The sequence below is a fragment of the Entelurus aequoreus genome, linkage group LG21 (assembly GCF_033978785.1).
Source record: "Entelurus aequoreus isolate RoL-2023_Sb linkage group LG21, RoL_Eaeq_v1.1, whole genome shotgun sequence".
NCBI lineage: Eukaryota > Metazoa > Chordata > Actinopteri > Syngnathiformes > Syngnathidae > Entelurus > Entelurus aequoreus.
This window is the reverse complement of record NC_084751.1, coordinates 24,029,412-24,156,911: the sequence shown is the minus strand read 5'-3', so window position 1 is coordinate 24,156,911 and position 127,500 is coordinate 24,029,412. Positions and strand designations below refer to the sequence as shown.

At 39.2% G+C, this 127,500-nt stretch overlaps 3 protein-coding genes across 4 annotated transcripts in view; 1 reads left to right on the top strand and 2 right to left on the bottom strand.

Moving 5' to 3' along the window:
* Positions 1 to 20,580, top strand: part of kcmf1 (potassium channel modulatory factor 1) — a 21,584-nt gene extending 1,004 nt beyond the window's left edge. Inside the window, exons 2-7 of one of the 2 annotated variants that reach the window (XM_062031216.1) lie at positions 5,545 to 5,712; positions 9,275 to 9,414; positions 10,630 to 10,731; positions 11,683 to 11,872; positions 16,028 to 16,334; positions 19,400 to 20,580. In XM_062031216.1, coding sequence (XP_061887200.1) covers positions 5,545 to 5,712; positions 9,275 to 9,414; positions 10,630 to 10,731; positions 11,683 to 11,872; positions 16,028 to 16,334; positions 19,400 to 19,661 — 1,169 coding nt within the window. In that variant the 3' untranslated portion in view covers positions 19,662 to 20,580. The remainder of the gene's footprint in view (positions 1 to 5,544; positions 5,713 to 9,274; positions 9,415 to 10,629; positions 10,732 to 11,682; positions 11,873 to 16,027; positions 16,335 to 19,399) is intronic. The other variant, XM_062031217.1, reaches the window with a different exon arrangement.
* A 13,559-nt stretch (positions 20,581 to 34,139) lies between these two features.
* Positions 34,140 to 103,283, bottom strand: ntrk2b (neurotrophic tyrosine kinase, receptor, type 2b). The gene is made up of 16 exons (XM_062031229.1): positions 102,663 to 103,283; positions 78,978 to 79,052; positions 73,199 to 73,270; positions 73,052 to 73,120; positions 72,231 to 72,382; positions 71,943 to 72,079; positions 62,331 to 62,463; positions 59,896 to 60,201; positions 53,841 to 53,908; positions 53,493 to 53,592; positions 51,853 to 52,041; positions 48,681 to 48,811; positions 48,417 to 48,589; positions 44,506 to 44,746; positions 40,336 to 40,494; positions 34,140 to 35,973 (listed from the first exon to the last, which is right to left on the bottom strand). Exons 1-16 carry the CDS (start codon positions 102,851 to 102,853, stop codon positions 35,788 to 35,790), a joined length of 2,382 nt encoding a protein of 793 aa, XP_061887213.1. The 5' UTR covers positions 102,854 to 103,283; the 3' UTR covers positions 34,140 to 35,787.
* A 6,575-nt stretch (positions 103,284 to 109,858) lies between these two features.
* On the bottom strand, positions 109,859 to 110,789 carry LOC133638527 (uncharacterized). Its single transcript, XM_062031228.1, has 2 exons — positions 110,225 to 110,789; positions 109,859 to 110,121 (listed from the first exon to the last, which is right to left on the bottom strand). The coding sequence occupies exons 1-2, from the start codon at positions 110,784 to 110,786 to the stop codon at positions 109,877 to 109,879; spliced, it is 807 nt and encodes a 268-aa protein (XP_061887212.1). The 5' UTR covers positions 110,787 to 110,789; the 3' UTR covers positions 109,859 to 109,876.
* Positions 110,790 to 127,500: the final 16,711 nt, after the last annotated feature.

Here is a 127,500-nt window from a genome sequence, read left to right as displayed (position 1 = left end):
AGCACCGATAGGTGATTGATTAGTAATGCCTGTTAATCAAGTCGTAATAGTACACCGTTTTTTTAACATACACTTTCAAAGCAATGCCGTATATCATATTGTTCACTTTGACACATTAGAATCAGGTCCATCAACCAACTGTTGTGATTTATTTTAAGCAGGACTGTCAAACGATTACACTATTTCAATCATCCATCCATCCATCCATTTTCTACCGCTTGTCCCTTTTGGGGTTGCGGGGGGGGTGCTGCTGGAGCCTATCTCAGCTGCATTCGGGCGAAAGGCGGGGTACACCCTGGACAAGTCGCCACCTCATCGCAGGGCCAAGACATATAGACAGACAACATTCGCACTCACATTCACACTCTAGGGCCAATTTAGTGTTGCCAATCAACTAGGGCTGGGCGATATGGCCTTTTTTTAATATTGCGTTATTTTAAGGCCATATCGCGATACACGATTTATATCTCGATATGTTGCCTTAGCCTTGAATGAACACTTGATGCATATAATCCCAGCAGTATGATGATTCTATAATAATAATAATAATAATGGATTAGATTTATATAGCGCTTTTCTAGACACTCAAAGCGCTTCACAGAGAAGTGAGAACCCATCATTCATTTTTACAACTCATTCATTCATCATTCATTCTCCGGTGTGAGCGGTACCGGGGGCAAGGATGAAGTGTCCTGCCCAAGGACACAACGGCAGCGATTTTGGATGGTAAGAGGCGGGGAGCGAACCTGCAACCCTCAATTTTCTGGCACGTTTCAATGTTTTAATGTGTCTACATTAAAACATTCTTCTTCATACTGCATTAATATATGCTACTTTAAAAAACTTTCATGCAGAGAAGGAAATCACAACTAAAAAAATCACTATTTTTTTCATACGGTGTTGATCTGGAAATGTTTGCCTCTGCATTTTGATGGTGTGGGCGTGTGGCACCGAACGGAGATGTTGACATGCGGCATGTTGTAAGCACTCTTCATTCTCTAGCGGGTGACTTTTCAAATGATGCTACATATTAGCAGTAATGCTACTTTTTATAGCAACGCTTTTGCCCCACACTTGACAAATTACGGTTGTCTGTTCGACATATTCCCACTTGAAGCCAAACCACCGCCAGACGATGGACCCCCTGCTGTTTTTTGGGGGAATTGATTATTCCTTCATTTGTTACCAGATTCGCACCTTCTCTCTCTCGTATTACCACTCGCACGGCTGCGCTAGCATCACAGCTAACTTTACCCATGCTGCTACCTCTTTGCTGCGCGAGGGCGTATACGTATGTGACGTATGTCGTGACAGTGGCAGATGTGGGGACCCCCCCTCCCCTGGGTGACCGGTGCAATGGACGTCGAGTGGATCTAGTTAATAATGTGTGAGTCCAGTCCATAGTGGGGCCAGCAGAACATCATCTTGAGTGGAGTCAAGTCAGCAGCGCAGAGACGTCCCCAACTGATGCACAGATGAGTGGTCCACCCCAGGTCACGACTTTGAACAACTAGCGTATCATCTGTGGTCACCTAATCTGTGCCCCCCCTCTCCTTCGTGCAGAGCAGAAAAGAGACGGCAGATCTACTGGTCTAAAAGGGGGGTCTATTTAAAGGCTAGAGTATACAAATTAGTTTTAAGATAGCACTTACATGCTTCTACTGAGGTAGCATCACTAACTGTTACCGGGAGGGCATTCAATAGTACTGGAGCCCGAATAGAAAATGCTCTATAGCCCGCAGACTATTTTGGGCTCTGGGAATCGCTAATAAGCTGGAGTTCTTTGAAGGCAGATTTCTTGCCGGGACATATGGTACAATACAATCATCAAGATATGATGGAGCTAGACCGTTTAGTATTTTATACGTAAGTAGTAAAACCTTAAAGTCGCATTTTAGTGCACAGGAAGCCAGTGCAGGTGAGCCAGTATAGGCATAATATGATCAAACTTTCTTTTCCTTGTCAAAAGTCTAGCAGACACATTTTGTACCAACTGTAATCTTTTAATGCTAGACATAGGGAGGGCCGAAAATAATATGTTACAGTAATCAAGACGAGATGTAACAAATGCATGAATAATGATCTCAGCGTCGCTAGTGGACAAAATGGAAGACATTTTAGCGATATTACGGAGATGAAAGAAGGCTGTTTTAGTAACACTCTTAATGTGTGACTCAAACGAGAGAGTTGGGTCAAAGATAATACCCAGATTCTTTACCGAGTCGCCTTATGTAATTGTTTGGTTTAATCACGATTAATCGCAGTTCTGTTCATAGTTAACTCAAAATTAATTGTGATTAGTCACAGATAAACATACTTTTTTGTCCTTAACAGGTGTACCCTAGAACGATAATTTTCAAGTTTTTATTCCAATGACTGGACAATTAGTTTTCTTCTCATGAAATGTTTTTAAACATGTTTTTTTAAACAGCTCAACACAAGAAGGACATTATTTGTATTTATAAACCTGCTCAGTGGCCTTGTGGTTAGAGTGTCAGCCCTAGGTCGTGAGTTCAAACCCAGGCCGAGTCATACCAAAGACTATAAAAATGGGACCCATTACCTCCCTGCTTAGCACTCAGCATCAAGGGTTGGAATTGGGGGTTAAATCACCAAAATGATTCCCGAGCGCGACCACCGCTGCTGGTCACTGCTCCCCTCACCTCACAGGGGGTGGAACAGGGGGATTGGTCAAACGCAGTGTAATTTCACCACACCTAGTGTGTGTGAGACTATCAGTGGCACTTTAACTTTTATCACACCTTTTAATGAGAATACAAAAAAATACCTGCAGTCTGTTGGAGTCTTGCCAAATTTTGTATTTTTTTAGGAATACAGAATGCTGTCGGAGCACTTACATTCAAAGGAGGAGCTACACTTCCATTAAATTAGATATCAGTTTCACGCATTAACACAAAATGTGGATGGTTACGATCATGGTTTGATTGTGAAGATGTTTGGTATTGTAATTAGTGATATTTCTACCTGCATAAATGTTTCTGATATTCTGTACATTACATCTTGTACACGATAATGGTATTCATATCTCTGCATGACAATGTTTTAGTCTTATCTGTTTATTAACAAAATGTATTATTCAACCTACTAAACATTCTGTAATTGCCGACTATGAATCAGAACCGGTTATAAAAGATTGTACATTATACGTCAATCTCCTAGAAAACATTTATTTAGGTAAAAATACCACAGATTACATTACAAAACATATTTGACAAAGCATGATCGTAATGTAAGACAATTTTTTTATTTTGTTACGGTAGGTAAACCGGATGTGATGCGCAGCGCTTTTATTGTGAAGCCGGAAGTGTGTGATTGGTATGAGAAGGTGTCTTGGCATGTTTTGACGAAAGTCCTGATTAAAAAAAATGACTAAAGACTTCTTGTCTAGTCTTTTTTTTTTTTTTGCTGAGCGAGTATTTCATCTTACCAAAGCAATTACTGTAACAATTTACATTTCATGTTACCACTGCACTCAACTATAATCCAAACATGGCCGTGAATCTCCTTCTCTCTACCAGCAGTAAAGCGCGCCAGCAGGTGTTTGCACCAATGCTGTCATCACATGGCGATCAAAAAGATTAAATGGTCTTGACTTGTCGGGAGAACGACCATAATTTTGGGTCTGAAATGTCCATAATGTCCCCCTTTGTGCATTTTTGCTCGCTATTTTCAAGCTTGTCTCAACAGTAACTGAACGCATTACGTTTTCCCACGCTACGAAATGGACCAACGGTCAGAAAGGAATAAGGACGCATGCATGCTAAAAAAAATGTGCGCCGTAAAGGAACTTAAAGTTTACGCATTGCCAGAAAAACAGGTGCAGGTACGCACACATCGTAGCCAAGTCATACAACAATTGGAATGTGATCTCTCCTCGCCAGTTGTACATGATGATATCACCTTTTTAAGAGATAACCCGATAGAAAAAAATCCACTAAATGGAAACTCCGCTAAACAAAAGGTGTGTGATTTCATTAATGCGATCACATATGTCAGGCGCAACAGCTTGAGTAAAATATGTTGACTGAAACATTTGGAGTGCATTTGTGCACTCCAAACTGATTAGCAATAACTCTGTATTCGCAACAAGAGGCAATTGTGTACACAATAGCAACTCTCCTTTGAAGCGGTATCCGGGCACAAACTGTCTTTTCTTTCTGACTTAAAACTTTTTCTATCATCCACAGAGCTTATTGATTGAACCTCCAGACATTTGAAAGTTTTGTATCCGTTCTGGAAGATTTCTTCTAAACAACTCTCTCCCATAAGTCTTTCTTTGCTTCGGACCAGCAACTACGAGACATTCTTGGTAGTAGTGTCATGTTTGTGGCACAATCTTGGGTCATTTGTTGATGCTGTTTGCTATTTAACATCAGCATAGCCATTACAGATGTAATACTGGGGGCGGCATGGCGTAGTGGGTAGAGCAACCGTGCCAGAAACCTGAGGGTTGCAGGTTCGCTCCCCGCCTCTTACCATCCAAAAATCGCTGTCGTTGTGTCCTTGGGCGGGACACTTCACCCTTGGCCCCGGTGCCACTCACACCGGTGAATTGAATGATGAATGATAGGTGGTGGTCGGAGGGGCCGTTGGCGCAAAATTGCAGCCACGCTTCCGTCAGTCTACCCCAGGGCAGCTGTGGCTATGAAAGTAGCTTACCACCACCAGGTGTGAATGAATGATGGGTTCTACATGTAAAGCAACTTTGCGTACTTAGAAAAGCGCTATATAAATCCCAGGTATTATTATTATTATTACTATTATTATTAATATTTGTAACCCGTGCCAATATTTCAGCGGACATCAAGTATAACAAGAACTGTGCTGTTGACTTGTGAGGAGCCGCAAAGATGCCTTGTTTTGGTCTGATGTCATAGGTCAACATGAAAAACAATACATTTACCGGCCGCTAAAAGGAAATAAGCCCTGTGTACGAAAGGCACATGGTGCATTACCAATAGTCGCATTAGAGAGTGCACATGGACACTGGGAATACACATGTGGGTGTGAAAATACACACACAAAAAAATATTTAAGAAATTCAACATTTAGTGCTTACAAACGTAGTCAGTGTGGAATATGTTTATTTTTATTTTTTATAATTGTTCATTTTAGAGTTTGCTCTTTATAAATGCATGGAGTGCTCGATGAAATGATTTTATGCACTGCATACGGCCCTCGTGCCATAGTTTTCCCATTCCTGCTTTAGTGACATTTTTCTTTGTATTGTGGTCGAATGAGCTTTTGACCTCAGACCTTTCACCGTTTTATTCATCTTTAAGAAGGTTATGTTATCACTTATGTTGACTGAATAGGTCCAACTCCATTCTTTCCAGCATGGGCACCGATAGCAAACAAAAAGTTACTTTTAATGTTTCATATCAAAGCACTGGATTGTGTGGGTCTGTGTGCGGGTGCGTGTGCGTGTGCGTGTATGTTCGCCCAGCTGGAATGTCAATGTTTGCTGCTCCAAAACAACACTCAGTCACTCAAAGTAATGTTTTGCTTCTTGTCGTCCCAAAGGTGTGAGCTGCGATGCGTGTTTAAAGGGAAATTTTCGAGGAAGGCGTTTCAAGTGTCTTATCTGCTACGACTACGACCTCTGCGCGTCGTGCTACGAGAGTGGCGCCACGACGACGCGACACACCACAGAGCATCCCATGCAGTGTATATTAACCAGGGTAGACTATGGTAAGCTTTATTAGCATTTCGACTCACCTCATTCCAACCTCAAATGACATCTTTTTGGGGATCACATTATAATTCTTATTATGGTTCTCAGCGGTTATGTAAGGCTGTACGGCCTCATATTTATTTGAATGAAGTTACAGAAATTTTAAATGCAGTGAAGTTTTATACTAATGCAATATCATGTTTTTCTATATTGTGGTGAGTCCTAATTGTTTATTCAACTGCAAAGAGTACCATTCCTAGGCTAAGATTCAGATTAAAATACTTTGTCATTCAGCATAGCATCGATGATGTTTGCAGAACGAAATTGCGTTGCATTTGGCCTCAACAAAAACAGTTAGATAATCAACAGAATAAAAACAATTGAGAGAATAAAATAAAATGAAAATAAAGTAAACAAATACCAGGTCAGCAAATGCAGTATAAATATGCAAATATGTTAGTGCAAAAATGTATGTGCAAGGTGTTTATTACAAATGCATTTTTATAAAAAATTTTATAGTAATATTACAAAAATGTCATCACATATGATGTTACTTATAGTTTACAGTCGTCCCTCGTTTATTGCAGTTAATTGGTACCAGACGTACCGCAATATAATAAAAAATAAGACAAATACTGCAATGTATTAAATACAATACATAAATAAAACTGAATTTAACATTTAATTTAGGCAAAAACATGTCTAATACGCTTTTAAAAAAGTGATTTGTAAAAAAAAAAATACAAGTAAGCTGCAATATTTGAAGCAAGATGTAGTAAGGGACAACTGTATTTAGCAAATTTATTAAAACGTGTTTTGAACTGCAAACACTATATAAACAAAACAAAAAATGTTGATAAAAACGGAATAAAATGCATTACATAAGATAAAAGTTAAAACCAGACAGCAGCAAAAATAATCCCAAAAAAAGTTATGAAGAATTGTGTGTAAGAAATAAATTGTGATGAAAAAATGTTCTTCCCCATTCTGAAAGATGAATCTCCCATTTGTGTGGTGTTTAAGTTCCTGTCCAGTACTATTTTTTTGTAGTTTCACTTCCCCTGTCGGTCCACTGAGCGCTGGCTCCTACACCTGTCATTGATTGGCAATCGGGACACACCTGTACCCGGTTGCCAATCATTCTCCTATTTCAGTCCGGCATTGTCTTGCAGACAAGGTCGGATCTTTGCCTATTGTTCTGCTTTGCTTAAAGAGTTGTTTCCTACTAAAAATAAGTTCCGTGTCTTGTGCAGTTATATTTTCACTTGCCTTCTTTCGTTCTTTTCCACTCCTAGTTATGTGTTCTTCCTCGTGAGTGCATTTTCTTTTGTTTATTAAATAATATTATTTTACTTACCATCTGCCTCTTGTCTACTGCATCTTGGGGTCATGCCACGAAGCTGCCTTTCACCTTGTGACACTCTACTGTAAGATTGTTAGCTTGATAGCGAGTTGTGTGAAAAATAGGTTTAATTGTCATTTTAGCCAGTCATAGCTTTAATTGTCATTTTAGCCAGTCTGCCACCTAAACCTTGTGCCTGTGTGCCGCTTTATAAACACATTATCGTCACAAAATATATTTGTTTTTGAGGAATTTACCGTTAGTGCTGTTTTGTTTCTTGTTATTGGGGACAAGTGTTGTAAATTAGCTTTGGCTACAAACACTGTGATGCATGCATCGATAACTGTTTCAGATGTCTATGTTTTTGTATCTGTCCCTATTTCAAATAAACCTCTATAATAATAATAATAATAATAATAATTGCTATTTTTGACTTTTTTTTTTTTTTTACATACACACTTGATGCTTTGTTTTTATTAGGACTTTGCCTGTTCATGCTTTCAAATTGACAAATGTCGATTGTTTGTATTTTTGTAACCAGCCTAATGAGCAGCACAGTTATTGTATGGTTAGCTGGATAAATAAAAACTGATAGCAGTGTATATTTGTCCAGAAACTCAAAGGGGAACTGCACGTTTTTTTTTAGGAATTTTGCCCATCATTCACAAACCCTAAGGGAGACAAGAACACACGCCTTTTTGCAATGTCAGCTAACAATAGAGGTAATGGGATTTGATCTGTTCTGCTTATAAAGAACTTTCAAAGACATCTAAAAACATCAATTTTATAAACATGCTGTAAGTATATATATGATGTAGTAACGGGCACATTCACATGTAATATTTACGTATTTTCCTAATTTTAAGCATATGGCAGCCGCTGGTATTTTCACATCATAGGACAGATCAGCTGGTGGGGTTGCTCTCATTGACCGAGAGACAGCCATGCGGTTTTGGAGTTACAGTGGCAGCTTCGTCGCCGCTCGTGATTGAGCAGCTGTTTAACAGGACGTCAGTGCAAGAGAGGTTTTTGTCCAAAAGTCGCCATAGTGATCAGTCCAACTCCAACTTATTGCAGTTGCACAACACAGAATAAAATAATACACTTAGGAAACACTTGCAAACACCAAAGGGCATAAGAAACGGCAGCAGCACGAGCAGCCATCAGAGCAGCACAACCAAAAGCATGCACGTGCAAAAAAGGTACCGAAACATGGCACGGTTTGGTTTTACGTGAATCGATACCCAGTAGTACCGATGGAATTCGGTTGGTGCCATAAAACTATTGAATTCGGTACCCATCCCTACCTGTTCTGTTTCTGTGTATTAGTGATCGCCATATGGTCCGAAAATTTTAATCAAACAAAGGTGGAATTGGTTGAGATATTTATAAAACAATCTTGTCTTCATACTTCCTCCAAACGAGCCGTTTGGAGGAAGCATGAGGAATTTGCCCAATTTGTAACGTTTTTTTTTTTCAACCTGTGATGTCAGCGGATATATCAAAATATGGACATATGGTACAGATTTACCTAAAGAGTTTTGCACGAGTCCGCCATTGTAGATTGACATAGTCAATAAGCTCCTTCTTTTTCTCGATCCTCTTGTTGTGGGGCAGACTAGCTCGTACATGCACATGCATCTTCCGCTGCTGCCATTTCTAATACAAAGTACTGTATAGTTCAAACTTGTATCTCTCAGTAGACTCGTTATGAAAGCACTAAAAATTACAACCAGGCTGACGGGAGAAGACACAGTTGAAGTGGAGGCACGTAAATAAGACCACCCACGCAAAACGGCGCCTCCTGAAGAGACAGTCAGAAAGCTGCTTGAAGATGGTCTATAAAACATAATCCATGCAAAAGTTTGACAAAATGACCAGCATTACATATTATGTAGACCACAAGGAAGTGTTTTAAATGAAGAAAAATAAAACATAATAGGTCCCTTTTATTACAGTAGGTACCACTGTTTTTGTGCCTCATTCCTGTGAGAATATTGCGTGTGACTGAAGCATTAAGGAGTCGGACTATCCAGGACAAGCTGCAGTGTGTTGAAACAACCACCAGCTATGAGTAGATAATACTGTATCGTCACTTTCTCATTCGTACTTATCTGATCGGTAGTGCATTTTTTACGCATTCTTCACTCATGCTAAAAGCGATGGATGAGAAAAAATAACAGCCTACTGTACATATTGACCCATAGTAATAACCATCTCTGTGCCTCATCTTGCAGATTTGTATTATGGCGGAGACACCTTCTCAGTAGAGCAGCCTCAGGCGTTTACATGTCCTTACTGCGGGAAGATGGGCTTCACAGAGACGTCCTTACAGGAGCACGTCACCTCCGAGCACGCCGAGACCTCAACTGAGGTGGTGAGTACTACGTCAAGCGTGAACTGTTTGGTTTTCAAGGGACACTAGTTTTTATAAGGTATCACAGCGGCTTCCAGCGATGAGATATGTCTTAAAATATTTACACTCAATTTTATTTTTAATATAATGTTATGTCTGATGGTGTTTGCTATTATCTAAGAGGTTCTCATTCACTATGTTTATGTGCATTTTTTTCCATTCAAAAGTTTACTAGTAAGGTGAGTTTTAAGTTACTTTTTTAACTAAGGCTGCGCTGTATAGACGCTATCAATATACATTTGGCAGAAAATAGAGCTTTTAATACTATCGTCATATTGTGATAATGCATGTTGATAACACATTCTAGCTGTCTCCTGCTAATTTGACAGTACCAACCAGAGAACGACCTATCCTCAACGCAATGTAGCGAGCGTCCTCGCTAGTGAGATAGCGGCTCATGAGATAGCAGTTAACTAATCCTGGCCTTCATGGCGGTAAATAAAGTAAGATCCTTACAAGTATCATTATTACTGGTAGACGAAGAATAGCTAAACCTGCTACACTACACAAGAGGCTATGCTAACCGCTAAGCTAGAGCTCTTGAATGTAAACGGTGGGCGGAATACAAATATCGAGAGTGGCAATACCAAGTTTAGTATCATAATATTGTCAATATTGATTAGCTCGATATTTTTTATTATTACAGTCTTTTTTTCGGTTGTTTTTTGTTATTGTTTACAAACTCTGGAAATAAGTCCCTGGACCCAGGACAGTTTTAGATTTGAGCCAATAGTAGTTTTTGCTTAGGTTTAGTTAATTTGCTGTATTAAGTTTATTTTGCTCAAAATATTGTGTGTAATACAAGGAAATAGGAAAATAATTGAAATATTTAATTGGTATCAGATCGCCTTGTAACATTGTTTTTCCTATTTCCTTTTATAAGGGGCCTTTGGAAATGGTTCTATTATCATTTATATACCTAATAATATATTGTGATATATATCGTTATCTCAGGAGGCTGCAATATGTATATTTAGGTAATTTATCCTATCCTTAATTGTTACCCTGGCAACTAACTTGGAGTACAGTCCTTTGTGAGCTCTCTCACTGTGTTATGCGATTCAGGCGCTTATGCAGGAGGAGCTAGACCGTGTGGCAGACATGACAGCAGCTTAGCATCAGTCAAGCAGATCAGAGGCGACAGAAATCGTCTCAATGTGTACCTTTTTCTTTCAGATCTGTCCGATATGCGCTGCCTTGCCCGGGGGGGATCCTAACCACGTCACAGATGACTTCACAGCCCACCTCACACTCGAACATCGAGCACCCAGAGATCTAATATCCTTTGTGTCCACACTCTCTCTCACACACACACACACTAGCGACCATATGTACTAGTTAAATGAAGTTATAGTGGGCGCATATCTCTCTTGTCTATGAATCTTATTTTGTTTGTCAATGCAAGGCTTTTAATACACCTCACCAAATGGCAAAAATAGGCATAAATTAAATAGAAGCAATGTTTATCCATCCATCCATCCATCTTTTTCCGTGGTGTTTATGCTATTCAAAAGTGCCATGACCTATTCTGTAGTATAAATAGCATCAGGTGGATACCCAGGTTAATTATGTTCAATCTGCCATCTAGTGGAAGAGCATTTAATTGTTCTGCCTGTCACGACGTGTCGTTGTCATAACAATATGAACAAAGATACATTATTTGTAGTAAAGAAGTCAACAATTTCTGGGCTAATTAAGTGATATCGGATAATTTCCCGCTGTACACCCGATGATCCCGTGCAGCACAATAATATGCCGTACAGTAGTTAAGAGTTACAGCTCAATGACTTCAGGACCTACTGCCAAAAACTAAACGCCAGTCAAAGTTACTCTATTGGAGTTTGTACTAACCTGTTGCAAAAATGTTAGCCACTGCCAGGTTTTAATCGAAACTTTCATGTTTTTTATACGGCAAACGCAAGCTGTGTGTATTAAAAACCATATGTCATGAAGTCACATCAAATTGTTGGCTACATAGCCGTTAGCTTACTCCTTTGTCTAATATCAACATAACACTTTGATGACATCGTGAGCTTTGTTAAAACACATAGGGTTACTTCGCTGCCTTTTGTTTTACAAGATTAATACAAATAATTCCTTCTGTTAACGAAAGTTAAGTTAAGAAGTCCGCTTACAACATTGAGAGCAAAAAATTGATAATGTCCTGTATAAACTATGCACGGTGCTATCCCACCAGTCCCATTGTTCAGCCTTAACGGCCCCCCCCTCGTCCAAGACGAGTCCAGCAGTGTTCGGCACGTACGCAGGATGTTCCACCCCGGGCGGGGACTCGGCGGGCCCCGAGCGCGGCGCACAAATATGCACTTTACTAGCGGCTCCACGGGGGGGCTTTCCTCCACGTCAACGCAGAGCTCCACCTTCACCCCTAGCAACAGAGAAGCCATGGACCCCATCGCAGGTGAGTGCACCAGGGAAGAAGATGTGTGTTCGCCGACTCGTTGGTCAGAAGCATTCAAAATAGAATCATAAAATATGAAGTAAAAGTGCATGGATAATGATAATCCAGACTGAAAGTCAAAAAGTCTTATTGATCCAGGCAGAAAGTCAAAAAGTCTTATTATTGCTAGGTGTGTCCCGATTCCGATATTGGATATCAGTTTGATAACAACAAAAATACATGTTTCAGATTAGATCGGCATGCATCTAAAAGGTCCGATAAAATCCTCCAATAGAAGCGGTACATTTCAGAAGCCGCTGCTGTAATTCTACTCAGCAGTGCTGGGATCCAGCTTGCAGAGCCTATTTGATCACAACGGCACTGCCTTACCCCGGATTTCCACTGGAATGTGTAACGGCTGCTGAACGGCGCTGCCACGTTACATCTCCGCTGTCAGCCAATCCCCACTGCCATTTGATGTAACTCCAGCGTGCAGCGAAATAGCACAGACTTTTTTCCGCAGTAACATAATCCCTGGCGAGTGTTATACACGTACACACATCTCATACAACTTCCGCTAACCACTCACTTTGTGCATTACTTTCTGTCCCCCAAAACAGATATTAGATAAATGAATCTACCCTGTTGCGCTGTCTGACTAATATAGAAGATCTGCGTATATTTAGTGCAGGGATGCGGTCCGTCACTGGCATGGCGGTGCCGTGCGCGAGGGGTTCGCCGGCAGTGGACATCAACACATTGACTTGAACGGATGTCATGCTTGCTAATGACAGTTTGGTCATGTTTGTGTTCTCCTGTGTTTTGGCGTTTTAATCCCTGTCCAGTGCTCTTATTTCCAATTTCTACTGTTTTTGAATCACTTCCTGTCCTGGTGCTGTTTTTTGAAGCACCTTTACTTTCTGTTACATGTCCTGCCAGCACACCTGATTCTCATTAATTAGTTCTATTTAGTTAAACCTGGGTCCCTCCTTCTGTGCTGGATCATTGTACTTGTTATTCGGCTTCCAGTGCATCTCCCTGTTGCAAATAAATATACTTTTACCTGCATGCCATCTATTTCCGCATCCTTAGGGTCATGCTACAAGCAACGCTCACCAAATCCTGACAAATGATCCAGTCAGTGAGTTACCCCGCGGAGATTTCTATGGCCCAGCGTCTTGACAAAATTTTGGCACTGATTGCCACATTGAAGCGTTCTTCAGCCTCTCATCAAGCTCCCTCCCACCCATCCCTGTCGTTTGTTGGTCTCTCTGGGGGCGTATGGGTTCCGTCCCTTAAGGGGGAGGCTATGAGTAGCTGTGCAGCTGGGGAGGCATAGCTACTTTTTGCTTCAGTGAGGTCTTCTACGACGCCGCTACCATGCCTCCTTGCTTGGATGACCTCATCAGCGATGTCGCTTCCAGCAAGACTTTCTGCTCCGTTGAGGTCATCCACGATGCTACCATGTTTCCCTGCTGGGATGAACTCAACAATGTCGCTGCAGGTACTTATTTTTGCACCAGTGATTTCGTCCACAATGTCGACATCGTTCCATCCTGTCTTGGCGGCGCCGCCTGTCACTCGCCCAGTTGGGTCGTTGCCTGTCCCTCTCAAGTCGCCTGAGCTTCCTTGCCTGCTGCAGAAGCGCCCATCTAGCGCTCGCCTGCTGCATAAGCGCCCGTCTGGCGCTCGCTGTCCTCGCCTGCTGCAAAAGCGCCAGCCATTCTCGCCTGTTGCATAAGCGCCTATCTGGCGCGATCGCCATCCTCGCCTGTTGCATAAGCGCCTGTCTGGCGCCCGCCGTCCTCGCCTGTTGCATAAGCGCCTGTCTGGCGCTCGCCATACTCGCCTGTTGCATAAGCGCCTGTCTGGCGCTCGCCATACTCGCCTGCTGCAAAGGCGCCCGTCTGGCGCTCGCCGTCGGCCGCATTGGTGGCTAGTCCATGGACATCTGGCTCTTCCCCGCTGGCTGCGGGGACATATGGCCTGGACTGTTGGCCCTTTGATGCAGGGACGCAGGTTGGCAACTCTGCGCCATTCTTCCCTCCACCCTCCCTTTATTTTTGAACTTTCTGTGGAACTTGAAGCGGCTTTTATCGGCTATAGGATGGGGTGCTACTGTCTTTACTTGCTAATGACAGTTTGGTGATGTTTGTATTTTCCTGTTTTTGCCGTTTTAATTCCTGTCCTGTGCTCTTATTTCTAGTTTATACTTCCTGTGTTTTTGAATCACTTCCTGTCCTGGTGCTCTTGTTTTGTCACTATTTTCTGTGTGGTCTATGTTTTGAATCACCTTTTACTTTCTGTTCCTTGTCCTGCCAGCACACCTGATTGTCATTAATTAGTTATATGTCAGGTTCAAACACTGATGACATCTATTAAACAGACAAAGAAGCAAGGAATTAAACAGACATAATTCAATTTAGCTCAATTGAGGAGAAACGTCTGGGCTGTACTCTTGCACAGTCTCCCACCATGCTCTGACGAAAGATTGTACGCCTCCTCTTTTATTTGGACTTTCCCTTATTATATGGCAACAGCTGTTTCTAAAGGAAGGGGGTCGTAAACAGCCGCTGCCTTTGGTCAAAAAACAGTTAAAAGAAAAGGTGCCTCGAGGGGAGTCACGTCCTGCTTCCTCTCCGCTTTGTAGATCTCGGGTCAAGATAAAATCTTCCTGTGGATTACAATACATCAAATAAACCGACACCTTCATGTCTCTTCCCATCCTACACAGTGGAGTTTTACAAGCCTTTTGCTTGGTAGGATCAAAGACAGCTTTTGTCCTCTCGCCGGGAACTCATGGCAACACAAAGTTTTGGGATAACTTAGATACAATTATTCTGACATTTTATTTAGTTCCACCTGGGTCCCTCCTTCTGTGCTGGATCATTCTACTTGTTAGTCTGCTTTCTGTGCATCTCCCTGTTGCAAATAAATATACTTTTAACTGCACGCATCTGCTATTTCCACATCCTTGGTCACGCTACAAGCAATGCTCACCAAATGCGTGTGACTGAAGCATTAAGAGTCAGCCGCCGTGGCTGTGCTGTTCCGCAACCGTTACGGCTCCAGTGGAAATCCGGGGTATTATTAAGATTAGGAGCTATATCGGACGTATGATGAAATTTTTCGTTTCAGTCCAAAAAATGTTGCTTATGGGCAGGTTAAATAATTTCCGGTGCTCATCCAGTCAGCATAGTGCTGTTGTTAGCTATTGTGCTAATTGCTACTTTGTGTGGTTCGCCTTTTGTTAAGCTCAGTATAAATCCAAAGACCGCAATAGACAAGCCATGTGTGGCTAAAAAATTCAGAAAGTATCCACCGCATTGTAAACACTGCATCCTCCCTTCCCTTCCACTGAACACAGAAAATATTAACCGACAAGGTAAAGTGGACTTTATTTTTTTATCCCTAATAATTGTAGCGACCTGCGTGCGTGCGTTGACAGTTCAGCTAGTTGTTTTGACTTAATTAGTTTATCCATCACCCCCTTGTAATGTTTGTTTGATATACAGTACTATATAGCGCTTCATATTGTCTTACAAACTTTCTCTAAAATATGGACTTTTGAGGCTGGAAGCCGTTATTCATGTTTACATTGTTTCTTATGGAGAAATCTGCTTAAAGATACAAACTTGTATTTATGAACCCTGTTCAAGAACCAATTAGGTTCCTAGTTAGTGTTGGAATATAGGATAGTCTTTTATTTATCCCACAATTGGGAAATTACATTGTTGCAGTGCAAGTTTTTACATACAGTAACAAAAGTAAAGCGTAATGAAATACTACATATTTCTCACTAATATGTATAGATAAAAGATAAAATACAATTAAAAAAACACATGCATCAGTATTGCACACCACGAAAAAAAACATCACTGCAATTACATAAGTACATTGTAAAGTGTTATGATTGTGGGTAGAAAGGACCGTCGATAGCGCTCCTTCTTACACTGTGGATGTAAGTAAAAAAAATGCAACAAAAACCAAAGTGGGCTATATTTTTTGTCAAAATTCCAAGTTCGACCAGCAATCTGTTTAAGTTCCGAGGGTCCATAATATGTCTGCCGTGTCAAGGTGACAAATGTTGTATTTTAGTGTGTTGAATCTAAACATCTAAAATCTTACCTCATTACAACTTTTTGTTCAAGTGATGTTTGCGTGTCTCTCCTGCAGAGTTGTTGTCACAGCTGTCAGGTGTGCGACGCGCGGCGGGCGGGCAGATAAACTCGTCGGGGCCGTCGGCCCTGCAACTGCAGCAGCTCCAAATGCAGCTGCACATGGAGCGGCAGCAGGCGCAGGCGGCGCGGCAGCAGGTGGACACGGGCCGCCACGCCACTAGGCGCGGCAACAACACGGCCAACTCGGCCGCCGGTGCCGCCGTCATCCCCCCGCCCAGCACGGCTGCCACCAACCCGGGCGCCACGACCGAAAGCAACCCATTGTCGTCGTCGTCCCACAACTCCCAGTTCCTATTAGCACGGTGGGTGGCTCACATACACACAAACGTTTGCTGAATCTCATTATTGACCGTCACTCATTTATTAGCCCTTCTGGTAAAAAGTATTTCAAAAAAGAAAGACAAAATGTTTTTTTGTTTTTTTTGTTTCAGTATGAGTGAAATACCAACTGGAGGTATCATATTTCTTAGCCGCTCTGATGACTCTGCTTCTTTGATCATCATTATTTTGAAATCAGCATCATAATTACTCTGTTTGCTAACTTGTGCAGCTTATGAGGCCCTTTTTTGTGCCTGTGTCACTGCTGTATCTCTCCATGTCACTGGTGTGTGTGAGTGACAGGAAGAAAAGCTCTGACTGGCTTGTGGAGAATTCTGTCCTTTGGCCCTCTGCTGGTTGGCATGTATACATCTTAAGACCTCAAGCATAAGACAACACATCTTTTACTTTCTAGTGGAAAAATTTTGTTAATATTTGGCTTACTAATTTAACAGTATAGTTGAAACATCTTGTATTTGTGTCAGTAACTTAACAATATCAATGAAATCATCCTGAATACTTGTTGAACTTCATATGAAAAATATATGTCTTATATTTGGGTCGATGGCTTAATATAAATAAAATAATTGTATATGCAGGTTTTTATAATATGAAAAGTACCGTCTTAAAGGCCACGCAGTCTGATATTATATATATTAATGATGAAATCTTAACATTACAACACATGCCAATACGGCCGGGTTAACTTATAAAGTGCAATTTTAAATTTCCCGCTAAACTTCTGGTTGAAAACGTTTATGTATGATGACGTATGCGCGTGACGTCAATCGTTGAAACGGAAGTATGCGGACACATTGAATCCTATACAAAAAGCTCTGTTTTCATCTCAAAATTCCACAGTATTCTGGACATCTGTGTTGGTGAATCTTTTGCAATTTGTTTAATGAACAATGAAGACTACAAAGAAGAAAGTTGTAGGTGGGATCGGTGTATTAGCGGCGGACTACAGCAACACAACCAGGAGGACTTTGAGATGGATAGCAGACGCGCTAGCCGCCAACCTCACCTTTACTTCCTCCATCTCCGGGCCGCCGACCGCTTCTGTGATCGGGTGAAGTCCTTCGTCGATCGCTGGAACGCAGGTGAACACGGGTGTTGATGAGCACATGAGGGCTGGCTGGCGCAGGTGGATAGCTAATGTTTTTAGCATAGCTCTGTGAGGTCCGGTTGCTAAGTTAGCTTCAATGGCGTCGTTAGCAATAGCATTGTTAAGCTTCGCCAAGCTGGAAAGCATTAACCGTGTTTTTACAGGTCCATGGTTTAATAGTATTGTTGATTTTCTGTCTATCCTTCCAGTCAGGGGTTTATTTCTTTTGTTTCTATATGCAGTTAAGCACGGTGCTATCACGTTATCTCCATAGCTAAAGTGCTTCGCCGATGTATTGTCGTGGAGATAAAAGTTACTGTGAATGTCCGTTTCGCGTTCTCGACTCTCATTTTCAAGAGGATATGGTATCCGAGGTGGTTTAAAATACAAATCCGTGATCCACAATAGAAAAAGGAGAGAGTGTGGAATCCTATGAGCCAGCTTGTACCTAAGTTACGGTCAGAGCGAAAAAAGATGCGTCCTGCACTGCACTCTAGTTCTTCACTCTAACGTTCCTCATCCACGAATCTTTCATCCTCGGTCAAATTAATGGGGTAATCGTCGTTTTCTCGGTCCGAATCGCTCTCGCTGCATTGAAAACAGTGGGGAAATGTGAGGTGCCTTTCAACCTTTGACGTCACGCTACTTCCGGTACAGGCAAGGCTTTTTTTTATCAGCGACCAAAAGTTGCAACTTTATCGTCGATATTATCTACTAAATCCTTTCAGCAAAAATATGGCAATATCGCAAAATGATCAAGTATGACACATAGAATGGATCTGCTATCTCCGTTTAAATTAAAAAAAAAACATTTCAGTAGGCCTTTAAAGTTAAAGTACCAATGATTGTCACACACACACGAGGTGTGACAAAATTATTCTCTACATTTGAGAATAATTTCGCCACACCTCGTGTGTGTGTGACAATCATTGGTACTTTAACTTTTTGAGTCCATGACTCAACAATGTGAAAAATATCTTATGTTAATGTCAGTGAATTAACAATATAAAAAATATCGTTTGATGTTATAATGCCAGTGAATCAATATTTTGAGAAATACCATCATATACTAATTTCTGTAAATTAACAATATGAAAAATAGTCTTAAATTTGGGTCAATAATGTAACAATATGAATAATAGCATATGTTGAGCATCAATGTAACATGAAAAATACCGTCTTATGTGAGTAAATGAACAATATGAAAAATACAGACTTATATATTATTGACAGTACAGTATATTAGACATGAAAAGAAAGTATTTTCATGTCAGTTAATTAACAATGTGACAAAAAAAGTTTGATATTAATGTCAGGAAATTAATGTAATAAAAATATAGCTTCTGATGTTAATGTCAGTAAATTTCACATAATGAAAAATACTGATTTATATTCATGTCAGTAGGTTAACAATGTGAACAATTATGTATTTTATTCATGTCATTTCACCAACAATATGAAACATTTTATGTTCATGACAGATTAACAATATAAAAAATACGGTCCTATTCATGATATTAAATCAACAATATGAAAAATAGTCTTATGCTCAAGTCATTAAATGAATATGAAAAATAACGTTTATATCCATATCCTTACATTAACAATATGAAAGCTACCATCTTATATTCATGTCAGAAGATGAACAATATGAAAAATACAATCCTATTCATGTCATTAAATTAATGACAAATACCCTCTTATCTTGTTAGGAAATCAACAATATGAAAAATAGCATATTCAATGTTGGTCACCAAATTATTTGTTTTGTTCAGTAGCCCAACAGTATGGGAAATACTGCTTTATGCACTATATTTAAAGTATTTCAGTACCACAAAGCTCCTTTTAGATGTCAGACAAAGACCTCCATGCCAGCAGGTGGCAGTAGTGTGCAGTTTAGCACACGTTGTGTGTTTTACTAACCACATTTCTCCCGTACAGCTTGAATGAGCCCAAGATGTCGGAGGCCGAGCGTCAGTACCTGGAGGGCGAGCGCGCCGACCGCAGCCTCTTTGTCCAGGAGCTGCTCCTGTCCACACTGATGCACGAGGAGAGCTCCTCCTCGGACGAGGACGAGCGGCGGGACTTCGCCGACTTCGGGGCCATGGGCTGCGTGGACGTCATGCCTTTAGACGTGGCGCTGGAGAACCTCCAGCTCCACGAGCGCGCCTCCGCGGGGAAGGAGCCTCCGCCGCCTCTTTGATGTCCGGGTGTGGAGCAGACTGTGCCCCCCCACCTGCTGCAACTGTCAGTGATGGACAGCAGCACCCCCCCCACACACCCTCCTCAAAAATCCTTTCTCCCCCACGGTTTCTTTTTCAGTGATTGTAATTTCAGGCTGTCACCATTTTTTTTTGTTTTTGTTCCATGTAAGCAAAAAAGAGGCAGAGCAATCATCCGAGTGAGAGTAAAGACATCTACAAATCTATAAATCTATAAATATATATTAAATATATATGAGGGTGATAATCAATTTGCATTCTCCTTTCTTCATTAGTGAAAATACGACAGGCAGCCTTCCTGTGACACGCCCCCTTTGGCCTCCTGGCCCCGCCTATAAATACTCCACACCCCCGACCAAGCTGCTGTGTGTGTTTCTGACTTCCATCTAATAAAAGTGCTTGGATGGGTTACCTTAACTACTTAAAGCATGCACTTCTTTGCAGCACGCATGACAAGATGTTTTTATTGAGTTTTAAGATCCTAGGCTCCAGCGCGACCCCGAAAGGGACAGCGGTAGAAAATGGATGGATCCTAAATCTGTTTTTATTATTTTTTCCATTTCATTTAACTGACACGGTAACTCCCGACACGTGTTGGCGGTGCCGGGATGAAAGGAGTTGTGATGATGAAGAAAAGCCGCTCCTGACTACGCACATCAGATGGACGCTCGGAACTAAAAGTCCACATGTTTGTTTAGCGAGTAGACGCCATGTCTATTAACACCTAGACCAATGCTCTTACTCACATTCTCTTTTTTTCTTTCCTTTTCAAAGGATGAACCTTGGTTTGTTTCTGCTAAGGATAGCACTTTGTATTTATTCATGTTTGTTTTGGAGCCTTTTTACCAACCTCGCCACCTTCATGCCTACTATCGCCCTCCTGTGTACTATATGACAAGATGTATATTGAATCTGTGGGTTTCAAATGCTTATACGACATGGGGCAGACTTTTTTTTAAATGTACATTTAGATTACAATAAATCCAAACTGCACAGCTTTTGATGAAACCAAGAGGCCTTCAACGCTTTGCGCATTTTCTTGCCGAGATACAGCATGTGTGTTCCTATGGGAAAATGACAGGAAGATGCTGAAAAGTAAAGTCATGAAGGAAGTACTTACTATAAATAAATTGTAACTTACAAAAGTAAGTCACGTTAAAAGAAAATCAAGTTACAAAAAGTACTTAGAGGTGGGAATATTTGGCCACCTCAACATTCGATTAAAAATCGATCATTTATGTATCTATGTATATTGATGCACTAAACATTTCATTTTGTTTCACTAAATAAGCGTTTGTCACATGCAACTTTTAAAAAATTCCTTTGGAATAAGAAAGTTAAATTAATTCCCACATTTATTAAGTCAATGAAAATGTGCACAACTGGACCATAAGTGCCTTAAAATAAGGAGCTGCAGTCAGCCAAATTTTACAACTGGCTTCATTATTTTTTTTACAATAAATAAATCGATTAACGTTTACCAATTGATTCTATAATCGTCCATGTTCAAATTTGCGATGTATCTAAAAATAGATGATTCCCCCCACCTCTAATATACATATATGTATACACCTACAGTATGTGTATATATCTAGTCTAGTTCAGAGAATATTTGGTTAAAAAAAACGCACATACCTTGATTTACTCTTTAATTTCCAAGAATGTGATTGCACAAGCGAAAAAGGTTACGGTAAACAGATGTAAAAAGAAAAAGTCAAGTTTGAAGAATGCAAAGTTACAAAAAAAAAGTACAAAAATCACAAGAAATTGGTTGTTTGGATTTACTTCTTCATTCCGGTCATGTGCAGTTGGGATAGGCTCCCGCGACCCCATAAGGGACAAGCGGTAGAAATGGATGGATGGATTTCCAAAAATGAGATTGCACTGATGGGGAAAAAGTTACGATAAACAAATAGGTTGAAAAGTAAATGGAAATGACTGTAAAATAGTGTTAACTTCCAACAATAAAGTTACTCAAATTGGAAGGATAACGAGAAAAAAGTAGTCAATCAAATCTTAGTTTAGAATAATAAAATAGTTTGGAGAAAATGTTAACGCTAATGAAGTTTGTAAAGTTGTAAGATTAGTGGAATTGAATTGTAATTTCCAGGAATGAAATCCTGACGTTGCTAAATTGTCATGAAGTTCGGTGAATAAGAAAAAGTTGAATGTTTACATTACAATACGGAAGTTCTAAAGTCAAGAGGAAAAAAGAAAACATGAGCAGAATCCCCAACTGTAAAATCACAAAAGTTACTGGAAAAAAATGCATTTAAAGAACATGTAAGTTGTAACATTAAGTTATGAAAATGAAACTGCGAGAAAAACTAATTATAGGAAACAGTTGTAAACCTACGAGAAATAATAACGTATTAGAAGTAATCAATTTGTATTCTCTTAATTACGACATACCTCTTCTAGTTTTGTATGTCTTAATTTGTTCACCGGTGTGACAAGTTAGGACATAAATCATGGTCCAAATACAGAAAACCATTGCATCTAATAGAGAATGTCTCATTTGCACCCCTGGTGGTGAAATCTATCACAATTAGGGTGGAGCTAAAAAGGAGGGATTTTTCAAATTGACTGTCGGTTTTAAAAGTGCTCCCCCTCTGGTCAACGTATAAAATAACAAGTGTGTATACAAATTTTAAATGCTCCCCCTCTGGCCAACGTATGTAATAACAAGTGTGTAAGAAATTGAAATGCGCCCCCTTTGGCCAAAATGTTTTGTTTTTTTAATACAAATATGTACGAGACATACTGTAATAACTTGAAGTAAATAATGAAGATTACAATCCAATTACAAACAAAAAATTTAAATCAAATAAAAAATTCACTAAAAGCAGTTTTTCTCACAAAGTGTCGATTTGTTTCTTATAAAATTGGGAACAATTTCTCATATTCTTTCTGTTTCTGTAAAATTGCAACATTTTCTCGTAAAATTATTACATTTTTTATGTCAAATTATTACATTTTAATGCAAAATGGTGACATTTGTCATAGAAAATTCTAAAAAATGTTGTTGTTCATGTAAAACTGTGACATTTTTTGAGTCAAATGATGACTTTTGTCATCATTTTGCCAAGTAAAATTCCGATTATTATTATAATATTGCCAACATTTTAAAGTTTTCTTAAGAAATTGTGACTTTTGTCGAATAAAATGACGACTCTTTTCATAAAGATGCCAACATTTTAAGCTTTTCTTGTAAAATCGTGACTGTTATCGAGTAAAATTCCAACTTTTATCATAATATTGCACAAATGTTCAGTTTTTCTTGTAAAATGTTTACTTGCGTTGAGTAAAATTACGACTTTTATTATAATACTGCCAAAATTCTAAATTTTTCTTGTGAAATTGTGACCTTTTTTTTGTGTGTGAAATTCCAACTCATTTCTCCCAACAAGCTTTTTTATATTTGCATAGTATGTATATATTATCAATGTTGTAAATACAAATCTTTCTATATCTACAAAGGGTGGTCCTAAAGAGGTAGGCATTTTTGGAGGTCTCAAGAAGGTAAGAAATACAAGAATGTGTGTGTGTTTGTGTGTGTGTGTGTGTGTGTGTGTGTGTGTGTGTGTGTGTGTGTGTGTGTGTGTGTGTGTGTGTGTGTGTGTGTGTGTGTGTGTGTGTGCGTGTGTGTGTGTGTGTGTGTGTGTGTGTGTGTGTGTGCAGGGGGGGGGGGGGGTCATTTAGGGCAGCTGTTCTTGTCAATTCTCACTAGTTATTGTTAGGATGCCTTTGGGGGCTCCTTCTCTATTTTTAAAGTAGTCGCTCAAACACATGAATCACTTTCTAAAGAGAGGCTGTTTTCAAAATGATAGACATTTTTAACAGCATTAAATATTCCTAAAATCAATTTCACCTCTTCATTTAAAAATGTATGTGTGAAAAGTTACGAGAATAAAGTTGCAATGTGAATGAAAATTTGAATAAAATTCATAAAGGTACAGGAAAAAAAAGTTACAGGAGTAATGTCATGCAAAACAATAACATGTTACACAAAACAAAGTTGGAAAACACTTTAAATTGTGGTAAAAAGTAACGATAAATTAAGTTTAAAAAGTTTTGCTGACATAATCATAAAATGATGCATAAATAATGTTGAAATGTTCAAAGCATAAAATTGCAATGCGACACACAAAAAACCAGAAGAATAAGGTAGACATTTTTTGACGATACAATTCCAAAGGAGCGTGAAAAAGTTAATGTTGTGACAATAAAGTCGCAAAGTTACGGGTAAAAAAATGTTTTTTCCAAGAAAGTTGGCAGAAAGTATGACGATAAAAAATACGTAAAGTCATATGAAAACATGTAGCCATAAAAAAAAGGTCAAGTTAAAGAACAGTGATTCCAGAATCATTTAAAAATCATTTAATTTAATATTCAAACACCGTGTTACTGTTCAAACTGTGTGTAATGTCACAGAGGCCACACATATTAGATATACTTAAATAAAACCTCTGTCTTGTTCTTAATGACTACCTAAGCCTACTACGCTACTGTGTTTTAATGTTGGCCATTATGGTGGTACTTGGGGAGCCAGTTGTTTCCCTTGGTGTTGAATAAAGTAGGAAGGGTAGAAAAAAGTCCTAAAGTTCCAAGAATAAGATTGGAAGGTTGAAAGATAAAATCCGAAAGTTCCGTGAATACGCTCGCAACGTCACAAGAACACGTGTGTAATGTCGGTAACACCGGCAGTTACAAACGATCCAAAATGTAGTCACGACAAGAAAAAGTTAGTACAAGAAAGTTCCAAAACAATGATGCACGTTTGGAAACATGCAAACACAAAAGTAAGCAATAGAAAATAAAGTTGTTAAGTCAGAAGTAAAAGTTCATATTTGGTCGCAACAAAAAAGTATAATGCCGTATAGAAAACTAATTTTAGGAAAAACTAACATTAAAAAAAGATGTAAAGAAAAAAACAAAAAAAAACGTTGGAACAACCCGGTAAAGTTACTCAATGTTGTGTCACCAGCGAAAAGTTTGTTTGCAAAATAACTCCAAAAGTTGTGGGCGTACTTTCAGGAAACTTTCAGGAATTATCAGGAGTGAAAGAAAGAAGACGAGATTACATTTTTGGGGGCGATCCCGATCATTTCCACTACGTTACACTATTTTCTCTGTGGCCCCGACTCCACCTGTCAGATTCAAACACTGATGACATCAATAGGCCTACTGAAAGCCACTACTACCGACCACGCAGTCTGATAGTTTATATATCAATGATGAAATCTTAACATTGCAACACATGCCAATACGGCCGGGTTAACTTATAAAGTGACATTTTAAAATTCCCGGGAAATATCCGGCTGAAACATCGCGGTATGATGACGTATGCGCGTGACGAAGTCCGAGTAACGGAAGTTATGGTACCCCGTAGAATCCTATACAAAAAGCTCTGTTTTCATTTCATAATTCCACAGTATTCTGGACATCTTTTGCAATTTTTTTAATGAACAATGAAGGCTGCAAAGAAGACAGTTGTAGGTGGGATCAGTGTATTAGCAGCGGACTACAGCAACACAACCAGGAGGACTTTGTTGGAGCGCTAGCCGCGCTAGCCGCGCTAGCCGCGCTAGCCGCGCTAGCCGCGCTAGCCGCCGACTTCACCTTGACTTCCTACGTCTCCGGGCCGCCAAACGCATCGGGTGAAGTCCTCCGTCCTTCTGCCGATCGCTGGAACGCAGGTGAGCACGGGTGTTGATGAGCAAATGAGGGCTGGCTGGCGTAGGTGGAGAGCTAATGTTTTTAGCATAGCTCTGTGCAGTCCGATTGCTAAGTTAGCTTCAATGGCGTCGGTAGCACAGCATTGTTAACCTTCGCCAGCCTGGAAAGCATTAACTGTGTATTTACATGTCCACGGTTTAATAGTATTGTTGATTTTCTATCTATACTTCCAGTCAGGGGTTTATTTCTTTTGTTTCTATATGCAGTTAAAGCAAGATGCTATCACGTTAGCTCGTAGCTAAAGCATTTCGCCGATGTATTGTCGTGGAGATAAAAGGCACTGAATGTCCATTTCGCGTTCTCGACTCTCATTTTCAAGAGGATATAGTATCCGAGGTGGTTTAAAATACAAATCTGTGATCTACAATAGAAAAAGGAGAGTGTGGAATCCAATGAGCCAGCTTGTACCGAAGTTACGGTCAGAGCGAAAAAAGATACGTCCATCGCTGCCTCTCAAGTCCTTCACTGTAACGTTCCTCATCAACGAATCTTTCATCCTCGCTCAAATTAATGGGGTAATCATCACTTTCTCGGTCCGAATCTCTCTCGCTCCATTGTAAACAACAGGGAATTGTGAGGAATACTAGCTCCTGTGACGTCACGCTACTTCCGGTACAGGCAAGGCTTTTTTTTATCAGCGAGCAAAAGTTGCGAACTTTATCGTTGATTTTCTCTACTAAATCCTTTCAGCAAAAATATGGCAATATCGCCAAATGATCAAGTATGACACATAGAATGGATCTGCTATTCCCGTTTAAATTAAAAAAAATCATTTCAGTAGGCCTTTAAACAGACAAAGAAGCAAGGAATTAAAGAGACAGAATTAAATTTGGCTCAATGAGGAGAAACGCGTAGACCTGTACCCTCGTACAGTCTCCCACCACGCTCTAACGAAAGATTGTACGCCTCCTCTTTTATTTGGACTTTCTCTGATTACATGGCAACAGCTGTTTCTAAAGGAAGGGGGGTCATAAAAAGCCATAGCCTTTGGTTACAAAACAGTTCAAAGAAAAGGTGCCTGGAGGGGGGTCAGGTCCTGCTTTCTCTCCGCTTTGTAGATCTCGGGTCAAGACAAAATCTTCCTGTGGATTACAATACATCAAAGAAACCGACACCTTCATGTCGCTTCCCATCCTACACAGTGGAGTTTTACAAGCCTTTTGATTGGTAAGATCAAAGACAGCTTTTGTCTGCTCGCCAAGAACTCATTGAAACACAAAGTTTTGTGATAACTTAGACACAATTATTCTGACACCACCCACAGACACAAAGACAGTGGATGATGTCACTAAAGGTCTGCTTGACTAGTTATGGGCCTGCTGCAAGCAGCAGTGAACAGGCAATGCAAGCAGCCCATATTATTATTGCTCATACAGCCATACACCTTACAGTCATACAACTTGGTCTGTGACACATGATAACTGTTAGCATGTGTATTTTAGCATGCTAGCATGCTAACATTAAAGTGCTAGCTTTTTTAGCTAATTTTGCAACCGTTTACCCTGCAGTCGTATGACTTCGTATGTGACAGCCGTTAACTGTTAGTGTGCTAATGTTAGCATGCTAGTAGCACACTAACGATAAAGTGCAAACTTTTTTTTTCTAATTTTACACTTTTTTCTCTAATTCCGCAGCGATACACCTTGCTGTCATATAACTTGGTATGTGACACAAGCTAACTGTTAGCATGTTAATGTTAGCATGCTACCATTAAAGTGCGAGCTCTTGGAGCTAATTTTTCAACCGTTTAACCTACAGTCGTATAACTTGGTATGTGCGCTAATGTTAGCATGCTAGCAAGCTAACTTAAGCATGCTAACTTTTTCATCTAATTGTACACTTTTTCTCTATTTCCGCAGCCATACACCTTACAGCCGTGTTACTTGAAATGTGAGACATGCTAACTGTTAGCATGTTTATTTTAGCATGCTAGCATGCTAACATTAAAGTGCTAGCTTTTTTAGCTCATTTTGCAACCGTTTAACTTACAGTCATATAACTTGGTATGTGACAGCTGTTAACTGTTAGTGTGCTAACGTTAGCATGCTAGTAAGTTAACTTAAGCATGCTAACTTTTTCATCCAATGTTACACTTTTTTCTCTATATCCGCAGCCATACACCTTACCGCCGTGTTACTTGAAATGTGAGACATCCTAACTGTTAGCATGCCGTTGTTAGCATAAATGCTAAATGTTAGCAATTTTATGTAAGCATGCTAACATTAAAGTGCTAGCTTTTTTAGCTCATTTTGCAACCGTTTAACTTACAGTCATATAACTTGGTATGTGACAGCTGTTAACTGTTAGTGTGCTAACGTTAGCATGCTAGTAAGTTAACTTAAGCATGCTAACTTTTTCATCCAATGTTACACTTTTTTCTCTATATCCGCAGCCATACACCTTACAGCCGTGTTACTTGAAATGTGAGACATCCTAACTGTTAGCATGCCGTTGTTAGCACAAATGCTAAATGTTAGCAATTTTATGTAAGCATGCTAACATTTTAGGCTAGCTCTGTAGCTCATTTTGGACAGTTACACCTATAAAACTCGGATTCAGGCACTCTGCACCATCTTCAAAGCACGCCGGCGTCCGGCGGCACAGATAGCAGGCCCTTCAAAATTTCCGCGGGTATTTTCTACGTAATTGTGGAAGGAAGTGTGGCCAGCGCTGCCTGCAGGAGCAAAAGGCACCGCCTCTGTCCATGGTGCTGAGGACAGAGCACCATCAGATGGGGGCGTGGCAGTGCTGACGGCGAGACACAGCTGGCAGGGGATTAGATTTCACAGGTGGTATGTGTTTATCTAATCATCTGTTGTCTTTAACAGTAAGCGGCCGGGAGCAGGAGGGGAGAGAGGATACGGACGTGACTGAAAAGTCACGTTCTACTGGAGAAAGACTTGGACAAAAATATATGCCGATTAAAACTTTGTTAAAAACTGCACGCTTGGCTCCTGTGCCGTGTCTACGGTGGAACTGCTAGGAAGCGACTTCCACAGTAATATTGTTGTTCATTTTGTATCGGCACATTTTTACTGACAGTGAAATATTACATGAATATAAAATGAAATAGAACGTAAATAAACGAAATACAATTGACAAATTAAAATAGGGAAGGGATTCATTCCTGGGGGGGATCTTGCGTGAAAGGGAGTGGGGGGTTTAATAATTTTGCCATGCAGTCTGCTGAAAATGATGGAAAGCGCCACTCTACAAAGCAACTGACGCTGTGGTCAAAGTTGGATTTGCCATAAAAACACATTTTAAGATATTCAACACTCCACTGCCATCTGGCGGTATTCGTCACGTTTCATGCGTCAGGTGAACTACAAAGAATGGGGCCGTATGAATCCCCTTCTTACTGTACCTGAATTATCATTGATGAATTGTTCATGTGTCTCACGGTACCAAAATGGATGAAAAACGAATAGACATGTTTGTAGATAAGACACGTGCACGTATTGTAAGACATACCACCTTTATTAAATGCACAGTATCACAAGGAACATCTCCATTAATTGTAGTTAAGCTACTCACATGATGCACAAAGCATTTGATTGATTGCTTGATTGATTGATTGATAAGAGTTTTAGATTAAAGCAAGATTAAATCTGCCTGGAGAGCACGCACACGCACACACACACACACACACACACACACACACACACACACACACACACATACACACACGCACACACACACACACACACACTAGCATCCAAGTGTACGCGGAAACGCACACAGATCATCTCAGACAGACACACACACACACACACACACACACACACACACACACACATAGTATTTGTACTTGCACAGTAAGTAAAATTGCACATTAATGAAAATTTTCTTTTTTTCCCCTTTTACCACATATTTACAAAAACAATTAAGACCCCCCCACGAGATGGATTACATTCAAAAGAGGTCCCCACCTTGTTTTTTTTTTTTTTTTTTTTTTTTTTTTTTAGGATTACATTCAAAATAATATACAATTCATGATGCAAAATCACAGTTATTTATCTGAAAGAGGATCAAAAGAAGGCTACAGTCGGTCAAAAGTGGCCAAGGGGGCAGGCGACCTTTGACCTCCTCGCGGGATCCAATCCGATAATCCGTTGTCCGTTATCCCCATCACAGTGGAGAGAATCAAGGAGATCGTCTTCCTTCTTATTGTTTAAGCTCATCGGAAAGTCAATCGGAAAATCGATCAAAGGGTTTGTATTTTCCGTGTTCTCGCCTGGTGTTTTTTGTTTTTTTCCCAACGACCAACCGGCACAAAGAGAAGCGTTACGGCGTCGCACAAATCAAACGGTATTTACATAGATTATGTATTGCCGAGCGGCCCATAACACTTCAATAACCAGTTGGAGGCGATACCTGCTTGGGCCAGAGTATACTAGTTTGTAACGTAGCCTAGGAGTCGTATACACAAGAACTGTACAGCGGCTGGATTATCTACAACAAAGTCGTACAGACCCAAGAAGAGAAAGAAGAAACGTTTGTTTACGTCGGTTTTGTTCATTAAATTTGGATTTGTGCGTTTTTTTTATAAGCAAAGTGCGCTAACATATCGGTGAAGAAAACGAGCCCAGCTAGCATTCACGAAAAATTGCTAGGAGTGGGCTAAAATATTGTTGTCATCATATCACAAATATCAATACCGTCCTTCTATATCAGAATCACTGTATACACACATATATATATATATATATATATATATATATATATATATATATATATATATATATATATATATATATATATATATATATATATATATATATATATATATATATATATATATATATATATATATATATATATATGCAGTATATACACATTAGCATTCTTAGAGACACAACAAAAGTTACTCCTCGATTTCCGCGTTCACCAATTTCAACTACTCTACGCGCTTTTCGATACGTCAAAATTTTATCGTGATCAGTATCACAAATCACCCTCCAATTCCCATCCCTCGAAACATTGTGCAAGTTTCTCTTAAATGTATTTTCCTATATCGTATTAAGCAATGATATTGTTTGACCATTTCCAAAATATCACGTAAAAAACGTATTTTGAGTAACTACAGTTTCTACTTTGTCTAATTTCAAATGATCACGATAATATAGTATCGCAAGATAATCTGCATCTCTCATCCTTCGAAATTATATTGACAATTGTACTTTTTTTGGGTTCCTGTATATTAATCATTGTATCACTGTATGGTCATACTAATATCGTATTATACTATTTTTGTAACGCGAGATAATCTGAGATTCCAATCCCTAAAAATGACGTCCATATATGTATCCCTTATATGTCACTATATAGTGATATTATCGTATTGTACTAATATTGTATCATGCTACACGTTTTTCATTACAATACATGAAACATCACAATATCGCTGTATCGTGATATTATCGTACCATATCAATACTGTAATGTGAGATATTCACCAGTTCCCATCCCTAGCAATTACGTCCAAATATTTGTTGGGGTAAAATCATCGCTGTATTGTGATATTATCATTGTCAAAATATTTGATATTTTAACCCGAGTGACCATTATTCATTATGATGTAATTGTTTTATTGTGAGATTTCTGTTCTTTGGTGGAATTGTAGTGTAAATTACTCTGCGAGTCCCACTTCTAGAAATTGTGTCCAAATCTAGGCGATTAACATGTTTTTCCGATATATCGATTCACATAGATTATCACGTACAATAACGGCTCTATTGTGAGATTATCGTTACAGTTGGCGGAATTGTATCGCGAGTTACTCTGCGATTCCCACTTCTTAAAAAATGTTGTCTAAATCTACGCAATTACGCATGTTTTTTTTTCTGATCCACAGAATTTAATAACATAGATTGTCATGTCCAGTAACAGCTCTATTGTGAGATTATCGTTATAGTTGGCGGAATTGTATCGTGAGTTACTCTGCGATTCCCACTTTTTAAAAAATGTAGTTCAAGTCTATGCAAATACGCATGTTTTTTTTTCTGATATACAGTATCGAATAGTATGGATTGTCATGTACAGCAACTGCTCTGTTGTGAGATTATGGTTATAGTTGGCGGAATCCTATCGTTAGTTACTCTGCGATTCCCACTTTTGGAAATTAGGTCCAAATTTAGGTAATTAAGTATGTTTCTTTCCGATATATCAATGAATATTTACTATGGTGTAATTGCTTTATTGTGAGATTATTGTCAGCAGAATTGTTTCGTGATTTACTCTGCAATTCCCACTTTTAGAAATTGCGTCCAAGTTTTGGCGATTACACGTTTTTTTCCCCGATATATCAATTAATATAGATTGTCACGTTAAGTAACTGCTCTATTGTGAGATTATAGTTATAGTTGGCTGAAGTGTAACGCAAGTCACTCTGCGATTCCCACTTCTAGAGATTGCTTCCAAGTTTGGGCAATTAAGTGTTTTTTTCCCGATAGATCGATTCATACAGATTATCACGTACAATAACTGCTCTATGGTGAGATTATTGTTATCGTTAACAGAATTGTATCGTGTGTCACTCTGCGATTTCCACTTCTAAAATTTGCTGCCAAGTTTTGGCAATTGCACATGTTATTCGGATATATCAATTAATATAGATTATCACGTCCAGTAACTGCTCTATTGTGAGATCATCGTTATAGTTGGCGGAATTGTATCGTGAGTTACTCTGCAATTCCCACTTCTAAAAACTTTGAGTCCAAGGCTATGCAATTCCGCATATTTTTTTCCTGATATACAGTATCGAATAGTATGGATTATCATGTACAAAAACTGCTCTGTTGTGAGAATATGATTATCTTTGGCGGAATTGTATTGTTAGTTACTCTGCGATTCCCACTTTTAGGCAATTAATTGTGTTTCTTTCCGATATATCGATTAATAGTTATTATCATTTTTATTGCTTTATAGTGAGATTATCATTAGCAGAATTGTTTCGTGATTTACTCCACAATTCCCACGTTTGGAAATTCCGTCCAAATTTTGGTGATTACACCATTTTTTCCGATATATTAATTAATATGGATTATCACGTTCAGAAACTGCTCTATGATGGCATTATCGTTATCATAATTATATCGTGAGTTAACTCTGCGATTCCCATTTATAGAAATTGCTTCCAAATTTGGGAATTTAAAGTGTGCTTCTTTCCGATTTATCGATTAATATTTACTATGATGTAATTGCTTTATTGCGAGATTATCGTTAGCAGAATTGTTTCGTAATTTACTCTGCAATTCCCACTTTTAGAAATTGCGTTCAAGTTTAAGCAAATTAAGTGTGTCTCTTTCTGATATATCGATTGATATTGATTATCACGTACAGTAACTGCTATATGGTGAGATTATCGTTATCGTAGACAGAATTGTATCGTGGTTTACCCTGCGATTCCCACTTCTAGAATTTGCTTCCAACTTTTGGCGATTACCCATGCTTTTCTGATGTATCAATTAGTAATATAGATTATCACGTTCATTAACTGCTCTATTGTGAGATTATTGTTATAGTCGGCTGAATTGTATATTAAGGTACTTTGCGACTACTATCCCCTAAAATGATTTAAAAAAAAAAGTACAATAATATTGTTTTTACCAACATAGCCGTGTCATTCTGCGAGTTACTCTGCGATTCTCACCCCTAAGAGAGCGAACGACTCAGACATGGCGAGGTAATGTCAAAAAGTATCGAGCCAAAATGACAAAAAAATGACATCATATCATAGCAATCCCCTCATACCATACAAATAGGACCCATGTCGGGGAATGACATCAGAGCAATCCAATTGGATGCTTAGTTAAGTGCTTTGAGGCGATGCCGTGACATCATTGATTCATCATTGCTTTGATCTTTTTGCAAAAAAACGAAACAAAAAAAGGTAGTGTTTTTAAAAACAAGTTTCAGGTCTTTCATGCGGACAAAAGTGCTCAGGCAGCGTTACGCCCCCTCATTGCTACAAATGCCACAAAAGAAGTTCAAATTATTACCAGGCTTCTCTTCTTCTCACATGGACTTGCTTGAAAAGACACACAAATACGGGCCACTAATGACAGATCCACTGAACAAAACAAATGCTGCTGGCTGATTCAAAAGTTCGATCCATAATAAAAGAAATAAGCTACGCTCATCTTTTTTTCCTTTATTTTAGGGAGCTCCTCGTCCTCATTTTCTGTGCTTTTCATTAAGTACATTAATTACAGCTAGTTAGAGGCCTCCCATCAACATTCCAAACACTTCCGGCAAGATTAAATAAATTACATGTACAAAGAGGGGCTCAAACCTTAAAATACTTTAAATATTTGTACCCCCAGGAAGGTTTTATATAGTATATTATAAAAACTATGTTCTAAGTTCGTACATTTTAAATATTTTTAATAATTAAGATTTAATTCATTCAAAAAAACATCAGTATAATACAAATGTTTTTTTTCTATTCATGATTTTTATTTAAATGAGATTTGATCTCTCTTTGCTGAGGACATTTTGATTAAGTTAAGTTTAATTAGAGTTAAATTACTTAAAATAGACCCACGCATCTACATTTTTAGGGATAAAATTAGAATTAGAAATAAGAAAAATAATATATATATATATATATATATATATATATATATATATATATATATATATATATATATATATATATATATATATATATATATATATATATATATATATATATATATATATATATATATATATATATATATATATATATATTAAAAAAAGAGAAGGGGAGATATTATACACCATTTTGATGGTTGTCATTTTTAAAAAGTGGACAATCATAAAAGTATTTTTTGAAGAAGTCCTCTAATGTATTCCAATTTTGTAAAGAGTTGACATTTTGGAAGTATTTCAATTAGGGCTGCAACTAACGATTAATTTGATAAACGATTAATCTGTCGATTGTTACTTCGATTAATCGATTAATAATCGGATAAAAGAGACAAACTACATTTCTATCCTTTCCAGTATTTTATTGAAAAAAAAACAGCATACTGGCACCATACTTATTTTGATTATTGTTTCTCAGCTGTTTGTACATGTTGCAGTTTATAAATAAAGGTTTATTAAAAAAAATTAATAAATAAAAAATTTTTTTTAAACAAATAAATAATAATAATAATTGCCCCTGCGAATGCGCATAGCATAGATCCAACGAATCGATAACTAAATTAATCGCCAACTATTTTTATAATCGATTTTAATCGATTTAATCGATTAGTTGTTGCAGCCCTAATTTCAATAAGTGCCCTATAAATAAAAACTAATGTACCAAATATTCTTTACTTTTAGGGATTGATTTGAAATCAATCAGAATAACACAGTAACTCATAAGTAATATATAAACATGTCATTTAGAGCTACATTTTGAGACTTAAAGCTGAAAGAAAAATATGAATGAAAAATAAATACTATAAAATAGTTATAAATATATACAGTTTTCATGAAATGCTATTATAATAAAACATTTGGAAGATGTCTCAAAAGTAATGTAATGTATTCAGGTAACTGTCAACAGTTAAAATGTCAGTACTCAGTATTTCACTGTAAATGAGTAAAATATTCATGATAATAACTTTCACGATCTGATTAAAAAATAATGAATAAAATGTAATAAAATAAAATAATAATAAATATTATATAATGAATTACATTTCTCACAAACACAACAATATCACTGAGAAATAAATATGATATAATATAATCAGAGTAGAATATATATAATATATTTAATACATAACAATATTTAAATGATATTCTTAAAAGGTATTGTAATTTTAAAACATATCACTGTGGGATATGTTTTAAAATTTTAAAATGAATTCAGTCAACATTTGTAATTTTCTTTAAATATTCTTACGCACATTAAAAAAAACGGTAAATCCGTCAAATCCTTTTTGTTCATTTGCGGTAAATATGCATTAGGACTAAATCGACGTTTATGCCTTGGTATTTGTGTCATTGACGGTCTCGCGTCAGCCACAATGCATTTTTGGCGCCCCCTGTTAACAAACGCATGACTTTTTAAACGGCCGACTGTAAACACCCCGAAGGGAAGCTAAAGCAAAGCAAAAATGCGTCCAAATTGAAGACTTTTCTCAATGAAATGAGGACAATTAACATTTACAAGAAACATTTACAGCCAGGCACTGTACACAGACGCACGCCCTCCCTGCTATTTTCTCTCTCTGTCACACACACACACACACACACACACACACACACACACACACACACACACACACACACACACACACACACACACACACACACACACACACACACACACACACACACACACACACACACACACACACACACACACACGTACTGTACAGCGCCTCCTCAGCCCAGTATGTCCAGATAGACGGGGGAGGCCTTAGCGAGGCTCTGGAGCATGGCGTGGATCTCCTTGATGTTGAGCCTCATGTAGGGCTCCCTCTGCCAGCAGCCAAGCATCAGGTCGTACACCTCCTTGGGACAGGTGCGGGGCCGCTGGAGCACACGTCCTTGCGTGATGCACTCGATCACCTGCAAGGTGCACGCCTTATCATCAAATTCACATTTAAACTACGACTTTAGGTACAATCTTGTGGCATAAAATAATAAATAAATACAAATAATTACAAAACCTGAAACCGGTGAAGTTGGCACGTTGTGTAAATCGTAAATAAAAACAGAATACAATGATTTGCAAATCCTTTTCAACTTATATTCAATTGAATAGACTGCAAAGACAAGATACTTAATGCTTGAACTGAGAAACGTACATTTTTTTTTGCAAATAATCATTAACTTAGAAGTTATTGCAAACACATTGCAAAAAAGTTGGCACAGGGGCATTTATACCTAGGGATGATGTTCGAAAACCAGTTCTTCCGATTGTTTGATAAGAAAAGAACCGATTCCATGGATTCGAATCCCTTTTTGAGAAACGGTTCCCGTTATCGAAGCCACTACAGTAAATAAATAGATTTGGTTCTTTATTCGAATCCCTGGGAACGAATTTCCTGTGACACGTCTCAGGAAATGACGTAGCTCAGTCATTAGGCGGCAGATACAGAAGCAGCAACAACAATGGACCGGACAAAACGCTCTAAGGCATGGCTTCACTTTACTAAGAAATACAACGAGGAAACGGCTATCTGCAATTATTGCCAGGCTTCGCTTTCCTGTAAGGCAGGGGTGTCCAAACTTTTTCCACTGAGGGCCGCACACGGAAAAATTAAAGCATGTGGGGGCCATTTTGATATTTTTCATTTTCAAACCATAACAAAATATATGCATTTTTTATTTATTTTACCTTTAGGGGTCCCGGGGACCATAAAGGGTCTCAGTCATTAAAATGTTAAAAATAAGTCAGATTATTAATATTTTAAAATTACACTAAATCTCTATATCAACTTCAAGTTGATATAAAGTAATACAAATTTTAAAAAATGTTTTATGGCTTTTCTGTCAAAAACAACTTTGTTTTTTATAGTAAAACTGAAATATGCAGTATTTAGTAATTAGAGCCCTAAAAGATCAATAATGCAGGACACCATTGATTATTTAATATTTTTGAGTAATCACAGTGAAAAGATAAATAAAAAATCACTAAATATATTTGGGATCCAAAAGGTCCCCCACTCATAAAGTGATACATTTTTATTAGGTTTTTCTTTTACTTTCAACACTTAAGTTACGAGATCAACTTCAGATATATCTGTCGATTTTATGCTGGAACTATTATTTTGTTTGTTTTATGCGCTTTTGTCAAAGAAAACTTTGATGTTTTTATATGACTACTACACAATATATGCAATATTTACCACATAAAACATTTTAAAGTGAAATATTTGTAGTAATTGGAGCCCTGAAAATAATTCATTATAACGTGGATTTTTTGTCATTATTTTTTTTTTTTGAGCAATGGCAAAAAAATAAAAAATAAAGAAAGACAAAAGAAAAAAAAACAGCCTGCATGGCAGCTTTTGTGTCAACATTGCAACTTTTTCTCGTTAGATTTCACCTCATTCCACTTTTTTTAATGTTCTTTTTTATTTTTACAGTAGTATTTCCAGAATGTGTGGCGGGCCGGTAAACAATTAGCTGCGGGCCGCAAATGGCCCCCGGGCCGCACTTTGGACACCCCTGTTGTAAGGGGAGCAGTACAACAAACATGTTGAAACATGTTCGGCCGTACATAACCTGAAGGTTAGAGAAAGGTGTCGTGGAGAAGCAGCGACACAGATGACGAAGCACGCCCCTCTTCCTCTGCTTCAACCTGCAGTCCCAGTGATAGTGCCGGTGAGTAACTAACGTTAACTGTTGCCGGTTCATTTACATATCTGCTCACTTCTAGCCTTTAGGCTAAAATAACGTTACCTCTTATGTCAACCAGGACTGCAGTAATGTTAGCTAGACTAACGTTACCTAAGCATAGTCAGTGGCTAACGGTAACGTTAACGTTAGCTTTTTTGTATGTATCTTGGAGCCTACACCACTCCAGAGTTTGCAGGTCTGTCTAATAAATAATACAAATTAATGCAGGATTTTCCCTGCATGTATTTTTCTTAAGTGGCCCAATTAAAGGGGAACTAACAGTCAACATTTATTTATTTTATTTTATTTTTTTCTTAAAAAATATAAGTGAAGGCTGCCAAAAGTGAATTTTTGTTAAACCAAGTATTGTGTGTTTTTTTCCATATATAACAACCTATCTGGATTCGATAAGAGAATCGATAAGGAATTGATTCGATAAGAGGATTCGATAATGGCATCGAAATCAATAATTTCTTAACAAACATCATCCCTATTTTTACCACTGTGTTACATGGCCTTTCCTTTTAACAACACTCAGTAAACGTTTGGGAACTGAGGAGACACATTTTTGAAGCTTCTCAGGTGGAATTCTTTTCCATTCTTGCTTGATGTACAGCTTAAGTTGTTCAACAGTCCGGGGTCTCCGTTGTGGTATTTCAAGCTTCATAATGCGCCACACATTTTCAATGGGAGACAGGTCTGGATTACAGGCAGGCCCGTCTAGTACCCGCACTCTTTTACTACAAAGCCACGTTGATGTAACACGTGGCTTGGCATTGTCTTGCTGAAATAAGCAGGAGCGTCCATGATTGCGTCGCTTGGATGGCAACATATGTTGCTCCAAAACCTGTATGTACCTTTCAGCATTAATGGCGCCTTCACAGATGTGTAAGTTACCCATGTCTTGGCCACTAATACACCCCCATACCATCACAGATGCTGGCTTTTCAACTTAACTGAGAGAGCATGAGGAGGTTAAGGTGGGCGGGGGTTGCGGGGGTGGGGTTGAGGTGGAGAGGGGTAGGGGGTAGCGGGGGGTGTATATTGTAGCGTCCCGGAAGAGTTAGTGCTGCAAGGGGTTCTGGGTATTTGTTCTGTTGTGTTTATGTTGTGTTACGGTGCGGATGTTCTCCCGAAATGTGTTTGTCATTCTTGTTTGGTGTGGGTTCACAGTGTGGCGCATATTTGTAACAGTGTTAAAGTTGTTTATACGGCTACCCTCAGTGTGACCTGTATGGCTGTTGACCAAGTATGCTTGCATTCACTTGTGTGCGTGAAAAGCCGTAGATATTATGTGATTGGGCCGGCACGCAAAGGCAGTGCCTTTAAGGTTTATTGGCCTCTGTACTTCTCCCTTTAAAAAGTCATAAATTTTACTTTTTGAAACCGATACCGATAATTTTGAAACCGATACCGATAATTTCCGATATTAACTTTTAAAGAATTTATCGGCCGATAATATCGGCAGTGCGATATTATCGGACATCTCTAATTTTAATGTATTTTTAAATCAGATTTAGTTAGTTAGCTTGTACTTAATAGTTAGCAGGCTACTTGGTAGTTAATTAGCAGTTCATTTGTAGTTAGCTTCTTCCTGGTTTATGTTGATGTAGGACTACTGGAACGTACCATTTTTCATTCAGGGATGAGGGAAATGGTTTCAATGTGATGCAGAACTACTAAAATATTTACAAAAATTTGTGCCGCATCATATACTTTTGTGTTTGTACGGATTGTTTATCTGTTAGTTAGCAAGCTAATTCCCTTCACAAGATACCGTATTTTTTCGGAGTGTAAGTCGCTCCGTAGTATAAGTCGCACCGGCCGAAAATGCATAATAAAGAAGGAAAATAACATATAAGTCGCACTGGAGTATAAGTCGCATTTTTTGGGGAAATTTATTTGATAAAACCCAACACCAAGAATAGACATTTGAAAGGCAATTCAAAATAAATAAAGAATAGTGAACAACAGGCTGAATAAGTGTACGTTATATGATGCATAAATAACCAACTGAGAACGTGCCTGGTATGTTAACGTAACATATTATGGTAAGAGTCATTCAAATAACTACAACATATAGAACATGCTATATGTTTACCAAACAATCTGTCACTCCTAATCGCTAAATCCCATGAAATCTTATACGTCTAGTCTCTTACGTGAATGAGCTAAATAATATTATTTGATATTTTACGGTAATGTGTTAATAATTTCACACATAAGTCGCTCCTGAGTATAAGTCGCACCCCCGGCCAAACTATGAAAACAACTGCGACTTAAAGTCCGAAAAATACGGTACCATGAAACATGACTGGGCTATTTAATTTTTTTATTATGGAGTGAGTAAATGGCTCCATCGTGACTCAAAAACAATTTTTGTAACAGAAGCGGAAAATATTGAGGCATTCCGTGCTTGTTTTGTAGCTAGCTACTTGTTAGCTTGTTCCTGGTTCATGAGGATAAACAAAAAATCACGGCACGCTAGAAAGCTTCGGTTTGTTAGTAAGCAGCTGGCTACTTCCTGGTTTGATGACTCCGCAATTTAATACTTGTGTATATATGCATCTTTATTTGACAGCTAACCTCATTGTTGGAGAGCTGGTACCAGGGCTGCTTGCCGTAGGTGAAGATCTCCCAGAGGACCACGCCCAGACTCCACACGTCGCTCTCCGTGGTGAAGCGCCGGTACATGATGCTCTCTGGCGGCATCCAGCGGATGGGTAGCATTGTGTGACCGCCCACCTGCACAAAGATACACCAACAAGCGCGGCCATCAGGTATAAGAATAAGAATATACACTAGACCCCATTCACTTGTACAGTGAATTGACAAAAGTATGTGGACATTCTTAGAATAATTATGTATATATTATCACACAACTCTTATGCTTAAGGGACGTTGCTTTAATTATTGTCAATTGTGCTGAAGTGGTATTTTTCTTTGTCTGTGCAAAGCTGGCAATCCAAAAGATTGCAAGCCAGTCTCGTATCAGTGTCTGTGTCCAGGAACGGCCTGCTGACTGCCAAGGCCGAACACCGCCGTGACGCAGACAGAGCAGAGACAAGGCGATATCACCAGTGTTAACACATTTGCATTTCTTGTCTAACTGGAGCTGTCGAGATTAACCCCTTCCCTCAGTGACAGCTTCAGTGATGTAACCAGGGACCTCCCAAATAAATAGAGGAAGCACGTGGGCTAGACTTTAGAGCGAAGTTTGGATCTGTAACTAGAGTACAGCCCAAATAACGTCTTTCCTCAATTGAGCAAAATGTAACTCTGTCTCTGCATGATTCCTTGCTTCTCGTCTGTTTTAATAGATGTCATCAGTGTTTGAGCCTGACAGACGTATGCGGTTTTCTATCATTTACTTTATTATTCATTTAATTTTGGCAAGAAGAGATTAATTGAGATTGATCCCTCCATTAGGGAGGTGTAATCAGTACTGTAGTATACTTTTTCGCTTTGCATGAGCTAAAAAAAAACAATGGATTAAATAATTGATCAATTAAATAAACGTCTTTCTTATTTATGCTTGGAACTAAAACTAAAAAAATAATAATTGCGAGAATATGAGTGGCACTTCACAAAAACAAAAACGACAACTACAACATTTTTAAAAATCAAACTGAACAATAGCATTCAATAATAAGATTCTGATTACAAAAAAATAAATCCATCAAATAGGTTTGTTTTTTTAAAATTAAAATTGCATTTCACCTCATAATTAATTAACAGATATACATTAATACATTATTCCATTTTACAAAAATGGAATTTGTTTTTTATTAAATTTCAGCACAATAAAAGTTAAATGATTAATTGATTGATTAGGGTGGTTCTCAATTATTTTAGCTCTACAGAGTACTCCTTCACTTTGCGTAAGCCAATAACAAATTTGAACGTGTCAATTCAATTTAAGACATATTATTATTTTGTATTACGATTTTATTGATCTACCTATAATTTATATTTGTATACAGTGTATATATTAAACCCAAACTGGTGCCCAGTAATAGAAAATTACAGGCGTATCGGACATGAAATCAATTAATGAGTATGTAAATTAAACATATTAAACTAATTAAAAAACATTTTTTTAAATAATTTTAAATGTTTTATATTTTATATACCGTAATTTCTGGACTATAAGCCGCACCTGACTATAAGCCGCACCAGCTAAATTTAGGGGAAAATACAGATTGCTCCATATATAAGCCGCACCCGACTATAAGCCGCAGGGTTTTGATGTGTAATTAGCGTAGCATATAGGGGTTCCTGCTACCACGGAGGGGATTGTTGGGACAGAAATGACTGTTTGGGAACGCGAAGCGTCCCATTTATTAACAATAAATCTTTCAATCATTCAATCAAACTTCCACATCTTTGACATGGCGAACAGCATTCGTGCAGAGTAGAAATAATACAACGGTGCAAAGTAATACAAAGTGCTCGCCTGTACGTTATCAAAATAACCGGTATATGAAAAGTCAGTCTTTAATCATTGTGTCATCGTCTTCCTCCTGTGTACTAAAACCACCGAAATCCTCTTCGTCGGTGTCGGAGAAGAACAGGCCGTATATAAGCCGCACCCTTGTATAAGCCGCAGGGACCAGAACGAGGGGAAAAAGTAGCGGCTTATAGTCCGGAAATTACGGTAATTGACTTTAATATTAAGTTAATTTGACATAGAGAAATAGACCCCTGATTGACTCATTCATCAATTAAAGGTGCCATATGTAATAATTTCATGTCAAGTCACCATTAAATGGTTCTGATACGTCAAAAGGCATTAATACATCATGTTCTTTTCAAATGCCTCTATAACTGATAACAGTAGTTCAGCCGGGATATGCTCACTTCAAAATTAAATTTACAGCCCCGATATCTTGTTATTGTTGCCCTCAAAATGCCCACACTCTGCACTGAAAGATGGTGATGTGCGTACATGGAAGAGAATGCAGTGCGTCAGGTTGGATGCAACATGGAGTTATGCTGAACGAAATGTTGACTGGACCGTACCATTTTTCATTCTGGGGTATTGGAACGGTTCCACCATGACTTGAAAATACATTTAAAAAATAAATATAGTTTACTTTCTCGCTTTACATGAGCCAAAAACAATGGATTTAATAACCTATTAAATAAATAAACATGCAAATTAAGACCCTAAATACTTATTACCATCATATATATTTTATTATTCATATTTCTTAATTATGCCTGGAACTAATACAGAACATGTGAGAATATGAGTGACACTGCATTTAAGAAAAAATCTAACTATTCAAGATATAATTTCATGTTTTAAACAGAAATACTTTAAAACATTATTCCACTTTATTAAAACAATTATTACACTAATCACATGTTAGTTATTTCATTGACTTTAATATTTATCAAATGTTTGGCACATGAAAAGCTACTCCTGATTGATGAATTGACTGATTAAGGTGTGAGTCTCAATACTTTTAGCTGTACAATGTACTCTTTCACTTTGCATAAGCCAAAAATAATATTTCAACTTGGTTGAAGATGTCAATTCAAATCAAGAAATCTTATTACTTATGACTATAATCATATTTATATTATATATTTATATCTGCACCTTATTGCTTTTTTATCCTGCACTACCATGAGCTAATACAACAAAATGTCATTCTTATCTGTACTGTAAAGTTCAAATTTGAATGACAATAAAAGGAAGTCTAAGTCTAAGTCATATTTGTTAATTTATAATCTATATGCGTACATATACTTAACCGAATTAATAGAAACGTATCAGACATGGAATTGATTAATGAGGAAATTAATTAAATATTAGACTGATTTAAAAACAATTTAATAAATAATTTGAAAACATCCCTGACTGACTCAGGTGCAATCAACATAGTGCACTTCTTTGCAAAAACAATTAATCAAATAATTGATTATTTATTAAACATGTCAATCGAAACCTTAAATATTTATTACCATCATGTATTTTCTATTTATATTTCTTATTTATACTTGGAACTAAAACAACAAAAAATGTATGAGTGACACTGCCGGAAAAACAATGCTTTATCTATATTTAACATGTCAATTTAATTCAAATTTACATAAGATCATATTTATTCATGCAAAATTTAAATGTGTATATATATATTGAACCCAAACCGGTGCCTTAATAAAATGGGAATTTGAGTGACTGGAATGTTTACAATTTAAGTAATACATTCAATTTTATTAAATATGAATAATTCGGATTACTTGATTAATTGTTCAAACTATTATTATGAATTATACACGTTAATTTCAATTCAGAAATTGTATATTTTTATTCCTACGCTGCAACCATGAACAATGAACAGCAGAGGGCGCCGTGGCACTGCATCTGGGAATGAGGCGCCCATAACCGTCTCTTGAAATTGTGGCCTATATACTTAAATGTGGTACTCTAGTAGTAGCATTAGGTGCTGGAATAAAGAAAGTGTAATCCCCTCATGGCATTACAGTTGAGGATAATAAACGTCTCTTTTGACGCATGCCTCGCCTCCACGATGAAGTCATTCCAATAAAAGAAGAATTAACTCACGCTCTGGGAAAGAATAAGCTGCATTTTTGCACCGTTGGCCCTTATTACCATAGAGACTATAAACGTATGCAGATGATAGAATTTACATTTAAATGGTATTAAAACAGACAGTTAGAGTAGTCATTTCTGGGAGAATACAAATCATCTTTTAAATGAGAAAAGGCTCCCAATGGACTCACTCTGTAGTAGTCTGTGCTGTAGACGTCTCTGGACATGCCGAAATCTCCGATCTTGACCAGCAGGTTCTCCCCGACTAGGCAGTTTCTGGTGGCCAAGTCTCTGTGCACAAAGTGCTGAGAGGCCAAGTAGACCATGCCGGCTGCAATCTGCTGGGCGATGTGCAGCATTTGGGACTGGGTCAGCTCCACCAGGATGCTGTGTTGACCGTCGGCCATCAGAACCGCGTCGGGCCCGTGGGACCTGCATGCAAAAACAACACCAAGTCAACGGTCAATCCATCGACTGATTTATAAACAGCAACAACTATTAAGAATAATATAAGAACATTCGTCATGTCTATGGATGTTCTCATTCATCCAAGTAAGCTTCATCAGTTCTTGCTCATAGACTTAGATTGGTCGGATCCAGTTAAAAAAATAAAATATGAATCATGCCGAAAAAAGAAAAAAATACATACATAACAAAATAATCATCCATCCATCCATCTTCTTCCGCTTATCCGAGATCGGGTCGCGGGGGCAGCAGCCTAAGCAGGGAAACCCAGACTTCCCTCTCCCCAGCCACTTCGTCCAGCTCTTCCCGGGGGATCCCGAGGTGTTCCCAGGCCAGCCGGGAGACATAGTCTTCCCAACGTGTCCTGGGTCTTCCCCGTGGCCTCCTACCGGTCGAACATGCCCTAAACACCTCCCTAGGGAGGCGTTCGGGTGGCATCCTGACCAGATGCCCGAACCACCTCAACTGGCTCCTCTCGATGTGGAGGAGCAGCGGCTTGACTTTGAGCTCCCCCGGGATGGCAGAGCTTCTCACCCTATCTCTAAGGGAGAGCCCCGCCACCCGGCGGAGGAAACTCATTTCGGCCGCTTGTACCCGTGATCTTGTCCTTTCGGTCATAATCCAAAGCCCATGACCATAGGTGAGGATGGGAACGTAGATCGACCGGTAAATTGAGAGCTTTGCCTTCCGGCTCAGCTCCTTCTTCACCACAACGGATCGATACAGCGTCCGCATTACTGAAGACGCCGCACCGATCCGCCTGTCGATCTCACGATCCACTCTTCCCTCACTCGTGAACAAGACTCCAAGATACTTAAACTCCTGCACTTGGGGCAGGGTCTCCTCCGCAACCCGGAGATGGCACTCCACCCTTTTCCGGGAAAGAACCATGGACTCGGACTTGGAGGTGCTGATTCTCATCCCAGTCGCTTCACACTCAGCTGCGAACCGATCCAGCGAGAGCTGAAGATCCCGGCCAGATGAAGCCATCAGGACCACATCATCTGCAAAAAGCAGAGACCTAATCCTGCAGCCACCAAACCAGATCCCCTCAACGCCTTGACTGCGCCTAGAAATTCTGTCCATAAAAGTTATGAACAGAATCGGTGACAAAGGGCAGCCTTGGCGGAGTCCAACCCTCACTGGAAACGTGTCCGACTTACTGCCGGCAATGCGGACCAAACTCTGGCACTGATCATACAGGGAGCGGACCGCCACAATCAGACAGTCCGATACCCCATACTCTCTGAGCACTCCCTACAGGACTTCCCGAGGGACACGGTCGAATGCCTTCTCCAAGTCCACAAAACACATGTAGACTGGTTGGGCAAACTCCCATGCACCCTCAAGGACCCTGCCGAGAGTAGAGAGCTGGTCCACAGTTCCACGACCAGGACGAAAACCAAACAAAATAATCATTAATAATAATATTGTTCTTGTTAATTATTGCTTTCTTTTGCAATTTTATTTTTTGTCGGTTTCTCTTTATTTACAACAACTACATTATTTTTGGTACATATTTGGAAAATCAATTATATTATTATTTAATGATATACATTAACTATATATGGATTAATTAATATAATGAATCATAATAATTATATTATTATTAATACTATAAGTAAGAATGTTAATAATATCATAATAATAATGTTATTATTACTATTAATAACACTAATGTAGGAATTGTAAATAAAGTCAAGAGAAACTGCCAAAAAAAATACAATTAAAAAAGAGAAAAAGCAATAATCAACAACATTATTATTATTATTATATCATTATTTTTTTTATAATTTTTAAAATGTTGATTTAAACAGGTAATCAAAACTCAAATACAAATATGAATATTTTAGCTGGAAAAAAGTAATGAACGTATGAAATCATAATGACCAAAAACAGAAAGTATTGGAAAAATAACAACAAATAATATTATGAATAAAATTGAACATGTTCAAAAAAAATAGTGGGTTGGGACCTCCTGGTGGGTGGCAAGACGCAGGGGAGATTTTCATTATTTGCGTCTACACTTGAATATTCATGTTAGAACGATACACAAGACTGCAGCTAGGTGGCAGCAGTGCTCAATCTAATCAACAGGCTCCCTCCTGGTTCTACCAGGTAGAAGTAGCAAGTACACAGCAACACATGTGTACAGCGCTAACAGAGGCGAAAAGATGGCGAGAATGAAAAGAAAAAAGAAGTGGTCAGCGGCATATCCAAGAATGTAACTTACAGTGTGTTGTACTGATACATAAACAAACATGGTCAAGTTGTCAATAGTAATTCGATTCAGGGGAGCTGCAGCAAAATGCTGTCCGTGAAGGAGAACTTGACAATTGATAATTAAGAGAAACTGGCGTATGAGGAATTGAATGGAAAAAATGGCAAAAAAAAAGGTATATATAATATTCTGTATTGCTTAAAAAGGTGAAGCAAAAATTCTAAATGTATTTAGAATGTGGAAAAATGTGTGTAGTTCACCATTTATTAATTTATTTATTTTTGATGCCATGAAAACAGTAAAAATCTCCCAAATGTGTGTTTTTATTCCTACTCTTATTATTAGTATTGTTTAAATATTATATATATATATATATATATATATATATATATATATATATATATATATATATATATATATATATATATATATATATATATATATATATATATATATATATATATATATATATATATATATATATATATATATATATATATATATATATATATGTAACGTTTGGACACGCCTTCTTATTTCAATGCGTTTTCTTTATTTTCAAGACAATTTCATTGTAGATTGTCACTGAAGGCATCAAGACTATGACACCTGTGAAGTGAAAACCATTTCAGGTGACTACCTCATGAAGCTCATCGAGAGAATGCCAAGAGTGTGCGAAAAAGTAATCAGAGCAAAGGGCGGATATTTTGAAGGAACTAGAATATAAAACATGTTTTCAGTTATTTCATCTGTTTTTGTTAAGTACATAACTCCACATGTGTTCATCCATAGTTTTGATGCCTTCAGTGACAATCTACAATGTAAATAGTCATGAAAATAAAGAAAACACATTGAATGAGAAGGCGTGTCCAAACTTTTGGCCTGTACTGTATATATGAACATACAGTATACCATTATCATTTCCAAATTTAAAATGTGTTACATTTTAAGTTTTCAAAAATGGCATTAAAAAATACGAAGGTTTATTTCAACATTTATTGATGTATTTTGTTGCTAATAAGATCAGTAAAACATCGCCAAAATATATATTATTATTATTCGGACAAATATTTATTTATTCTTTTAAACATTTGTTTTATACCTTTTACAAACATAATGTATTTTATCACAGCAAAAATATTAAAATAGTGTGATTTTTTTTTTCTGTTACGCTTTAATCCAGAAATTACATTAACAATTCAATTGTATATTTTATCGTTCATTTATATTTATGTTTACGTGGTCAGTGTCAGAAAACCTCCATTAGAATTTTTAAATACATGTTACAACACAAAGTGCAATGGCGCATGATATCATGTGTTGTGTTCACTGACCCTTACCTGCAGCCTCTATCCTATCCAGAATTATTTTCCACCTTGTCTCTTTAACGTGCACGAGTGCAGCCCGGACGTATACCTGAGGAACTTGTTGAGGTCGCCATGTTTCATGTATTCAAAGACCATGATGAGAGGGTCGCTCTCCACACACACGCCATAGAAGGTGACGATGTGCTCGTGCTGCAGGTTGGTGAGCAGCTCCGCCTCTCGGTAGAAGTCTGCTCGCCCGCTCTCGCTGGCCTCCTTCAGCGTCTGCCACGCAGGAATCAATAGGGCTCGCTCACCGACTGACATGTGCATTGTTTAGTCGTCAATAATTGGAGGAGAGAGCTGCTTCCTGTACCTTCACGGCCACATGGATCTTCTCGTAGTCGGGTGTCAAGTTGTAGCACTCGGCTAGAAAGACCTTGCCGAACGCACCTTCACCGAGCTCCCGCTTCAGCACGATGTTGTGTCTCTTGATGTGTTGGACGACTGGAATGCAGAAAAAGACACTTTAGCGCGGGGATGTCAAACTTGTTTTCATCGAGGGCCACATTGCAGTTATGGTTGCCCTCAGAGGGCCGCTTTTAAGAATGAGTAATATATAAATATACATGTACGTTAGGTAAAAAAAACCCAAAAGAGGCTATATCATCCCTACAAGCCTGTTTCGCAGGTTTCCCTGCTCGTCAGGGGATTTGAATATACATGTGTGTATATATATAATACATTAACAATATATTTTTTTACATAAGCTGCAAAAAAAATATTTAAATGTTACTTTAAAAACTGGCACCTTAGTCATCAGAATTTTACAGTAAAAGCAGTTGGTTTTTTACAGCATATAAAAAAATTAATAAATGGAGAAACAATACCACTGTTTTTAGCAGTAAAATTCAAGCAACAGAGCTGCCAGTTTTTGTTTGTTTTGTTTTTTGTTTTTTACCATAAAATCTTGTTGTTTTAATGTTGTTGTTTTTTTTTGTTTTTTTTTTCTGTTTTAGTGTCTTACTGTATATGGAAAAAAAACTGTACCAAAGTTGAGGGCGGAGTTAAGGAGTATATTTATAGCTATAATTCACTGACATTCAAGTATTTATTATATATATATATATATATATATATATATATATATATATATATATATATATATATATATATATATATATATATATATATATATATATATATATATGTATATATATATATATATATATATATATGTGTATATATATATATATATATATATATATATATATGTATATATATATATATATATATATATATATATATATATATATATATATATATATATATATATATATATATATATATATACACAAAAGAAATACTTGACTTTCAGTGAATTCTAGCTATTTATATATATTTATTTTATTATATATATATATATATATATATATATATATATATATATATATATATATATATATATATATATATATATATATATATATATATATATATATATATATATATATATATATTGTCCAGGGTGTACCCCGCCTTCCGCCCGATTGTAGCTGAGATAGGCTCCAGCGCCCCCTGCGACCCCGAAGGGAATAAGCGGTAGAAAATGGATGGATGGATGGATGGATATATATATATATTAGGGGTGTGGGAAAAAATCGATTCGAATTCGAATCGCGATTCTCACGTCGTGCGATTCAGAATCAATTCTCATTTTTAAAAAATCAATTTTTTTTTAGATTTTTTTTAATTTTGATTTTTGATTTTTATTTTTTTAATAAATCAATCCAACAAAGCAATACACAGCAATACCATGACAATGCAATCCAATTCCAAAACCAAACCCGACCCAGCAACACTCAGAACTGCAGTAAACAGAGCAATTGAGAGGAAACACAAACCAAAAGTAGTGAAACAAAAATGATTATCGACAACAGTATCAATATTATTTATAAATGGTTGATTTATATAGGCTAGTAAGGTAAAGTTTTGTACCTGACAAGTTTCGGCTATCTTGCTTCTGCAGCCTTCCTCAATCCTCAAGTATCAATATTAGTTACAATTTCAACATAGCAGTGATTAAAAATCCCTCATTGACATTATCATTAGACATTTATAAAAATAAAAAAAAAAGAGCAGTAGTGTCACAGTGGCTTACACTTGCATCGCATCTCATAAGCTTGACAACACACTGTGTCCAATATTTTCACAAAGATAAAATAAGTCATATTTTTGGTTCATTTAATAGTTAAAACAAATTTACATTATTGCAATCAGTTGATAAAACGTTGTCCTTTACAATTATAAAAGCTTTTTACAAAAATCTACTACTCTGCTTGCATGTCAGCAGACTGGGGTAGATCCTGCTGAAATCCTATGTATTTAATGAATAGAGAATCGTTTTTAATCGGGGAAAAATCGTTTTTGAATCGAGAATCGTGTTGAATTGAAAAAAAAAAATCAATTTTGAATCGAATCGTGAGCCCAAGAATCGATATTGAATCGAATCGTGGGACACCCAAAGATTCACAGCCCTAATATATATATATAAATAGAATAAATACTTGAATTTCAGTGTTCATTTATTTGGTGGTAGCGGGGGGGTTGTATATTGTAACTGCAAGGGATTCTGGGTATTTGTTTTGTTGTGTTTATGTTGTGTTACGGTGCGGATGTTCTCCCGAAATGTGTTTGTCATTCTTGTTTGGTGTGGGTTCACAGTGTGGCGCATATTTGTAACAGTGTTAAAGTTGTTTATACGGTCACCCTCAGTGTGACCTGTATGGCTGTTGATCAAGTATGCAGTGCATTCACTTATGTGTGTGTAAAAGCCGCATATATTATGTGACTGGGCCGGCACGCTGTTTGTATGGAGGAAAAGCGGACGTGACGACAGGTTATAGAGGACGCTAAAGGCAGTGCCTTTAAGGCACGCCCCCAATATTGTTGTCTGGGTGGAAATCGGAAGAAATTCGGGAGAATGGTTGCCCCGGGAGATTTTCGGGAGGAGCACTGAAATTCGGGAGTCTCCTGGGAAAATCGGGAGGGTTGGCAAGTATGATACAGCATTATTCACATGTGAATAATATATATATACAGTCTATTATACATACTGCTGGTGCTACTGTAGTATTGATATTTGTAGTTCATTTAGCCATTTCTATGCTTGAAAATGCTTAATATAGGCAAAAGATTTTGTTGAATGTGCTTTGAAAATTACAAAAAAATAAAAGTGAAAACCAGCGGTGTGGTGACGCTGCAATATTTGAAGTGCAATGTGGCGAGGGACGTTAAGAAGTCAAGAAGTCAAACTGAGCTGTGTGGTTTTACAATTAATATAATTTAGGACGTGTTCAATTCTGCTGTCTAAAAAGCAGCTATTGTTGCCTTCCACAGCAGCCAACAGTGATTCCCGCTGAGTGAGCCTCCAGCATCCGGCCTGCATCAGACTAAATCCGGCGTCCAGCCCCCTTCATGCCGCCTATGGATTTATCCGAAAAGATGCGGGTTACCAGATACGTTTGCGGCGCAGTGCGGTGACTCACACGTGTCAGCTTTCAGCATGCTTCCCGATTTGCCGAAGTACTGCGGGTTCTCAATGACAGGAATCTTTGTCATCCCGATCATCACTGCGTCTGGACCCATTTCGGAGGACGACGGGGTGTTGTTGCCATTGGAGACGTGATGGAGAGGGCTCGCGGAGTCATCGTCGTTGCTGATGACTGAGGAAGAGCCTGACGAGACGCAGAGAAGGAATAGGAGGCTGAGTGGGGCTTACAAATGTAAACATGCGGGAAAAAAACCTACAAACAATACAAGAGAGTAATACTGTAACAACTTAGCAACTAGCTTTTAAATACAAATATTGATGCATAGATGAGTTAATTAGTATTTTATTACACATATTATATATTTGGTAACACTTTAGTATGGGGAACATATTCTAAGTAACAAAGACTTAATTTAGAGTTATTTGGACACTAGAGGAACATATAAGGGTTAGGGTTAGGGTTACTAATAAGCAATAATTCTGAGGTTACTGAGGAAAGACTCTTAGTTAATGGCTTACTGGTTGTATAATAAGGCCATGCAGAATAAGGCATTAATAAGTACTTAATAAGGACTAATTAAGAGCCAATATGTTATTAATTTGCATGTGAAGAAGCAACTAATTAATGGTGAATATGTTCCCCATACTAAAGTGTTACCATATATTTTTTTTATTGATTATTATTTACTTTATTTAAATTTTTTAATTTTTTAAACAATATCTAACATTTAAAAACAAATTTAGCCCAACTGAAATAATGTGAGTCTGTCAGTAGTTTAAAAAGTCATTACCTTTGTGAAATTTTAAGGCTTTTTAAATCTCATCACTGTGTTTTGTTTTTACATGCATTCAACAACTGGCCATGGATGTAAAACAGGTGTGTCAAACTCATTTTAGCTCAGGGGCCGCATGGGGGAAAATCTGTGCACACGCGGGCCCGACTATTAAAATCATGGCATTAAAACTAAAAAAATAAAGACAACTTCAGATTGTTGTCTTTGTCTTACTTTGGCCAAAAATAGAACAAACACTTTCTGAAAATATTACAATAAAAATATAGAAAAAACTACCGGCAGCGGTAAAGTATAGATCATGAATTGTGTTTTTTTTTCATTTTATTTGATTTTTTATTGAATTAAGTAACGTTTATGATAACCTTTTTCCAAAACACAATATAGAATGTGAGATATAACAGGATAATGAATACAAAAAAGTGGGACCCCAAATATTTACAGTGGGACCCCATTTCTATGACCTGATGGGGTCCCTGGGACCCCATTTTGTAAATTCCTAGCGCCAACACTGATGGAGTATTGGTGCATGCAAAACAGCAGCAGATGGCTGTGGCCTGCGAGCCGGTTCTAATACTAATCAAATATCATCCCGGGTGCCATAGATAAGGCCTTGACTTTGACACCCCTGATGTAAAACATTTGTTTCCTTTATTTTTCTTACGCTACTCTGCATTGATGATATCTGTTGCACCCTCCAGGGAGACAATATTCAATAAAGTAATTACTGGTAACAAAAAATAATACCACATTTTTCGTTTGAAGTAATCAAAAGTCTTAATAGGTTTAATAAAACTTTACTCAATGCAAATGAAGCTAAACTCAAGCAATAAAACAAGCTCACCTTTTATTCCAAACTTGGAGTTTCTTCCATATTTGAGAATGATCACCATGAGAACGCAGCCAGTTAACGCCACTCCAGCAATTCCCACGATAACGTAAATCTGAAAGGGAAACGGGTTAGCTATGTTGTAAACGTCACAATTGGCAAAACTGATTGATACAACAAATAATAATCAAATTAATCAATGCATTGCTTTTTAATGGGATGTTCTGAACTTCTGTTTCGATATCAGTGTTGTATGGAGTGGACTAATGCCGCCTGCCTTTTACCTCATGTGCTTCAATTAATCAACAGAATTCTTAATGAGTGTGAATTATTATCTCCTCACAACGGATAAAAATCACTTACGGCGATACTGTCGTCCAGGGGGGGCAGCGGTGTGTCTGAAAGAAAAGAAAACCAAAGATAAAGATGGACTAGTGTTAAATTTGACATTAAAATATGCATAGAATTCAAATATAAATTATAAAATGTGTTGCGCTCTTTACAAGTATGCGTTTTTCGTTAAATCAAAGTTGCTAAAATAATTTGATTATAAACATGACCAACATATTCAGACAATTATGTCTTATAATATATCACAAAAGCTGCCCAATTAAATCCTTAGTTTATACATGTATTCTACATATACATATATATATACATATAAAGCAGCTTTTGGTTCTATGACAAAAAAACTAGTGTGTTTTTTTCTAATGCAGTTCATTTTATTATTTAGGAAATATATTATCATCATCATATAACCAATTACATTTATTATAATATATCTCCTATATGAAAAAATGTCATGCAACATCATACTTGCCAACCTTGAGACCTCCAATATCGGGAAGTGGGGGGTAGGGGGTGGGGGGTGGGGCTTGGTCGGGGGTGGGGGTGTGTGGCTGGGGGCGGGGTTGGGGCGTGGTTATTTACAGCTAGAATTCACCAACTCGAGTATTTCATATATATTTCATATATATATATATATATATATATATATATATATATATATATATATATATATATATATATATATATATATATATATATATATATATATATATATATATATGAAATACTTGACTTTCAGTGAATTCTAGCTATATATATATATACATATATATATATTTATTTTATTATACATTATAAATAAAATAAATACTTGAATTTCAGTGTTCTGGTGGCTATCCACTAGATGGCAGCATTGTCCCTGTTTAACTTCTCCGTTCATGATGAGTATATCATTTCGGCCACCGTGTTCAATGGAGAAGTCTGTACTACAAAATTTACAGGCAACATACACCTTCCCCTTTGAACTGTCCTGGATGAACTGAAATTCTTGTTTCCATTCGTTTTGGAACTTGCAAGCGTATTTCTTCATCTTGCTCGTCAACGGCGTCGCCATGTCTGTAATTTCCTCGTTCTTCTGCTTCGTCTCCTTGTTGTGTGCGCAGCTGCAGTTGTGCACTCTACTCTCTAAAAGCCCTAGATGTTATGACGTCATTGGGCAGGCAAGCTGTTTATATTGTGGGAAAGCGGACGTGAGAACAGGCTGTCCCCACTCAGGTCCGCATTGAGCTGGAGGGGGCGTGGCCTCCAGCTCCGGCTGAATACTGGGAGTTTGTCGGGAGAAAATCTCTGCCGGGAGGTTGTCGGGAGAGGCGCTGAATACCGGGATTCTCCCGCTAAAAACGGGAGGGTTGGCAAGTATGTGCAACATGCATTTTCTTGCATTTGGATCATTCCATGCACAGGGATGCACTTCTGTTGTGATGGTCCACCGCCTCCCTGCAGAGCGTCAGCATGCTAACATTTGTTTCTGTTGTCTAGAGCAGTGATTCTCAAACTGTGGTACGTGAAGCACTAATGCTGGCTCCATCTAGTGGTACGCCAAAGAATCACTTGAACAAAGTACAGTGTTTTCCTTTATTCAGACACAGTGTTACTGTTCAAAGTGTGTGTATTGTTACAGTGGCCGAAAATATATGTGTTAAATAAAACCTGTATTTTAATGTTCGGTCATTATGGTGGTACATGGAGAGCCAACGTTTTCTGAGGTGGAACTTGGTGGAAAAAGTCAGAGAACCACTGACTTTTTACGAGATTGCGATTCTGTTTTGCAGAAAAGGTGTGCTGCTACAGTTCACCAACATTGCACATAGATTGGAGAGCATGATAACATGAATATGGAGAGAAATTAGTGTTTCCATGGCCATGTATAGACACAGATTCATCGCGCAGTTCATTTTGAGCACACAGGCATCTTTGTTTTAGACTTTGAGGCATTTGTGATTAAGGGCTACATAAATAAACGTTGATTGCACTGCAAAAAGTCAGTGTTTAAAAACAAGGAAAAAAAAACAAAAATTAGGGGTATTTTACTTGAATTAAGCAAAATGATCTGCCAATAGAACAAGAACATTTGGCTTGTCAAGACTTTCCAAAACAAGTAAAATTAGCTAACCTCAATGAACCCAAAAATACCTTAAAACAACTGTACTACTATATGAGTACGTATTTTCTATTGTTTCATTGAAAATAAAACAACAAAGTCCATTTGACTGTCATCTGTTTTATTTATGAGACACAATTGTGTCAAAGTCATGATTTTTTTTTTCATGCTTGAAATAAGAAATTATTACTTTAAAAAAGTAGTTTTATACTTGTGAGTGTTGATGACACAGCTTTGTTGATATTCTAGTTTCAAGCAGGTTTTACTCAATATAGGTCATCAAATCTCAGCTACAAGCTGTAATATCTTACTGAGATCATTTAGGACCAAAACCCTTAGAACAAGTAAAACACTCTAACATAAAATCTGCTTAGTGACAAGACTTATCTTATCAGACAGAAAATAAGCAAATATCACCCTTATTTGAGATATTTAATCTTACTTAGAGTTCAGTTTTTGCAGTGTGATTGACTCGACTCTGAGTCAGACTCCGACTGGTGGAATATTTTGCTTAAAAAAATAAACCCGGACGAGACTTTAGATAAAACCAAGGTATTTTGCATATTGCAGCGATTAATTCTCATATCGCAGCACAACGAGTTTAAAATAGCTTCTAAAAGCAAAACAAATTTTTTGAAGCCTCTGCTAGCAAGAACGCTACAGGTTATCGACAACAAGAAGTTAACGACAAAACGCTAGTTGAACGTACTCGAGGAAGTATTGTCAAAAAAAGTACCATACAGATAAGTTAAGCAATGCTTGTGTAGCAACTGTTATTAATCATAATTAATCTCAATTCAAAAGTGTCATTAATTTGATTAAAAAAATTTACCAGTTATGATCCTAATTTTAAGATAATGGTGATCAACGACAAGAAGCCCAAATATTTGAGATAAAAAGTGTAAATTTCATCTCAAAAGACGGGTCATCTTACATTCAGGTCCATACCGTAATCCAAATGTACTATTAAACATCAAAATAAATCATGTAAATTCTATTTAGGTGAATAAGTATTACAACAGGTCCCCACTTGGTACATGATTCTCAAAATGTGGCATGCGGTCTTCATCAAGTGCGGGGGGGTCAGCAACCCGCGGCTCTTTAGTGCCGCCCTAGTGGCTCCCTGGAGCATTTTTGAAAAAGGATTGAAAATGGAAAAAGATGGGGGGAAATTACAAACAAACGTAACAGTTTGTTTACATGTAAAATCTTCCACTCCTTCTTTGTCGCATTTTGTCCACCAAACGTTTTATGCTGTGCGTGAATGCACAAAGGTGCGCTTTGTTGAAAATAAACATTGATTGATTGATTGATTATTGACTTGTTGGAGAGCTAATCAGGCTTATTTGGTCAGTGCATGACTGAAAGCTAATCAATGCTAACATGCTATTTAGGCTTGCTGTATGTACATATTGCATCATTAAGCCTCATTTGTAGGTATATTTGAGCTCATTTGATATCCTTTACTTGTATCCTCTTTGTATATCATTTATTTTTGCATAATAAAGAAAATAATTAAAGGATATTAAATGAGCCTTATGATCCATGATTAGGTCCATGATAAGGTCTTATCATGGACAAAGATAAGACCTTCTGGAGAAAAGTTCTGTGGTCAGATGAAACAAAAATTGAGCTGTTTGGCCACAATACCCAGCAAAATGTTTGGAGGAAAAAGGTGAGGCCTTTAATCCCAGGAACACCATTCCCACCGTCAAGCATGGTGGTGGTAGTATTATGCTCTGGGCCTGTTTTGCTGCCAATGGAACTGGTGCTTTAAATGGGACAATGAAAAAGGAGGATTACCTCCAAATTCTTCAGGACAACCTAAAATCATCAGCCCGGAGGTTGGGTCTTGGGCGCAGTTGGGTGTTCCAACAGGACAATGACCCCAAACACACGTCAAAAGTGGTAAAGGAATGGCTAAATCAGGCTAGAATTAAAGTTTTAGAATGGCCTTCCCAAAGTCCTGACTTAAACGTGTGGACAATGCTGAAGAAACAAGTCCATGTCAGAAAACCAACACATTTAGCTGAACTGCATCAATTTTGTCAAGAGGAGTGGTCAAAAACTCAACCAGAAGCTTGTGGATGGCTACCAAAAGCGCCTTATTGCAGTGAAACTTGCCAAGGGACATGTAACCAAATATTAACATTGCTGTATGTATACTTTTGACCCAGCAGATTTGGTCACATTTTCAGTAGACCCATAATAAAATTCATAAAAGAACCAAACTTCATGAATGTTTTTTGTGACCAACAAGTATGTGCTCTGATCACTCTATCACAAAAAAATAAGAGTTGTAGAAATGATTGGAAACTCAAGTCAGCCATGACATTATGTTCTTTACAAGTGTATGTAAACTTTTGATCGCGACTGCATATATATATATATATATATATATATATATATCTTCTGCCTCGAAAGAAAATAATGTTCGCCTTGGTGAACTAAAATATGAGCCCTCCTTTAGGGCAACACTTGAGTTGACCTTAAAAAGTTACAATTCGAGGCCTGTGAGTGTAATATTACACTAGCCAAAAAATAAATAAAACCTTTGCATTGTTTTTAATGAACATTTAGGCCAGGGTTGTCCAAACTTTTTCCACTGAGGGCCGCACACGAAAAAATTAAAGCATGTGGGGGCCATTTTGATATTTTTCATTTTCAAACCATAACAAAATATATGCATGTTTTATTTATTTTACCTTTAAGGGTCCCGGGGACCATAAAGGGTCTCAGTCATTAAAATGTTAAAAATAAGTCAGATTATTATTTTTTTTAAATTATTTAACGCTTACAGTAAATCTCTATATCAACTTCAAGTTTATATAAAGTAATACAAATTTAAAAAAATGTTTTATGGCTTTTCTGTCAAAAACAACTTAGTTTTTTTTTTTATAGTAAAACTGAAATATGCAGTATTTAGTAATTAGAGCCCTAAAAGATCAATAATGCAGGACACCATTGATTTTAATTATTTAATATTTTTGAGTAATCACAGTGAAAAGATGAATAAAAAATCACTAAATATATTTGGGATTCAAAATGTGCCCCACTCATAAAGTGATACATTTTTATTAGGTTTTTCTTTTACTTTCAACACTTAAGTTACGAGATCAACTTCAGATATATCTGTCAATTTTATGCTGGAACTATTATTTTGTTTGTTTTATGAACATTTGTCAAAGAAAACTTTGATGTTTTTATATGGCTACTACACAATATATGCATTATTTACCACATAAAACATTTTAAAGTGAAATATTTGAAGTAATTGGAGCCCTAAAAATAATTCATTATAACATGGATTTTTTTTCATTATTTTTTTTTTTTTGAGCAATGGAAAAAAAAGAAAAATGAAGAAAGACAAAAGAAAAAAAAACAGCCTGCATGGCAGCTTTTGTGTCAACATTGCAACTTTTTCTCGTTAGATTTCACCTCATTCCACTTTTTTTAATGTTCTTTTTTATTTTTACAATAGTATTTCCAGAATTTGTTGCGGGCCGGTAAACAATTAGCTGCGGGCCGCAAATGGCCCCCGGGCCGCACTTTGGACACCCCTGATTTAGGCCTACTACGCCACTGTATTTTAATATTGGTCATTATGGTGCTACTTGGACAGCCGAATGTTTTTTGAGGTGGTACTTGGTGAAAAAAGATTGAGAATCACTGATGTGGAGCTTCTGACAAATGTTATTGCTAATCATTTAATGGTAATAGTTTTTTAAAAATGTCTTACCAGTCGTGTCTAGACAGAAGAGGAACCACGCAGCCATCGATCCAATCAGTGTATGGACATGATTGATGACATAGAATAATTCATTTAAAGATGTTAAAATGAAGCCATTTTAATAGTGAAAGAGTACTTACAATAGTAGGTATCTTCTTCTTCTGCAACAAAAAAAACAAAACGTCCGTTTGTAAATAGTTCAATACAGGCAAAGCAGTTCTATGAGGTTAAACAGCAACCTGTGTGGTTGAACGGTGGGTCGATAAACTGGGCCGAAACCTTCTTCTCGTCCCTCCCGTACTCGTTTTTGGCCACCAGCCTGTACACACCGTTGTGGATGTGCGTGGGGTTTGCGAGCTGCAGGCAGCCGTGGTACTCGCTGTTGAAGGAATCGGGGTACATGGTGCGGATGTAGTTCTGCTCCTGGATGGTCACGTTCTCAAAGTACCACTGCAGCTCCGGCTTAGGGTTGCCGGTCACGCTGAAGGGGATGCACCACTCATGGTCCTCCGTTGGCTCCGACAGCTGCACGATGATGGGGGCAACTGACGACGCAGGCAACCGGAACAGGAAGAGCAGTCAGGAAGTAAACAGAAAGAGGAGGAGCCGGGAGGAAACAGGATAAGGATGGAGATGTTGATGAGGGACACAAACGTTAGCTACCGTATTTTTCAGACTATAAGGCGCACTTAAAATCCTTTCATTTTCCCAAAAATCAACAATGTACGTATCAGTTCTGGTTGTGCTTACCGACCTCAAAGCAATTTTGGTATAGTGGTAAGTGTGAGCAGTAGATGGAAGTCAAACATAAAACATACGTGTTGACGTCTGTTCAATAAATGTTGCTAGCAAGTACCCGTAAGCCAGCAACACCAAAATGTTGATGTTAAATTGAGAATATAGAACATTACACACGGCACTCAAAAATATGTCAAAATGTTTTAGTACGACTTTGGTGAGCTACGAAGCCGCACTGCTTGATGGATTGTCGGTGCATTACGGCTACTGTAGTCAGTAGAGATGTCCAATGATGGCTTTTTTGCCGATATTCCGATATTGTCCAACTCTTAATTACAGATTCCGATATCAACGGATACCGATATATACAGTCGTGGAATTAACACATTATTATGCCTAATTTTGTTGTGATGCCCCGCTGGATGCATTAAACAATGTAACAAGGTTTTCCAAAATAAATCAACTCAAGTTATGGAAAAAAATGCCAACATGGCACTGCCATATTTATTATTGAATTCACAAAGTGCATTATTTTTTTTTAACATGCCTCAAAACAGCAGCTTGGAATTTGGGACATGCTCTCCCTGAGAGAGCGTGAGGAGGTTGAGGTGGGCGGGGTTGGGGGGGGGGGCGGGGTTGAGTTGGGGGAAGGGTAGGGGGTAGCGGTAAATTGCTGTAACATTCTCGACGGCTAGTATTACCGTTTCAAATTTGAATAATTGTAAAACTGTGATTTTACCACACTCATGGTGATACCGCTCATTTCCTTCAAAAGCGCCTAATTACTAGTTAGCTTAAATGCTAACATGAATACAAGACACAAACCCATAACAAATGCCAAACTCAATCCAAAATAAGAAGATAAATATATGTAAATACTAAGAAGCCAGAACAATGTTCAATATTTTTGTGTTTGTGTTGTTTTTATTTTATTTTTATAAAACTTTGTTAAAATATTTGGTAACACTTTAGTATGGGGAACATATTCACCATTAATTAGTTACTTATTAACATGCAAATTAGTAACATATTGGCTCTTAATTAGTCATTATTAAGTACTTATTAATGCCTTATTCTGTATGGCCTTATTATACAACCAGTAAGCCATTAACTAAGAGTCTTCCCTCAATAACCTCAGAATTATTGCTTATTAGTAACCCTAACCCTAGCCCTAAACCTAACCCTTATGTTCCCCCAGTGTCCAAATAACTCTAAATTAAGTCTTTGTTACTTAGAATATGTTCCCCATACTAAAGTGTTACGAAATATTTTAGTGTGTGTATAAGTACTTTTTGAGCACATTCAACAATATTGTGAAAATAATGATAACAGTAATAATTTTGGTCACCGTGATAACTGTTGTATGAAATGTTCATATTGTCAGGAAAGGTTGTACAAGTTGTTGGAGATGATCAAATATAGTTGTAAACATTAGCACTAGCAAAGATTGTAAATGTTATCCGAGGTTATCAAGAAACATTACTGGCAAAGATTGGAAACGTTGGTTATCGAGTATGGGTACAGACATAGGGTACGAGTGGAAAAATCGTTAGGAGGTTCCAAGGATGATGAGAACTTTTGTTGTTACTAAAGTATTGAAATAAAACTGAGGACTGGCTAAGTGTTGGCTATGTTTTTGAACGGTATCAAGGTTTTGAGACAAACACCAGCACGAGCAAAACAAGGGAGAGAAAACATGTGGAAGCAGAGGAGCACGGCGAGGAAGAGTTATGGACAGGAAACATGGAGAAGTCAATAAGATCAGCAGTGGCAGTAATGAAAACAAACTGAGGAGCGCTCTGCTTCCACTGGAAAAAAAAATAATTCTACATTTACAAGACGACCGCAGAGGAAATTAAAACAAATGTAACTTGAAAATGCAATTTCCAAAAGACGTATGCTAATCTGGGTGAACGTTAACAGCAAACGGCCTTACAGAGAATATTCAGCTGTAGCATGGCCTCCGTCTGGCCGACCATGTTCTCCGCGCTGCACGAGATCAGCCTGCCGCTATCTTCTGGCGAAAGGTCTGAGAGGGTCAGGCTGAGCTTCATATCCATTGGCTTGATCTGTAAACATAGCATAGCGTTATTACTTTCTCCAAACGTCCTCTAGTACCAAATTAATGTGATCTTTAGGAAACAATAACCGGTGGAATAAGCTACAAGTGCTTCTATTAGGCAATATGCCAGTGTTTTTAAACCACTGAGATACAGTCTGGTGTGCCGTGGGACATTATGTAATTTCACCGAATTGGGTTAAAAATATCTTTTGCAAACCAGTAGAGTTAGAGTTAGAGTTTGAGTTTATTTCGAACATGCAATCATACAACATGATACATCACAATTTCCAGTTTCTCTTTTCAACATGTTCGAAAAGGAGTAGGAAGAAGCAGAGCTTATTTAATCCTACCCCTTTTCTTTACATAACAGTTGCTGAAACTTTTTTGTTCACTTCCTGTTCTCAATTTATTCACAATAAACTCCATAGGTAATCACAATAAAAATAAATAAATAAATAATAGTAAGAATTTAATAATAATAATTGGTGAAGTAAGTCATATTTCATATGATGAGATAAGTAAGATTACTTTAAGAATGAACGAATGGATGGATGAAATAAATTGAGAATGTTTGTCATGATTCTTCTTCTTTGTACTTTGTAAACACTTGAAGTTTGAAGAGTTTCTTGAAGTGGATCATATTAGTACATTGTTTGATTGCTTTGCTTAATCCATTCCATAATTTAATTCCACATACTGATATACTGAAGGTCTTAAGTGTTGTACGTGCGTACAAATGTTTTAAATTACATTTTTCTCTAAGATTATAATTCTCCTCTTTTGTTGAGAAGAATTGTTGTATATTCTTGGGTAGCAGGTTATAGTTTGCTTTGTGCATAATTTTAGCTGTTTGCAAATTCACTATGTCGTGGAATTTCAGTATCTTTGATTCAATAAATAAAGGATTTGTATGTTCTCTATATCCAACATTATGTATTATTCTAACTGATCTTTTTTGTAACACCGTTAATGAATGAAGTGTACTTTTGTAATTATTTCCCCATATTTCTACACAGTAGCTCAGATATGGTAACACTAGTGAGCAGTATAGACTATGAAGTGATTTTTTGTCTAGAACATGTTTTGCTTTATTCATTATTGACGTGTTTCTTGCTACTTTATGTTGTATATTTTTTACGTGAGATTTCCAGTTCAATGTATCATCAATCATTATACCTAGAAATTTGGTTTCATTTACTCTTTCAATTTCTATTCCGTCTATTTGTATTTGTGTTTGACTTTCTCTACTACTATTACCAAATAGCATTATTTTAGTTTTACTGAGATTCAACGATAATCTATTTTTGTCAAACCATCTTTTTAATTTGTTAATTTCTTCTGTTATTATTTGTATTATCTTCTGTGTGTTCTCTCCTGAACAAAACGCTGTTGTATCATCCGCAAATAATACTAACTTTAAATCTTTTGTAACTTTACAAATGTCATTTATATAGAGATTGAATAATTTAGGTCCTAATATTGATCCCTGAGGTACACCACAGGATATATTTAGCGTTGTAGACGTGTGTTCGCCTAGCTTCACGTATTGTTTCCTGTTCGTTAGATAACTTCTTATCCAGTTTAAGACTAACCCTCTGATGCCATATCGTTCTAGTTTTTTGATTAAAATATTGTGATTAATTGTGTCAAATGCTTTAGTTAGATCCATAAAAACTGCTGCTGCACATTTTTTACTGTCTATTGCATTGGTAATTTCTTCTGTAATTTCAATTAAAGCCATTGAAGTTGAGACATTAGCTCTGTATCCATATTGGTTCTCTTCGAGTATTCTATTTTTATTTATGAAACTCTCTAATCTGTTATTAAACAGTTTTTCAATGATTTTAGAAAATTGTGGAAGTAAAGAAACAGGTCTATAATTTGTAAATTGATGTTTATCTCCAGTCTTATAAATTGGTGCAACTTTAGCTATTTTCATTTTGTTTGGGAATGTACCTGTTTGAAATGATAGATTACTAATATACATTAATGGTCCTGAGATCTCTTCTATAACCTTTTTTATCGTTTCCATATCAATTCCATTACAATCAGTTGAAGTCTTAGATTTACATTTTTTCACGATTGTAACTATTTCCTCCTGTGTCACATTACTGAGGAACATGGAGTTGGGATTTCGCTCTATGGTATCATTATAGTCCTCAATTGGAACTGGGTCTGGAATCCTTTCTTCCAATTTTGGTCCAATATTTACAAAATAATTATTGAAGCTTTCAACTACTTCCTTTATGTTGTCATTTTTTTTATTTCCGTCTAAAAAGTATTGAGGGTAGTCCCTCTTTGTGCCATTTTTAATAATGCTATTGAGGATGCCCCATGTTGCTCTCATATTATTTTTGTTCCTGTCCAATAATTCACTGTAATATTCTTTTCTACATGATCGTAGTATGTCTGTTAACTTGTTTTTATACTTTTTGTACTTAATTTCTGCCTCTATAGTTCTTTGTGCTATAAATTCTCTATATAGTGTATTCTTCTTCTTACAAGCATTTTTTAATCCTTTTGTCATCCATGGTTGATTATTCTTTCTCTGTGTATTACTAAGTTGTATCCATGGACAATGTTTGTCATAAAGTATTATGAACTTGTTTAAGAAATGTTCATATGCTTCATCAACCTCCTTTTCATTGTACACATTGTCCCAATCTTGCTTTTGTAGCTCAATTTTGAAAGCAGTCATCCTCTTCTCTGTGCACAGTCTTCGAAATGTCCTTTTGTCTTCCATGTTCTTCTTGTAGTGTCCATCATATATTGTAAAAACTGGCAGATGATCACTAACATCGGTTATAAGTAGACCACTTGTAGTGTTATTGTCAAACTCATTGGTAAAAATATTATCAATAAGCGTGGCACAGTGTGCTGTGATTCTGCTTGGCTTTGTGAGTAGGGGTGTGGGAAAAAATTGATTAGAATTTGAATCGCGATTCTCACGTTGTGCGATTCAGAATCGATTCTCATTTTTAAAAAATCGATTTTTTTTTTTTAAATTAATTTTTTAAATATTTATTTATTTATTTTATTTATTTATTTATTTTTAATTAATCAATCCAACAAAAAAATACACAGGAATACCATAACAATGCAATCCAATTCCAAAACCAAACCCGGCCCAGCAACACTCAGAACTGCAATAAACAGAGCAATTGAGAGGAGACACAAACACGACACAGAACAAACCAAAAGTAGTGAAACAAAAATGAATATTATCAACAACAGTATCAATATTAGTTACAATTTCAACATAGCAGTGATTAAAAATCCCACATTGACATTATCATTAGACATTTATAAAAAATAAAAAAAAAAGATCAATAGTGTCACAGTGGCTTACACTTGCATCGCATCTCATAAGCTTGACAACACACTGTGTCCAATATTTTCACAAAGATAAAATAAGTCATATTTTTGGTTCATTTAATAGTAAAAACATATTTACATTATTGCAATCAGTTGATAAAACATTGTCCTTTACAATTATAAAAGCTTTTTACAAAAATCTACTACTCTGCTTGCATGTCAGCAGACTGGGGTAGATCCTGCTGAAATCCTATGTATTGAATGAATAGAGAATCCTTTTAAAACGGGAAAAAAATTGTTTTTGAATCGAGAATCGTGTTGAATTGAAAAAAAAAAATAGATTTTGAATCGAATCGTGACCCCAAGAATCGATATTGAATCGAATCGTGGGACACCCAAAGATTCACAGCCCTACAAACCAGTAACTGCAAATGTGCCTTTGTTGAGTATCTGTGCTGTCTAAAGCTCGGCAGAGTAACCGTGTAATACTCTTCCATGTCAGTAGGTGGCAGCAGGTAGCTAATTGCTTTGTAGATGTTGGGAACATGGATTGTCGTGATCACAATATGCGGGAGGCAGCGTGTAGGTAAAAGGGTATCTAACGCTTTAACCAAAAATAAACAAAAGACGAGTGCCGCTAAGTGCTGCTAAGAAAAGGCATTGAAGCTTAGGGAAGGCTATGCAAAACGAAACTGAAACTGATCTGGCTGCAAAGTAAACAAAAACAGAATGCTGGACGACAGCAAAGACTTACAGAGTGTGCAGCGGACGGCATCCACAAAGTACATCCGTACATGACATGACAATCAACAATGTCCCCACAAAGAAGGATAGCGTCCGCACAACTTAAATAGTCTTGATTGCTAAAACAAAGCAGGAATAGCGTTCAAAGAAGACATGAAACTGCTACAGGAAAATACCGAAAAAAGAGAAAAAAACACCAAAATAGGAGCGCAAGACACGAACTAAAACACTAGACACAGGAAAACAGCAAAAAACTCAAATAAGTCACGGCGTGATGTGACAGGTTGTGACAGTACACCTACTTTGAGACAAGTGTAGTCATGCATGGTTAGTTATGGTTTGAATTAGGGCTGCAACAACTAATCGATTAAATCGATTATAAAAATAGTTGGCGATTAATTTAGTCATCGATTCGTTGGAACTATGCTATGCGCATGCGCGGAGGCTTTTATTTTTTTTATTTTTAAAAAAAAATTTTTTTTATAAACCTTAAATTATAAACTGCAACATTTACAAACAGCTGAGAAACAAAAATCAAAATAAGTACAAAAACAGTACAAAACAGCGCCAGAGCGGCGCTGAGGCTACGTCTCATGGGGTGGAGGTAAGCTAGCCAATGATGTGTCATGTACGGCTCACGTGACGACGCCGTCTCCTTTGCTGGAAACATTCGAAAAATGGCGCAGGAAAACAGTACCGATAGTTCAGCGGAAAAACATCTTGAGGTTATTGCTTCAATGGAGAAAAGTGTACGACCTAAGTCGTCAGAAGTGTGGGAACACTTTACTTTAAAGACTTCAAAGAAGACCGTTTGCTGCAAAATGGCACGGAAGTACAACATTGCTTCAGGAGCACCTGAAAAGGAAACATGTTGGAGCCATGGATGAAGGGAAGAACTCACGGTACGTAACTTTTTAAGTCCATAGTGGCAACAAGCATTCATGAGTTCAGCTTTTTTGTGAGTAACGTTAACGTTATGTCTTTGTTGCAACGCGGGGCTGATAGTGAGTCTCCGGCACATTTGACTCCGTTTTGAGAGAGAAAACGCACGGTTACCAATTTCGAAATAAACGTAACGGACAGAAATATCTCAGGTTGGTTGCATAATGGATCAATGTAGCCGGGCCCGATAAAGCTATATAAATCTATTTAGATTTGAGTGACGCTTTAGTATAACTAAACGTTATGAAGGTGCTGGAATATTTCATGCTGTTATTCAGAGGCAGCCTAAAATGAATCCTTTATTATTCACAACAGAAACATGTACAATATCTGATTCAGTTCTGATCTGATGAGTTACATTTTTGTGTTCTTATTGGTGTATGCTGCATCCCCAATGTCCAGAACATGGTGCCAGTATGCTGGGTTTTTTCAATAAAATACTGGAAAGGATATAAATGTAGTTTGTCTCTTTTATCCGATTATTAATCGATTAATCGAAGTAATAATCAATAGATTAATCGATTATCAAATTAATTGTTAGTTGCAGCCCTAGTTTGAATTCATATCCAACAATTGCGAGAACAACTTTTTATTGTCAATATTGGCTGCTGAGTTTCATTTTTTTAATGTTTTCTGCTAGTGGTGTGCCTCAGAATTTTTTCAATTAAGGAAATGTGCCTTGGCTCAGAAGAGGTTGAAAAACACTGCATTAGGCTAAAGCTAACTCACTACATTTCCCCTTTTAAGACAACATGTTACAGATCATTTTAGCACGAAAAGGCCAAAATTGCTCTGCCTTGTGTTACATTACAATTGATATCTCAGTGAATGTCACAACCTAAAGAGCAAGGCTAGAATTAAGCAATTGGTTTCACTGTCTGGCACATGCTAAGGAAGTTAGCATTCTTAAATAAGCAAGCTTTCTGTTGTTATGCTGCCCCCTGTCAGCTACCACGTGTGTATTTAAAGTTGCAGTTTGATGTTGGCAAACTCGCTATCAATAGTTGATGTTGTAATACAGTAGTTTAGCATTAGAAGAACAATTTAATTAATTATTGATTTTTTTGTGTTTTTACCGTAAGTTCCTTAATTTTACACTTTTTTTCCTCTACGGTTTGCAGCTGAAGACTCGTGACTAGCATTCGCTAACTTCTCTGGAACTTTCTGGTAATGGTGTTTTTTTACAACCAAATCTAAAATGTTGTAACACATGAATATGATAAAGAGATTGTACATTATCCGACATTGAACTTTTTTTTTTAAACAAAGGCCCCATTTTTAAGTAGGGCATTTAGCCAGGACTATTTTTACCTGTGGATTTGTTACAAGTTTTGACACTTCGCCGTATTTTTGTCAGCAGGTTGCCGTTTGTCTATGTCAATGTTAACCAGTGGTTCTCAAACTTTTTTCACCAAGTACCACCTCAGAAAACACTTGGCTCTCCAAGTACCGCCATAATGACCAACATCAAAATACAGTAGCGTAGAAGGCCTAAGTATTTGTTGAAAACAAGGCAGAGTTTTTTTTTTAACAAGTATATTTAATATTTTTGGCCACTGTAACATTATATACAGTTTGAACAGTAACACTGTGTTTGTATATAGGAAAATGAAGCACTGTACTTTAATCAAATGATTCTTTGGTGTATTACTAGTTGGAGCCCGCGTACCACCGTTTGAGAATCACTGGTTGAGACAATCCAAAACATATATTAACATTGTTGCCCTACGGCAGGGGTCGGCAACCCAAAATGTTGAAAGAGCCATATTGGACCAAAAATACAAAAACAAATCTGTCTGGAACCGCAAAAAATTAAAAGCCATATTACATACAGATAGTGTGTCATGAGATATAAATTGAATTAAGATGACTTAAAGGAAACTAAATTACCTCAAATATACCTACAAATGAGGCATAATGATGCAATATGTACAAACCCCGTTTCCATATGAGTTGGGAAATTGTGTTAGATGTAAATATAAACGGAAAACAATGATTTGCAAATCCTTTTCTACCCATATTCAATTGAATGCACTACAAAGACAATATATTTGATGTTCAAACTCATAAACTTTTTTTTTTTTTTGCAAATAATAATTTACTTAGAATTTCATGGCTGCAACACGTGCCAAAGTAGTTGGGAAAGGGCATGTTCACCACTGTGTTACATGGCCTTTTCTTTTTAATAACACTCAGTAAACGTTTGGGAACTGAGGAGACACATTTTCTAAGCTTCTCAGGTGGAATTCTTTCCCATTCTTGCTTGATGTACAGCTTAAGTTGTTCAACAGTCCGGGGGTCTCCGTTGTGGTATTTTAGGCTTCATAATGCGCCACACATTTTCAATGGGAGACAGGTTTGGACTACAGGCAGGCCAGTCTAGTACCCGCACTCTTTTACTATGTACATATGGGAGAAACATCTCCTATTGATGCTTTATTCGTTTTATACCGCACAGACTTAAAAGCAGACATTAGCTGGCAGTAAAAGCACATAGTCAGAGCTCAAATTCCTGTTTTAATTCAATATAACTAGTAATAATAATAATTATAATTACAGAAAGAAACTCCACCATAGGCTGATTTATTGTCCGCTATCCGCTCTGTAGTCCACAAGTTGCAGACATTCTCCAAGTATGTTTTACGCATGAAAAATGTTCACCCATTTGTGTTTCAACACATTTACGTGTGAAGAGCATCTATAAACTGTTAAGAGTAATATATAGCCCTAATTTTTGTTGGTAAATGTTGCGAGCGCGCGCATAATTGGCGGGGAATGGTTGGATTTGTATGGAGTGCCTAAAACGTTTCCTGTGATTGACTGGCAACAGGTCCAGTTAGGGGTCAGCTGGGATAGGCTGCACCTTGTCCTTTACCCAGAATGGTATAAGCAGGACAACAAATGGTTGTTTGTTTATTGATCAACTGGCAACGAGTGCAGGGTGTACCGCTGGGAAAGGCTCCAGCTCACCTGTGACCCTGAACTGCATTAAAGGCCTACTAATACCCACTACTACCGACCACGCAGCCTGATAGTTTATATATCAATGATGAAATCTTAACATTGCAACACATGCCAATACGGCCGGGTTAACTTATAAAGTGCAATTTTAAATTTCCCGCTAAACTTCCGGTTGAAAACGTCTATATATGATGACGTATGCACGTGACGTCAATCGTTGAAACGGAAGTATTGGTACCCCATTGAATCCAATACAAAAAAGCTCTGTTTTCATCTCAAAATTCCACAGTATTCTGGACATCTGTGTTGGTGAATCTTTTGCAATTTGTTTAATGAACAATGAAGACTGCAAAGAAAAAAGTTGTAGGTGGGATCAGTGTATTAGCGGCTGGCTGTAGCAACACAACCAGGAGGACTTTGACTTGGATAGCAGACGCGCTAGCCGACGCTAGCTGACGCTAGCCGCCGACCGCACGGATGATCGGGTGAAGTCCTTCGTCCTTCCGTCGATCGCTGGAACGCAGGTGAGCACGGGTGTTGATGAGCAGATGAGGGCTGGTGTAGGTGGAGCGCTAATGTTTTTATCATAGCTCTGTGAGGTCCCGTTGCTAAGTTAGCTTCAATGGTGTCGTTAGCAACAGCATTGTTAAGCTTCGCCAAGCTGGGAATTATTAACCGTGTAGTTACAGGTCCATGGTTTAATAGTATTGTTGATCTTCTGTCCATCCTTCCAGTCAGGGATTTATTTATTTTGTTTCTATCTGCATTTGAGCCCGATGCTATTACGTTAGCTCAGTAGCTAAAGAGCTTCGCCGATGTATTGTCGTGGAGATAAAAGTCACTGTGAATGTCCATTTCGCGTTCTCGACTCTCATTTTCAAGAGGATATAGTATCCGAGATGGTTTGAAATACAAATCCGTGATCCACAATAGAAAAAGGAGAAAGTGTGGAATCCAATGAACCCTTGTATCTAAGTTACGGTCAGAGCAAAAAAAGATACGTCCTGCACTGCACTGTAGTCCTTCACTCTCACTTTCCTCATCCACAAATCTTTCATCCTCGCTCAAATTAATGGGGTAATCGTCGCTTTCTCGGTCCGAATTTCTCTTGCTGCATTGTAAACAATGGGAAAATGTGAGGAGTCCTTCCTCCGATGACGTCACGCTACTTACGGTATAGGCAAGGCTTTTTTTTTTCAGCGACCAAAAGTTGCGACCTTTATCGTCATTGTTCTCTACTAAATCCTTTCAGCAAAAATATGGCAATATCGCGAAATGATCAAGTATGACACGTAGAAGGGATCTGCTATCCCCGTTTAAATAAAAACTTTTCATTTCAGTAGGCCTTTAACGGTAGAAAATAATGACACGAGTACCAAAGTTCAATGTAAAGTAGGCCTACTGGGGTGCAGTGTTATTGTTGTTTTGGCATCTTTCAATATGTCCTCTGAACTTGTTTGCTTCTCGCCATATAGGACCAAAGTCCTAAAAAGGGATCTAAACCAAGAACCCAGAGCGACTCACCTCGTAGCGAGAGGAAATCATGTCAAGGTTCCAGTCGATCTCTGGCGAAGGTGAGCCCGATGCGCTGCACAACGCTTTGACACTGCCCCCCTGCATCGCGGTCACCACCGTGGGGGTGACCTCTACTTGGGGAGCCACTGCAGGAGACAAGCAAAGAGAGTCTTAAGAAGCTCACGTCGGAGGGAAATTTTAAACCACATCGATTGACTTCTAGCTTTCAGGAAGCGTCTGTCAGTGCCCCTGTATCGGATACACCGCGTTGCTTATTATAACGTGGTTTCATTTTACCGCAGTTGGGCGGGGTGAGCGTGGCGAAGGCCTTTGTTGCTCCTTTGTCGTCTTTGCATTTCAGATCTTGGCCCTCCGGTTTCTCTTGGTTCCTCAGTTTGAGCCAAACGTTGTCACACACACAATTCAGGGGGTTTCCAGACAGCATGAGCCTTTAGAATGAAAGAAAACAACACATGAGACGCAACGTAATAGTTTGAAACAAACGTGGAAGGCAAACTCAAGGCCCTAAATTTTACTGTAAAAAAAACAGTGGTCCTGTTTTTCCCATTCCAATCACAGTAATATGCTGTAAAAAACACTAAATTCTGGCGATTGAGCTGCCAGTTTTTACAGTAAAATCTCAAGATAATTTTTTACAGTGTACTTAAAAAATATATAATAATCAAATGCATAGGCCTGTGATTCTCAAACTGTGGTATGTGGGTTCTATTAAGTGGTACGCCAAAGAATCACTTAAATATTCAAACACAGTGTTACCGTTCAAACTGTGTGTAATGTTACAGTGGCCAAATTATTAAATGTAATTGTTAAATAAAACATTTGCCTTGTTTTTAATAAATACTAAGGCCTACTATGCTACTGTATTTTAATGTTGATCATTATGGTGGTACTTGGAGTATTTTCTGAGGAGGTACTCGGTGAAAAAATGTTCAGAACCACTGGCATGGGCAATTATATAATATCATAAGGCAAATCCTTATACATTTATGTTCATATATTATTTACAGTTACAAGCGGCCCTCTGAGGGCAATCACAACTGCCATGTGGGCCCTTAATTAAAATAAGTTTGACACGCCTGATGTAAGGGGTCACTTACGAATAGTTGGCGTTGGAGTTCTGGAAAGTCCTCCATGACAGTATTGACAGGTTGTTGTCTCGCAGATTTCTACGTGAAAAAATAAGAGTGAGGCCAACAGTGTGAAGCAGTAAGGTAAAAAAAAAGAATGTTTATATGTTTTCTTACACGTATTGAAGTCTTGTGTTGTTGTAAAATGCGTCAAAGGAGATGGCCATCAATCCGGTCTTTGTCACTGTTCTGTTGGAAGAGAAGTTCAATAAACATGTGATCGGGACAACATATACCAAACGGTGAAAAGTATTTGCAAGGCAGGCTACTTCCTAGTTTATAAACCGGCGGTGCCATCATGATTCTGGGCAATTAATGTATTCCTGTACCTTTACCCAGATCCTCACCACATGGGCTCTTTCATTGCCAGTTTCATGGAAATCCTTTCTTTTTAAAAACTGTTTCAATGCTACGACAATAGAACTTTCTTTAGTCGGCCCCCCTTATTTACACACCTTGTTTATATTGAGCAACTCATCAAGTCCAGGCCCACCGTGTTCTTCTTAGAACTACACTCTAAAAAATGTTGGGTTAAAAAAATAACCCTATTTTACCCAACTGCTGGTTCAGAAAAGGACAAACCCCTTATTTGAGTTATTTTAACTCAACATTTTGGGTTCATTTTTTCAACCTAACTTTTGCATTGAATTATTTAACCAAAAAGTTGAGTTATGATAACTTAATGTTGGGTTATTCCCAACCAAACTATTGGGTTAAATTATTTAACCCAAAAGTTGATTTATGCTAACTCAATGTTGGTGGATTCATAACCCAACCATTGGGTTAAATCTATTTAACACAAAAGCTGAGTTATGCTCACAACAATGTTGGGTTATTCCAAACCCAACTATTGGGTTGCGCAATTCAGCGCTCCTTGACCCAATAGTTGGTTAAAAATTATAAATTTTACTGCTGGTTTGTCCTACTCCTTTCCAACTACTGATCAAAATAATTAGCATTCCATTAAAATATACTCAAAAGCAAGATATGAGTGACATTTTTTTTACTAGAATTGTCGTGTATGGTCATAGTTGTCACGGCGGGGTCGCATTTTACAGCGTGGATCGTTCTACCAGGATGCAGACGGGACTCCGGAGGCAAGGTGCAGATAAGGAAATGATTTATTGTCCATAAATCATGCGGGATACAAACAACAGAGCACCAGCGTGCCGATAGCACGGGAAGCTAACGGAATAGCGAACAAGAAAAGCTTAGCATGTAAACAGGCAAACAAAAAGGCGAAGCTTAGCTCAGGAATCAAATTAGTAGCCGTCGTAACTGTTGTGTGGAAGCAAATAAGAAAGCCAGACTGAGTGTGGCGAAAAGCAGGGAATTAGTAGCTCTCTGATTAGTGCCCAGGAGCAGGTGAGTGTCCCGAACACTAATCAAAGGCAGGTGAAAACAATCTGCAGTCATGGCAACTAAAACACAAACCCAGGGGTGCTGAAAACTGGAACTGAAGGAGTCAAAAACTAAACAAACATGACTGATCATGACATTAGTAGTTCTATACTGCATGCTCAAATATTTTCATGTACATAAGATGTGTGATTGTAAATAATGCTAATCAGATTAATCCTTAATACAATTACAATTACAATTATTATGATGATAGTATATATGATAGTATATATCTGTATCATGAATCAATTTAAGTGGACCCCGACTTAAACAAGTTGAAAAACTTATTCGGGTGTTACCATTTAGTGGTCAATTGTACGGAATATGTACTTCACTGTGCAACCTGCTAATAAAAGTCACAAACTCAATCAATTAATCCCTTCAAGAAAAAAGTACCTTTTTAATAAAAAAAAGCCTTTTACCCAAAAATGCGTTACTCATTGAAAAACAACCCAAAAATTGTTCATAGTTTTGAAAACCCAGAAATTTAGTTACAATAATACCCTTATAACCCCAAAAATTGATTGCTCTTCATAAAAATAACTCAAAAATATAACCCAACTCGCAACTCATAAATTGGGTTATCAAAATAACCCGGCATTTTTAGTGTGTAAGGTGCCCACTTAAAGGGGCCTTTTGGAACATTTACATAGATGTCTAGAGGGCGCTAACTTTCCAACTTTCCCAGGACGTAATGACGTAACTACGTCCGTACGTAACACATGCACGTGCATTCGCTTTTCAAAACCAAACCCGACTCAGCAACATTCAGAATAGCAATCAACAGAGCAATTGAGAGGACACACAAACATGACACAAAACAATCCAAAAGTAGTCAAACAAAAATGAATAATAGCAACAACAGTATCAATATTAATAAGAATTCCTACAAAGCAGTGATTAGACATTCCTCATTTACATTATCATCACGGCCATTTATAAAAAATACAATAAAAACATTTAAAAAATGAACAAGTGGCTTACACTTGCATCGCATCTCATAAGGTTGACAGCCCATTGTGTCCAATATTTTCCACAAAGATAAAATAAGTCATATTTTAGGTTCATTTAATAGTTAAAACAAATTTAAATAATGGATCCCATATTCCGATACACGACTCATTATTATCTAAACTAAATGCAGTTTTTTCTACTGATATCATCTCCACAGCTTGTGTGTACCAGTCAGTATGAGTGTTTTATTCTGAAAACAAGCATTATTCAACTTGCAATTATTAAATGAAGCACCCTCAAGATTAAAATAATTAAAATATGTTTTATCATACTGTATAGTTATTTCCTCAATTTTCAAATTTTTAAACTAGAAAATGCATCCATCCATTTGCTACCGCTTATTCCCTCCGGGGTCGCGGGGGGCGCTGGAGCCTATCTCAGCTGCAATGGGGCGGAAGGCTGGGTACACCCTGGACAAGTCTCCACCTCATCGCAGTAAACTAGAAAAGAAAACCTCAAATTATTTATGCTAAAATTAGGATTTGTCAATGACTAAAACTAAATAAATAGCTTTTAAAACCGGGGAAATTTCTAGAAATTAAATTTTAAATCTTGGCAAGTGGCAAATCATTTACAGTGTAGAGACTTGCGTAAATGCAAAATCTTGAAATGATGTCTGTTAGATAAGACTATTTAATATTACATAAAAACAGTAAAACGATGTCCACCGACGGCTGTTTGTTTTTTATGGGACTCCTTGAAAGCGAGGGCTATCCCAGGGGTCGGCAACCCAAAATGTTGAAAGAGCCATAGTGGACAAAAAATACAAAAAAAAATCTGTCTGGAGCCGCAAAAAATTAAAAGCCTTATATAATCTTATAATGAACACAACACATGATGTAAGCGTCTATATTAGCCTACTATCAAAGGCTGACGCAAATCTTTGTTGACAGAAATGTTGTATTTTAATTTCTATTCTACACATTTTTACAACAGTGGAAATCATTAGTAAAATGGAGGCTTCTCACAGGATGAGATAACTTTTGGAAATGACTGGCTCAGAATGGCCAAAGGTGTAGATGTGTGTTACGTGGGGGTCGCATCTTACTGTGCGGTCGTTCTCCCGGGATGCAGACGGACGACCCCGGACGAAAGCGTGTAGTAGGAGATGATTTATTTATCATTAATCGTAGCCAAACAGGAAACAAGCAAAAGGAAAAACGTGCCGATCGCACGGGAAGCTAAGGTAACCACTTAGCTCAGGAAGCATAAACTAGGAGTCAAGAAATACAAACGTAACTTGTTGCATGAAGCAAACAATGAAGCCAGACCGAGTGTGGCGAGCAACGTGAATAAATAGCTCTCTGATTAGTGGTCGACAGCAGGTGAGCGTGCCGACCACTAACCAGAGGCAGGTGAACCCAATTAATCCCCATGGAAACCAAAACAAACCAAGAGGTGCACAAAACAGGAACTAAGGGAGTCCAAAACTAACAGAACATAACCAAACAAAACATGATCCGGGCCACGGATCATGACAGATGTGTGTCTCCAAGTTAAAGGAAACGGCAGGCTGTCTTCTTCTAATGCAGGGGTGTCCAAAGTGCGGCCCGGGGGCCATTTGCGGCCCGCAGGTAATTTTTTAACGGCCCCAGGGCACATTCTAAAAATACGATGAAAAAAAATTTAAAAACATAAAAAGTGGTATAAAAGAGCAAACAGGTGAAATGTAACAAGAAAATGTTGCATTATTTACTCTAATAACACAAAGCTGCCATGCAGGCTGTTTCTTTCTTTAAAAAATAATAATGAATCAAAATCAATGTCATTATGAATTATTGACCTATTCAAGGCTCCATTTACTTCACATTAAATATTCCACTTTGAGATATTTTGGGGGGAAAATGTTGCATATTTTTTGGTTGCCATTTAAAAAACAAAGTTTTTTAAAGAAGGGCCTAAAACGAACAAACAAAAAACAAAAACAACAATAAAACTTATAATTGACGGATAGATCTGAAGTTGATCTTGAGACTATTGTGGTAAAAGTTAAAAAAAATGTTGGATTTATTTTTTTAAACTTTACTGAGCCAGTACCCTTTTGGATCCCCAATAATTTTAGTGGGACTTTTTTTTTTTTTAAGTGTCATTCCTCAAAAAAATAATGAATTAAAATCAATGTTGTTATGAGTTATTGACCTTTTTAAGACTCCAATTATTATATAATCTCAAATATTCTACTTTAAAATTTTATTGGGGGAAAATATTGCATATTTTGTGTCTTTTCCCATAAAAAAACACGGTTTTCCTTGACAAAAATGGCATACAACTTAAATCTTTAAAAGCGTTATATTGACAGACAGACCTAATGTTGATCTAGAGATTTAAACCTTGAATAATAATAATAATAATAAGTAATGACACATTTGTAATATTTTTTTTGACCAAAACCTTTTGGGGTCCCCGGGATCAAGTCTGAGTGGAGGCCTAAATGTATCTTTTTTTTATACATATATTGTATTGGTTTTTAAAATAAAAAATATCAAAATGGCCCCCGCTTGCTTTGATTTTTCAATGTGCGGCCCACAGTGGAAAAAGTTTGGACACCCCTGTTCTAATGGATTTATTACAATCTTGCCAATCTGGGTAATGTTTGCTGTGGTCTGGAACAACATGGCACACAAACAACTATGAGAAATGCAGCCAATATTACATACATATGATATGTCATGAGACATGCAAATATAAATTCAATACACAGAGGACATAAGTAAAGGAAATTAAATTAGCTCAAATATACCTACAAATGAGGCATAATGATGCAATATGTACATACAGCTAGCCTAAATAGCATGTTAGCATCGATTAGCTTGCAGTCATGGATTGACCAAATATGCCTGATAAGCACTCCAGCAAATCAATAAAATCAACAAAGCTCACCTTTGTGCATTCACACACAGCATAAAATGTTTGGTGGACAAAAAGGAGCGGCATAAAACACGTCTTTATTTGGAAGCGTAGGGGAAAGTAGTACATGTAAACAAACTATGATGAGTTCAAAGACCACCAAAATTAGTAGGACAAAACGGTGCTTGCCAAATACTCTCATCAGTGACTCATGTATAACATAAACAGTGGGATTTCTAACAATTAGGAAGGTTTGTGTCGTGTTTGTTCTCCTACAGAAAATATACTAAAACACTATTTTTTTTTTTAATTCAAATTTTTCCATTTTCACACATCTCTGAAAGAGGTCCAGGGAGCCACTAGGGCGGCGCTAAAGAGCCGCATGCGGCTCGAGAGCCGCGGGTTGCTGACCACCGCGCTATCCTTAATAAAAGTGAGATTATAACCCGTTCTCCTCACGTCTCTGGCAAAAACAAATGTGTAAGCAACGTTTAGTCGCTGCTTACGTCGACGTCATTCAGCCATTCCAGGGGACGTCGACATTAAAGTCATCAACAAACAACAAATCCAGTAGCAGCCCACGACTTCCACACAATATCAAATATACTTTAACCACAACACTTGCAATACTTACAGGTTCCGTAGATTTATGTAGTGCCTCAAAGTGTCGCTGTTGAGTTTTAACAGCTGGGTTTGATTAGCGATGTATCTGTAAGAGAGAAGAACAAACGGCAAGTAAATGCTGAGCACTACACACAAAAAAATGTTGGGTTAAAAAATAACCCAATTTCAACCCGACTGCTGGTTCAAAAAAGGACGAACCCCTTATTTGAGTTATTTGAACTCAACATTTTGGGTTAATTTTTTCAACCCAACTTTTGCGTTGAATTATTTAACCAAAAAGTTGAAGTATTTAACCAAAAAGTTGAGTTATGATAACATAATGTTGGGTTATTCCCAACCAAACTATTGGGTTGAATTATTTAACCCAAAAGTTGATTTATGCTAACTCAATGTTGGTGGATTCATAACCCAACTATGGGGTTTAATTTATTCCATACAAAAGCTAAATTATGCTCACTACAATGTTGTTCCAGACCCAACTATTGGGTTGCACAATTTTACAAATAAATTATATTATAAATGATATATATTATACATTTTACTGCTGGTTTGTCCTACTCCTTCCCAACTTCTGATCAAAATTATTTTTATTCCATTAAAATATACTCAAAAGCAAGATGTGAGTGACATTTATTTTACAAGAATTGCTGTGTATGGTCATAGTCGGGGTCGCATTTTACTGCGTGTATCGTTCTACCAGGATGCAGACGGGACTCCGGAGGCAATGTGCAGGTAAGGAAATGATTTATTGTCCATAAATCGTGCGGGATACAAACAACAGAGCACCAGCGTGCCGATAGCGCGGGAAACTAACGGAATAGCGAACAAGAAAAGCTTAGCATGTAAACAGGTAAACAAAAAGGCGAAGCTTAGCTCAGGAATCAAATTAGTACCCGTCGTAACTGTTGTGTGGAAGCAAATAAGAAAGCCAGACTGAGTGTGGCGAAAAGCAGGGAATAAGTAGCTCTCTGATTAGTGCCTAGGAGCAGGTGAGCAACCCGAACACTAATCAGAGGCAGGTGAAAACAATCTGCAGTCATGGCAACTAAAACACAAACCCACGGGGTGAGGGCGGTCGCATTTTTTCCGCTCCCTTCTTCTCCCTGCTTGCTCTCTTTGTTTTGTCTTGTCTACACTTTTTTGAAGCCTCTTTCTTTGCGCTGTCCTCCAAATCTAAACATCAGACATGATGCGGAAAAACAAAAATCCTAACCTACGATTTGACTCCCTCGAATGGCCTTGACGCTGCAACAACAGAAGCAGGCTGTTCTGAAAATATCCCCCGAGGACACCTCAACGATGGACGCTTTGGACCTCCCTCCCTCCTCAACGACACCTGGAGTCGAATTTTTGCTTGCATGCAGAACGGCCCCAGGCCTATGGACACTACATCAACACACCCAAGACAATGGGCATATACACACACACCCTCCCTCCCCCACCCCACGCCTTCCCCACCGCTTGATTCCCCTTCGGGGTGATGGACCGCTGGCAGCGCTTCATAGCAGCAGCCGACCTCCAGGGTCCCACCCCCCCCCCCCCTCTGTTGCGAGTTGTCGTGATTATATGTAACATGTTTATGTGTGCATGGCATGGAGGTTTTTTCCCACTCCAGACTGGGCCCCCTTGTATTTTTTTTACTCATCTTCTTCCCCAGCGTTTTACCTTTTTCCCATCTTTTACGGGGCGCCTCGTGGCGACCCGTCAGCGTTCCTGTTCTGTAACCCTGTACACTGTTTGTTTGTCTAATCTTGAATGGGTTTGTGCTGAAAACATAGTTTCGTTGTACTTGTGCAATGACAATAAAGTCCTATCCTATCCTATGCTATCAGGGGTGCTGAAAACAGGAACTACGGGAGTCAAAAACTAAACAAACATGACGGATCAGGACATTAGTAGTTCTGGGCTCTGTACCGAGGATGTCGCTGTGGCTTGTGCAGCCCTTTGAGACACTTGTGATTTAGGGCTATATAAATAAACATTGATTGATTGATATACAACATGCTCAAATATTTTCATGTACATAAAATGTGTGATTGTAAATAATGTTAATGAGATTAATCCTTAATAAAATTCCCTTCAAGAAAAAAAGCCTTTTACCCAAAAATGCGTTACTCATTGAAAAACAACCCAAAAATGGTTCATAGTTTTGAAATCCCAGAAATTGACCCAAAAACCCAATAACCCAAAAAATCTATTGCTCTTCATAAAAATAACCTATAACTTTTATATGCACTCCATTAGGAAGTCTTTGATTATATTAACCACATAGCGACCTTGTTTGCACCCTTTGAAAAATTCGACAGAAAAGTGGCACAGCAACAGGAAGTCCAGCTGTGGTTATGGATGAGGTCATATTGGTAACCTTTTCACGCTTTAGTCAAGAATGTTAAAAAGCCCAGACTTTCTTCAACGTCATAATAAGGAAATAATACAAAATGTTAGTGAATATCGTTACCTGGGTGTCATTTTAGAGCCAACACTTGGCTTTAAAAAACATATCAAACAGATGTGCCAGAGTCTTAAATACAACATAAAAACGTTCAAATGTATCAGGAATTCATTAACACTGGAGGCAGCTCAAACTTATTTTAATGCAATGATTATGTCTCGTTTTTATTATTGTATAACATGTTGGTCGCAGGCAAGCAAAATGACACTGAGGCCATTGGAAACTTTGCACAAACAATCCCTCAAAATCCTTGACTGAAAACCACAACACCACCATCATTGTTTAGTTCTCCAAAAATATAGATTGTTAAATTTAGCTAACATTCAAAGATTAGCATCAATACGAATGGCCCATCGAATCTTAAATAACACTGCACCAGCGCCACTTAAGCACTTTGTCCAGTTTACATCTGCTGTGACAACTAGAAACACACGAGCCTCCACCAGGGGGCAGTGTAGCGTACCCAGATGTAAAACCTCTTTTGCACAATCAGCCTTTTCATATAAAGCCATAAAGGAATGGAACGACCTCACAACAAACTTGAAAAGTCTAACAGATTACTCTTCATTCACAATTGAAGTTAAAAAGTGGCCTTGGAGCAATCAAAGCTGCTCACACGGTCACTAAGATGGGCATTATGTTTGACGCATCAACCCAATGTGTATTATATTTATCCATGAGAGCATTTTTATTGTAAATTGTGAGGTGTGTGTGTTAAAATCATGGTTGTTTTTACAAATGATGACAGATGTGAACAAAAGCATGTATTGTCTTTGTGTGATGATGTAAATGAGGTGTGGTTGTATTGTATATTAAGTATGTGTCCATGAAAGGGCATTTTATGACTTTTTTCTTAATACTTGTGTATGATTTTATTGTCATAATTTTATTGCATGATTTTTGTATCCCTTTAATTTAGGTAGCCAGGGACTGCAGATGGAAATTAGCTATTTAGCTATAATCTGGTACAGAACATATCTGTCTTTGAGCTTAATGTTTCTGTACATTGTCCCTTCAAATAAAGACTAAACTAAACTAAACTATAAAAGACTGAATCAATTTTTCATGCTGTAGTTAACTTCTAATTACACTTTTATGAACAGTCAAGAATGTAAAAATGTTGACTTGGTGTGGTTGGTGAAGTCGGGCAAATATTTCGGCAAAACATGCGAGATCCTGGTGAGTGCACAATGAAAGGTAAAACAGTCAATACTTTTACTGTACAGTGGTCAGATTCTTTATACACTTGTCAACAATTAAAGGGTGAGTGTGCTGTACTTTCATCAGAGAGGGGTTATTTATGTATTTTTTTGGAAGGGGCGGAGCGGTGAGGTTATTGGAAAACGTTTGAATTAGGGGTGTCAAATGATTAATTTTCTAATGCGATGAAGTGGCGACTTGTCCAGGGTGTACCTCACCTTCCGCCTGAGTGCAGCTGGATTAGGCCCCAGCATCACCCGCAACCCCGAAAGGGACAAGCGGTAGAAAATGGATGGATGGATGGTTCACGTTCTTGAATTGTGATTAATCATGATTATAAACACGGAATTTTTTGATTGCATACTTACATTTTGCTTAAGAAAAGACCCAATTATTTGGACACAATGCAATTTTGTTGTCAGAATGCCATAGAGGAGCGTTTTTGCAAGTCATTGATTTGCTCAAAACTTGGTGAGAGTAAGCATAGTAAGAAATAAAGTTGCTGTTTGCGACTTCCTCACAGTAACATTTTTTAAAAGAAAAAATTAAACAAGAACTCCACCGGCTAGCTTATGTTACCATTAGTGGTTTAACCAAACACATTTGGCCGGGCTGTATATGTATACATATATATATATATATATATATATATATATATATATATATATATATATATATATATATATATATATATATATATATATATATATATATATATATATATATATATATATACACACCACTGGGGTCTTTTTTATTTCATCCATGTCACAAACTATTCCATCGCTTTGCCTCTATTATCTCTGTACATGTGTGTTCCTGTGTACTTAAAGGCCTACTGAAAGCCACTACTACCGACCACGCAGTCTGATAGTTTATATATCAATGATGAAATCTTAACATTGCAGCACATGCCAATACGGCCGGGTTAACTTATAAAGTACAATTTTAAATTTCCCGCGAAACTTCCGGTTGAAAACGTCTATGTATGATGACGTTTGCGCGTGACGTCAATGGTTGAAATGGAAGTATTCGGACACCATTGTATCCAATACAAAAAGCTCTGTTTTCATCGCAAAATTCCACAGTATTCTGGACATCTGTGTTGGTGAATCTTTTGCAATTTGTTTAATGAACAATGAAGACTGCAAAGAAGAAAGCTGTAGGTGGGATCGTGTATTAGCGGCTGGCTGGAGCAACACAACCAGGAGGACTTTGACTTGGATAGCAGACACGCTATCCGACGCTAGCCGCCGACCGCATCGATGGTCGGGTGAAGTCCTTTGTCGCTCCGTCGATCGCTGGAACGCAGGTGAGCACGGGTGTTGATGAGCAGATGAGGGCTGGCTGGCGTAGCTAATGTTTTTAGCATAGCTCTGTGAGGTCTCGTAGCTAAGTTAGCTTCAATGGCGTCATTAGCAACAGCATTGTTAAGCTTCGCCAGGCTGAAAAGCATTAACCGTGTAGTTACAGGTCCATGGTTTAATAGTATTGTTGATTTTCTGTCTATCCTTCCAGTCAGGGGTTTATTTCTTTTGTTTCTATCTGCAGTTAAGCCCGATGCTATCACGTTAGCTCCGTAGCTAAAGTGCTTCGCCGATGTATTGTTGTGGAGATAAAAGTCACTGTGAATGTCCATTTCGCGTTCTCGACTCTCATTTTCAAGAGGATATAGTATCCGAGGTGGTTTAAAATACAAATCCGTGATCCACAATAGAAAAAGGAGAGAGTGTGGAATCCAATGAGCCCTTGTACCTAAGTTACGGTCAGAGTGAAAAAAGAAATGTCCTGCACTGCACTCTAGTCCTTCACTCTCTCGTTCCTCATCCACAAATCTTTCATCCTCGCTCAAATTAATGGGGTAATCGTCGCTTTCTCGGTCCGAATCTCTCTCGCTGCTGGTGTAAACAATGGGGAAATGTGAGGAGCCTTTCAATCTGCGACATCACGCTACTTCCGGTACAGGCAAGGCTTTTTTTATCAGCGACCAAAAGTTGCGAACTTTATCGTCAATGTTCTCTACTAAATCCTTTCAGCAAAAATATGGCAATATCGCAAAATGATCAAGTATGACACATAGAATGGATCTGCTGTCCCCGTTTAAATTAAAAAATTTCATTTCAGTAGGCCTTTAATATTTCTACTTGGTATACAAAACCCAAAACCAGTAAATTTGGCACATTGTGCAATTTGTAAATAAAAACAAAATACAATGATTTGCAAATCCTTTTCAACTTATATTCAATTGAATAGACTGCAAATACAAGATATTTAATGTTTGAACTGAGAAACATAATTTTTTTTTTTGCAAATAATCAATAACTTAGAATTTACTGGCAGCAACACATTGCAAAAAAGTTGGCACAGGAGCATTTTTACCACTGTGTTACATGGCCTTTCCTTTTAACAACACTCAGTAAACGTTTGGTAACTGAGGAGACCAATTTTTGAAGCTTTTCAGGTGGAATTCTTTCCCATTCTTGCTTGATGTACAGCTTAAGTTGTTCAACAGTCCGGGGTCTCTGTTGAGATATTTTAGGCTTCATTATGTGCCACACATTTTCAATGGCTGAAATAAGCAGGGGCGTCCATGATAACGTTGTTTGGATGGCAACATATGTTATTCCAAAACCTGTATGGACCTGTCAGCATTAATGGTGCCTTCACAGATGTGTAAGTTACCCATGCCTTGGGCACTAATACACCTCCATACCATCACAGATGCTGGATTTTGAACTTTGCGCCTATAACAATCCGGATGATTATTTTCCTCTTTGTTCCGGAGGACACGACATCCACAGTTTCCAAAAACAATTTGAAATGTGGACTCGTCAGACCACAGAACACTTTTACACTTTGCATCAGTCCATCTTATATGAGCTCGGGCCCAGCGAAGCCGGCGGCGTTTCTGGGTGTTGTTGATAAATGACTTTCGCTTTGCATAGTAGAGTTTTAACTTGCACTTACAGATGTAGCGACCAACTGTAGTTACTGACAGTGGGTTTCTGAAGTGTTCCTGAGCCCATGTGGTGATATCCTTTTCACACTGATGTCGCTTGTTGATGCAGTACAGCCTGAGGGATCGAAGGTCACGGGCTTAGCTGCTTACGTGCAGTGATTTCTCCAGATTCTCTGAACCCTTTGATGATATTACGGACCGTAGATGGTGAAACCCTAAATTCCTTGCAATAGCTGGTTGAGAAAGATTTTTCTTAAACTGTTCAACAATTTGCTCACACATTTATTGACAAAGTGGTGACCCTCGCCCCATCCTTGTTTGTGAATGACTGAGCATTTCATGGAAGCTGCTTTTATACCCAATCATGGCACCCACCTGTTCCCAATTAGCCTGTTCACCTGTGGGATGCTCCGAATAAGTGTTTGATGAGTATTCCTCAACTTAGTCTTTTGTGCCACTTGTGCCAGCTTTTTTGAAACATGTTGCAGGCATCAAATCCCAAATGAGCTAATATTTGCAAAAAATAACAATGTTCAATTCAGCCACAGCGTCAATTCCGGTCCTTCAACAATCGCAATTTCTTCCGAATCAAAATATATATTCATACATTACATATATCCTAGTATTTGCGCACTATTAAGTAAGTGATACACAGAAAATGTGGTCGCCTTAAATAGAAACCACAACCGGGTGTTGTGATGAAATATCCATTTCGCCCAAAGCTGACAAAAAAAATCAGATTCAGATCGCATAGCGTTTAGACTGAAGTCACATTTAAAAAGATCAGACTCCAATCTGTCATGATCTGTTTTATCAGATAATGCCGTTTCATGGTATTTTTCTGTGTGCAGTTTTAGTTCCTGTCTTGCACTCTTATTTTGTGGTTTTTCACTTCCTGTTTTCTCCTTTCCTGCAGCAGCTTTACGCCTGCCTTTGAGCACTTTTCCCCTCACCTGTTTTCTGTTGGTAATTAACACTTTATAAGTTGAGCTTGCGACACTATTTGGTTGTCGGGACATTATTCACTGGTCACTGTTGATAATTCTTTCCATGCTGACCTCAAGTATGCACGTACTTTGTGGACGCCGTCTGCTCCACATTCTTTGTAAGTGTTTTTTCTGTGTTCTAGCATTTCATTTTGTTTCCTTTATAGTCTATCCAGTCCCTGTTGTTTTCACTTTTTGTTTAATCATTAAATACCCTTTTTTTTTTACTGCATGCTGCCTCCTTGTTCATCTGCATTTAAAAATCACTACAACCTCCGTCGTCTCACACGACGCAGCCAGTTGACACAATCGTCTTCAGGACTACCTCCTGATGTGGCCTGAATCTGATGCCAAAAGACCAGATTTAAAGCACTTTGGAGCGTTTAGACTGGCAAAAAAATCAGATCTGTGTTACTTGAGGGCAAAAAAATCAGACTGGGAGTGCAGTGTAAACGGGACCAAACTCATTTTAGCTCAGGGGCCGCATGGAGGTAAATCTATTCCCACGTGGGCCAGACTGGTAAAATCATGGCATAATAACTTAAAAATATAACTACTACAACTTCAGATTCTTTTCTTTGTTTAAACTTTGGCCCAAAATAGAACAAGCACATTCTGACAATGTACATATCACAAATAATCCTCTTGACAAAAACACTTCAAGTTAGTTGAAAATTCTGAGGAAAAAATTGGTGGAGTTTCAAAAACACAGTGAAGAACACAATGAACTCAGACTTAATCTCAGTGTATCTACAAAGCAATTAAACTTTAAGTCAAAGTTCATCTAGAATTGAACAAAAAACTAAAAGCATAAATAAAAACGATTCTATGTATCAACTACCTCATTTGCCATTTCCACATATTAATCCTGTGCTAACTCAACAAACCATACAAACTATTCAAGAGGGTTGCGTTACTCCTCCCTGCCTTCAAAGCATCACTGTGTATCGATAGAAAAATAAAGGCTGTTTCAATTGAAATTGAAACAGCTTCAACAAACCAAAATAAAAACTTAAAAGACTGACAGTATTGCAGTGAATCACACACTGTTCACTTTCTTTAAATTTGCAGAGAAGACAATCGTTTCTACAAAACTGTATCAATGTGCAGTGTCTCATGCAGTTAAGTGGGGTTACCAATTGTTTATTGTGCTTAAATTACCACTACAATTGAAAATCTATTTGCATCTATATCGAAGTTATCATATATATCTGATTTATGATACCAAAAGACTTCCAAAGTTTATTAATTAATAGATATGATCAAAATAGTATCAAGCTCATGGAGATTCCTGAGCCATTTTGAGAAGATAATGAGCAAGCCAGTCACGTGATCTGTGACAAAGAGGGGGCAACCACAGATATCTTCCCCATCAACAACAATGCTACTCAAGCAGACTTTGTGAAAGTCAAAAACGATTACTTGGGAAAATGATGATTCAGACCCTTATATATTTGAGACTGAACACAAGGAGGATGAGCAATACGTTTTAGAAGCCGAGTGCTAAACGGATGCAGCTTTATTGAAACACATCAGCAGCTTTGCGAGAAGCTAAACATTCAAAATAACCGTAATAAACCATAATAAAACAAACACCTATCGAAGGATGCCGACCGAACGGATTGTGGAGGGAGGTGTGGCCAGCGCGCCTGCAGGAGCAAAGGTCACCGCCTCTGTCTATGATGCTGAGGACGAGCACCATCAGATAGGGCGGGGCATGGGTTGACGGCAAGACACAGCTGGCAGGTGATTAGATTTCACAGATGGTACGTGTTAATCTAATCATCTGTTGTCTTTAACAGTAAGCGGCCGGGAGCAGGAGGGGAGAGAGGATACTGACGTGGCTGAAAAGTTGCGTCCTGCTGGAGAGGAAACTTGTGATAAAAACTATGTACATTAAAACCTGGTTAAAAACTGCACGCTTGGCTCCGGTGCTGTGTCTAACAGTGGAACTGCTGGGAAGCAACTTCCACAGGGATATTAACATAATCCTGTTTAGATGAAGAATCTATCAGAATCCTCACAAACAGTTACAAAAAATTGCCGCAACTATAGCGCCTTTTTTGCCATCTCGAGGGATGTTAAAGTCAACCAGCCTCTCGGTCCATGGCCACATTTGTCTACTACCAAGTGAGAGATGCATGAATTATAATCTCGAAATAACTTTTACCAAGTTTAAAACGAAGCAAAAGCAGCCGCTGGCTTAGCGTGTCAATAAATGGTAAATGGGTCGTACTTGTATAGCGCTTTTCTACCTTTTTAAGGAACTCAAAGCGCTTTGACACTATTTTCCACATTCACCCATTCACACACACACATTCACACACTGATGGCGGGAGCTGCCATGCACGGCGCTAACCAGGCCCATCAGGAGCAAGGGTGAAGTGTCTTGCTCAAGGACACAACGGACGTGACTAGGATGGTGGAAGGTGGGGATTGAACCAGTAACCCTCAGATTGCTGGCACGGCCACTCTCCCAACTTTGCCAACAAGCCGCCCCCTTAACCACATTAACTTGAGGCACAAGAAGAGAAAATGAGGAAAATAAAGGAACAGCAGGACTTTGTCTTGAACTTACTGCTGCTGTGCTTGCATTGTAGTCGACAACATGTTCAAGAAACAATGACCAGTTATGCTTGACGGACAGTCACTACATTTCCATGCAATAAATTCATAGGATTTCTCAAATAGTAAGATTTTTTTGTATTTTCACACCAACATGTGAAGTCTTAGTGACCATGCACACACTCTATTGCGACTATTGGTCATACGCCAGGTGCCTCCTGTACACTGTATATTCTAACCTCTTACGGATTTTAGGACGTGGCGTACATAACAAATGCATGCGCTTTAGCTTTAGGCATTCTTAGCTAATAATAGCGATTTGGATAGATAACATACTATCATAACAACAACATGACTGCAAATTGTTTGTTGCTTCTCTTGGACTGTTTTTGTGTGTGTGCACGTGCTCTCTGCGCGCATGTGTTGATGAGACAGTAAAAACATGTAAAGCGACTTTGGGTACTTAGAAAAGCGCTATATAAATCCCAGGTATTATTATTATTACTATTAATAATAGCAGCATAAGCTAGTAGTTAGCTTACTGCTATCAATGTGCAGCTAAAATAGGCTTAACGCTAATTAGAACAATATCGCTGATATTTGGTTCATTTTCAGGTCACGACATGTAAATGGAATATTGTTGACGGTTTCTGGATGATTTTAGATGGATTTATGGGCGCAATAGAGCAGTGTTTTTCAACCTTTTTTGAGCCAAGACACATTTTTTGCGTTGAAAAAATCCGGAGGCACACCACCAGCAGAAATCATTAAAATAAAGAAACTCAGTTGACAGTAAAAAGTTGTTTAAACCATAACCAAGCATGCATCACTATAGCTCTTCTCTCAAAGTAGGTGTACTGTCACGACCTGTCTCATCACACCGTGACTTATTTGGAGTTTTTTTGCTGTTTTCCTGTGTGTAGTGTTTTAGTTCTTGTCTGGTATTCCTATTTTGGTGGCTTTTTCTCTTTTTTTGGTATTTTCCTGTAGCAGTTTCATGTCTTCCTTTGAGCGATATTTCCCGCATCTACTTTGTTTTAGCAATCAAGAATATTTCAGTTGTTTTTATCCTTCTTTGTGTGGACATTGTTGATTGTCACATGCTCGGATGTACATTGTGGACGTCATCTTTGCTCCACAGTAAGTCTTTGCTGTCGTCCAGCATTCTGTTTTTGTTTACTTTGTATGTTATGTTTTGGTTTTGTTCTGCATAGCCTTCCCTAAGCTTCAATGCCTTTTCTTAGGGGCACTCACCTTTTGTTTATTTTCGGTTAAAGCATTAGACACCTTTTTACCTGCACACTGCCTCCCGCTGTTTCCGACATCTACAAAGCAATTAGCTACCGGCTGCCACCTACTGATATGGAAGAGTATTACACGGTTACTCTGCCGAGCTCTAGACAGCACCGACACTCAACAACAACACATCATTTGCAGACTATAATTACTGGTTTGCAAAAAATATTTTTAACCCAAATAGGTGAAATGAGATAATCTCCCACGGCACACCAGACTCTGTCTCAAGGCACATAGTGGTTGAAAAACACTGCAATAGAGGACCTTCGATCTGTTGACTCAATTGTTAGCTATTTATTTACGATTTTGAATGCATAAAAAAAGCCAAGCTTATTTGTTCTTGTTTTTAAAAGGATTGTTAATGATAAGACATCACATCTCTTTCCAATTTTTGCATATATCTAGTATGACTGATCTGATGATATGGTCAGAGAGCAGAAGAGTTCCTCCAATGACATCATCCGACCCCGAAGCTACAGAAATTGCCAAAGATGTTTGGAGCAGGAAATTTAAAATGGCATTTTGTGATGTTTAGACGGTATAAATACAATTGGATATGTTTTAATGCAGTGGTCCCCAACCACCGGGCCGCGGCCCGGTACCTGTCCATGGCCCGGTACCTGTCCGTGGATCGATTGGTACCGGGCCGCACAAGAAATAAAATAAAAAAATTAAAACATTTTTTTATTTTTTATTTTTTATTAAATCGACATAAAAATCACAAGATACACTTACAATTAGTGCACCAACCCAAAAAACTTCCCTCCCCCATTTATACTCACTATTTTATGACAAAAAATAAAAAAATAAAAAAGTTAAAAAAACATACCCCCCCGGTCCGTGGGACAAATTTTCAAGCGTTGACCGGTCCGCAGTTACAAAAAGGTTGGGGACCACTAGTTTAATGGATACAATGAAACACAATTAAGCATATAAAGTCAACTTGTTTTTCCACTCTACTGGTACTTTAAGTTATTTCTTTTTTTTTCTTTAACAGGTTTAAAACATGGCGCGAACATGCGGCATCATTAACTGCCACAATCGTGGACATAATCGCCTCAGGAAAAAAAAAAAAAAAGGGTTCCGTGAGATTTTTCTCGATTCCAGCGTGAAAGCAAAGCCGAAGGAAGAGGGGTTATGAAGCTAACAAGAAAAGGGCGAATAACTTGAATAGCAGCCGTGAGACGATCAAACATAACTTTTAACGCCATCACTTGGTACATGTTGGTGTGTTCACCGCATTTTTTAGACTGGTACTGTCACGGCGCGGACTCGAACCCGCTTCCCTCCTGCAACTGACTGTCACAGTTCCTCCTCTGGCTGCTTGCCCGGACACGCCCCCGCTCACGCTGAGCGCAGCACGCCCACGCAGCAACAAGCCTGCAGACAATCTGCAATCTGCACACCTGGGACTGATGAGGGTGAGCTGGATAAAGGACAAGTGGACCTAAGGATCCATGCGGGAACTTAGTTTACCTCTTTGTATACCTGCCTTCCAGAGTCTCCCCCTTTGTTATCTCCTGTTGTTTCCTCCGTGGTTTTGGACTGCCTTCCTAGATCCTTGACCCTCGCCTGGACACGGACTCTGATGCCTCTCTCTCGCCCTGGATCTTCTGCCTGCCCCATGGACTGCTTTTCCTGCCTTGTTCCTTCTCCTCGTTTCAACATTTGGTAAGACTCAACAGCTAATTATTCATACACATAGTCTTCCACCATACAGCCCTTCTGGATATTAGTTCACACTCCATTTCCGTAGTTATTATTATGATTGTTTGATTATTATATATATTGTAATATATATAATAAAATACATAGAGCTAGACCGCACCCTGGTGTCTTTGCCGTCATCTCCCCTCTGTAAACCATAACAGGTAAGTTTGAATCAAAGCATGTTTTATTCAGTTACGCACGTAGCAATTAGTAAAAAAAAAAACAATTAGTCTGTTTACTTTTAGTCATGGCTAATGACAAAAATGAGTGAGTAATATTTTCGGAGTAGTAGCACAGTGATCAAAATGTTTAAAAGTAATAATTGGGTTGTTTTTTTCGGGGAAACCTGCCTTTGAAATGAGGCTGGGCACCATCACTCCATCTCGAACAAATAAGAGATGAAAGCCGTTGATTACTCACAATTTGAGCGGAGGACAGTGAGCTTTAACAGACTTTGCATTCTGAAATTCTAATAAAAACTGACTCCTTTAACAAAATACAAGTTTGGCTTCGACAATGGCGGTAGCTTACTCAAATCTCTTGTCCGTTGGACGTGCTCGTATGGATCAATTCCACAGAGAGGTTCGGATTTTTCCCAAAAGTACCCCACAATGCATATCCGGAATCCATTTTGAAGGGCGAGCGCCATCATGATACTAAGGAACTAGTCTGAATAAAATAACCTTGCACAAGCTGTGATACGATGCAGAAATACTGCGTGTCATTGGATTAGAAGTCCCTTTGTTGTTACAAGGGGAAAACGGACATGATTGGATGTAAAGATCTGTACCAGATCGACAAGTCTGAGTGGAGCAGAGACCACGACATCTTCCCCGATGTCTCATACTCGGACTTTGTGAACTACTGAAATTTTCAACCCAGCCCATTTTACACTTTATATGACTTTTAAAACGATAAGAGCCTTGAAAGCTACGACCGCTTTGTTTGTGATGTTTGTGTTTTTCAGCACTAACCTAGTGGACATTGTGTAATCAAGGCAAGAGTCAAGCACTCACAGAAATTATCGTAGCCAAGTTTGACACCCTGGATAATTACGGAGAACAAATCTAAGGTCATCTCAGCAGACTGTGACTATAAGGCAGGATTGGGAGAATGATGTTCTCATGTAGCTTCACTTTTGTTTTATGTGGAAGCTGCAGTCAATTTCTATCAGTACACCTACTATCAAAGTTCTTCGACTAAGCACATCAAGTTAATGCAAAGCGGGGCTGTCAAATTTATTTTACATTCATTTTTACTTATAGAAAGTTCTTAATTACCGTATTTTCCGGACCATAGGGAGCAGCGGATTATAAGGCGCACTGCCGATGAATGGTCTTTTTTCATATATAAGGCGCACCGGATTATAAGGCGCATTAAAAGAGTCCTATTATTTTGTTTTTCTAAATTGAAAACACTTTCTTGTGGTCTAGATAACAGGTAATGGTGGTTATTTGGTCAAAATGTTGCATAGATTATGTTTTACTGATCATCTTCAAGCCGCTTTCTGAAAGTCGCATCCGGATGCGTTGTTTTGTAGGGGGTCTCATAACCGTGGCTCACCTTCGGCAGCATCTTCTCCCCGTCATCTTTGTTGTAGCGGTGTAGCGTGCAAGGACGGAGTGGAAAAAGGGTCCAAAAATGGAGCTAACTGTTTTAACATACTTGCCAACCCTCCCGGTTTTACCGGGAGACTCCCGGAATTCAGCGCCTCTCCCGATAACCTCCCGGAAGAAATTTTCTCCCGATAAACTCCCGGAATTCAGCCGGAGCTGGAGGCCATGCCCCCTCCAGCTCAATGCGGACCTGAGTGGGGACAGCGGCGACAGTCTGTTTTCACGTCCGCTTTCCCACGATATAAACAGCGTGCCTGCCCAATCACGTTATAACTGTAGAATGATCGAGGGCGAGTTCTTGGTTTCTTATGTGGGTTTATTGTTAGGCAGTTTCATTAACGCCCTCCCAGCGCGGTAACAACACACAACAACAGCAGTCACGTTTTCGTCTACCGTAAAGCAGTTTGTCTGCCGTAAACAGCAATGTTGTGACACTCTTTAACAGGACAATACTGCCATCTACTGGATAGTCTCCGGAACACTGAAATTCAAGTATTTCTTTTATTTATATGTATAATGAAATAAATAATTATATATATATATATATATATATATATATATATATATATATATATATATATATATATATATATATATATATATATATATATATATATATATATATATATATATAGCTAGAATTCACTGAAAGTCAAGTATTTCATAAATATATATATATGAAATATATATGAAATACTCGAGTTGGTGAATTCTAGCTGTAAATATACTCCTCCCCTCTTAACCACGCCGCCCGCCCCCAACCACACCCCCTCCCCGACCCCGACCACGCCAGATAATATGTCTTACCTTATACACACACACCATAATAATACTTGTATGTTTAATGCACCGACAATCCTTCAAGTGGTGCGGCTTCATAGCTTACCAAAGTCGTACTAAAACATTTTGATAGATTTTTGAGCGCCGTGTGTAATGTTCTTTATTTTCAATGGAACATATAAAATGCTGGTGTTGTTTACTTGAGTCATATTGCCATCATATTGCAGTCCACACGTATCTCTTATGTTTGACTGCCATCTACTGGTCACACTTATCATTACACAGTGTACCAAATAAAATTGCTTCGAGGTCGGTAAGTAAAAAAGATAATTATTCCGTACATTAGGCACACCAGGTTATAAGGCGCACTGTCGAGTTTTGAGGGAAAAAAAATATTTTAAGTGCGCCTTACAGTCCGTAAAAGGGGTAGGATTAAATGAGCTCAGCTTTTTCCTACTCCTTTTCGGACGTGCTGTAATGAAACAACTGGAAATATGTGATGAATTACATTGTATCGTATGCATGTTCGAAATAAACTGAAACCGAAACTGAAAACTGAAACACGTTGTCGGCATTATGAACATTACTGGATAAATTATCGGCGACAATTAGCGTTTCACGAACGCCACCCTTCAATATGGATACCAGTATTGCATTGTAAAAAAAAAAAAAGAACTTCTTTATTCCACCAATGTAACTTTTTCGAGGTCGCGAGCCTTTGGAATGGGTGACAGTTTGTCTCGGTAAGGCCCTTTGATTTTTTTTCATTTTGTACGTTCCATTTTAATCGAGTTTGTTGCTCTCTCTTACATTACCGCGCGGTACAGCACAGCCATGTGAACAAAACCTATACGTCCAGCAAAAATAGCTACCAGGAACTAGGGTTGTACGGTATACCGGTATTAGTATAGTACCGCGATACTAATTAATCATATTCGGTACTATACCGCCTCTGAAAAGTACCGGTCCCGCTCCCCCGTCGTCGTCATGACATTGCTGGTTTACGAGCAGACGAGCATGTTCGGCAGCGCACAATCCCGGAGTACTTACAAACAGACACATTGTTGTGGCGTTGTGGCTTAAAAACTAACGATAAAGGTGAAGTTATAACACTGAAACGCCCTCAGGAAGAGGTGCTTTAAGACATGGCTAGCTAGCTAGCGGCTAACGTCCATCCCCGGTCTGCAGTGTTTTAGCTACTTCTAAATCACTAATCCTCACCTCCATGGCGACAAATAAAGTATGTTTCTTACAAGTATCATCCCTGAAGGACGAGGAATAGCTAAACATGCTTCACTACACACCGTAGCTCACCGACGTCAAAATGTAAACAAACGCCATTGGTGGATCTACACCTGAAATCCACTGTAATGATACCAAGTACTCTGATTACGTCGATATTTTTTGGCATCAGAACATCTTCTTTTGTTTTGTTTTTTTGATTCATACTATGTTTATAGACTCAAGAAATATGTCCCTGGACCCATGAGGACTTTGAATCAATCAATCAATCAAAGTTCATTTATATAGCCCTAAATCACGAGTGTCTCAAAGGGCTGCACAAGCCACAATGACCAATATATGACCAATGTATGATCCTGTAACGACTTGGTATCGAATTGATACCCAAATTTGTGGTATCATCCAAAACTAATGTAAAGCATCCAAACAACAGAAGAATAAGTGATTATTACATTTTAACAGAAGTGTAGATAGAACATGTTAAAAGAGAAAGTAAGCAGATATTAACAGTAAATGGACAAGTAGATTAATAATTCATTTTCTACAACTTGTCCTTAATAATTTTGACAAAATAATAGAATGGAAAATGACACAATATGTTACTGCATATGTCAGCAGACTAAATTAGGAGCCTTTGTTTGCTTACTTACTAATAAAAGACAAGTTGTCTAGTATGTTCACTATTTTATTTAAGGACAAACTTGCAATTAGAAACATATGTTTAATGTACCCTAAGATTTATTTTGTTAAAATAAAGCCAATAATGCCATTTTTTGTGGTGCCCTTTATTATGAAAAGTACAGAAAAGTATCGAAATAATTTTGGTACCGGGACAACACTACCAGGAATTTAACCTGACTCTCGCCAGATCCTTGTAGTTCGCTGAGCTCCACACAAGGATCTGGGACTTCTCAATAGATGTATTTCAGAAGGCGGGGCCTTGTAAAAAAAAAATCATTGTATGTGATTGGATAAACCACTTGTCCGTTATCTTGAATGACGTGCTACTTCAACCACTCACTTCAATATCAACCCGTGACGCTGATGAAAGCGACGCTGGGAAATCCAAAACAGAACAGCCGACATATTGGATAACGATTAGGGATGTCCGATAATATCGGATATTATCGGCCGATAAATGCTTTAAAATTTAATATCGGAAATTATCGGTATCGGTTTCAAAGAGTAAAATGTATGACTTTTTATAACTCCGCTGTGTACACGGACGCAGGGAGAAGTACAGAGCTCCAATAAACCTTAAAGGCACTGCCTTTGCGTGCCGGCCCAGTCACATAATATCTACGGCTTTTCACACACACAAGTGAATGCAAGGCATACTTGGTCAACAGCCATACAAGTCACACTGAGGGTGACCGTATAAACAACTTTAACACTGTTACAAATATGCGCCACACTGTGAACCCACACCAACCAAGAATGACAAACACATTTCGGGAGAACATCCGCACCGTAACACAACATAAACACAACAGAACAAATACCCAGAACCCCTTGCAGCCCTAACTCTTCTGGGACGCTACAATATACACCCCCTGCTACCCTCTAAACCCCCCCCCTCCCCCCACACCTCAACCCCGCCCACCTCAACCTCCTCATGCTCTCTCAGGGAGAGCATGTCCCAAATTCCAAGCTGCTGTTTTGAGGCATGTTAAAAAAAATAATGCACTTTGTGACTTCAATTATAAATATGGCAGTGCCATGTTGCCATTTTTTTCCATAACTTGAGTTGATTTATTTTGGAAAACCTTGTTACATTGTTTAATGCATCCAGCAGGGCATCACAACAAAATTAGGCATAATAATGTGTTAATTCCACGACTGAATATATGGGTATCGGTTGATATCGGAATCGGTAATTAAGAGTTGGACAACATCGGAATATCGGATATCGGCAAAAAAAGCCATTATCGGACATCTCTAATAACGACAGAGCGAAAAGTTAGAGAACTTTTACTGAAACAACGCAGCAATGTCAGTAGACGATCGATGTCGCAAAACAGTTGCAATAACAGAATCAATGTCCGCACACGACTCCTCGCGGCGTGCCGCCATTGTTGTTTGAATCAAACAGTGGCTTCGGCGCTACGTCACGTCTATGAAATCCCGCCTCGCGATCCTGATTGGTTCATTATTTTTTGCTATCTTGAAGAAGTTTGCAATGCCCTGGAGCCCAGATCCTTGTGTGGAGCTCAGCAAACTGCAAGGATCTGGCGAGAGTCAGGTTAGCAGGAACCCACAATGCATTGCGAAATCACGTGCCCTTTCGAGCCCTACACTGTAAAAAAAAATTCTGTAGAAAAACGGTCATCTACTGGCAGCTACGGCTGCCAAACGAAAACCATAAAATTAAAGTAAAACATTGTAAACCAAATAATGATCGAAAACATTATATTTACAGAAATTTTCATGAAATGTTTTGCGGAAAAATATCGTAATTTTACAGATTTTTACTAAATTATTAAGATCAACCACCTTTAATAAAGTGACGATGCAAACAGTTCTGCAGAAAAATACCTTCATTCTATAGCATAGGTGTCAAACTCTGGCCCGTGGGCCAAATTTGGCCCGCCGTGTAATTTAACTTGGCCCTTGAGGCGATATCAAATTAACACTAAAGCTGGCCCGCCGATCCTCCCGGGAGTCTTCCAAACGCCAGCCAAGTGCTGGCCCAGTCACATAACATGTGCGGCTTCTACACGCACACACATTAGCATGCAATGCATACTTCATCAACAGCGATACAGGTTACACTGAGGGTAGCCGAATAAAAAACTTTAACACTTTTAGAAATATACGCCACACTGTGAATCCACACCAAACCAGAACCCTTTGCAGCACTAACTCTTCCGGGACGCTACAAGGTGTGTGTGTGTGTGGGGGAGTTTTGGTGGTAGCGGGGGTGTATTTTGTAGCATCCCGGAAGAGTTAGTGCTGCAAAGGATTCTGGGTATTTGTTCTGTTGTATTTATGTTGTGTTACGGTGCGGATGTTCTCCCGAAATGTGTTTGTCATTCTTGTTTGGTGTGGATTCACAGTGTGGCGTATATTTCTAACAGTGTTAAAGTTTTTTATACTGGCACCCTCAGTGTAACCTGTATCGCTGTTGATGAAGTATGCGTTGCATTCGCTCGTGTGTGCGTACAGAAGCCGCACATTTCTTGTGACTGGGTCTGAACGATGTTGGAATGGATGAAAAGCGGACGTGACGATAGCTCGTAGAGTACGTTACAGACCTACTGAAACTCACTACTACAGACCACGCAGTCTGATAGTTTATATATCAATGATGAAATCTTAACATTGCAACACATGCCAATACGGCCGGGTTAGATTAGTAAAGTGCAATTTTAAATTTCCCGCAAAATATTCTGCTGAAAACGTCTCGGTATGATGACGTTTGCGCGTGACGTCACGGATTGTGCGGACATATTGGGACAGCATTGTGGCCAGCTATTAAGTCGTCTGTTTTCATCGCAAAATTCCACAGTATTCTGGACATCTGTGTTGGTGAATCTTTTGCAATTTGTTTAATGAACAATGAAGACAGCAAAGAAGAAAGCTGTAGGTGGGATCGGTGTATTAGCGGCCGGCTGCAGCAACACAACCAGGAGGACTTTTGAGTTGGATAGCAGACGCGCTACCGTGAGTACAGCTTTGGCTTCCAAACATTTGATCGCTTGCCCATACGTGCGTGCCGCTATGTGCATGTCACGTACGTAACTTTGGGGAAACATATGTGCTGTATGAACTTTACGGAGGTGAATGGTACTTTGGGCTGTGGGATTGAGTGTGTTGTGCGGGTGTTTGATTTGTATTGGTGGGTTATATGGACGGGAGGGGGGAGGTGTTTGTTATGCGGGATTAATTTGTGGCATATTAAATATAAGCCTGGTTGTGTTGTGGCTAATAAGAGTATATATATGTCTTGTGTTTATTTACTGTTTTAGTCATTCCCAGCTGAATATCAGGTCGCACTCGCCTCTCACAGCATCTTCCCTATCTGAATCGCTTCCACTGCCCTCTAATCCTTCACTCTCACTTTCCTCATCCACAAATCTTTCATCCTCGCTCAAATTAATGGGGTAATCGTCGCTTTCTCGGTCCGAATCGCTCTCGCTGCTTGTGGCCATGATTGTAAACAATGTGCAGATGTGAGGAGCTCCACAGCCTGTGACGTCACGCTACTTCCGGTACAGGCAAGGCTTTTTTATCAGCGACCAAAAGTTGCGAACTTTATCGTCGATGTTCTCTACTAAATCCTTTCAGCAAAAATATGGCAATATCGCGAAATGATCAAGTATGACACATAGAATGGATCTGCTATCCCCGTTTAAATAAGAAAATTTCATTGGTATGGTATGGTATTTCAGTAGGCCTTTAAAGGTTAATTTGTTCAACTTTGGCCCGCGGCTTTGTTCAGTTTTAAATGTTGGCCCACTCTGTATTTGAGTTTGACACCCCTGTGTTAGATTGTTAGTATGGACATAGACTTTTATATAACAAGCTACATATTTAATGAAAGATAATTACTGTAATTTTTTTACATGAATTTGAAAGTAATTTAAGAAAACAGAAAATGCTATGTATAATTAATTTGGTATTTTTCTGTAAAAAAAAATGGAAATATACATAGTTTGTCATTACTGGCATATTACTTAAAATAACAGGCGGATTGTTTATTTACAGATAATGTCTTCAATTCTACAGTTTTATAAACTATTTAAAAAAAATAGAAAAATTACAGTAGAAATTTAGAGTAAATTAAAGGCCTACTGAAACCCACTACTACCGACCACGCAGTCTGATAGTTTATATATCAATGATGAAATCTTAACATTGCAACACATGCCAATACGGCCGGGTTAACTTATAAAGTGCAATTTTAAATTTCCCGCAAAACTTCCGGTTGAAAACGTCTATGTATGATGACGTTTGCGTGTGACGTCAATGGTTGAAACGGAAGTATTCGAACACATTGTATCCAATACAAACAGCTCTGTTTTCATCGCAAAATTCCACAGTATTCTGGATATCTGTGTTGGTGAATCTTTTGCAATTTGTTTAATGAACAATGGAGACTGCAAAGAAGAAAGCTGTGGGTGGGATCGGTGTATTAGCGGATGGCTGCAGCAACACAACCAGGAGGACTTTGAGGATAGCAGACGCGCTATCCGACGCTATCCGACGCTAGCCGCCGACCGCATCGCTGATCGGGAGAAGTCCTTCGTTGTGCCGTCGATCGCTGGAACGCAGCTGAGCACGGGTGTTGATGAGCAGATGAGGGCTGGCGTAGGTGGAGCGCTAATGTTTTTATCATAGCTCTGACGAGGTCCTGTAGCTAAGTTAGCTTCAATGGCGTCGTTAGCAACAGCATTGCTAGGCTTCGACAGGCGGCACAGCATTAACAGTGTAGTTACAGGTCCAGAGTTTGGTTCGGTGTCTCCTGATAGTAGTATTGTTGATCTGCTGTCTATTCTTCCAGTCAGGGGCTTATTTCTTTTGTTTCTATCCGCATTTAAGCACAATGCTATCACGTTAGCTCCGTAGCTAAAGTGCTTCACCGATGTATTGTCATGGAGATAAAAGTCACTGTGAATGTCCATTTCGCGTTCTCGACTCATTTTCAAGAGGATATAGTATCCGAGGTGGTTTAAAATACAAATCCATGATCCACAATAGAAAAAGGAGAAAGTGTGGAATCCAATGAGCCCTTGTACCTAAGTTACGGTCAGAGGGTAAAAAGATACGTCCTGCACTGCACTCTAGTCCTTCACTCTCATGTTCCTCTACCACAAATCTTTCATCCTCGCTCAAATTAATGGGGTAATCGTCGCTTTCTCGGTCCGAATCTCTCTCGCTGCTGGTGTAAACAATGGGGAAATGTGAGGAGCCCTTCAACCTGTGATGTCACGCTACTTCCGGTACAGGCAAGGCTTTTTTTTATCAGCGACCAAAAGTTGCGAACTTTATCGTCGTTGTTCTCTACTAAATCCTTTCAGCAAAAATATGGCAATATCGCGAAATGATCAAGTATGACACATAGAATGGATCTGCTATCCCCGTTTAAATAAAAAAATTTCATTTCAGTAGGCCTTTAACCATAAAAATAGGATTTTTTTTTACAGTGTATACAAACTTTTCAGTTTAACAACCGATTAAGTTCATAAATGGAAGTACTTCTGTTTAAACTTGCACCCCAGTCATGAGTATTACTTTTTGCACTGGTTGTACAGTTTATTATTACTGCAATATTTAAACTAGTTCCTATCGGGGAAATTGTTTCCCACTCTAAGAAATGAGAATATTGCCTGACCGTTAATGGTATGGGTTAAAAAAAAATAAATCCAGTTTGGAAATAGTGCATGAATCTCTCACGCAACGTTTTTACACGCCATGCGACACGTATATGTCACGCTGTCTGCGCACGCCTCTGCACACACTGACGCACACGCACGGCGCCACATAGCCTCAGCCACGCAATATCATGTGTCACCTGTCAACAATGTGATGACGACACGTTTATTTTTTTTATTTTTTAAATAGCTGCTTAGTAAATGGGCGCACACCGCACGACCATTACGCACGCCCGCGCGCTCCACGCACACGCACGCGCGCAGCAGCATAACATCGCCGCTATAGTGGCACGCGCGTCTCCACCAAACACCTCGCGCGATTTCACGTGTCCGCCGTGACGAAATGATCCACATTGCGTGGGATATTAAGCAGAAAGAGGCGATGACGCGTCACGTGGTTGATCCTTTCCGACATGCAATCATCGTCGTCGTCATCCCCCCCCCCCCCCAAAAAAAAAAAAAAAAGGTGGCGTCCTAATAACTTCACACGCACGCACACACGCACATGCACTCACATCTCGTTGATGTTCTCCATCTCGTCCAGCGTCAGCAGCGGGAAATCCTCGATGCCCGGTTCGGGATTGACGCAAACAATCGTGGAGACGGTGCAGGTGCAGGACTCCGGGCAGGCGGCGCTCAGTCCCCACATTCCATGCAGCAGAGCCCACAGGAAGAATCCGAGGCGAGCCATGCCATGCCAGTCCATCGCCGCGCCAAACCTCTTGCCCTCCCACCAAAAAAAATAAAAAACAAACCCAAAAAAAAAAAAAACACCCACCCACCCCCGAGTAAGTACCAAATTGGATTAAAATCCGCTCCTCCTCCTCGATTGCTGCTTTTATTCGATCCTTTGCGCCAGCCTCTGCACTGGATCAAGATGCCATGGATCGGCCTGCAGAGCCAGCCTCGCACACACGACACACGCCGTGGAAGGAAGGTGTCAAGTGCTCCGGCGGTGTCCTGCTTCTTGGTGCTGATGGTGATGCTGTCTCACTCCTCCATGCATGCAGAGCGATCGCCGAGCTCCCACCCCCCTCACCCGTTTTTTTTTTTTTTTTTTTTGCCTTGTAAAAACAAATATGACGTGTTCCAGATGTTTGGAGATCAATAGGCAGGCAGGATGGCTGGTTGGCCCCCCCCACCCCCTCCTCTCTCACTGCTTCACTCTCCCCTCCCACCAAGAGAGCTCTCCCTCACATGCGAGGTGGTGATGATGATGATGACGATGATGATGACTATACCTTCATCGATTACCTAAATATTAGGTACACCTGCACACCGCATCCAAAAGCATCAGTGCCATCTAAACTAAGGATGCAAACTTCTCTGTTGTACTACTACACACACACACACACACACCCAAACAATAACAGTGCATGCTCAACTTACACACATGCACGCACACGCAGTGTGACGTCCACATTGACGCACTAAAACAGACCCATTAAAAACACACACAACTAGAAGAGGCAATTGCTGAAGGAATTGCATGTGAATGCTCCAATGCTGATAGAATGTAGTATGCATGTAAGAATAGTTTGAATGTTGAAGTGAAGTGAATTATATTTACAAACCCCGTTTCCATATGAGTTGGGAAATTGTGTTAGATGTAAATATAAACGGAATACAATGATTTGCAAATCCTTTTCAACCCATATTCAATTGAATGCACTACAAAGACAAGATATTTGATGTTCAAACTCATAAACTTTATTTTTTTTTTGCAAATAATAATTAACTTAGAATTTCATGGCTGCAACAAGTGCCGAAGTAGTTGGGTAAGGGCATGTTCACCACTGTGTTACATGGCCTTTACTTTTAACAACACTCAGTAAACGTATGGGAACTGAGGAGACACATTTTTTAAGCTTCTCAGGTGGAATTCTTTCCCATTCTTGCTTGATGTACAGCTTAAGTTGTTCAACAGTCCGGGGGTCTCCGTTGTGGTATTTTAGGCTTCATAATGCGCCACACATTTTCAATGGGAGACAGGTCTGGACTACAGGCAGGCCAGTCTAGTACCCGCACTCTTTTACTATGAAGCCACGTTGATGTAACACATGGCTTGGCATTGTCTTGCTGAAATAAGCAGGGGCGTCCATGGTAACGTTGCTTCGATGGCAACATATGTTGCTCCAAAACCTGTATGTACCTTTCAGCATTAATGGCGCCTTCACAGATGTGTAAGTTACCCATGCCTTGGGCACTAATACACCCAGAATACGTTTTCAACTTGTTTAAGTCGGGGTCCATGTTAATCAATTCATGGTAAATCCATCTATCCATTTTCTACCGCTTGTTACTCTCAGGGTCTCCTAGCCGCTCAGGCAAATCATATTGTCTAAAAATGCATGTTTTACACTTTGAAAACATTTAGAAAGGACAGATTTGAAAAAATCATAATTAAAAATAATAATAATAAATAAATAAATAAATAAATAAATGTTTTGGTTTTTTTCCTCGGGACTACCCGAGTTTGTTGTTGTTGATTTTGGGCTCCCCAAACTATAGATACAGCCCGCCAGCGTTTGGGGACCCCAAACTATAGATACGGCCCGCCAGCGTCCAAAATCTGGCCTGCGGGTAGTCCAGAGTAAAAAAAAATAAAACATTTTAATTTTATTTTATTTATTTTTTATATAATCAGTCCTTTCTAGCCCATCCATCAATCCATTTCCTATCGCTTGTTACTCTCAGGGTCTCCTAGCCACTCAGGCAAATCATATTGTCTAAAAATGCATTTTACCATCGATAACGTGACGTCATCACGCATGCACCGCAGTGTCGGTGTGTGCTCTTTCATTCGATTAGTGCACAAGGGGAAAACAATGGCGAAATCGTTGGGGAAACGTAAAATAGACTCCGAGTGTAGAGTTTTTAAACATCAATGGACACATGACTTTTTTTTTGTTCAGTGTAAGGAAAAGGCAGTTTGTCTAATCTGCAATGAGACAGATTATATGTATGTGTATATATATATATATATATATATATATATATATATATATATATATATATATATATACAGTACATAAGCATACAGTACATTTGGCCCCCTGGCCAAATTTTTTTAAACCAATGCGGCCCCCGGGTCAAAAAGTTTGGGGACCCCTGAGTTAGAATAATACATAATGAGAGATTCATACAGTGATCACAAATACATTGGAGGCAGACAAAACAGTTGACATACTTCACACAAAAGTCACAATTTCTCCATGATTGTTGGTCCAAAGCTAATGAAGATTTTGTCAAAATGAGGGTAATAAGATACTTTTTTGGTCGTTCTGTGTGTATTTTTACATTTATTGCACCATCGGCTGCGTGTTAGAGTGCCTGCTGGTCACAAAACACTGCAGGAATGTAGCAGCACAGGGCGCAAAATTATACTTTCACAACGTAAAAGCTTTTTTATTGTAGGTTTATGAGCTGGAGTATGTTTAGGGGGTTTATTTCGTCAGAAAAACTAATGTCAAAATGACAGCACTTGCATGCATCCGGGCATAGCCACACACGTTCTTGGTAGCAGACATGGCGCCTGGCCATACTCTCTTTATACACAACTCTACACCTGCAGGCTCCATATAGTGGTATACCAAAGAATCACTTAATCAAATATTCAAACACAGTGTCATTGTTCAAACTGTGTGTAATGTTACAGTGGCCAAAAATATGAAATATACATGTTAAATAAAACCTCTGCCTTATTTCCAATTAATACTTAGGCCTACTACGCTACTGCGTTCTAATGTTGGTCATTACAGTGGTACTTGGAGAGCCAAGTGTTTTCTGAGGTGGTACTTGGTGGAAACAAGTTTAAGAACCACTGCTGAAAGGAATAATGCAATTACATGATTGCTGTTCATTTTTTCAAATTATAGCTGCAGAAGTTCCATACTACAGTGGTACCTCAACATAAGAGTGCCCCAAGGTAAGTGTGTTTTGAGATAAGAGCTAATTAAGGGAAACTGGACTTTTTTTATTTTTATTTTGCCTATTATTCACAATCCCTATGTGAGATAAGAACACATATGTTATGCATTCTAACTCATAAATAATTGCTAGCAGAGGTCAGCTAACAAGGGAGCCAATGGGAGTTGCTCTATTCCACCTAAAAAAACATCCAAAAACAAACAACGTTTTATATACAAGCTGTAAGTATATACGTAATGTAGTAACAGGCACATTTATAATAACATTTAATATTTATGTATTTTAGTCACTTTCAGCATACGGCAGCGTATTAATCTCACAGACGCATCCCAACATTCGCTATCTATTACTACTTATGGCAGACTTTGTGAGACAACGACGACTCTTTTGGGACAAATGATGATCCAGAACCTTATATTTTTTAGCCTAAATATATATGGAAGATGAGCTACAAGTTTTAGAAGCTGTGTGCTAAACAGATCCAGCTTTACTGAAACACTAAGCAGAATGCAGCAGTATTGCTTAGTGCTAAACAAGAAATACAAACAACATAAAAAACCAATCACTTACTGTATATTGTCTGCTCTCACTGGGACGCCTATTGATGGGATGTTTATATCTTCCCGTTTAGATGAACAATTAATCATAGTCCTCACACTGCACGCAAGTAAAAAAACAAAACATGTCACACAAACGAGCGTCTTTTTGTGTTTTTTTCGCCATCTCCGGGTCAAAATTGAATGTCAAAGTTGACCAACTTCTCTGTTTATGGCAACAAGCTTCTACTATACAAGTGAAAGGCATGACTTATAATCTAAAATTTACTTTTACCAACTCAGAGGCGATGCAGCAGCCGCTCAGTATGTCAATACTGTAGGTGCATAAGCTAGTTAGCGCTCTGTGATCACAGCGCTGCTAAAAGTAGCTCCTCAGTGTTAGCGCTTACAATAACAATATCACTAATATTTGGTAAGTATTCCGGTGACAAGGTGTATTTGGAGTATTGTTGGCGGTTTTTGAATGTTCTTTAAAATGATTTTAAGGGTGCAACAGAAAATTTCCAAAGTACAGGTAAGAGATCGATACTGTTAACGTTTGAACCGATACAGTACCAATCTCGGTACCTGGGATTCGATACCGGTTCTCAACATACCAATTTTCGCTTCTGTGGAGGGAGAGGTGGCCAGCACTGCCTGCCACTCTGTCCATGGTGCTGAGGATAGGGCACCATCAGACGGGGGCGTGGCAGTGCTGACGACGAGACACAGCTGGCAGGTGATTAGATTTCACAGGTGGTACGTGTTAATCTAATCATCTGTTGTCTTTAACAGTAAGCGGCCGGGAGCAGGAGGGGGAAAGCATACGGACGTGGCTGAAAAGTCGCATCCTGATGGAGAGAAAACTTTTGTTAAAAACATACGATTATTAAAACCTTGTTAAAACCTGCACGCTTGACTCCTGTGCTGTGTCTGAAAGTGGGACTGCGAGGACGCAACTTCCACAGCTACTTTTGTGTGTGTTCATACATAACTGTTTTTGATAATAAAATCCATCCATCTATCCATTCATTTTCTATCGCTTATTCCCTTCGGGGTCGCGGGGGTGCTGGAGCCTATCTCAGCTACAATCGGGGCGGAAGGCGGTGTACACGCTGGACAAGTCGCCACCTCATCACAGGGCCAACACAGATAGACAGACAACATTCACACTCACATTCACACACTAGGGCCAATTTAGTTTTGCCAATCAACCTATCCCCAGGTGCATGTTTTTGGAGGTGGGAGGAAGCCGGAGAACATGCAAACTCCAAACAGAAAGATCCCGAGGCCGGGATTGAACCCAGGACTACTCAGGACCTTGGTATTGTGAGGCAGACGCACTAACCCCTCTGCCACCGTGCTGCCTCATAATAAAATCAAATAAGTTATTGCAACATTTAAAAATGAGCTGATGATAACTGCTGTCCAGTTGTTATATATTCTCATTTTAACATTAAATTGCAATTACAGTTGCAAGTCCAAATTGTTAATGTGTAATTGATGGTGTGTTGGCTAGTCAGTTCAGTCTTTGTTGAACCTATAGTCTTTTGTTGCGGCCTACAAAGTGCTGATAGTGTAGGTATTGTACTTATTACGCCCCAGCTATATCTAATTGTAACATGCATCTTAGTTATAGTTTTCATTAACACATTTGAAGGTGTTGAAATTGTCATGTAAAATCGCTAATGCTAATCAGTACCATGTCAATTAGGGGTGTGGGAAAAAATCGATTTGAATTTGTATCGCGATTGTCACGTTGTGCGATTCAGAATCGATTCTCATTTTTAAAAAATCATTTTTTATTTTTTTTATTTTTTTTAATTAATTTATTAATTTATTTTAAATTAATCAATCCAACAAAACAATACACAGCAATACCATAACAATGCAATCCAATTCCAAAACCGACCCAGCAACACTCAGAACTGTAATAAACAGAGCAATTGAGAGGAGACACAAACACAACACAGAACAAACCAAAAGTAGTGAAACAAAAATGAATATTATGAACAACAGTTTCAATATTAGTTACAATTTCAACATAGCAGTGATTAAAAATCCCTCATTGACATTATCATTAGACATTTATAAAAAATAAAAAATAAATTAAAAAAAGAATAGTGACAGTGGCATACACTTGCATCGCATCTCATAAGCTTGACAACACACTGTGTCCAATATTTTCACAAAGATAAAATAAGTCATATTTTTGGTTCATTTAATAGTTAAAACAAATTAACATTATTGCAATCAGTTGATAAAACATTGTCCTTTACAATTTGAAAAATCTACTACTCCGCTTACATGTCAGCAGACTGGGGTAGATCCTGCTGAAATTCTATGTATTGAATGAATAGAGAATCCTTTTAAAACGGGAAAAAAATCGTTTTTGAATCGAGAATCGTGTTGAATTGAAAAAAAATAAATCGATTTTGAATCGAATCGTGACCCCAAGAATCGATATTGAATCGAATCGTGGGACACCGAAAGATTCACAGCCCTAATGTCAATAGTAAAGCCAATGTATATTACCATCAAGTTAGAACACAGAATCGGAGCCTCACTTTGAGCATTTTTTGAGTCCATTTCTTTGTTGGTATTGAAAATTGCAACATTACCTTTAGGTAGTTTGACTAAGTGCTGCTGTAGTGCAAACGTTTAAACTGACTCCGCAACGTCATGTGCAAACCATGGGTATGGATGGCATGGCTGAATTTTACGTGAATCGGTGCCGGGTAGTACCGGCGGCATTCGGTCGGTTCCAAAAAAGTCAGATTTGGTACCCATCCCTAACTACAGGGGTGTCCAAAGTGTGGTCCAGGGCACAGAACAGGGGCACAAAAATAGTAAAAAATTTAATGTTGATACTAATAAAGAATAATAAGTTGTATTATCCACAATAGACACCTGACGCAAAGTTTAGTTTTTAAGTATACATAATGTTTGTTTTTGGTATTTGTTTTTTTACTTAAAATGGCCACCGCATGCTTTGACTTTTCCTTAAGTGAAAAGAGTTTGGACACCCCTGCCCTACTTATATATCCTTTATAATTTGTGTTTTAAATGAAACTATTTCTAAAAGGCACCGCTAAATAATAACATGAATATAATATTGTTATGTTTGGACTAAGGGGAGGTGACGGCTCAGACACCAGGGGGCAGTATATACAAAGATTTATTATATATATAGCATATATATAATAATATTAACCAAAAGGAAATGGAGTGTGACAAAATCCAAGAGTGTGTATGGTGTAAGACTATGTAGTATTTATCTGGAACGTTTTACCGTAAATGTTGGAGGTGCGTGTTGGGAGAAGCGGTGCTGTCAAACAAGGGGCAAGGCAGGCAGGGATGTCCAAGGGCGGAAGCGTGGTCGAGAGGCAGGAGCGAGTCGTCGTAGTCCGGGGGCGAGCGAGGAGTCGAGAACCAGGAAGCGCGAGGGAAGCAGGGAATATCCGGGAGCACAAGACGCACAGCTTGACTCGGGGATGCACACAGGGAACTGTGGGGATGAGGGAGGACATGACAATCACCGCAGGGAAAGCACAGAGAGGACAGATAGAGCATAAAACGAGAGTTGCGTTAAGCATCAGATCATAGCTTACTGAACACCAACAGGAGATTATATTCCGGCCCCGGCATGCCAAATTGTCCAGGCAGCTTCTTCATTACAGGCAGGTGTGCCGATTGCCGGTAATTGATTGCAGCTGGCGGAAGCTGCAGGGCGGAAGCTGCAGGGCGGAGACACGCGCAGCACGTCCCTGGATGTGCGCCGTGGCCGTGGGCGTGTCCCGAGGTGCTTGCAGTGCGCAAAGATGAGTGTGCATTCCAATGCGCCCAGGCCGTGACAATATCCCCCTCCTTATGGACAGCTCCCAGATGTCCTATAGCTGGAACCAACAGAAACACAGAAACAAAAGTCAAGGGAGGGCGGAGGGGCGAATTGGAGGTGGGTCGCCGGCCCAAGTGTCCCCGAATCCACCGGGGACGAGTCTGGTGGCGGCGGCGAGAAGAACGCCGCTGAGGCGGACGACCAAGGAACGGCCACCCTCTTGGCCGTCGGAAAGGCGGACGCAAGTGGGGCCATGATGCGTCTCGCCGGAGACGAGGAGGTGACATCGGAGGCAAAGAGGATGACGTCATCGGCAGCGTGGAAGCGACAGACATCGGTGACGGGGAAGCGGCAGACGTCATCAGCGGGGCAGGCGAGGAAGACGTCATCTGCAATGCAGGCATGGATGCAGCAGGCGTTGTCGGCGCCGGAGACGAGGACGGCTGAGGATCAGGCCGAGGTGCTGAGGTCGACGCTGCAGGCCGAGGGGCAGAGGTCGAGGCCAGCCTGGAAGCTGGCGGAGATGCAGGAGTCAGCCTGGAAGCTGGTGCTAGCTCGGAGGCTAGTTCGGGGACAGGTGCTAGCTCGGACGCTAGCTCGGGGTCAGGTGCTAGCTCGGACGCTAGCTCGGGGTCAGGTGCTAGCTCGGACGCTAGCTCGGGGTCAGGTGCTAGCTTGGACGCTAGCTCGGGGTCAGGTGCTAGCTCGGACGCTAGCTCGGACGCTAGCTCGGGGACAGGTGCTAGCTCGGACGCTAGCTCAGGGACGAGTGCTAACTCGGATGCTAGCCAGGGGACTGGTGGCTGCGTCTGGGGAAAGCAGAAAACAGGTGGTATTTCTCTGGCAGGGGGTAGAATGTCTGGGTGCAGCTGTGCTACCACATCAGCACAGCCACCAGTGCTAAAATGAAAGAGTGATGGTATTGGTCTGGTAGGGGGTAGCCTGGCTGGATGCAGCACCACATCAGCACAGCCACCAGTACTAACCCCCCCCCCCCTCTGAACGCGGATGCCAGACGCTTCCAGCTGACTGAGGAACAGTCACTAAGGGTGGGAGGTGGGTGGCCAGGCGGCGGGTAAATTTCTCCATCCCCATATTGGAGTTAAACAGTCCCTTGAAGGAGTGTTGAGGAGGGCTAGAAAAATTGTCCTGAGTGGAGGTAAAAGAAAAAGACATCCTGAGAGGGGCAGCAAGAAAAAAAAAAAATGGAGAGAAAGAAAAAAAAAATGTCACTGGAGAGGGGCTAAAGTCACTGGGGGCGGGGCTAAGGAACTGTGCCGTCAGGTCCCTAATCAATTGGCCGGAATATACTGTTATGTTTGGACTAAGGGGAGGTGACGGCTCAGACACCAGGGGGCAGTATATACAAAGATTTATTATATATATAGTACATATATATAATAAGACAATAATAATATTAACCAAAAGGAAATTGAGTGTGACAAAATCCAAGAGTGTGTATGGTGTAAGACTATGTGTAGTATTTATCTGGAACGTTTTACCGTAAATGTTGGAGGTGCGTGTTGGGAGGAGCGGTGCTGTCAAACAAGGGGCAAGGCAGGCAGGGATGTCCAAGGGCGGAAGCGTGGTCGAGAGGCAGGAGCGAGTCGTCGTAGTCCGGGGGCGAGCGAGGAGTCGAGAACCAGGAAGCGCGGGGGAAGCAGGGAAGATCCGGGAGCACAAGACGCACAGCTTGACTCGGGGATGCACACAGGGAACTGTGGGGATGAGGGAGGACACGACAATCAACGCAGGGAAAGCACAGAGAGGACAGATAGAGCATAAAACGAGAGTTGCGTCAAGCATCAGATCGTAGCTTACTGAACACCAACAGGAGATTATATTCCGGCCCCGGCATGCCAAATTGTCCAGGCTTATGTAGGCAGCTTCTTCATTACAGGCAGGTGTGCCGATTGCCGGTAATTGATTGCAGCTGGCGGAAGCTGCAGGGCGGAGACGCGCGCAGGGCGGAGACGCGCGCATCGCGTCCCTGGATGTGCGCCGTGGCCGTGGGCGTGTCCCGAGGTGCTTGCAGTGCGCAAGGATGAGGGCGCATTCCAATGCGCCCAGGCCGTGACAAATAATGTCATTATTTATTCATGTTTTTTATTTTAAACCTGCAAGGTACAGTGAGTTGGGTGGCCATGCCGCTGCCAGTTCCAAATTACACTTGAGTGTGTTGCATTAATGGTAATGTGTATTTATAGACGATTGAATTTGTGGAATAATTACGAGGGAATATATAAAAAATGTTATAAATCTAATCAACCAAAAAATTCACAAACCCCCTGTAGTACCTCTACGGATTCCTTGTTGAAGACCTCTGACGTACCAAATGTCACAGTGAACTTTGTAAGATCCGACTAAAACACTGGGCCCTGCTAGCATTAGCTTATAGCTAGAGCTCGACATAGCTTTGTTTTCCAATCATATGAAGGAAGAATGTGAGTGTGAAAGACAGTGCTGAGAAGAAGAAGTGGACGATATTGATTGAATTAAATAAAACAATCATCAAAAACATGACCAAACGTTTTTGCCAACTTGGCAAAGCAATTCCACCTAATACTTCTAGTCAGCACCAGACTGTAGCCGAATGAGTCTAACACAAGCCAAAAATATTAGAACGATGTCAGAACGGCATCCATGAAATTACGGAGAAACTGCTGATGGTGTGATTGACAGAGAAGCATCTTAAAGGAGATTCAGTAGAAGTCCACTCTCCAAGATAAAGTCTGTACATTATTACAAAACCCAAAACCAGCGAAGTTGGCACATTGTGTAAATGGTAAATAAAAACAGAATACAATGATTTGCAAATCCTGTTCAACTTATATTCAATTGAATAAACTGCAAAGACAAGATACTTAACATTAGAACTGGAAAATGTTATTTTTTGCAAATATTAGCTCATTTGGAATTTGATGCCTGAAACATGTTTCAAAAATGCTGGAACAAGTGACAAAAAAGACTGAGAAAGTTGAGGAATGCTCATCAAACACTTATTTGGAACATCCCACAAGTGAACAGGCTAATTAGGAACAGGTGGGTGCCATGATTGGGTATAGAAGCAGCTTCAATGAAATGCTCAGTCATGATGTGGCGAGGGTCACCACTTTGTGAACAAATGTGTGAGCAAATTGTCAAACAGTTTAAGAACAACATTTCTCAACGAGCTATTGCAAGGAATTTAGGGATTTCACCATCTACGGTCCGTAATATCATCAAAAGGTTCAGAGAATCTGGAGAAATCACTGCATGTAAGCAATGATATTAGGGACCTTCGATCCCTCAGGCGGTACTGCATCAAAAAGCGACATCAATGTGTAAAGGATATCACCACATGGGCTCAAGAAAACTTCAGAAAACCCCTGTCAGCAACTACAGTTTATCGCTACATCTGTACGTGCAAGTTAAATCTCTACTTTGCAAAGTGAAATCCATTTATCAACAACACCCAGAAACGCCGCCGGCTTCGCTGGGCCCGAGCTCATCTAAGATGGACTGTTGCAAAGTGTAAAAGTGTTCTGTGGTCTAAAGAGTTTACATTTCAAATTGTTTATGGAAACTGTGGACGTTGTGTCCTACGGAACAAAGAGGAAAAGAACCATCTGGATTGTCATAGGCGCAAAGTTCAAAAGCCAGCATGGTGTAATATTCCCATGTATGGAATAAACTGCAGGACGATTTCTTCAGGCTTTGAGTTGTGTTTTTATTCCAACAGGTCATCTACATCCAACTTCTCTACCGTTAGCTGTGTTGTCTACTGACTTCCTCATTCCAAGCCAGGACCCCTACCGGGCCACCTTGAGTATGTAGTTGCCTAAACAGATGCCTGATTAAAATGCCACTCATCCAACATAGGGTATTCATTGGCTATGAATATTACATCCCCCTTTTTATGGAAACAAACAAAACAAAATAGTAAAGTGCTGCCTGTACCATGTATGCATAAAATAGCATCACATCAGGTAAGTAAACTGGGAACAAATATTAAATGAATAAACATGGCACAATATACAGATTCTGTGTGAGGTACCTGGTTAGTGCAAAACAGTATTATAAAAGGACTGGAACGTAGTGAGGAACTTACACAAGTATCGGTCTAACGTGTCTCAATACCAGAATGCATCATTCAACATTTTAGTGCGGTAGTGAACCCATATGCAGTATGCATTGCACTGTAATAGAAGATATTGTATGAACATATCAAGCACATTTGTGAAAAGTCTTGACTGTAAATTCCCAACAAATAATCAGAATCACCGATAAATATGACGGTTTCAGCTTACACATATAAGGTTACATTCGTTTTTTTTTTTGTTGTTGTTTTTTCAGGGCAGCGTTCGGCGTACACCCTTTACAATTCACAGGTCCAAAATGGCTCGAGGCTTTACCTCTCTGCCTGACCTGGTGCGGTATGAAGCCTCTGCTTCTGAATCAGATGACAGTTCTGGTGCATGCGAAGCAGGCAAGTCCATTTCTTCGCTTGTGTGTGTGACAGGTGCGTGGTTTTCTTCCGGTGTGTTGTCGTCAGGTGAGTATGAGGTCGGTTCAGGTGGGTGAGAGTGGTGTACCTTGGTGCTTCGGAGGTGTCTCTGGTTACGGCGATACACCTGTCCCTCTGGAGTGCGGATGATGTATGATCGTTCGGTGTTAGCAGGCTGCACGGCCACTGCTGGCTTCCAGTGCCCCTGTTCCTGGAGTCTGATGGGCTCTCCACTGTGTAGTGGTGGTAGTGTCCGGCTTGACCTGTCGAAGTATCTCTTTTGATGTTGTTGTCTCTTTACTCGCGTCGCATGTGCCTCTTGGTGACTGACGATCTCTGGTTGCAACTGCTGGTCGGTGATTGGCAGGATGGAGCGTAGCCTGCGGCTCATCAGCAACTGTGCTGGTGATTTGAAATTGTCGACTGGTGTGTTTCGATATTCTAAAAGACTGATATATGGGTCTCTTCCATCAGTTTTGGCCTTGTCCATGAGAGCTTTGGCGGTCTGTACTGATTTCTCTGAGAGGCCATTACTCTGTGGGAAAAATGGGCTCGATGTGACGTGCCTGAACTCCCATGACTTTGTGAAGGACTCAAACTCCTTGGACGTATACTGGGGGCCGTTATCTGAGACCAAGGTCTCTGGGATGCCGTGTCTGGCGAAACTTGCCTTGAGCTTGTGAATGACTGCGGTTGACGTGGTGCTGGTGAGTTTGTCTAGTTCAAAGAAACGACTGTAATAGTCGACAGTTACCAGGTAGTCCTGGTTGTTCTACATGAAGACATCCGTTCCAACTACTTGCCAGGGCCGGTCCGGGATCCGGTGTGGTATCATGGGTTCCTTGGCATTTGCTGGGCGTCGTTCTTGGCAGACAGAGCATTGCTCCACAATGACCTCTATGTCTTTGCTCATCCCTGGCCAGAACATGATGTCCCTGGCTCTATGTTTGCATTTCTCCATTCCCATTTGTCCAGCATGGATTTTTGACAGCATCTCCTCTCTGAGGCTGGCTGGAATGACGATCTTCTCTCCCTTGAAAATAATTCCATTCGTTTTTGACAGCTCGTCCCGGTGGTTCCAGAACGCAGACACACTCTGTGGACATTGTTTTCTTTTCTCCGGCCATCCGTCCAGTATCACCTGGCTCAGCTGCCTGAACTGTGTGTCATTCTCTGTAGCTGCTGCAATCTCTTTCAGTTTAGGGTCACTCACCGGCAAGCTGTGGTACACGATGTGCACCTGCCAGTCCATTCCTTCACTAAGGTTGTCGTTGCCGTGGGAGATTAGGGATTTTCTGGAGAGTGTGTCAGCGACCGGGATGTCCTTCCCAGGACGGTGTTCGATTGTGAAGCTATACTTTTGGAGCTGGAGTATCATACGTTGTAGCCTCGGAGGGGCTGCAGCAAGGGGTTTCTTCAAAATCAACTCGAGTGGCTTGTGATCCGATTCCACCAGGACGTGGCGTCCGTAGGCGTATTGGTGGAAACGTTTGAAGCCGAAGAGTATTGCGTACATTTCTTTCTCTATTTGCGCATAGTTGATCTCACTGTCTGTAAGGGATTTGGACGCATAGCTGATGGGTCTGCCCTCTTGGAGCAGCACGGCTCCGAGCCCGTACTTCGAAGCATCCACCTGTAGACTGAGAGGTTTCTCCGGATCGAAATAGGCCAAGACTGGGCCCGGTTCTATGGTGAGCACGTCTTTCATCTTCTGGAATGCTGCGTCCTGTTGTTTGTCCCACAGGAACTCGCTGGATTGCTTCAGCAGCTGTCGCATGGGCGCGTTCACCTCGGAGAGGCAGGGGGCAAACTTGGCCAGGTAGTTGGCCATGCCTAGCACAGTCTCTAGCTCTGCCCGGTTCTTTGGCGGCTCCATGTTCTTGATGGCGGATACTTTGTCTGGATCTGGCTTGAGACCGTCTGCTGAGAGCCGATGCCCGAAGTAACTTACTTTAGTGGCTCCGACGGTGCTTTTTTCCGGGTTGAGCCGGACTCCTCTCTCCCGTGACCTCTGCAGCATAGTACGGAGCCTTCTGTCATGCTCCTCCCTGGTCGCTCCGTAAATGAGGATGTCGTCAACGATTGAGAGTACGCCGTCAAGGCCCTCATAGGTTTCGTCTATTTTCCGCTGAAATTCGTCCTGTGCTGAGATGAGTCCAAATGGTAACCGCAGGAATCGGTAACGCCCGAACGGCGTGCAGAACGTTGTGAGTTTGGACGATTCCTCTGACAGTTTGATGGCCCAATATCCTGAGCGGGCGTCCATTACGCTGAAGTAGCGCGCGCCGGCTAGCTCAGACGTGATGTCCTCCAGTGTTGGTAGTGGGTAGTGCGGGCGCATAATGGCCTTGTTCAAGTCTCTAGGGTCCAGGCATACTCTGAGCTTGCCTGTCCGTGGTTTTTCGACGACCACTAGCCGATTTACCCACTCTGTTGGTTCAGTTATCTTGGCGATGATGTGTGTGTTTTCCATCTCTCGTAGCTCTACCTTTAGTTGACAGCGTAGCTTGTGTGGAAGTTTTCTTGGAGGGGCCGCCACGGGTATTGCGTTTGGGTCCAGGTGGATTTTGCATTCCCCGGGAAATAATCCGATCCCTTTGAACACGTCACTAAACTCCTCCATGACTGTCTTTTTCTCAAGCGGCGGCGGCGCAGTGACTGACAGCACTAACTTGATGAGATCCATGTCCAGGCATGCTTGTAGACCTAGCACAGGGGGCGCTTGCGTTTCTACGATGTAAAAGTCCAACATCATGCAGCATGCTTTATATTTGCAATTTATTGTGCATGTGCCTTTTACTTTTAGCTGTTCTCCCCCGTAGCCTGTCAGTCTGCGTGTGGTGGGTTGAAGCTTAGAGTCCTGTTTAAGGCTGTGATACTCTCTCAGAGGAATTATGTTAACCTGGGCCCCAGTATCTAGCTTAAACCTCAGCTCTGTTCCCTGCTTGCCCATTTCAATACATGCAAAAGCCTGCTCTACTTCTGCAACACGCTCTCTCTGCACTGCATCTACAAAGAATTCGTCTGTGTCTGACTCAGGGCTTTGGCTTACTTCATGCACTGTCTTCCTGGTGTACTGGCTAGATTTACAAACGGCACTAAAATGATTTAGTTTTGAGCATTTAGCACACTGTCTTCCTTTAGCTGGGCAGTCGTCTAAGTTCCTGTGCCATTTATTACCACAGTAGCTACAGTTCCTTGTCCGTTTTGCGCCTCTATCACTTACTCGCATGTTTTCCGTTTTCTCTGCGGCACCGTTTGATGCGCGCCAGTGTACCGCATGTACTAGCTGCTGTTCACGCGGGCTACTGGTGACTCCGCTGAGAGCCTTAGTCTGCGTCTGGGTTAACTCGTGTGATCTAGCTATATCTATGGCTTTGTCTAGCGTTAACTCGGATCCAACGTTTAAGAGCTTTTCTCTCACTTTAGCTGAATGTATCCCAAACACAACGCGGTCTCTGACCATCTCATCCCTGTTCGCATAATCACAATCCTTTGCTAGCAGCTTCAATCCGGTCACGAATTGCTCAAATGATTCACTAGGTCCCTGCACTCTTTCCTGGAACCTATATCTAGCAAATATTGTGTTCTTTTTGGGTGTTACATATGCTTCAAAACGGTCGTAGTACCCTGTCAGTACATTTACTTCCTCCGCAGTCAGGACCCACGTATTAAAAATGTCTCGCCCTTTCTCTCCTACCCACAGGAGTAAATAGCTGCATCTTTCCGCTTCACCTTTGCTTTGTAGCGGGCCGGAAAACATCAGTCCAACATGCTGCTTGAACTTTCTCCATTCTCCCGGTAAATCGAGAGAGTCCCAATCCATGCGGGGCGACGGCACTCCTGTCGGTTCCATGTTAGTGTCGGTTCTGCTCCTCTATTCTGACACCATGTAATATTCCCATGTATGGAATAAACTGCAGGACGATTTCTTCAGGCTTTGAGTTGTGTTTTTATTCCAACAGGTCATCTACATCCAACTTCTCTACCGTTAGCTGTGTTGTCTACTGACTTCCTCATTCCAAGCCAGGACCCCTACCGGGCCACCTTGAGTATGTAGTTGCCTAAACAGATGCCTGATTAAAATGCCACTCATCCAACATAGGGTATTCATTGGCTATGAATATTACACATGGTATGGGGGTGTATTAATGCACACTTACACATCTGTGAAGGCACCATTAATGCTGAAAGGAGCAACATATGTTGCCATCAAAGCAACGTTATCATGGACGCCCCTGCTTATTTCAGCAAGACAATGCCAAGCCACGTGTTACAACAGCATGGTTTCATAGTAAAAGAGTGCGGGTACTAGACTGGCCTGCCTGTAGTCCAGACCTGTCTCCCATTGAAAATGTGTGGCGCAATATTAAGCCTAAAATACCACAACGGAGACCCTGGACTGTTGAACAACTTAAGCTGTACATCAAGCAAGAATGGGAAAGAATTCCACCTGAAAAGCTTCAAAAATTGGTCTCCTCAGTTCCAAAACGTTTATTGAGTGTTGTTAAAAGGAAAGGCCATGTAACACAGTGGTAAAAATGCCCCTGTGCCAACTTTTTTGCAATGTGTTGCTGCCATTAAATTCTAAGTTAATGATTATTTCCACACACAAAAAATAGTTTCTCAGTTCGAACATTAAATATCTTGTCTTTGCTGTCTATTCAATTGAATATAAGTTGAAAAGGATTTGAAAATCAATGTATTCTGTTTTTATTTACACAACTTGCCAACTTCACAGGTTTTAGGTTTTGTATTACATTTCTTCATAAAACTATTGGAGTTGTTAGTAGTGCATTGTATTGTATTGTTTTTATACAATACTGCTGGTTTAAAACTTTGGATTTATTTTTAAAATGCATGTAACATGTTAAAATCAACCCTTTTGGGGGGCGGGGGGGGGGGCAACAATTACATTGATTTAAATGTATTTCATTTGAAGATGTTGATTTGAGATGCAAGCGTTTGGAGTTAACGGCTTCCTCACAAAACCAATTAAGCCTGTAAGTTGAGGTACTACTGCGTATGCCTTTATCAACCATGAGTTGGGCTGTTCAACTGTGCAACTGTTCCATCAGACCAGGCCCGTGACTAATATTTTAGTAGCAGAGCATTTTTGTCATATAGAGCATTTCTGACTTTTGCAGTAGATCTCTGAAAGCTTTTGAAACAGCACAATGTAGTGCTCTGCTGTTGTAAAGACCTATACAAATGAAAAACCTTGAGTATATTTGACTTGTGTCATAGGTCCTCACAAACAACAGAGCGCTGCTGTCATACAGTGCATCTGGAAAGTATTCACAGCGCTTCACTTTTACCACGTTTTGTTATGTTACAGCCTTGTTCCAAAATGGAATAAATACATTTTTGTCTTCAAAATTGTACACACGACATAATGATATTATGAAAAGGGTTTTTTTTGTTTTTTTTTAATTGGCCTTTGCCATGAAGCTCAAACGTGAGGTCAGGTGCATCCTGTGTCAACTGGATCACCCTTAAAGGCCTACTGAAATGAATTTTTTTTATTTAAACGGGGATAGCAGATCTATTCTATGTGTCATACTTGATCATTTCGCGATATTGCCGTATTTTTGCTGAAAGGATTTAGTATAGAACAACGACGATAAAGATTGCAACTTTTGGTATCTGATTAAAAAAAGGCTTGCCCCTACCGGAAGTAGCGTGACGTAATCAGTTGAACATATACGCAAAGTTCCCTATTGTTTACAATGATGGCCGCATGAAGTGAGAGAGATTCGGACCGAGAAAGCGACAATTTCCCCATTAATTTGAGCGAGGATGAAAGATTTGTGGATGAGTAAAGTGCAAGTGAAGGACTAGTGGGGAGTTGAAGCTATTCAGATAGGGAAGATGCTGTGAGAGCCGGGGGTGACCTGATATTCAGCTGGGAATGACTACAACAGTAAATAAACACAAGACATATATATACTCTATTAGCCACAACACAACCAGGCGATCAAATGTTTAGAAGCCAAAGCTGCATACTCACAGTAGCACGTCTGCGTCTTTGTCATCCAAATCAAAGTAATCCTGGTAAGAGTCTGTGTTGTCCCAGTTCTCTACAGGCGTCTGTGTATCGAAGTCAAAAGTCCTCCTGGTTAGAGTCTCTGTTATCCGAGTTCTTCCATCTTGACTGCATCTTTCGGGAATGTAAACAAAGAAGCGCCGGCTGTGTACTGTTGTTGCTGACTACGTTCGAAAAATACGTCCATTTCGCACCGACAACTTTCTTCTTTGCTTGCTCAGCTTCCTTCTCCATAATGCAATGAACATGATTGCAACAGATTCACGAACACAGATGTCCAGAATACTGTGGAATTATGAAATGAAAACAGAGCTTTTTCGTATTGGCTTCAATGTGGAAGGCATACCCGTGTTCGCCGGGCTACGTCACGCGCATACTTCATCCTCAGAGGCGTTTCGAACCGGAAGTTTAGCGGCAAATTTAAAATGTCACTTTATAAGTTAACCCGGCCGTATTGGCATGTGTTATAATGTTAAGATTTCATCATTGATATATAAACTATCAGACTGCGTGGTCGGTAGTAGTGGGTTTCAGTAGGCCTTTAAATGCAGTCCACCTGTGGTAAATTCAATTGGTTGGACATGATTTGGAAAGGCACACACCTGTCTATATATAAGGTCCCATAGTGTATGGCAGAGCACAAACCAAGAATAAAGTTGCAGGAATTGTATGTAGATCTCTGAGACAGGATTGTCTTGAGGCAGAAATCTGGGGAAGAGAACAGAAAAGTATCTGCTGCCTTCAAGGTTCCAATGATCACAGTGGCCTCCATCCATCCATCTATGCGGTAGCGGGGGGTGCTACAAAACCCAAAACCAGTGAAGTTGGCACGTTGTGTAAATCGTAAATAAAAACAGAATACAATGATTTGCAAATCCTTTTCAACTTATATTCAGTTATATTGACTGCAAAGACAATATATTTAAGGTTGGAACTGAGAAACTTAATTTATTTTTTTGGCAAATAATCATTAACTTAGAATTTATTGGCAGTAACACATTGCAAAAAAGTTGGCACAGGGGCATTTTTACCACTGTGTTACATAGCCTTTCCTTTTAACAACACTCAGTAAAACCTTTGGGAACTGAGGAGACCGATTTTTGAAGCTTTTCAGGTGGAATTCTTTCCCGTTCCTGCTTGATGTCCGGGGTCTTCGTTGTCGTATTTTACGCTTCGTAATGCGCCACAGATTTTCAATGGAAGACAGGTCTGGACTACAGGCAGGCGAGTCTGGTACCCGCGCTATTTTACTACGAAGCCACGCTGTTGTAACATGTGCAGAATGTGGCTTTGCATTGGCTTGCTGAAATAAGCAGGGGCGTCCATGAAAAAGACGTTGCTTGGATGGCAACATATGTTGCTCCAAAACCTGTATGTACCTTTTTTGCCACTTGTACCAGATTTTTGGAAACAGGTTGCAGGCATCAAATTCCAAATGAGCTAATATTTGCAAAAAATAACAAAGTTTACCAGTTCGAACATTAAGTATCTTGTCTTTGCAGTCTATTCAATTGAATATAGGTTGAAAAGGATTTGAAAATCATTGTATTCTGTTTTTATTTACGGTTTACACAACGTACCAACTTCACTGGTTTGGGGTTTTGTACAAACATACACACACATATATACACATATGTATAGATATACACATATGTATAGATATATACATATCTATATATATATACATATATAAAGATATAAATAAACATATATACATACTGTATATACACACGCAAATATATGTACATATATACACGCACACATATATATACATATCAATATTTACATATATACACATATATATTTACATATACAGGGTTTCCACTAGATTGCCACTATATACGTGGCGGTGGGGGCGACAATTATATATATATGACATGATCATTTGGATTTGCAATGATGCATATATTTTCTTTATAAAGGCTAAACAAATGTAATGTATATTTAAAAACAAATATTAGTGTTATTCAGTTATTTATAAATTTATAAAAAATAATTTTTAAAAATGTCAATATTATAAAGTTTAAACGCTTTAAAAATAATAACTGCAAAAACCTTCTGAGCCTTCATTTGGTGTTTTTGTCTTAAGTCCATCCCATCCATTTTCTACCGCTTATTCCCTTCAGGGTCGCGGGGGGCGCTGGAGCCTATCTCAGCTACAATCGAGCGGAAGGCGGGGTACACCCTGGACAAGTCGCCACCTCATCACAGGGCCAACACAGATAGACAGACAACATTCACACTCACATTCACACACTAGGGCCAATTTAGTGTTGCCAATCAACCTATCCCCAGGTGCATGTCTTTGGAGGTGGGAGGAAGTCGGAGTACCCGGAGGGAACCCACGCAGTCACGGGGAGAACATACAAACTCCACACAGAAAGATCCGGAGGCCGGGATTGAACTCACGACTACTCAGGACCTTCATATTGTGAGGCAGACGCACTAACCCCTCTGCCATCGTGCTGCCGTTTTTGTCTTAAGTGAACTCCTAAAATCAAACAATTTTTGTATAATTTCTAATGTATCGGGATATGAAAATGTTGTTTGTTTATATACAGAATTTTGTTTGTGGCCCCATTTTCATCTATAATATTACTTATTTCTCATTAGATTCCAGAGGGCCCCCAAACCACATTAGACCAAACATCACCGCCCCACATACACCCATTCATTATGTTCACATTCCCCCAAAAACCTAATAATCGACCTAATTTGGTTATTGTTACCTTTAATATATCCGGCGTTCTGCGCATGTGTCAGTCTTCCCAACGTGATAAACTGGAAGCACAGTAGATGGTGCACTCTATAAGAAACCACAATATTTACATGTTGATATCTTAGTTTAATCAATAGTGTTTTTCATCATGCGTTTGAACCGGTAGCATCATTTGACCTTTTCAGCGGGGCTAAAAACTACAAAAAAAATCCCTAAATTATGCTGTTGTTTTAATTTTAAAAACGTTTTGTTGTATTATTTATTTATATTTTCCAGAATGTGAGTTTTAACAATCACACAACCTGCCATTATTCACTTGAATATAATTATAAATCTGTCAAGTTTCCCATTAAGACAAGTATTGAGATTTGCTGATACACATATGATTATCATTAGTGGATACTAATAAAGATAATGATGAATATAATAAGTATTATAACTATTAATATTAGTGCATCTTCTGTCTTTAATAACTAGTGATGCCCCTTAGTTCCTTGATTGCACCACAATTATGTGCTATGTGATGCAAAAGTGAACTTAAACATGACTTTGTCCAATGCTGCCACAAATATGTTTATCACATTTTTACATTTCTTCTATTACCTCATACTGGTTTCCAATTGTTGAGGCTGTTTGTGAAACAAATACAAAAAAACAACAAATATACCATAAGCAAAAGTGAGGGAGCGTATCAAGCACGACACATGATCTTTGGTTAATGTCGCTATATGGTGACTTTTAATATAAAGTAGTCACAATGTTAGTTTTATTCATCATACAACCTGTAATTATTCACACACAGTAAATCTGATTATAAATCTGTCAAGTTTCCCTTTAAAACTTGTGTAAGGTAGAGATTAGCTGATTCATGTAGGATTATCAACAGTGAATACTAAAAATCAGAATAAAACATTGTGGTGCTTTTCAGCAATGGTCTTTCGTCCGTGACAATCCTGCTCTCGCTCTCGCTCTCGCTCTCGTTCTCGCTCTCTCTCTCGCTCTCTCTCGTGCTCCAACTCCAGCCACCATCAACAACAACCCCCCCTCTCCTTCCCGGCTGCTGCCTTTAACAGAGCGACAGGTAGCTAGATAAACGCGCCCAGGTGGGCCATCTACTCACCTGTCGCTGATCTCGAAGCCGGTCCTGGCACATCCCGCCTCGCCGCAGGCCCGCAGGCCACGCCCCACCACAAACATTATTATTAAAAATTATTATTAGTGCATTTCCTGAAGGTTTAGCCTCCCTTGCCTTTAAAAACTAGTGATGTCTCTGTTTTGAACTTTAATCCATTAATCCACTATTATGTGCTTTGTGAAGCATAGCGGAAATTTAAAGGCCTACTGAAACCCACTACTACCGACCACGCAGTCTGATAGTTTATATATCAATGATGAAAACTTAACATTGCAACACATGCCAATACGGCCGGGTTAACTTATAAAGTGCAATTTTAAATTTCCTGGGAAACTTCTGGCTGAAAACGTCTCGGTATGATGACGTTTGCGCGTGACGTCAAGGGTTGAAGCAGACATTTTGGAATAACACGGTGGCCAGATAAAGTCGTCTGTTTTCACCACATAATTCCACAGTATTCTGGACATCTGTGTTGGTGAATCGTTTGCAATTTGTTCAATTAACAATGGAGACTGCAAAGAAGAAAGCTGTAGGTGGGATCGGTGTATTAGCGGCTGGCTACAGCAACACAACCAGGAGGACTTTGAGGTGGATAGCAGACGCGCTACCGTGAGTACAGCTTTGGCTTCCAAACATTTGATCACTTGCCCGTACGTGCGTGCCGCTATGTGCATGTCACGTACGTAACTTTGGGGAAATATATGTTTCTTGCCGACTCTGATGGCGGCCGGGGTGTCGTCGAAAGCTACAACGCCGTCCGCCGTCCGCCAGCGCGCCGCTGTCCTCACCTGTCTGGGTTGACTTCCTCCGTAGCCGGGCCGCCGACCACACCGATCATCGTGGTGAAGTCCTTCGTCGCGCCGTCGATCGCTGGAACGCAGGTGAGCACGGGTGTTGATGAGCAGATGAGGGCTGGTGTAGGTGGAGAGCTAATGTTTTTAGCATAGCTCTGTCGAGGTCCCGTAGCTAAGTTAGCTTCAATGGCGTCATTAGCAACAGCATTGCTAGGCTTCGCCAGGCTGGTCAGCATTAACCATGTGGTTACAGGTCCAGGGTTTAATAGTAATAATAGTATTGTTGATCTTCTGTCTATCCTTACAGTCAGGGGTTTATTTCTTCTGTTTCTATCTGCAGTTAAGCACGATGCTATCACGTTAGCTCCGTAGCTAAAGTGCTTCGCTGATGTATTGTCGTGGAGATAAAAGTCACTGTGAAAGTCCATTTCGTGTTCTCGACTCTCATTTTCAAGAGGATATAGTATCCGAGGTGGTTTAAAATACAAATCCGTGATCCACAATAGAAAAAGGAGAAAATGTGGAATCCAATGAGCCCTTGTACCTAAGTTACGATCAGAGCGAAAAAAGATACGTCCTGCACTGCACTCTAATCCTTCACTCTCACTTTCCTCATCCACGAATCTTTCATCCTGGCTCAAATGAATGGGGTAATTGTCACTTTCTCGGTCCGAATCTCTCTCGCTGCTGGTGTAAACAATGTGCAAATGTGAGGAGCCCTTTAACCTGTGACGTCACGCAACTTCCGGTACAGGCAAGGCTTTTTTATCAGCGACCAAAAGTTGCGAACTTTATCGTCAATGTTCTCTACTAAATCCTTTCAGCAATATCGCGAAATGATCAAGTATGACACATAGAATGGATCTGCTATCCCCGTTTAAATAAGAACATTTCATTTCAGTAGGCCTTTAAACTCAACTTTGTCCAATGCTACCACAAATATTCCATATTTACTTTTCTTCAATCACCTCATCCTGGTTTCCAAATGTTGCTGCGGAGTGTGAATGCATAAAATAAGCTTTCATGAAGTTATGACGTCTGTGTTGTTTGTGTAGGACATGTTACACATTTCAAATTTGATTAAAAAAAACATATTTTATTCCAACTTTTATAACTGACAGATTTAAATGAAAGAAAAAAAAACTTAAAATCTTAAGAAAAGCCCAGGCCATGAGCATGTGGTCCCTCCTCGTGCATAAGGTGTTTGTGCCAAGGGCCAGTGCGTGAGTAAAAACGACTCGCAACTGCAAACAGTTCTCATCGTTCACTAAACGAGCCGTTCAAAAGACTCAACTCATTTGCAAACAACCCTTGACTTACGAAAACATTTTTTTTAACAATTTCCCTTGTGGATCATTAAAGATTGTCTAAGTCTAAAACTTTTGGGCCGCGATCCACCAGTTGAGAAAATCACTGATACGGAAGATCCTTGACTAGCGTTTTGCAGTAGGTCTTTCTGCAGTGTAGATCAATTTAGTACAATATACCAACATGGCCTAAATCAGGGATTCTCAAACTTTTTCCACCAAGTACCACCTCAGAAAAAACTTGGCTCTCCAAGTACCACCATAATGACCAACATTAAAATACAGTAGCATAGTAGGCCTAAGTATTCATTAAAACACAGGCAGAGGTTTTATTAACAAGTCTATTTAATATGTTGGCCAATGTAACATTAGAGTTTGAACAGTAACACTGTTTGAATATTGAAAAATAAAAAACTGTCCTTTAATTAAGTGATTATTTGGCGTACCAATAGTATCATTGCCCTAAATGTTTTAAAAGTGTGGCACAGCAAGCCTCCCCTGTAGAGAAGATGGTTATTCTGCAGGGGCCTCCCCCCAAAAATAGTGCCCAAAAATCGTAATT

Bases quoted from the DNA above. Each gene is read 5' to 3' on its own strand.
- LOC133638527 (XM_062031228.1), bottom strand. From the start codon at position 110,786: ATGTCTGTCGCTTCCACGCTGCCGATGACGTCATCCTCTTTGCCTCCG. The intron at 110,122-110,224 runs GTAAGCTATGAT...TCATCCCCACAG, and splicing joins TAATCTCCTGTTGGTGTTCA to TTCCCTGTGTGCATCCCCGA.
- ntrk2b (XM_062031229.1), bottom strand. From the start codon at position 102,853: ATGGACTGGCATGGCATGGCTCGCCTCGGATTCTTCCTGTGGGCTCTG. The intron at 79,053-102,662 runs GTGAGTGCATGT...TCTCTCTTACAG, and splicing joins ATGGAGAACATCAACGAGAT to ATACATCGCTAATCAAACCC. The intron at 53,593-53,840 runs GTAAGTGATTTT...TTTCCCTTTCAG, and splicing joins CCCTGGACGACAGTATCGCC to ATTTACGTTATCGTGGGAAT.